General features: G+C 42.5%; 3 protein-coding genes across 19 annotated transcripts; 2 read left to right on the top strand and 1 right to left on the bottom strand.

Moving 5' to 3' along the window:
• Positions 1–17192: 17192 nt before the first annotated feature.
• On the top strand, positions 17193–20037 carry LOC147634003 (protein phosphatase 2C 50-like). Of its 5 annotated transcripts, none has more exons than XM_086805099.1 (6): positions 17193–17306; positions 17457–17544; positions 17752–18392; positions 18532–18897; positions 18985–19090; positions 19200–19688. In XM_086805099.1, exons 3-6 carry the CDS (start codon positions 17769–17771, stop codon positions 19532–19534), a joined length of 1431 nt encoding a protein of 476 aa, XP_086661225.1. In that variant the 5' UTR covers positions 17193–17306; positions 17457–17544; positions 17752–17768; the 3' UTR covers positions 19535–19688. The 5 variants fall into 5 exon arrangements, 4 of the variants coding, with proteins under 4 accessions (XP_086661225.1, XP_086661222.1, XP_086661223.1 ...); XM_086805096.1 differs by having other exon boundaries at positions 17194–17306; positions 17666–18392; XR_015266960.1 differs by lacking the exon at positions 17193–17306 and adding an exon at positions 19745–20037 and having other exon boundaries at positions 17406–17544; positions 17666–18392; positions 19200–19599.
• A 27493-nt stretch (positions 20038–47530) lies between these two features.
• Positions 47531–104773, bottom strand: LOC147634002 (uncharacterized). Of its 3 annotated transcripts, none has more exons than XM_086805093.1 (13): positions 104637–104773; positions 104412–104529; positions 101764–101802; positions 75244–75336; positions 74970–75086; positions 51809–51901; positions 51117–51230; positions 50838–50891; positions 49854–49901; positions 49589–49739; positions 48776–48941; positions 48610–48679; positions 47531–48217 (listed from the first exon to the last, which is right to left on the bottom strand). In XM_086805093.1, exons 1-13 carry the CDS (start codon positions 104696–104698, stop codon positions 47963–47965), a joined length of 1380 nt encoding a protein of 459 aa, XP_086661219.1. In that variant the 5' UTR covers positions 104699–104773; the 3' UTR covers positions 47531–47962. The 3 variants fall into 3 exon arrangements, with proteins under 3 accessions (XP_086661219.1, XP_086661220.1, XP_086661221.1); XM_086805094.1 differs by having other exon boundaries at positions 104412–104557; positions 104637–104716; XM_086805095.1 differs by lacking the exon at positions 75244–75336.
• A 30671-nt stretch (positions 104774–135444) lies between these two features.
• Positions 135445–139590, top strand: LOC147634001 (uncharacterized). Of its 11 annotated transcripts, none has more exons than XM_086805087.1 (8): positions 135445–135842; positions 137172–137531; positions 137636–137799; positions 137874–138343; positions 138423–138507; positions 138621–138939; positions 139074–139141; positions 139287–139590. In XM_086805087.1, the coding sequence occupies exons 2-8, from the start codon at positions 137261–137263 to the stop codon at positions 139293–139295; spliced, it is 1386 nt and encodes a 461-aa protein (XP_086661213.1). In that variant the 5' UTR covers positions 135445–135842; positions 137172–137260; the 3' UTR covers positions 139296–139590. The 11 variants fall into 11 exon arrangements, with proteins under 11 accessions (XP_086661213.1, XP_086661210.1, XP_086661218.1 ...); XM_086805084.1 differs by having other exon boundaries at positions 135468–135842; positions 139074–139147; XM_086805092.1 differs by having other exon boundaries at positions 135471–135842; positions 137302–137531; positions 139302–139590.
• Positions 139591–144179: the final 4589 nt, after the last annotated feature.

Genomic DNA, 144179 nt, shown 5'->3' with positions numbered 1-144179 from the left:
CTGGTTGCAGGCCTGTTCGTTGAGAGGTTTGCTGGCCTGATTAAAGCTGTTCGACCGCTTGATGTGAGTGGGCACGTCCAAGTGAGTGGGCACTCAAGGTTGCATTTGAGGTATGTGGACATGGAGCATGAAAAAAAGGTAATGGAGGGCTTGTCTTGGACATGGTGTGAAAAGAATAACATCATGGCCATTTTTATAATGAATAAAAGAATGGACGTGGCCTTATTTTGGAAACTGGCGTGGAGGTATGAAGGGGCCGTCAGCTGGGGTGCTTCTGGAAGCCGGTATGCAGCTGGAAGGCGGGAGAGGATATAGCAGCAGTGGGGGGATCTCTGGGAGGCAGACAAGCAGGGAGGGGGCCTCTCTTTTGAGAGTCAGAAGCTGGTGCAGCCAGGGTGTGGTTGCAGTGCAGCAGTGGGGGGGTCTCGTTGGAGTGCGAGGACAGAAGAGCCCCATGTGTGCGAAGACAGTGGTAGCTGGGGAGCGCCGCGTGTGAGGGCTGCAGTAAGAGCAGCGAGGTCGGCGCAGCTGGACCAAGAGAGGAGGAGCCCGGTGTGTTCGTGGGCGGTTGCAGCTACAGGGCTGGAGAGCGCAGCTGCGCAGGGGAGAGAGGGAGCTGAGAGAGGGACCTCAGCTGAGGTGCAGTGCAGAGAACGAGAAGGGCTGCTGCAGAGAAGCAAGGAGCGAACGGATTGGGAGCGACCAGGAGCTGGAGAAGGCCGATTGCGAGCGGGTGCTTGGTGTAGCTGGTGTCTGGGATATCTTGGGATATCCGACTCTGTAAAGGTCAAGGTCTTTTCTGAAATACGAGTCTTGTTCATGCTCTTTGGTCTGGTGTTCTGGTGTGTTTGCATGCGTGTGTGGAAGTGTGGCATGCTATAAGGGCGTAGACAGCTCTACCGCTTCCGTGCCACCACTTTTTGGTGCCTCCACAGAGGAGCAGATTTCCTCTGGTTTGTGAAAGAAGATAGGGGCTGTGTGAAGAGAGTTTTGGAAATGGCTCAGGATTTTCCGGAGTATTGGGGATTGCCGCAGGAAAATGCAACCAGGTTTTTGGAGAAAATGGAGTTTACAGCTTTGATGAAAGACAGGGCAACCCCGGAGACCCTTTCTCGGATTTTGGCTTATTGCTTGCAGGGTGATGCAAAAGTATGGCTACAGATGTTTGTGGCTACACACAGGAATGTTCATCGACAGGATCCTGAGTATCGTGTAGTCAGAGCTGCCTTTTTGGCACAGTTTGTCCAGGTGAAGAGTCCAACTGAAGTGTGGAAGGAGTTGTGCAACATTCAGCAGAAGGATGGTCAGGATGTGGATCAGTATCTGATAGAGTTTGGTAGACTGTGGAGTCTATGGTGTGAGGCTCTGATTCCTGAAGTACCCCCGCAGATGATTAAGAGGGAGCAATTTGTGGCAGGTCTGGAGCCAACGATCCGTCTGAAGGTGGAGCTGAAGAACCTGGATAGCTTTGAGGAGGCTGTTAGAGTAGCTCGAGAGAAGGAGTGGAAGGTGAAACGTCTGAGGCAGATGGGAATGCGGGAAGAGCCGAGAAGGTTTGTGAAGGTGCCACAGATTGAGAGTATGCATCCTGGAAGGAAAGCTGCTGTTGTTCCTAGACAGGAGGACTCATTGAAGAGGGAGGTTCATGATGCAGTGGAGCTCATGAAGTCTTTAAGCGTGAATTGGATAGAGTCCACAGGGAAAGAACGAGGCATAGGTGTCATGGGAAGGAAGACTGATGCATCATCTGGTTTTGGAGGAAATTCAGTAGATATTGGAAGAGGGAAAGGGTATCTGAGTGATGTGCAATGCCGGAATTGTGGTGAGTGGGGTCATATGAGTCCGCAATGTGAGAGACCAGCCAAAGCTAATGGTGGAATATATCAATTGTCTTTGGGAATGAGTGATAGGGTGAGTGGCCCTAATATGCAGGTGAAGGAGGCAATTCAGCCCAGTGTTTGTGAGGTCCATGAAGTCACATTTGCAGAGCAGGATATGGGACAGGTTAGCCTGTTGGGAATGGAGAAGGATGAGGTTTCTGGAATCAGCCCTGAAGAGCTTTCAGAAGGTGAGGAGGAGAAGGATGAGGTTATAGATGATGTTGTGGATTGTGAGCAGGTGCCAGTACTTCAGCCAGTCAAGGTGGAGTGTGATGATCAAGGTGTTACAGATGAAGGTGCTGTGGATGGAGCCCATGTGGATGATCCAGGTGATGAGTTGGATATTGCAGCCTGTGGTGAGAGTGTGGATGGTGAATTGGACAGTGTACTTGATAGTGCACTAGATGATTTGTTGAAGATGGCTTCCTTGGAGAAGATTACTTGCATGCCAGTTGTGCATGAAGGGAGTGATGGTGTGAGTGATGATGAGCTGGATGCTCCTTTGGTTGATGGTGCGATCGATTTCGCAGGTGTGGATGCTGATCAAAAGGTGTGTGTTCCTTGTCATGCCCAAGAGGATGAGGTGGTTGTGAGTGGTGAGGATGCATGTGAGGCTATTGTTGTTGGTCGGGGGGACCAAGATGCTTTGCCTGGGAGTTTGGGGAGCTTGGACTTGGTAGGGATGCCTGTGCAAGATGTGGAGAATCTTGCAGGATCGAAAATGGTCTTGAAGCTGGAGAAACTGCAGGAAAGCGACAACGATGAGTCTGCAGTGCACGAGGTTGCTGTGTGTGATGTTGATGGGCTGAAGGGAAGTGAATGTATGGTGAACACACCACATGTGGATACTCAGCATATGGATGAGTGGTTTGGTTATAGTTCGAGTCTGGGAGGTTGCCCAGAGGAAGGGTTGGAAGCCAGTGATGTGGGTGGCAAATTGGGTGACCATGAGATGGGAGTTGATGATGAGATGAGTGTTATCTCGGTATATGATTATGAGTGGGGTTCAGATGTGTTAGAGGGGAGTAAAGGTGAGGAATGGTTGTTTCCCTCACAAGGATATGTGAGCTGGTCTGGAGGAGGAAGTGTGACAGTGGATGGTGATGAGGCCATATATGGTGAGCCCAGGGGGTTACTGAAAGTAGGTCATGGCAGGGTGTATCAACGGTTGTCTGATGGAGGGGAATGCGTGAAGGATTGGAAGGAAGATGCACCGAGGTTTTTGTTTGATCCAGGGGGATAAGTGGTTTCTGATTGTGCAGCTGCTGGACATAAATGTCTCAGCAGAAAAAGGGGGCTGCTAAATATGTGTGGCTAAAAATAGAGGCTGATAATGTGTACATACGTGTACATGGCGTGTGTGAAGATTTGCTTTTGAAGGCATTGCCAGGTGTTCAGCATGGATGCTTTTGAGTTTGGGCTGGTTGCAGGCCTGTTCGTTGAGAGGTTTGCTGGCCTGATTAAAGCTGTTCGATCGCTTGATGTGAGTGGGCACGTCCAAGTGAGTGGGCACTCAAGGTTGCATTTGAGGTATGTGGACATGGAGCATGAAAAAAAGGTAATGGAGGGCTTGTCTTGGACATGGTGTGAAAAGAATAACATCATGGCCATTTTTATAATGAATAAAAGAATGGACGTGGCCTTATTTTGGAAACTGGCGTGGAGGTATGAAGGGGCCGTCAGCTGGGGTGCTTCTGGAAGCCGGTATGCAGCTGGAAGACGGGAGAGGATATAGCAGCAGTGGGGGGATCTCTGGGAGGCAGACAAGCAGGGAGGGGGCCTCTCTTTTGAGAGTCAGAAGCTGGTGCAGCCAGGGTGTGGTTGCAGTGCAGCAGTGGGGGGGTCTCGTTGGAGTGCGAGGACAGAAGAGCCCCATGTGTGTGAAGACAGTGGTAGCTGGGGAGCGCCGCGTGTGAGGGCTGCAGTAAGAGCAGCGAGGTCGGCGCAGCTGGACCAAGAGAGGAGGAGCCCGGTGTGTTCGTGGGCGGTTGCAGCTACAGGGCTGGAGAGCGCAGCTGCGCAGGGGAGAGAGGGAGCTGAGAGAGGGACCTCAGCTGAGGTGCAGTGCAGAGAACGAGAAGGGCTGCTGCAGAGAAGCAAGGAGCGAACGGATTGGGAGCGACCAGGAGCTGGAGAAGGCCGATTGCGAGCGGGTGCTTGGTGTAGCTGGTGTCTGGGATATTTTGGGATATCTGACTCTGTAAAGGTCAAGGTCTTTTATGAAATATGAGTCTTGTTCATGCTCTTTGGTCTGGTGTTCTGGTGTGTTTGCATGCGTGTGTGGAAGTGTGGCATGCTATAAGGGCGTAGATAGCTCTACCGCTTCCGTGCCATCATCGTCCTTGTCTTCATCATCCCGTTCCTCATTCACATTAGACGGGGTTGGTCTATCCAATCACCATCACGCAGTTGGGATGTGTACACTCCTCCTCAGCCAATAACGTATCTTCTTGGGATATCAATATGGTTGCTATCCTTGAGCAAGGAGGCAAGTGTGCTATCCAAAATTTGTTGACCTCGAGGATTGACTTCTTGCATAATTTGCCACCATGGACTACCTTTTGGGTTCTTATAAAAGAATGCTTGTTCCCTGTGCATTGGAAGAAGGTAAGGTTCTTTGCTCGTAGGAACTTGGAGAAGTTAATACACCAAAAACCTGTGAACTATATTTTCATGGTAGCATCTCCACCTCTGTATTGTGCACGGAACCAACGAACCTTCAAAATGACCTATAATAAACATGCTCTCTAATTAGCACCAAATACACAAACATGTGAGCGACTGATTCAGTTGATCTATACCTATTTCATAGCACGATAATTAACTTTGCAGATTCTCTCTAGATCCTACACGTAACCTAGCTCATCATTGACAGGGTTCATGTCATGGGCACTTGCACAAGACTGATGTTGAAATGGTGCAACAATACACGAGTCTTAAGTAAGACGCATATCATCAATTCCTTTGACTCAAACATGTTGTCCATAGGCCCACATGCTGCTATATGCTTGAACCTAAAATCACAAGCATAGAGAATGTTAACATCACAAAAGCATGCACATAGAATAGTGGAAGTGTGGGCCATGTCATGTGTTACCTCCTTACACCTGAGACTAAGCTCAAACTCCTCACACGTAACTTGAGCATTTTTTTCTTGCACCTTTTTTCCTCGCTCTTGTATCCAAGTCATTGACATGGTAGGGGTCTCTTGGATGTTCTTCGTATATTTTGTTGTGGCAATTATTTATCTTGCTATTCAATCCATTTTTGCATACATTCTAAATTATAGATCACAAAAATACTTAAATTCTCGCGCTCATCATGTGAAAGACGTACTGGGAGTCCCTTTCCACATAACACCTCTTTTGATAATTTACTTAATTCTTTTGCCGTCCAAACAGGGGGAGCCTCCTCATCAAGAAGCTGCAAATACTCAAAGAGATAGTACATACACTCATGATGCAAACATCCCTCTGCTGCCATAGATACTTTGCGCCTTGCCCTCTAATGCACAAAACCCTTCAAGACTCCCATGAATATTTAAACCCAAAACATCCATCATGTGCTTACAACTCCAGCAAACTCTACCTCGTCATCACAAGGTGGATAAGCACATGGATTTGGATGTCAAAAAAGAATGTAGAAAATTCTTTTTCCATCAAGCGTAGGAGCTCTATTTGAATGTAGAAATTTTTTTTTCCATCAAGCGTAGGAGCTCTATGTAGTCCAAATTTCTTTGTGGAATCTCCCGAGTGCCTATTTCCTTTGACGTGATCCACCTGGAAAATGACAAAACACCAATGGATAACTAAATTGTCATTTGTAAAGAATAATCCTAGACCCTTTTTTGAAGAAACATTACCTTGAAAGCAACCCCAAACGGTATACGATATCTTGAATGCCCTCGGTTAAGCATCCATCAATTATAAGGGGCAAGATGTGTTGTAGATAGTCTACCTTTGATGTTAGTATCCACACAAATTAACAAATATCAAGAATAAGATTTAGAGACATGACATACCTTTATGAAGTTATGCCAGTCATGTGTCTTTAATCCAGAAAGACACTTATCGTCCATAGTAAACATGTTTCGCAAACGATGCACCATAGCCTGTGGGTGTATGTATCAATCTCATCCTATTGATTGTGTTCATCTCGTCCTTTGTCAATACCCATGGAACTAGGCAATAAGTCATCTTTCTTATTTTAGGGCTTACAATAGGCCATAAAGATGGTTTATAGTTTTGTTCCTTTAAATCTTCCCTCGTAGCCTCTGTATCTTTGATACCCATAAGATGTTTCTAAAGCGAGTGTCCAACATTTTTGAAAGCATGCATGGGGTCAAGAAGATGTGTGATTTTCAATTCTTTCTAATATTCCAAATTATACCATATTGAAATCTCGAATGCCTTTGATTTTTTCCCTCTGTCTCTATGACAATCCGCATCTTCCTCGCTTTGTGAGTTCAGAGTTTGGATCTATAATAGGCCCAATTGTCCATGTTTTGTACCAATCCATAGGAGTCATTTGTATAGAACACACTTCACTCTCAATCCTTCTATTGAAATGTCTTACTTGTTCTTTTAATCACAAATAAGTGTCCTTCAGGCAGAAATCTTCTATGTTGGAGATATATATTCTTGTTGAGACTCTTGCTATATTTGGATCGTATCCAATCCCCGCATGGAGGACATGCCTTGTAAACCTTTATTGATAGACATATGAATAATCAAAGTCTTAGTGAAATTGTTTTTACATGTCAATTTTAAATCCAAATAAAGTAAATCTAATCATGTACTTGAAGAATAACTGTAGGTAAATAGTCCTAAATAGTGCATGTTAGAATGTTGTGAACCTCAAAGCTTTGTTCATCTATAGGCTTGGATATGTTAAGCACTTTTATCTCTTTCCATAGTTGTTGTAAATCTTTGACGATGAGTGGTGCTAGGTACACATTGACGTCTTTGACTTGCTGTTTTCCTACATCCAAGTGTTGTATCGAATCAAAGTTTTCAAAAAGTATAAACATATTGGGTGGATACAATTTCATGCCATGTTGCTTGTGCACATGCCTAGAATTAGTAAAGGGTGGAAGCATTTTAACCTGTTACACTTTTGGTGTCTCTCTCCCTCCCTCATTCTCTACGTGTTGCACAATTCAAGTTGCATGCTTTGCATACACTCTTGTTGCTTATGCCATTTTCTAGACCAGAACATGAGCAGGTTTGTGCGTTCGCATCACCGGCTTGGCTTGCTGCACCTCCTCTTTACTCTCCACCCTTGCCATTTCCTTGAAATCAGCCAGCCCACTCTATTGTGCCACCCTTGTGTGTGTGTGTGTGTGAAAAAACAACTTTGTATATTGCACCATGCATGTTGTATGCTTTGCATACAGGCTTGTTGCCTGTGCCATTTTCCCCCTTGTAATAGGGTGTCATATGTTTGTTGCAGGCTCTGTGAGAAGATGGAAGGCTTCACGTGTTGATACCCTAAAAAAACAAGTTATGTGTGACAAAGCAAGAGTTTCATGATGAATATGGTCTGAGTATGGACGGAATCGATGCCTGTACACTCAAGGATGAGAAAATCTCTGAACATCAATGGTTGTCCATCTTCAAGGAGGCTAGAGACTACACCAAGCATCGAGTCAAATGTAATGAGATTCAAGAAGAGGCATTCCAGGAAATGATGGTGTTCCACCATAAGGTATACATTAGGGCCAATTTGGATGAAAAAAGGGCTGTTTAGGGTTTCTCTATTCTTGATCTAAGGGTCAAGGAGGAGCCACGTGTCAAGAAGTATGGCATTTTTGTACACGTGTCAAGATCTCCTTCACTTACTTTTGGAACATTTTGCACTATTTTAGCCATAACTTTTACATATGAACTCCAAATTTAGCGCTCAAATGGTCCGGAGGTGGCGCTTGATGAGCTCTATCCAATGAGTACCCATGTTGAATAATTTTGGTAAGATCTTCATGGTCTTTTTTAAGTTGCCCCTTTTTAGATCCTTAGACAACCCTTTTCTTGTCCAAATTGGCCCTAATGATCAGTGACCCCCCCCCACTAATCAAGAGATCACCCTATCATTTGCACGAGGCTATGTGGTTCATAAATGTCCACTAAGAAAAAAGGGTGAGGGAAAGTCAAGAATTATTGTAGCATGGGCCAGCTTTGCCGAGGACCATGTTAAGGACCTGGAAGACAAAGGCTTCTTGCAATGCAAAATTGGAAAATGGAGGGCAATGAATCCGGGTTGGGAAACCTTTGCTAAACCAGACCTTCAAGAGAGAAAACCCTTTTCTAGAGGTACTATGCCTTCAAATGAAGGCGATGACATATCTCAAGATTCAGGACCATCCAGTGTCACAAGAGGTGCCAAATTGGAATGCCCTATTGACTCTAAGAATGTCAGTAAGGCCTTGGGATTGGTTAGTTCACTCAATGATATGGTCATGCATGCAAAATCTGACCTACAAGATATTTCTGCCCGCTTGGAGGAGGCAAGGGTTGAGAAGAAGAGTAGCGAGGCCATGTTGGATGCCATCAACAATATTCGACAAACTCTATTATCTGCCCAAGATTAATTGTTAGCCCTACCTAAATGTACGAATGAGGCTAATGAAGCACGCATAAAGCTGGAAGCTACCATAGCTTCCTCGAAAGCTACACTTTAGCTTCTAGGTGTCCCAGTTGAAAAAGCCACTAGTCCTGACTTGCTAGACAAGGTCATTGCATTGGAGGTATGCGTGCAGGCATTGTGTTTCACCTAAAGTATTATATTTTGATTTTTCTTATCTCTCTTTAGACCTAATTGGTGTGTTGCTTGTCGTGTCTTCATGTAGATTGACCATTCAGAACAGACCCGGACTATCCGATGCCTTGAAGGCCAATACATGCTCGTAAAAGAGATATCGAGTCACCTACTAAATGGAAATAATGTCTCCATTGTGCAACCCCTACCTCAAGCAAATGTTCAGACTACTACCTCTCTGTTACAGTTGGATAATACATGTGTTGGGTGCGGGTTTTCACTTCAGGCAGAGGACTTCTGGTGATGGTGGTTTTGCCATGCAAACACCCTTCTCATCTATTGTGCTTTGCAACAACTTGCCTGATGGATGGTTGTTGTGCACTCCCTAACATCTTCTTACAAGTCTCTTTTCCCTTACTATGGTTGTTTGAAACTGTGAGATTGTTTGAGTAGAGAATAGGTTGTGGATAAGGTTGTAAAGGAAGAGGAGAAAAGGAGGACATGTACCAGATGAGGTGAGAAGTTTGGATATGGCCCTTGAGTTAGTTATAGATAGGGAACTCTAAGGGGAGTTAGAAGGTGCAACTAAGTTACTCATATCCCATGTTTCTTTTTATGGTCATAGTCTCATGGTGTGAGAATGCAAACCTTGTTTTCATGGCATGAGAATGAGAGTTGATTCGATCTACCTTGTTTGGGCTTGTGGTCAAAGAGGATTGACATTCTTTTCCATATTTTTTAATTGGTTGAGCTTGTACATCAATGTTGGCCAAACCATAAGAATTGGGGGAAATTGTTTTGCAAGCTTTTTAACGCAAGTTTTTTTTTGAATATTTCCAATTGTGTGAGCTTTTTAAGAATGCATTAAAGATTTTTTTAATAGTGTGTATGGATCACTATACAATAAATATAAAATACCATCCAAATACATATACGAGGTAAATCTCTTGTACAACACCAAGAGGATTTAATTTCAAGCATTCTATGATGCCAAAAAGGGTCATTTTAAGAAAGCTATCCAAATACAATTTAAAAGGTTTGGCAAAAAAGCATTTCACAACCAAAATGGAATGACAACTCATCATCTTTATTCACCATTGAAAATTTTGATTTAGGGTTTAGTAAATAAGACTCTTCATTTTGTCACCATCATCATTAAGCCCATGGTGCTCAAATCCTAGCACATTCTTGATTGAAGTAATATTTTTTGAAGTATTAAATCTGAAAGATTTGACATGATAAATGCAATCATTGAGTTTGTTCCAAACATGACCATATTCTAGCTAATATTAACTATAAACATGACCATATTCTAGCCAATATTAAATCCAAAACATTTGACATGATAGATGCATTCATTCTCAATGAGCTTTTTCCAATCATTTTGACTATAAATATGACCATATTCTAGCCAATATTGAGGAAGTTATGGGAAAAATAAGAAACATGCTAGTGCATTCTAGGCTCCAATAGGTTTCTTATTTTACCTATAACTTCCTCAATATTTGCCAGAATATGGTCGTATTTATAGTCAAATGGTTGGAAGCCCAACGGCGGATGGATATGTCATGTCAAAACTTTAAAATTAAATACTTTGGAAAAAATATATTTTTAGTTAAATTTTCCTTTAAAGCCTAACTAGGGTATATATAAAATTCACTATGTGTGATCCAATTCAAGATTTAAGAAGCCCATGATTTTAACCCTCACTTTCACGATATGTACCTCTTTATTGGTATGTATGCATACATAAATTGACATATGTATGCATTTGTGTATATATATTTGCATACCATGTGGTATGTTCTAGAAAGAAGTTAATAAGGGCAGGGCAAAAAAATGAACCTGTGAAGATCATTACCCCAAGGTTGTGTTCTTAAGAACTTGGGAAAAAAAAAATGCACCTTTTTCGTAAGCATTAAAGTAAAATTTGAGAGATATCTCAGAAAATCTCATAAAAATCTTTCTCTCTCAAGGAATAAAGTAAAAGTTTAGAAAAGTTTAGAGATGTCTCATAAAAGCTCACAAACTCTCAAAATTATAAAAAAATTTCACAAATAAAAAGCTCACAAAAAAAGATTAAACCTATAATAATTGACAATGCATGGTGGCCAATGTGTGAGAGATTTGACATTCTTTTTCATCTTTCTTAATTAGTTGATCTTGTGAATCAATGTTGGCCAAAACATGAGAATTGATTGATTCTCACGGCATGAGAAATCGTAAGAAAGTGATTAACATCTACCAATTAGAATTTCTCCCCCATGGCCTTTGGAATCCGAGTAACTCTTCCTTACCCCCACTGATTCTCATAGTGTGAGAATGCAAGTTTCATTCTCACGGACATTCTCATAGCATGAGAATTTTCTTTGTTCATTGTTTAGTCCTTAGCACCCTTGGACAAACTTGATCATCAATTGAAATCTTCTTTATGATGTGTTTTTTACTATGAGACTTGGAAGTTCTACAATCTCACATGCACGAAAATGAAGAGTTGAGATCTTCATGGTGGGGTATTTTTGGTTTTCTTTGTTGAATTTACATTTTGAATATCATATGAATATTATCATTAGGAAGTTGGGGCAACTCCTTAAGAAATCATTGCATTACTTAGCATGGAAATTTTTTGTCTTTAGCATATTCTTATGCATATTCTTATGGAGTGAAGATATTGATTTATTATGATAATTTGATTATTCTTAGATGATAGGATGACTAAAGGAAGGTGTAAGTGGCACTTGAGGTTACAACCTAAATATGAGCTTGGATTCTCAGAATGTGAAAATGCAGGTTGGATTCTTACGTCATGAGAATAGTGTTCATTTAGTTCTTGGTGTTGCCCAGAGTTCTCTTGCTTTATTTGGATCTTCTTTCAAGTAGTTCCTGTTATGAGACCATGTGAATTAATTTATTCTCATGGTGTGAGAATCTAAGTGAAGGAGGCTATGAGAGATAAAGGCTCAATGAGTTCGATGAAAATATTAGGATTTCAAGCATGGGATATAACTAGTGCATAGAACCCCTTCCCTTGGTGGATCTGAGTCTATATGCTCAAACTTTCATGGTGTGGGAATGTAGTCTACATTCTCACAATGGTGAAAACATGGGTATCTTAGATATCTTTTGAGCATGATTGAGAGCCATATTTTAGTGTGATCTCCCTTTCACTCTACTATCTGCAAGGATGGTAGATTATATGAATCATGTAGATTTTAGAAATCATGTGAAGGGGCATCAACACAATACACATGCATCTTTTTATGCATGCAAGGAAAAAGGCAACATTGATAACCATTAAGATAAGGAAAGTCTTAACTCTATAATGAAAAAAGAAAAAGCAACAGAGGCCTAGATCCTACCAGTACCATCACACTCAAAAGGGTCGACCCAATGATGGCAATGCTGATGACGATGGATAGTGATAAGACGATGAGCTTGCTCCTTCTTAGCCTATTACGATGATAGTAGCAATAGGTATACTTGGCGATGGCAATGATGAAAAGACACAAAGGTTAAAATGAGAGAAAAATATGGGTTTTGATATGGTGTGGAAAAATGATGACATGTGGCAGCAAAAGATTGACCCCACTCTCACTGCATGAGATTGTCACTGACATATATAGATTATCATGATGCAAGAATTCTTGATAACTTCATAGAAGTAGATAATTGGGAGTGCCTTTGATACCTTTCATGACCACTGATGTCTTTCATGCCTATTGATACTTGTATGTCCTCCTTGAGCTTGATGGAGGATGTTGGTGATGTTTCTAGAGTTTTGTCCTTGAGCACTTGAGCTCTTCCTCCATCTAGTGTATCAGGGTGTCCATAGACACTATGGCAAGTCCTTGTGTATCCACCCTTTGTTTAGGAGAGGATTCTTGTGGTTTTTCCATATTCACTTTTACTTTGAAGGAGGTTTTTAAGGACATTACCTGAGCTACTTTGAAGCTTCTTGGTCATTAGTGCCACTCTGCAGGAAGGTTTTTATGGCTTGGGCTTCAATATTTGTTTAGAATCCTGTGGCTTCCCACTAGCACTCTCATCTTGAGGTAATGTCACTTTGGGTCACCATTCCATCCTAGAAGTCTTCTTGCTATAGCACTCCGGATTTTCCTTTGATTGGATCACAAAAACAGGTTTCAAGAGGGGAAGCCAGCAAGGTCAATCAACCAGATCCATGCCCGAATTCAGAAAACAACTATTACTCCTTGTTCTCATTCGTTGAGGACCAAAAGGTCAATCAACCAGATCCATGCCCGAATTCAGAAAACAACTCTTACTCCTTGTTCTAATATCTTCCCCGATGCACGTGTGGGTATCTTTGGCGACCCAGAGCCCGAGCACCATATGGTCAGCACCCTCTAGAATCCTTCGCAGGTCACCTAGCGCTTCACTCCGCTTCCTTGGTCCCTCATCCACCGTACCGAAAGCTTACCATTTAAATCGACGACTAGTCAAGACCTCGACCGACCTTGCTATGCGAGACATCCTCCATTGACTCCCCGTCAGCTGTTGCAACTTTATCAGATTAGGTCTCCATGACCTCATTCACAAGACGGTCAAAATGCTTCCCCCAGCATTCTTGACATAAAATAGTCATTTAAAAACAGGTCATAAATACAGTTTCCATAACGAACTCTCGTCTTTCCACATTGTTCCACATCAATCCACATTATTTAAATCACATCCATTTCATATGTATTCCCATTCTCATCCAATCACATCATTTTTCATCTCATCACATCTTTCCTCATTTATCCTCATCAGATCTTATCCACTCGTATCTACCCATCTCCATATCTCATCACATCACATTTATTCACATCTCATCCATTCATAACTACCCCGATCCACATCACATCCATTTCACCTCACATTACATTCATTCACATCTATCCCGATTCACATCACATCCATTTCATTTCACATCTCATCCATTCACATCCCAATTCACATCACATTCACTTATATCCATCACATTCATTCTCATCACCATCCCATCACATTCATAACATCACATCACATCTATCCACATCATATCTCATTCATACATATCTCACTCATTCATCCACATCCATCCAATCGTTCACATGTACAACTACCCACATCTATTCATACATTCATATCTATCACTTCACATCTCATCCATTCACATCCCAATTCACATCACATTCACTTATATCCATCACATTCATTCTCATCACCATCCCATCACATTCATAACATCACATCACATCTATCCACATCATATCTCATTCATACATATCTCACTCATTCATCCACATCCATCCAATCGTTCACATGTACAACTACCCACATCTATTCATACATTCATATCTATCACTTCACATCCACATATATTCGTCACATCACATCTCTTTACATCACATCACATTCTTTCACATACACATCCACATCACATTCTTTCACATACATATCCACATCCATTCTTTCACATACATGCACATCCATTCTTCACATACATAACCACATCCATTCTTTCACATACACATTCGCATCCATTCTTCACATCCATTCTTCACATACATAACCACATCCATTCTTCCACATACACATTCGCATCCATTCTTCACATATACGTTCACATCCATTCTTCACATACATAACCACATCCATTCTTTCACATACACATTCGCATCCATTCTTCACATCCATTCTTCACATACATAACCACATCCATTCTTTCACATACACATTCGCATCCATTCTTCACATATACATTCACATCCATTCTTCACATATACATTCACATCCATTCTTTCACATACATAACCACATCCATTCTTCACATACACATTCGCATCCATTCTTCACATACACATTCGCATCCATTCTTCTCACACATAACCACATCCATTCTTTCACATACATCTACATCCATTTTCATCACATATCATCCACTCATATCCCATATCATTCATTTACATCCTGATTCACATGACATCACATCTCATCCATTCATTCACATCTATCTGATTCACATCACATCTCATCACATCTATTCACCTCACATCTCGTCACCTCTATTCACATCACATCCATCCATCCATTCATTCACACCTATCTGATTCTCATCACATCTCATTACATCTATTCACCTCACATCTCATCACCTCTATTCACATCACATCCATCCTTCCATCCATCCATTCATTCATTCACACCTATCTGATTCTCATCACATCTCACCTCTATTCACATCACATCCATCCATCCATTCATTCATCTATCTGATTCTCATCACATCTCATTACATCTATTCATAGAATTTAAGAGAATTCTAATTTTGATATAAAGATTCTTTACGCATCTATTTATGTATAAAAATCAACTTCAGTGGGAAAAACACTTTTATAAAAATCCTTTTATGCATCTATTTATGCATAAAAATCAACTTTAATGAGAATAGCACTTTTGAAATAAAAATAAATCCTTTATGCATCTTTCTATGCATAAAATCAATTTTAATGAGAATAACACTTTTGAAATAAAATTAAATCCTTTATGCATCTTTCTATGCATAAAATCAATTTTAATGAGAATAACACTTTTGAAATAAAATTAAATCCTTTATGCACCTTTCTATGCATAAAATCAATTTTAATGAGAATAACACTTTTGAAATAAAAATAAATCCTTTATGCATCTTTCTATGCATAAAATCAATTTTAATGAGAATAACACTTTTATAATGATAAAAATTTCCATTATGCATCTTTCTATGCATAGAAATTAAATTTAATGAAAATAACACTTTTATAACAAAACAATTTTCATTATGCATCTTTCTATGCATAGAAATCAATTTTAATAATTAATATCAGTGATATTTATGCATATTCATAGGTGAATATGTACATGGAGTAATTAGAATTAGAATAATTCTTTTAGAATGCACAAACGGTGGGAATTACTCTTTTGGAATAAATTCTTGCTCTTTTCCATAGCATAAATCGAATTGGCTGTTGTATTTGATGCAAAGCTTTGCCCGTCCATGGCAATAAAGGCAAGAAAAAAGATATCATGCTAATCATAATGGATCAATGTGCCACTTTGAGCCAAACATGCATAGGGCAACCGTGAGATTTCCAATACATAAACTTATCATTTATCCTTGTAGAAATCCATGCCAATCGGATAACCCAAGTGGCGTGTGATGCATCCCCTTTGTATAACCTGTCCATTCCATCCCAAACCAAGCAAATCACTTTCGGTATAGCTTATTAGAGCTGATTTTAATAAATAACCTTGAAGCAAGATCAAAAGTATCCCAAACAGCCATAGCCTTTTGAGCATTATCTCTTTGAGCCTTAAAAAACATGATCTGCCAATGCCTGGCCGACCATCTGCTCTCCGCTTGGAATTGTAAGCCCTACAACTTTACCATCCTCCACTAGCTAGTCGAGATAAGATTGGATGTGTAACAATCACAAACAAGAGAGGGGGGCATCCTTGCCTGACCGATCTCATCAAATGAATGGGCTCAGTCACCCCACCATTAATCATAAGCCTAGCCATTGCATGTTGCCTAATAGTATAAATCAATGAAGACATATACGAGGGCCAAATCCCATAGCCTGCATAAGCTATGAAAGAACAGACCAACTAACGTGATCATAAGCCTTTTCAATATCCAGTTGAATCATAGCCACCTCTTGCCTCGAAGCCCTTGCATAATCAATGTCAATTTGTACATTCAGTATATTATGCAAAATATTCCGACCTTTAATAAATCCATATTGCCTTGGATGAATCAAAGTAGGAACACTGCAACCTGTTGGCCAAGACCTTTACGAATATCTTATACATGCCCCCATCAATGTGATTGGTCTCCTTAGATGTAGATTAACTAGGGATGGAACTTTAGGCAGTAAACGTAGAAGCCCAATCTTCCAACTCGCAGGCATGATACCTTCTCTCTCTCTCTCTCTCTCTCTCTCTCTCTCTCTCTCTCTCTCTCTCTCTCTCTCTCTCTCTCAGACCATGTCTTTTGAGAGTATGTGACCTTGGGGTGTGCTAGGTGTAGGGGAGGTCAACCGTTGAGTTGTTAGGAATATGCAAGTCCGTGTGGAAGCCCATGGAGGGGTAGTAGATCGCACACACGAGAGGCTGTCTCTGTCTCAATCCCTAGTCAAGGGACGAAGGAGGGTGAGATAGGTGGAGGCCGCCTATCATCCAAAAATAGAATCAGGCTGGTTACAAAGGTACCCTAAAGGTGCATGGGGTGACCATTGTAGCCTTTTCAGATTTTAGTGGTCGCTAGTATTATTATTGGGGCTATTTAATTAATAAGAAAAAACCCAGGGCCAATGTTTGTAGAACCACACTATAACCCACTCAACAATGGTTAGCCGTCTTTTCAACCAATAGAGTAGGGATGGTGAAGCCGGAGGATGAACGGGATACACGTGGCGGCTGCGAATGAACATCGTCCACGTGGCTTCGAATTTGGCGCATAGCACGTTAAACGCTGATAATAATAGGTAGCGGGATTAGCCAATCAACGCACCAAAGCTAGATAGCGTTTAAAAAAAAAAAGAATGGATGGCACGTGGCCACCCATTCTACTGCCACGTCATATCCGCCCTATGAGGGGGCATCCTGACTTCAGCACAACGACCTCGTCTGTACACCTTAAACTTAATTAAGGTTAGATTAACATGTGAATCGTATTACGGGCCTCTCTGCTATTGCCAAACCCTCGGATCATTGTCCCCTCCTCCTGCACAGTTTTTGTTCTAATTCTAGGGTTTCCCAACCCCTTGATAGTTTGTATGTAATTAGGGTTTCTGATCTTAGGGATTCGCAATGGATCGAGGGACTTGGATGGAGCTCGAGTTGCTTGCAACAAACCTGAATTATCTATGCTTCCAGAAAGGGTTCTAATGTAAGGTTTTTATATCTAGCATTTCCGATTTAGGTTTTTTGGAGATTAAACAGAGGAGAAAAATCAGAGTTCTTGTTGCTACTTTCTCTTTCTTGTGTTATTAAAGTTTCTGTTTCTCCAGGGATAGACAACCTGATTGCTAGAAGAATCACAACCTGATTGCTGTGACCTCTACTGATTCTATCATGATACTGAGGTGCTAGACAGGGCATCTGCTTGATGACATGATTGCTCCTTCACCCTCAGTTTCTGAGAAGGTACCAGAGCCCTATTCATCACTTATAGTAGCAGCAGATGATGTTGATGACTCAGATTCCACATGTGCAAATGCAAAGGAGGCTAGTTCTGACGCTATTAGGGATCTGCCAGTGGCCCTCAACGACCCACATGTGCAAGATCCATATGCGGCACTGGATGTAATAAACTTTCTAGATGGGCAAGAATGTTCAAGCTTGAGCAAGGATCAAACCCTTGAACTTACCAATGCATGCATTCACTATGCTACTGAGCATCCACATGCATACATCCAGCATGCTGTACACTGTAGACAAGCTGGCCAAGCTCCAAAGGAGACATGTGCGTCCTCCTCCACAAGCTCACATAGAAATGTTGATAGCACTAGCAGAGCAGCCATCACTTCCGTGCGTGATCCCTCAACAGGAGTTATGTCAATTTGCGGCACCCGGCGAGAAATGGAGGATTCAGTCACAATAGCTCACAGGTTCTTACAGCTTCCCTGTAAACGGGTTGGAGGTTGCACGGGAGCATGCCCCTTACTTCCAGAAAAGCAGGGTGCTGAATTACCACTTCATTTCTTTGGAGTGTATGATGGACATGGTGGTTCACAAGTAAGCATTTATGTCCTCCTCCCGATTGTGTCTTGGACCTGCATTCATAGTGCCTAAATGCATGTAGCCTGATGTCTGTGTTCAGAGCTCTTGCCAGCCCAGAGATATCTTCTTTGAATTTGTGATACTTTTCTTTCAGGTTTCCAAGTTTTGCAAAGAGAGACTTCATATAACTTTAGTTAAGGAAATTCAAGCAACTGGCGGAGCCAACCAAACCAGCACAGAGAATACTCACGTTCTTTGGGAAAATGACTGGGAGAAGGTAATGTTTGCTACTTTTATGAAAATAGATGCAGAAATCGAAGGACTTTCTCGGAGAGGTATATCTGAGGACAAAGGAAGTACAGGGGAATGCATTTCTGAGCCTATTGCTCCAGAGACTGTTGGATCGACAGCGGTGGTAGCAGTGGTTGGTTCGTGTCAGATTATTGTTGCCAATTGCGGGGATTCGCGAGCTGTGTTATCTCGAGGCGGACAAGCAATGGCCTTGTCTGTTGACCATAAGGTGTATAAAGAATGCATTTCGACTTTCATCTGATCTCAATTTGTGGCACTTCATTGGTAATAATCAATGCACTCTTTGTTTGTACAGCCGAATAGAGAAGATGAGATGGAAAGAATTGAAGCAGCAGGTGGCAGAGTAATATGTTGGAATGGTTACCGAGTGTTTGGTGTGCTTGCCATGTCAAGGGCCATTGGTATGATAGCATAACCTTTCAAATTCACAAACCAGTTTATTTTGTGGTCTTTGGATTAGTTGTGAAGCTCTGACTTCTGGGTCTTGGATTTGCTGTGGTGAGTCTAAAGGTGATCGCTATCTGAAGCCATATGTGATAGCGGAGCCCGAAGTGATGTGCATATCACGGTCTGAAGATGATGATTGTCTCATTTTGGCCAGCGATGGTCTATGGGATGTCCTCACCAATGAGGAGGCCTGCAATGTTGCACGAAAGTGTCTTGCTAGCCGGGGCATTGCCAATGATGGATCTAAAACTTCAGTTTTCACTACGGGGAGCAATGAGAAGAATGCAGAGGCGGCTGCAGTACTGCTTACCAAAATGGCTCTTGCACAAGGCAGCAATGATAATATATCTGTTGTGGTAGTGGATTTGAAGGATAGGAAGAGGTCTAGAAATCTCTAATTCAAATTTTGACAGACAGCTAGGTTAGTGGAGTGTCCAATACTGGCACAGGTGCTACTATTCAGGTATTTTAGCTTTCTCCTACAAGGGTCCCTTTTAGTCTTGCTCTACAAGCAGGACTCCGTGTTCAATAAATGCTATTGTTACAAAGAAATGATATAGCAGATAGTAGAAAGCACTGTTAAGTCCTGATTGGATGCTTCTTGGCAGGGATGCAACCTCAGGTTCTGTCAAATCTTTTAAAGGTCTAGATGGTGTGCTCTCCATGTGGTTATGGAATACAGTTTGAGTTTGCCTTGAGTATGGTGCGTCCTCCTCCACATCCTCCTCAAGGCAAAGACGGGTTGTGTTCCATAACCACATGGAGGGGGAGGGCAGTGGGGGGCAGGAGGAATTAGCGTTCATTAAAAGATATAATTAAGAATGAGTTTCTACCTGTTCTTCACATTGGCACCTTATCTTCTTTGACTAGTGAGGGGAAAGGAAGATTTGTCCGCTTTTTTATCTTCTCAGTCACTTTTTGCATGCCACTACCATGGACAGCTTCAATAGCACCGGGTAAGTGCTTATGTTATCATCTTGCTACAATGCTAATATTTTCACAAGGATGTCAGAGGCTGCTTGACTTTGTTAAGAAGCACCCTTCTACCCGTTCCTAGACAATACACCGTTATTTTCAAGCTTAGGGACCCAACAAACCCCTAGGAGTCCTTAAAAGTTAGCTATCCTCTCATTCATTGATTCACAAGGATAGATGATCAACATTACTACATGTGGAGAATAAGAACTTATCAAGAGCATTCTAGAGGGGTACTTTGTAGTGGACATATTGCTTTTATCAACATCTGTGAAATGTTGGGATCTTGTTCATGATGTACACACTAAACTTTCCCTCAAGCATTGTAGTGATTAGTTTCACTTGTAGCACTATAGTCAAGGTTGTAATTTGATTACGGTTTTTCCATGAAAATTGTTATATTAAGGATTGTGTGGCTGAATAATTTTCAAGGAGTGAGAGCTATACAAGAATTGAAAGTGTTACAAAAAGATGATTGTTGATATCATTTAGTCCCATTGAGGAAAGGAGAGAGAAAGGAATCAAGAAAGATTTTATTAATGTCTACACAAGACCCAATGGGTCTATGAGCCAACATGTGTTGCACACTTGGGGAATGTGTTTCCTCATCCAATAATAGTACCATCCTCCTATATAATCAAGCCAAGGGGTGCGATGGCAACCCTTGCTTGTGGGGCTAAGGATCTCACCAGAGTGGGTGGGGTATAGTTCCTAATATGTATGATCTCTCCGACCTTGTGAAGTGTAAATGGTACTTCATAGGTTAACATGGTTTCATCTGCTCGACCTACCATAAGGTGCTTTGCCATCTTTCTTGTTTGAATGGGCACATCTCTTTTTGTAAGACAATGCAAAACGGCCTTCCCTTGTGCTTAATGTCAAATAAGGAAAGTCCGAGGACTTCGTGTAAATGCTTGCTTAAGACTAGTAAACCATTTTTAAGTTTGGCCGACCTAGTGTGAAAACTACTCGCTCTTATATATAAGTCATTTTTTATAATAAGCAATACACAATCATTCTTAGAAGCATGCAAAACCAATCAAAAAATACTTAAATACTTGTATAGCACTCATTAACTAGGATTAGGACTCTTAAATCACTCCCCCATCAAGTCTAAAATCCTTCAAAAAAAACTCTACAAACCAAGCTAAATGAGCTCTTGGTTTGGAAGACATAAACCCATGGTCCCACGAAAAAAGGTGCGAGTTAAGCATGCGAGTCAACACACGTAAGCTGAGCAAGTGTTTCTCAAAACACAATCCAATGCAAACAAAATAGTGCAAACAAGCGTCCTGCTTTTTACAGGAGCTCATTGTAGAAAGTTTTTCATCACAGAGCTAAGTTCTTGTTCTTCTTCATTCAAATGAGGAAAAAGGAAGGGTAAAGAGCCAATGTCCAGGACTAGCTCAAACCCAAGGAATCCATAAGGGAATTCACGTAACATATTCTCAACTGTGAGCCTACAACCTCAAAGCCAGGTCTGTGGAGGAAAAAGGAAGGGTAAAGAGCCAAGTTCTTGTTCTTCTCCATTCGAATGAGGAAAAAGGAAGGGTAAAGAGCCAATGTCCAGGACTAGCTCAAACCAAAGGAATCCATAAGGGAATTCACATAACATATCCTCAACTGTGAGCCTACAACCTCAAAGCCAGGTCGATGGAGGAAAAAGGAAGGGTAAAGAGCCAAGTTCTTGTTCTTCTCCATTCGAATGAGGAAAAAGGGTAAAGAGCCAAGTTCTTGTTCTTCTCCATTCGAATGAGGAAAAAGGGTAAAGAGCCAATGTCCAGGACTAGCTCAAACCAAAGGAATCCATAAGGGAATTCACATAACATATCCTCAACTGTGAGCCTACAACCTCAAAGCCAGGTCGGTGGAGGACGAGTGTCATTGAAAACCTAACAGCCAAACCCCATGGAGCAAGAAATTCCAAGCCTGAAATAGGGAGCTTTGTACAACCACTCCCTTATGTTTCACTGCCATGTGAATATATAGAAATCATACTTAGGATGGCGTTGGAAATCAGGAGGAGAGTTTCCACAAGACATACTTAGGATGGTGTTTGAAATAGGAACGGGAGGTGCTACAAACATAATACCTAGAGGCTCATGGTTGTTGCAAAACAAAGCCAATCCACATCTCAAGGATGATGACCAAATTTAATGGAATTGGAGATAAGAGAAGTTTGATCAAGTATATGAGGCCATAAAAAGAATTGATAATCCCACCAAGATCTATTCGTTCGAGCTTTGCCGGTGGTTTAGGTCTCTAAACCCACATGAAGAGGCTAGCTACGTGGTTTTGAGATACATATTGATTGTGGGATTCTCACCCAGCGGAGCTAGATGGAGTCTTGTCATATAGATCCATAATCTCAAGCAAGAGGAAGGTGAAACAATGCGAGACTATTTGCTAGAACCAAGTATCTCCATATGAGATACATCCCCCATGAGAGACTAGATGGCTTATTGCTCATCTATCAATTTATGATCAGTGTGAAGAGCAAGGGCTTTCATGACCATCTCTATAGGCCTAGACACTACATCATTGTTTAATGAGTGTTGTTGCGAGGCAATAGATCTAGTAGACAATCTCCAAGACAAGGATATAGAAGTCATACACCCAAATCAAGAGATAGAAGACGCATCATCCAATGGCTAAGGATACCCAACTAGCACCAGGTAGAATCCTTATCCAAGGACATGACTAGTAATATAGGTTGGACCATTTTTACAGCCTAGTGTGAAAACTACCCACTTGTATATTAGTCATTTTTTGTAATAAGCAATACACAATTATTCCCTTATAATAAGCAATACATAATCATTCCCTTACAGTAGTTTACTTCCGAGATTTTCTTTTTCCTCTTCTTGCTTGCATGTATACTATTGAATCTTGCATATTTGATGAATTCTTGCTAGATAGGATTGGTTGTAGGTTGTCTGCTTTGCATTAGCTTCCCCTTCATTCCTTGCCTTTTATGAGAGAGAACCATCCACGAAGGACCATCTCTTGTTGCCTCCATCTAGGCATTGAGAACTCTCCCTTCACCCCATCGGCAAGGAGAATTCCAATGTGACAATAGACTGAGGATGTGATAGACGAGCTAGCACACCCACATAGGGAAGTTGCATTTGCGGCTCTAAGACAAGACCCAATGACACATGCTTCAACAAGGCCTTATAAGATAAGATCTGGACTTGAACATCTAGCATTGGTGAATGTAATCTAAAGGAATTTGTAATGGATGTCTAGAGGTATTGCTTTGGCATTGGCTCCCTAGGTGTTGTCTGAGCATGGTCTCCCAATGGCAGTGAAGCTCTAGGAGGTATAGAGAGGGCTGAGAGAGAATTAAATCTTCTGTAAATCTCATAGTAAGATGGGCATGTGAGCATGTAATGCTCCTCCATCTCGACATCCCCTATTGCACATTACCTACATATCCATGTCTCTCAAGGAGTGTGTTTTTCTTTTCTCGACTCAATCTATAGACAATGGGATGATACCCTTACCTGGCCAATGGTGATCCGCATGGCATGTGATAAGTGCCTTTGAAGACCGCTAGAGCTCTCAATATATCCATCCTCTAAAACTTGTAAAATATGCTCTCTAAATAACCGGAGTTTCATAGTGAGCTATAGTGGAGACACCCTTGACAATGTGCACCTTATGTGCTGATCAAGGTAGATAAAGTAGTTGATCTCCTACTTGGGAGATTAAAAAATGGTGAATCAAGGTTGTACTTAAAGGGGGGGAGACGGTCCATTTGAATGTAATTTTTTTCAAACCAACTAACCACCCATGAATACTAAGGATTTTCATGTCTCTCTCAAGTAAGCTATATGGAGGAATTGAGAGCCAAGTGTAGGAGATAATCTAAAGCCAATGTATATGCATGTTGCAGCTAGTGTATATACACATGTACGTAAGTGATTGACAATCTCTGCAACCAGTGTATATACATGTTGTACGTGAGTGAAGGTCTTAAAAAATACGTCTATGATAAGAGGAGATGCTCCAAACTCCACTAAGATGATCTCATGGCTTACTTTGGATCATATGTGAGAGCATCATCACCTGTAATCTCTCTATATTGTACAAATCATGATTAGTTGATTTGCAGGTGAAGTGATGTTGCATGTGGTGACACTTTGCCTTCACACAAATTTTTTATAGTCCATTGGCATTGTTGTTCCAAATTCCAACAGAGGTGGAGCAACAAACATCAGTATTCATTATCCTTAAGTGGAGTAGGTAGTGGAAGGAGTGGCTCTTCTCTCTCTCTCTCGGGAGGATACACACACAGAAACAAGTATAGCCACGATAAACCAAAGTATTAGAATGCATAGCGGCCCACTCATGACACAAAGATTTATTTTTCCTTGAAGTAAGCTGTATATTATCTTAGGGTGCTTTGACTCTACCCCCTTTTCCCTAGCGGAGGTGGGGGAAATCTTCCTCTCTTTTTTTAGCTTTCCTGCTTTTTAGTGTCTAAAGCATATTAAATTCATAGATAAAAGAGGTTAACACGTGGGAGTGTAGTTCTTGTGGAAATGTAGATGTAATTGTATATATCAAGAGAGGATTTTCATACTTAGTCTAAATGTAACAAAAGGAAAAGAAAGTAGAAGGGACCAATCGTTGACCTTTCTTCATCTTAATCCTAGGAATCTAATTTCTTATAACCATTCTTTCTAAGTAGCCCTCTTATTAGCCTGCAACTAAAGATAGAGACTCTCCACTAAACGGAGAGAAGCACTCAAAGAAACATTGCACAAATTTCCACATAAAAGTTATTAGATACATTGCACAAATTTTTACAGAAGAATGGTAGCTTTAACTGAGCATCATTTGACCCTCTGGTTGGTGTCTCATGCTTTCCCATCAGAGTTTGCTTTCCTATCCTCAAGAATGAATATCTTCCCCTCCTCTTGGTGTAGGTGGTGTAATTTTTTGACACTGTTGTCTAGAATTTGAGAGTTTTGTAGAAGCCAACACCAACTACGAAGGTTTAACACAATAGGATGTAATGGATAAAAGTAGATATCCTGTGGATTAGTTAATACTATATCTCCCCATAAAATTCCTATTATAATAGTGGGGTCATCATCACGTTCAGTATTCTGCTTAATGAGGGCTAGTTCACCTAGGCCTAGGTCCTAAGAGATAGATTTATATTGTATTGAAGTAAGGAGAGGGTTAGTTCACCTAGGCCTAGGTCCTAAGAGACAGATTTATATCGTATTGAAGTAAGGAGAGGGTTAGTGTAGACAAAAATAGAGTAAGAGTTTGAGAAGGGGACCGAGGGGTTACTAGCAACTAACCTATCTCTGAGGCTCGCTTAAGGAGTAGACGGATGTCATCCGTAGGCTCTTGTCGTTGACTTCGGTCCTATATTGCCAATTGGCATTCCAGCTCTTGTAGACGGAAGTCATTGGTGTTGAGGAGGTTTGATATTGCAGTTTCGTGGACCATCCTTGCAGCATCCAGCTCCTCGAATCGCCAGGTTTCTTCCTCTTGGGCACGTCTGGCTATAGCCTCTCTTTCTTGAGCTTTTGTGATTCTCTTTAGCCTTTCGACAACCAGCCTTTGACTGTCTTGTAAAACTGCTGTGTGACTTGTGCCATTGTCTCTTGTTGTGCTATCACCATTCTTTGCATCTCAATTTGGCTAGCACTTATGGCATCATTAAGGGCTTTCACTTTCTCTGCATGTGCCTTGTTTGTTTGTTCTCTTTCCTGTTATAAGTGAGTGGCCCTGCTTTCGGCTTCCTTCAAACTTGAGGATAACTATTGGATCTCGCTTTGCAGCTCCTCTTCTTTTGCCATGGATTTGTGTTGGAGTTCTTGTACTTGCTGGGCATGAAGGACTGTGAGCTCATGGTTGTGGGTAACCTCCTTCTGGAGTTGCTCCTTAGCCTGTTCTAGCTTTGTCTTAAGATCTGTATTCTCTTTGATTCTCTGAACAATAGTTTGGCTTAGAACCAAATTATTGCTTTCCAATGACTCGTTTCTAGTCTCTTTCTCCTCAGTGGCCTTCAAACTCTTCATGATGACATCCCAATGTGTGGCCTCTACTGTTGCCAAGTGTTTCTTTAAAGTCTATACTTGTGTGTTTGACTCGTTAACCTGCTTCCAAAGTGCAGCGTTACGATCATGCAGCATGTGTGTAGTGAGGAGGTGGCAATGTCATACTCTTTGCTCCTGCTCCCATAGTGGTGCACTTGTGCTTGCGACCCCTTTGTAAATCCAATTCTAGGATTAACAAGAGCTACCGCTATTATCTTACATTAAGGAGTCATACATTCATGATATGAAGCAATAGTGTCTAAAGCTACAACTTGGACGGGTGCCCGTAATGGTGTGACGGAGTATTTATAGCGATATCCGCTTCAAGAGCGTGTGGTAGCAAGTTAGGATGAAGTCTTAAGTGATGTACTTCATAGATATATTATGAGAGTAGTCATTGTAATAGCATTAGGCCCCTTATGAGCCTAAAAAGCCCGACCGACCACCACAGTTTAAGTGAGTGTGAACACTTATGGCCATGTATATAAGTGAATTTCTCTCATAATACAACAGACTCTCCCATTGTGCAATTGAGTCTTGCTCTTGCTAATCCTCTTGCTAATCTCTCTCCCTATGCCATGCTAGTGAGTGTGTGTGAGTGAAGTGAGGTGAGAGGAGAGATGAGGACCTGTAGTGCAACACGGCGGTGTGACAACACTCGCAAGGACGTGGTGGATATGCTTCTCAAGGAGTTGTAGAGCTTGGAGACCTCAAGGGTTAAAAGCTCGATCATTGGAAAGATCCTCACGATAGTTGCGGTTCACCATGTAAGCTCTTTTTGGATGTGTTTCAAGGAGGGTTAGGATGAGCCATAACATTTTTGGCACCGTTCGGGGAGCCATCCCTTGGCGTTTTCTATCGTTTTATCTCTAATCTACACATAACCCATTGTCCATTATCTTTATTAGTGGTTTTCCATGAAAAAGATGTGGATTTGTGTGAGATTTGGTGTAGAATAGCTCTTTTTTTTTTTTTGAAAAGAATGCTTTTTACTTAATTTTTAGATTAATTTGTTGTTTTGGTTATTGTTTTGTGGTTTTTTATGTTCTTAGGACTTGCACATAGTTTGTATTAGGCTTAGTTTTCATCCATTGCATTAAACAATGCAAGAGAATGCATTTCTTAGTGAATGTTAGCTCTCTTTAATTTAAACATAGATCTAAGATCATTAATTTTAGTTTGATTGTGTGTTTTTTGTTGAAATTGTTTGGATTAGAGTGTTAGCAAGCATTAGGAGTAGCTTAATCTTTCAAAAAAATTCTTTAAACCATCAAAAAAATCTTTGAATTTGACTAATTTCTCTTAATGGACTGGTTTTTGTCATTAAGAGTGATTAATCTCGTTCTTCAAAGAGGCTAAAATTTTAGAAAATGTATTAATTAGGATCTAAATTGATCATATAAGTAGTCAAAATTGGGATTTTTGAGTGTTTTGAGAGCATCTAGATGCATCAAAACACCTAATCACATTAATTGTTTGATCAATTGGAGAAATTTGACTCTCTTTGCTTAATTTTACCTTAAGAGGAGACTATAATTAGGAGTCTAATTAATCTCTTAATTTAGATTAATTTACACAATTGTTGATGCACAAAGATTATTTTTTCCTTGCTCTATCCAATGATGTGCTCAATTGTGTGAATTAATTAAGGATTAGTGGTTAATTAGAGTCCTTGATTAGTGTAAAAGAGAAAAAGATTAGTGAAAGGATTAATCTTAAGTTAATCCTTAATCACCTTTTTACATAACTCATTAAGGCTCAATAAGAAGATGCTCAAGAGTTGTCGATTTATCCATTTTGGGGGTCATTTATGAAGGGTGTAAGGTGTGCCATTAAAGGGTTGACTTTTTTGATTCCACTTACCTTTTTTGGAAAAATGCCCTATCCCTTTCATTCTAAATTTAAAAAATATTTCCCTCAAAAAGGAAAATTTGTATTTCCCACTAGACACCCAAAAAAAACCCACATGAACGAAAATCTCACGTGAATGGATAAATGACGTGAATGGCAAAATCACGTGAACGAAAAAATGACGTGAACGGAAATCTCACGTGAACAGAATAATGACGTGAATGAAAAAATCACTTGAACGGAAATCCAAAAAAAAAATAAAATTTAATCCCATGTGAAGTCCAGTTCACACGTGAAACAGTAGTTCACGCGGTAAAAAAAAATTTTAAAAAATCAAAATTTAATCCCACGTGTCCGGTTCACTCTGGAAACCACCCCTGTTTGGAGGCCCGTATCTCCTAAACCGTATATCTGTTGAAGACGCTCTAGGGCTCATCGAAAAGCTGACATCGAGCTCTTTGACTTTAGACTTGGCCGTCCGAAGAGTTAAAATCGATCATTTTGGCCTCCAACCAACAACCTCATTATTCGACCCAAAAATCGAGGCAAAAAAACCCCAAAAACCATGAAAAATCAAAAAATAGCGTGAAAACGACAAGCCATATTCGGGCTACTTTTTGAGGGTCTAAATGATAAAATCACAGACGAATCATGGAAACAAAGTTGTAGTACTCCAAAAATACTATAACTCCCTCATAGTTTTTCAAAATTCCTTTTGGATCACCCTAAAAAACGTGCTACGAAACAGTGAAAATTCTCGAATTTTTTTTTAAATCTTGAGACAGTGATGGAAAATAGGTTTTAGGACCTCCTCTTCCATATGGGATGTTCCTAGCATACGCTTTTTTCGAAAAAATATCTCTAAGGTCGTTGCGTATAGCGCCTAAGCTAATTAGGGCAAACGGATACCCGTTTGATCCAACGAAGAGTACACCAAGCCTCTTGAGGCTATAACGAGCTATGGGAAAGTATAAAAAGTTTTTAAAAAAAAACTGTGATTGCTCATTAAAGAGCATTTAGGCACTCCGACATGGCCACAATAGAGAGATTGCCTGCAATTACACAAGGACTGAACCCAATTGCTGACATCTTCGAGCCATTGAGATCCATGCTGCCAATTCACCTCCCCATGCCATTAACCATGCCTATAACAAGCGTCTCATCCGGTTTTACAGTCCCTGTCACTTCAATTCCACGAGGCTTTGGCCCCTTGCCTAACATGCCGACACCTTGGACATACTGACTAGTCTAGGAAGGGGGGTAGCCCAAGGACTCAGTGAGTCTCTTCTAACAAGAGCACTCACATACGGTCTCAATGACTCATACAGAAATACGGCCTTGCAAATTTCTAAAATAATGGGCAAATATGATGGAACAACAGACCCTGTTCAATTCATTCAAAAGTTTGAACAGAGATGTGAAGCCTTTGGAAATCCCAACTGCCCCACTAAGGTACATGCGTTGAACTTATGCTTAGAGGGAAAAGCTAGTCTATGGTTCATCGCATTGATGCTAGCGAGATCAAGACCAATTTCAAAACTTTGAAATCAGCCTTTATACATGGCTTTTCGAGACAAGGTGATCGGTGGAGTGTAACAACAGAACTCTATTCAATTGAACGCCAACCAAATGAATCCATTAAAGATTTTATCCTTCGGATAAAACTCTTAGACTCACGTTGTGAGTCATGGAAAAAATTGAACGATGTTCAATTGAGGAGATGTTTCATGATGGGCTTAAAAAATAACAGCTTACATAACTTGATCATTATATCCAATCCGGAAACATTCGATCAATGTTGCAAAGAAGCAATACGTTTAGATGACAACATGCTAGAAGATGATCATGCTACGAGATGTTACTCATCTAAACCAAATGAAGCAATGGCAAAAGAAAGATCGATCTCAGAATTGATATTTCCAGAGTTTTATGCAGCCTTGCTTAAAACCTTACAGCCTTGCATACAAGGCACCTGTTTTTCTGTACTGCATCTATTTGACCATGATACTAAAAAGTGTCCTGCTTCATCCACGATGGACTCAAAACCTCCCGTGCACAAAACAGAAACAGTCCAAAGGGTAGAAACTGCTCATCATCAGAAGGCAGTTAATCGGACACTTTAGTGTTTCTATTGTCGTGGACCTCACAAGGTTGCAGAGTGCATAAGTTGGAATACTTCCATGCCCATAGTCACTAACACCTTATACGACCAATGTGTGAACATTGTGGCATTGATCACATGTTCCAAGATTGCCCAAGACAAGTTGCTTCAATGCAACTTGTCTCACAAAATACAACTCTTAACATCTTAAGTGTACAAAATGGGCAATTGGCCATGGTGCCCAAAAGAGAAAACAAAACCTTCTAAACCCAAGAAAAACAAAGGACAACAAACTGTCGAAACCAAGGTCGAAGTAAAAGATAGGGAAAAGGAGTCTATAGAGGACATAAACCCAAAAGGGGACATAAACACAAAAGAGCCAAAAGCTATACAAGATGTAGAAGCATCCACATCAAAGACAACCACACAAACCTCAACACCCATATGTACGACACAGGATACAAAAACCCAAAAGAAAATTAGATCTCGTCGCATGGGTAAACATAATGAAAAACTGACAAACCAAAGAAAGTCAAAGAATGAAACAAGTTCTAGTACATCACTAAGTGAGGATGAAACAAGTTCTTCCTCTTCGCAATGATGGATGTCGCTTCAATGAATCAAATGAGGAACTGAGAATCATCATCTATTGATTTAATTTGCGTTCCTCCGGATCCTTCTCTCTCTTCTCTCCCATTATTAACATCTCTTAGTATCCCCATTAACAAAAATCACATGTAACCTTGCCAATGATTGCCAAAAACAATTTGAGAAAAAAAAAGGCTCACACAAATATAAAAATGCAATCATGCGCAAAAAACCCCCACCTCGTTAGGAATTCCCAATACATAATTAACCTATTCTATTGATTTAATCTGCGTTCCTTCGGATCCTTCTCTCTCTTCTCTCCCATTATTAACATCTCTTAGTATCCCCATTAACAAAATCACATGTTACCTTGCCAATGATTGCCAAAAACCATTTGAGAAAAAAAAAAGCTCACATATAAAAATGCAATCATGCGCAAAAAACCCCCACCCCGTTAGGAATTCCCAATACACAATTAACCTATTCATTCATTAACTAGCCTTTCTTATTCCTTCCGGAGGGAAACAAAGACCGTTGAACGTCATTCAACATCAAAGCCATCGACAAAGCTTGTTCATTCTCCCCACACAAAGGTCTTCAACACGATCACGAGGACGCGATCGTCATCCTCAGGAAGGGGGGAATGTTAATCCAATTCTAGGATTAACAAGAGCTACTGCCATTATCTTATATCAAGGAGTCACGATAGATACACCAAAGGGTCATACATTCATGATATGAAGCAATGGTTTCCAAAGCTACAACTTGGATGGTCGCCCGTAATGGTGTGACGGAGTATTAGCGATATCCGCTTCAAGAGCGTGTGGTAGCAAGTTAGGATGAAGTCATAAGTGATGTACTTCATGGATATATTATGAGAGTAGTCATTGTAATAGCATTAGGCCTCTTATGAGCCTAAAGTGCCCGCCCGGCCATAGTTTGAGTGTGAACACTTATGGCTATGTATATAAGTGAATTTCTCTCATAATACAACAGACTCTCCCATTGTGCAATTGAGTCTTGCTCTTGCTAATCTCTCTCCCTAATGCATGCTAGTGAGTGTGTGTGAGTGAAGTGAGGTGAGAGGTGGGACGAGGAACCGTAGTGCAACGCAGGGGTGTGAGAACGCTCGCGGCGGGAGATGCCGTGGAATTGCTTCTCAAGGAGTTGTAGAGCTTGGAGACCTCAAGGGTTACGAGCTCGATCATTGGAAAGATCCTCACAACAGTTGCGGTTTACTATGTAAGCTCTTTTTGGATGTGTTTCAAGGAGGGTTAGGGTGAGCCATAACACCCCTCTAGTCGACATGCAGTAGGTTTAACAGTTCATCTAAACCTTCCATAGTTTCCTGCATGAACTGTTCATAATTGACATTCTGTAGGAACCATGCCAGTGGTGTAAGTGTGGGGCCTATTCCCCCCCAGGCGGGTCATCAGTGTCCACCGCCTCACTAGATGAGCTCCGATATCTCAACACTCCCCCTCGAGCTCAACTCCATCTCATGTACACCAAGCGAAGCGCTGAATCTACGGAGCTTCTCTGTACCCAATGCTTTGGTGAAGATGTCAGCGACCTGATCCTGTGTGCTGACATAAACAAGGTCAACGTCTCTTGCCAAAACCTTCTCTCTGACAAAATGGTAGTGGACCTCTATATGCTTTGTGTGCGAGCATGAAAAATTGGGTTCTTGGCTAATTGTATACTGCTAATGTTGTCACAAAAAATGACAACTTGTCTATCCACTGATAGATCTAAATTTGCAAGTAGCTTTCTCAACCAAGCTACCTCACATGCTACCGACCGAGTACAGAGGTGCTGCCATAGCAGCACCTCTGTACTCGGCCTCTGTACTGAGATAGAGCAACCGTAGGCTGCTTCTTGCTGCTCCAAGTCACAATAGCACTCCCTAAAGAAAACATGAAGCCACTAGTAGATCTTCTATTTGAGATACTTCCAGCCCAATCAGTATCTGTGTACCCATGTACATATATCTCTGTCCCAGTTTCATAAAATAGTCCACAATGCAAAGTAGACCTCACATACCTCAGTATGCATCTCAATGCATCCAAATGCGGCTTCTGAGGAACCTGCATAAACTGACTCACCAACCCAATAGCATAGCTCAAATCTGGCCTGGTGATCGTCATGTAGATCAAGCTTCCTACTATGTGCCTATACATAGTAGGATCCTCCAAAATCTCTCCTGAATCTGCACTCAACTTGCCATTCTGATCCAATGGCACTGAGATAGGCTTACAGCCTGTCATACCATACTTGGACAACATGTCAAAGCCATACTGTCTCTGCAGTAATCCAATACCATGTGGTGACCTAATCACCTCAATGCCCAAGAAATATCTTAGCTCCCCCAGATCCTTCATCTCAAACTTCTGTCTAAGCAAGATCTTTACATCAAACATCTCTGTATCATGGTCCCCCATAATGATCAGGTCGTCATCTACATAGATGACAACAAGCACAACCCCTCTATCACTGTGTCTCACATACAGCGAGAAATCTGCATTGGCTACATGAAAGCCAATAGTGGACAAGATATTCAGAAATCTTGTCAGACCATGCTCTTGGTGCTTGTTTTAAGCCATACAAGGCTTTCTTCAACCTGCAAACATGCTCGGGATGACACATCCTCATAACCAGGTGGCTGCAACATATACACCTCTTCCTGCAAATCCCCATGCAAGAATGCATTCTTTACATCCATCTGATGTAAAGACCATTGCTTTGATGCAGCCACTGCTATCACAACTCTCACTATTGCCATCTTGGCAACTAGACTGAAAGTTTCCTCATAATCAATGCCATATGTCTGTGCATATCCTTTGGCTACCAATCTAGCCTTGTACCTGCTTATGCTTCCATCAGTGTCCCCACTATCCTTAGGATTCCACCCTTACCATGTACATTGGTGTGAAGTTTATGTACAACACAACTTTGTCCATTTCATAGCATCTCCCATAGCCCCTCCCTTTTTCCTCTACACTAGCCCAAGCATCACCCTACCTCTATCAACTATGCCCAAAATTGCTTACCTCTTTTGATTGTGCCTAGTCTTGGCACTATTTTTTATCTTTAAAATATCTTAGTGAGATCCATCTCAGGTGAGTTTAAAAAGACTATTTTATCAAGTCTATATTTAAAGGTAGTGTGAAAATACCTATAATGTTGTCTTTAACAATGGAAGATGGTATGCATATATATAGATGTTATGGAAAGTCACAACCTCGAAACGCACATGAAAGAGAAGACTAGATTGGGTACCACAAATGCCCCAACTGTGTACAAAAGCATCCCCATGGGTATTTTTATAGATTTATTCCACCAAAAATAGATACAGGGCCAAGTTTGCTCTACAAGAACTCTTTACATGATTAAATAATTTTATATCACAGTCCTCCCATTTGGGAGAGCAACTATCCTAAATTGTGTAGAATAGTAACATTATAATCCTGGAACAAATTTCTTTGTGTCAGCAACCAATTGTGTCACTAGGTGCCACAGTTGGTTTAACGAATTTTCTAACGGGGTCAAGAGACTAAACTATCCTTCACATGATTAAACCAGATAGAAGGAAAACTATCACCGACTTAATTTGAAGAAATCAACGCTTTTTTCCTAACCAAAATCAGGCGCACAGCCATTGATCTAATCATTTGAGAAAATCAACGCCTTTTTCCTAACCGAAGTCAGACGACACAGCCATTGGTATAAGAGCCCTTATTAAAGGTGCAATGTCGATGTGATGCTGGCTTCATCAAGAGAGAAGAGCATTCCTATCCCGACTCTCGAATAAATTGAATACCGATGGTGCATCATGAAATACCAGGGTGCTTGGGGATCCATGTAGAAGAGTTGATATCTCTCTCTCATCTCTGGTGATATCTCTCTCTATCTCTGGTGCAAGGATATGGGACTACATCGATTATGGCACAAGAGGGGTGGTCCCGGCAGCTCGGACAGCTCACAGAAGAGGGTCTGAGGACATGATGCTTGACTTGGCAAACCAGCACAGGAGGGCTTTGTTGCTTTAACGCTGGGGAAGGCGTACTTCGTTGTGCTGCTACCATTTTTGTGTAACAGAATGGAGAATTAGGGAAAGGGCCTCAGGAACCCTTTCCCAGGAGGAAAACAGGGCGACCGGTAGAGGTCTGAATATTAAACTGAAAATGACGTGAAGAGGTCTGTCCAGCTGACAGATCATTAGTCATCAGAATATTAAACAAAAAATGATGTACAGAGAGGTCTGACTAGCTGACAGATCAGTGTTGTGTGACAACATGAGTAGCATACTAACCCGGTTTATCATGCTAAGAAAAAGCATATTGAGGTGCATTATCATTTTCTAAGGGAGGATTGGGTGGCATTAGGTAACATAGAAGATCCGTAAGTTTAGGAGCTTACTTAGAGTGTAATGTGTATAGATGAGCTCGAGGGAGAATTTTGAGATATCGAGCTCCACTAGCTCCATTCTTATAGAACTCTTTAATAGATCAACCCTCCCTCCTAGATAAAAAATGCTATTGTTCCCATCCATAAGTAAGAGATCGACCCAAATAATAACATGACTATCATGATTGGCCACATAAATTAAGACCCCATGACTATTATGATTGGCCATAAAGCAAGAGACCCCATGGTTATAGGGCTATCATGATTGGCCATATGATGGAGTAGTACTAGGTGAGAAAATAGCTCTATGGGGCGGAGAGGTTGGGACGCATAGCATTAGGACAAGCAGGATTTAGACAAAACTACTCCACTCTAGATCATATTTTCACCCTACGGGCTATCATAGAGGAGGCGAGGTAGTATTGCTTTGTGGATTTCCATGAAACATTCAACTCCTCCCTCAATCTGTTTACTAGGATGCATGCAAGAGCTAATTCCCACATGACATGATATGGGGGGTGATGGCCCTTTATAAGGTGGTGGTGGCTAGTAGGGTTCTGGTAGCACGAGGAGGGCTCTCTGAGGATATTGTTGCTATATTTGATTGTGATATGTGTGAACACACTAGGACTAACCGGGGGACTTTTTCCCTCTTTAGGAGTTCCCTCCCTCCCTCCCTCCCCCCCCCCCCCCCCCCCTTGGTGCTAGTATACACCCATCTTGGGATATACTTATCATCTTTGTACATCACACATTCATTATCTATCCAACATCTCATTGTGTGCTCCCTTGAGCTTCTCAACTATGTGTGCGCGCGTGCACTTTTGCAACCCTATTTTTAATTGGGGTATACTTATCATCTTTGTACATTACATATTCATTATCTATCTATCATCTCATTGTGTGATCCCTTGAGCTTCTCCACTCCTATGTGTGTGTGCGCGCACATTTCTACAAGCCTATTTCCAATTGGGGTATACTTATCATCTTTATACATCACACATTCATTATCTATCTATCACCTCATTGTGTGCTCCCTTGAGCTTCTCCATTGTGTGTGTGTGTGTGTGTGTATGTGTGTGTGTGTGTGTGAGTGCGCATTCTTGCAACCCTGTTTCCAACATTTGGTATCAGAGCATATGCTTCTCCCCTTGTTGCGCTACTACTTACCCTTCACCCTTAGTCGCCAATCATCTTGAATCAAATCAAGGAGCCCTTCACGGAGAAGAAAGAGGATCAAGAAGTTTGCATTACTTTATACTATAATTTTGCAGTTAGATTAAAATTTTAGGGACATTTTGGGGGCCATTCGCATAGTTTTCAGCTTTTTGCAAACATCTTCGGGGACCAAATTTGCATTGTTCTTTATCATATTATTGTTAGATATACTACAAATGGGTGTGCAGATACATGTGAAAGCATCACCACACTGGATCTTGTCCATCAAAGGATCACTTAGCACTTGTGCAGGTTGCATGATTACTTGCTTGAATATTATCAGAAATGACAGACATTGATGTATTTTGGATGATATCCACCCATTGAGGCTAAGCTTAACGGGACCAACTACCCGTTATAGTTCTATATGATGTAGCATGTATTAGTAGCCAAAGGGAAATGGAATCTTATGGTTGGTACCGAGAAACATCTTGGTTCCTCTGATGAACATGATGCAGAAGGCACATCTGCAGACAGTGACTTAGTAAATGCAACTATTATCGAAAGCTAGGTCATTATATTAATGAATGTAGAAAAAAGCCGTAGTAGGAGAAGAAGAAAGAGTCAGGCATCAGCACTGAGTACTAAAAAGAGGAGTCAATGAACTATGCACATGATGATTAGGATCCATTATGCACTTCACTTTAGTTATGGCCCTTTTGTTCATAATTTATGCATGTTAATAATAAATCATCATATCTGGTATTTTGATAGTCATGCTAGCAAGACCATTACTTCTCCAGCGTGATTTACTTTCCTCCCTTAAGTCTGCTCCTTAAGGAGGCACGTTCACATGTGTAAACAGCTCCTCATATCTAGTGAAAGAAATTGGTAAGGTTGGGCTAACTACTGGAAAATGGTGGGATAATCACTCTCTTAGAAGTCATGTTTGTTCTAGGTATCAAAGAGAACTTGTTTGTCAATCTCTATTATTGCTAGGGTAGGAATAGTCAGATTTATTGATGTGACAAGTGTACAATTCACGATTGGAGTGATGGAGAACTTGTTGTTATTCTCTATTAAAGAGAATGGTGGGATAATCACTCTCTCAGAAGTCGTGTTTGTTCTAGGTATTAAAGAGAATTTTTTGCCAATCTCTACTATTGCTTGGGCAGGAATGGTCAAATTTATTAATGTGATAAGTGCACAATTCACGACCGGAGTGATGGAGACATCATTGTCGTATCCGATATGTGATTCATGTATATCATGGCTAAGTAAAGAAGCAGCCGATGGTGGCTATACTTCAAGCTGTGAAGCTGAGTACAAGGTAGCTTTACATCGATTGTGGAGTGTGTATAGCTTATACGCCTTTCGGGTAGATCTTAGTGTTGGGACATCAGCTCCTTGCCTCCATCTTTAATGATAGCCAGAGTGCATTGGCTATTGCAAGGAACCCAATGTTTCATTCTTTCACACAAAGCACATTGAGGTGCATTATCCTATTTGTATGGCTCATAGATTAAGGTTCCTTTGTATGATGGTGAAAGGGTTCTACTAAGGGTCAAATGAATGAGTTTGATAGATAAGGATGCATTCAATTTTAATCTATGAGGTGGGTGTCTCTTAAAGGAAGGTCATATATAATGCACCTTGCAATGTCAAGGTAGGGTGTCCTAGTGTAAAGTCTACCAATCACTTATTGCATCCATTTATGAGATAACGATTGCATCTACAAATAGCCCCATTTGGTAGTGCGCCAAACTTATCAATACCATTCAAGGCCACCGTCTCTGGTGTCTAAACTAAGGCCTATATGTCAAGTTGCTTAACCATGGATTCTCCTCATAATGGGGGCCTTACAAAATGTGAGATTACTAAACCCATTACAAAATAGAGCGAGGGTGGATAGTGATATCCAACAACCCCCCTCAATGAACACCTGAGATGAAATAATAGTTGCGAGGTCCCAATTCCTAGCCATTGTCGGTGATGCTTCATCTAGATTCTACAAAGAAGCTTAGTGAACATATCAACACAATTCTCACCGTGGGACAATATATTATTTGCACCTCCTTAGATATGATGAGATCACATACAAAAAGTAATATTGAATCTCAATGTGCTTAGTGGACCATGGAACATTGGTTTCTTTGCAATGGCCATGCAACTCTGGTTTGTCACTAATCACTGATTAGCAAATTAATTCTCTATTTTGTGTGCAAAAAACAGAGTATGTAGGGAGTCCAGATTTGGTGCCTTAGACTTCAAATGAGCTCAAATGCTTTCCAAGACATTAATAGCAATGAGTCTAGTAGAGGATTAAGCCAAGAAACACAAGATTTGAAAATATTGAATGCTTAATCTCTGTTTTACCAAAGTCACCTACTGCTGCAGGTTTGATGAAGAGCTTGGATCTCACTGTAGACTTGATCAAATTGAATTCTGACTTCACCAGCTTGTAGAGCATGCTTGAAAACACCTTGGGCTAAGAGGAATTAGGGCCATTGTAACTGAGCTGGAAGAAATCTCAAATCCCCTCTGAAAAATGGTGCCTGCAAAACGTGCTGCCCCCGCCGGCGTTTTACGCTGATTCGCTTCAATTCCTTTGAGATGCTTGTAGTCCCTTGAGTCTAGTTTAAGTACCTAAAAGGGCTTGGCCTAATTTTAAGTGTGCAAGGAGAATGAACTCCTCCACTGGCTGGGGGTACAGAGGTGAGTTGAAAAAAAGAGGAAAATTTATAATTAGCTCCTAATCCTAATTAGTAAAATGATTAGCAAGATAATGGGCTCACAAAATGATGGATTCTAGGCATGGCTCTGATACCATGTTGAAATTAGAGCAATGTGATGAGCTATGGTGGATCAAATACTAGAATCAACATTAACAAAGTGATTAGCAATATAAGTAATTATAAATAATTAAGATATAATTAGTGAGTAATTAGTAAATAATAAAGATATAATTAGTGAGTAATTAGCAAATAGCTTAATGTAGGCATGGATAATCAAAAACCAACAAAATTCTCATTATGCCAATGCCTCAATTTATAGAGTTTACATCCAAGCATCAAATCCCACTGATTTCTCCTTGATTCACTCCACCTCTCCCAGAATATCTCCACCTCTTTTGCTTGAATCTCTCCACCTCTTCACTTTTCCCAAAATATCTCCACACTTCCTAAATCTTCTCATGATACCCTTTATTCTCTCCCAGTAGATTCTTCTCACCTTTTCACAGGTTCTTTCACATTTACAAATTCTCTTTTACAGCCTCTAACCAAGGGCTTGTTCCCGCACACACCCTATTCACTTGTATATTTCAACACTTATAGGATTGTTGAGGTTGAGATTTGGGGAGTGGTCTTCGTCTTCACCACCAAGGTTTTGAATCTCCATAGTGATTTGAGAGGGTGGATGACATGGTGAGAGGAGTGTTGAGTGTTAGGGGTTACCCGAGGTGATGGCTTGTAGATGGAGGAAGAGGCTTGGGATGTTGATAGGTGTAGGTGCCCTCATCCAGCAAGGGTATGGTGACCATTTCATGAGGAAGCTCAAGTGTTATGGTTCTTTTTGGTTGTCTGACTATATAGTGGTGGCTATAATCCATCCCCTCCTAAGGATGATGCTCTCTTTCATTGTACCTACTACGAGAGTCACATAAAACTTGCAAGAGCTAGATTTAGCTCCAATATAAAATTTAGCTTCAAAGCAACCAACAATCATAGATTAGGAATTGTTTACTGTGGTAACGGTTGTTTACAGATGATACAAGTGGTGGGTGCCCTAATGAGTTCCGTGTCTCCCACCAACGACAACACGGTGTGGCTAGCCCGGGTGTCAACAAAGCTCAAGGCGAGTGGATTCCATAGCTAGTTCTATTTCAAATGTGTTGAGCATGAACATGGATGTGATTTTGGCACCATCCAATCGTGCAAACCTTGTCCCAAGCTTCTATGGAAGAGTTTCCATGGTCGCCCCAAAAGTTGAATCCAATCCTCAAAGTTGGTAGGCTCCAGGAGGGGCTCATATTATTGGTCCTCATCTTCACCATCCATCTTCGTACAAGCTCTATAGATACCACTTGATGTGGTGTGAGCTTCTACATTGCATGCTTTATAAATATCAATTGAAGTGGTTCGAGCGGTTGTGTCAGACTCATTGGGCGAGAGTACCTTAATCCATAGGATGAGTCTTCCTTATTTTCAAGTTTGTTTTCAAGGACTGTATACCCTTGCGTACATAAATGTGATTAGTTTCCCAATCATGAATAGGCTTGTGTCTCTCATGTAAGGCCTTTTGAGGATCATGGTGTATGACCCTCTTCTCTAAAAATCCATCACCATGAATGTGGGATGAAAGCTTAGCCCAAAGGTCTTAATCTTTGCATCGTGAAGGATGCCAAAAAGGTTTAGCAGTGTTCTCGTCGATAACCTTGACCATGAGTCTGTGCCTATTATAGTGGTGGGCTTACCCAAGCCTCACAGTAATCCAAGATTGTAGAGATCGTCATACCTTTATATAAATGATTCGTAACATGGCGTTCATTTCATCACTTCTGAAGTAGTTCCCCAGCGTGTTCATGGGAACTTTTGGCTATCCTTTTGTCTTGGGTATGGATGGAGAGCGCTCACTTTGGCATGTCTCATCCTCCTCTTTAGGTTCTCAGGTGGTTCAGCTGCATGGGCTCATAAATTCCCATTCATTCAATCAGATATGTCTCTCCAAAGTTGAGAAATTATTTATAAAAGTTAGGACTCGGACTTTTGAGGATAAGAAGGCTGTGAAGCCTGCTATGTCCCTTATGAGATATTTGTGCTCACTTAGCTCGTACTCACTTGGAGGTACCAATATGTAGAGGATGTGCGCACTGATCCTTCCCTAGGAGGCAGTGCCTTTGATGGGGCCGAAATGAAGTCGTCATCTATCACATCATAGAAAATACTATGGTGACTATGATGATGCATGGAAGGCCAACTTTCACCTCCCACTTACTCCTCCTTTACTTCATCTAGAAAATGCAGTATCTAGTTAGATTGGTTTCAAAGGCAGAGGCTTTAAAACTGGCTCTTTTTGTGAAGGATTTTAGCAGGAACTGAGGTCCCCTCATTGGTTCTATGATTGTATTTGGAATGGGGTTAGGGATCTTCTCAAGTGGGTTCAATGTTTTGTATTACTCGACCATTTTCTCAAGTATTGGATCTACTTCAGCCTACACCTTCCTAACAAGCTCTTTGGCTTGTTTCATTCTCTCTTTCTTCCTCGAACACGGGCTTGAGGCACTCTTTGAGTTTCTTTGGAAGGTTGGTGTAGTCAATGGGTTTCTTCTCGTTGGGAAGAGCTAGTTTGAATGGTCTCCAAGGAAGACAGCTTCATAGCTATCGTTCAAACCACTCTCATTGGGTCACTATGTCGTTGCCCTTGATAATTGATCATGCAGTGTTTCTGCATGCTCTTCGAGGTTTTCTTTTTTTGGACCTCTGGTTCTAGTTCACAAGACTTTTTTGGGGCTACTGCATCCTTTGGGGCTTGTGCCTCTAGATCTTTGCTTTGAAGTTGAAGAGCCTAGGCTTTTTTCTTCTTCAGTGCCTTGTTCCTTTAGCTATGCCACCCTTGTCTTAGCTTGGAGCCTCATGATTGCATTAATGGGAATAGTGTGGATAAGTCCTTGCATGCTTGAAAAGTTTAGGCTCGTAAAAGTGGTCGTAGATGCTTCTACCATGGGGGTAATTGTCACTATACTGGGATAATCCTTAAGGGCAGCACTCGGGGGATTTCGTGAAGGGTCTTTATGCAGATACTCAGTGATACGGTGTGAGCCTTTTCATCAAAATCATTTTGCATCGGTGGCCTAAGTACCATATTATTGAGGTCTCTTGCTCTTTGCTGCACCGTGCATTTGAATAGAGATATAGTCTATGGGTGAAGCACGTTCAAGATACCCATAGTGATCATACTATTGTTATGCTCATATGAGTCGTGTTGGTGGTGATAGGACTTTTAACTCTCATGTTCTTGGGCTTCTTTCTATGGGCAGAGTCATCAAGTACTATTGTGTTCTTGGAGGAACCAATTGAGGTGGTGGTACCAAATATGGATGTGGCAATTAGGGTCTATACATACCTTTCAGGAAGGGGTTTTTATACGTAGACGTTGGAGCTTGTGCCTGTTTACGAGTGACTGGTGGGGATGGCAAGACCAATGGCTGTCTTGGTGTGGGGAGAATCTATCTTGGTGCTACATTCCACCCTGCTGGGTTTCCTTGGTACCAACAATGAGATGTGCCATGGTTTATGTGGCACTAATAGTGAGCACAAAATTGTTGTTTAGTATTGGGATACTCTGTACTTGTATAATTTTCGTGGCAAATTATGCAAGAAAATTGTGCACCAAACCATATCTCTTCGTGTGAATAGATGTGGGTGTAATCCTTGAGGTGCTAGTTGGTGCTAACCTTGAGGTTTCCCTTGGGGATGGGCCCTACCATTGCTGGCCTAAATGATTTAGCATATTCTCTACCATCTCGTCCATGCTCATGTTCTTAACTAGGACTCTAGTTGGTGTTGATTGGGTACCCTTGGCTAATGAGGCTTTGGATGATGCGTCCTCTATCTCTTAGTTCGAGCTCTATTATCTACTAGGTCTATTTCCTTATGGTAACACTCATCAAAGATGTAGTGCCTAGACCTGTAGAGATGGTTGTGAAGCATCTTACTCTTAAGACCCATCATGAATCAACCTCGACAAGCGATAAGTTATCCAGTCTTTTACAAGGGTTACATCTCATGTGGAGATACATGGTCTTAAAAATGTAGCCCCCGTATTGTTTCAGCCTCCTCTTGCTTGACGAGCAAGCAATAAGTCATACGAATCTTTTACAGGGGTTGCATCTCATGTGCAGATAGGTGCTATACCCCCTTCCCACTTCAAACACCATCCTAAGTATATCTTCTGTGTATTCTTGTGGTGTTAGAATGTAAGGAACGTGAAACCCTCTATTTTATGGTATGGGATCTCTTGCCCTATAGGGTTGAGCTCTGTGGTTTTTCCAGTGACACTTGTCTTCCATCAGCCTGGATTTGAAGGAAGAGACATTTATCAATGGAATTTGAAATTGAGTATTATAATAGGGACTTGGCATGCATATGGCTACATCACTGACAATGACAAAACAGTCCTTTGATAGGAGCTTATCAAAAAGGTGGAAGAAAAAAGAGTAGAAGGGTAGTTCTAGGTATACTAATGTACTATTAAAATTGAAATAAAAAAGACATCTTACTCCCTTGATTTTAAAACATTGAAGATGTAATAAAATTTGAGTGTGTCAAAGTGGAAGAGATAAATATTTATGTAATACAAGCAGAGTGTGTATCAAAGTGGGAGTGATAAATTTTTGTTTAATACCATCATTATTTATGTGTGTGTGTGTGTGTGTGTGTGTGTGTGTGTGTGTGTGAGGGAGAGAGAGAGAGAGAAAGAGAGAGAAAAGAAGAAGATGAAGATGAAGATGATCCAAAGCCGTGAAGAGCCTACATGTTGTGCCTAATTCGTTGCCCAGTATCTAGATCACCAGCAAGAGCATAAGAAGACCATTATTGATCAACATCGTGCCCTCTCCATGCACCATACGTAACGACCTGCATCAAATAACTATGCGTCGATCTGAATGTGAGATCGCCTCAAGCTACTCACACAAACTCACTTTGCAATTAATACTTTGGCATAGCTTCTAGGAATAGCGTGGTTGGAGATTTTTCCAGAAAGGTCTAGGGTTGTGCGAGGCGTTATTGCCTTCTACAATCAGCCCCACAACCAAAACTCTATCGAAAATTATGTAAAAGGCATGTAGGCCTAACAAGTTGCTATTGTGATTGTCACTTGCATTGTTGGACAGTATTTAGTTACAGAGGTTGCTAAGCTTACATCACAAATTGCATTGTAGAGTACAGCAAGTCATTTTGCCATGACTACAATAAGTAGCATAGCCAAGTCCCATAGGACCGGAAAGGTAAAAGTTACAATGACGAAGGAGGTTTTCCCCCTATACATACCATACCAGGTAAATGTTATAGGTAGCTACTTCGCACTAAGACTACCAAACTAATTGTTGGAAATGATAATATGCTTAACTATAGTGTGTCAAACCACATTTCTTCAAACCCACCAAGTATTCGATCTTAGCAAACTACCAGCACTCAATAGAGTTCTCCTCTATTAACAAGGCTAGACTCCTTCGGGTCCATCTCAACGAGAGGAGAGTTAGAAAGAAATGACCCAGAAACAGGAGCCACCATGGTCCTCCGATCTAAAACGTCTTAAATTTTATGAAGAAGTCACTCAGCCGCCCTATTTTTTGGATGCAGCTCCAATGGAGTGGGAGCAAGACCAAAACCAAGGTTCACTCCCACAAGAAGCGATTAAACCATGTCCAATGCCACAATGTGTGAAACATTTAGTATCGATCCTAAGCTAGGTTTATCCCAAGCATCCCAACAATACAATTATATGGCAAAAAACATAACTTGTCTCTTTTGTTGTATCACCACTAGTGACAAATGTTCCACATAGCATACATAATAAAAAGCACACACAACACAAGCAGAAGTCCTACTCTTCATAGGTGATCATTTTAGAAGTGACTTTACCATGGAACCAAGTTTTAGTTCTTCTCAGTATGGGACAAGGAACACGGAACTTGGGGAGAGGTAAGGAGTCAATGGCTAGGACTACCTCATCACACAAGGATCCACAAGGGCATTTACAGAAGGAGTCCTCATTAGTGAGCCTGCAACACTTCTGATGCAAGCCTAAAGATGGTTTCAAATAAGTCTTTTTTTTGTTTGCTGCTAGGCTCATGTATGTAGGTTCACGTGTCCACGTTTACACTTCTGGACTTGTGTCTACACGTCTATAAGATCATGTCTCCAAATTCACATATCTAGAATCATGCCTCTAGATTCACGTATCTAGGCTCTTCACGTCTGTAGGTTTATGTCTATACATTCATGTATCCAAGTTCACGTCCGTAGGCTCATGTGTCCAGGCTCACATATGAAGGCTCGCATATCTAGGATCACATTTACAGGCTCACGCATCTAGACTCACATCTGTAGGCTCACGTGATGCCTCTAGACTCAAGTTTTGCAGGCTCACATATGCAGGTTTATGTATGCAAGTTCATGTGTCCAAGTTCATGTATGCCAGTTCATGTATTCACGTTCATCTGTCTAGGCTCATGGCTCTCACGTCTCCAAGCTCATGTGTGTTGACTCATGTCTTTTTTCATGGGATTGTGGGCTCACGTCTCTTAATTTGAGAGCTTATTCGGACTAATTTTTGGAGATTTTTGAGGTTTTTGGATGCCTTGTGCATCATCAAATCCATTCCCCCCCTTGGTTTGGTGCTTTAATTTGCTCTCCCAAAGCACAGTATTCTCTGGTTTTATAGTTTTTAAAATAGGGAAGAGTTAATCATATAAAATAACTCGTATCGCATCTCTCACTCTTTGTATGGGACTAGACACTAGCATTGGGTCACTCCATTGCTAAGACCTTTCCTTCCTCATAAAGAAATCATGACAACTCCACTCATAGTTGAAACATTAAATGACCGTACATGTGGCGAGTAAAGCTTAAATTTGTACTCATGAAGGATGGACTTTGGGGAATTGTGAATGGAAGAGAGAAGTGTCTTGGATTGAAAGAAGAAGAGAGAAGTTTTTAGCTTGGAAGAGATGAGAGAGACCTAGAGCCATCATTGTATCAAGACTAGGCGATAGTTTCATCCATTATATTACATCGTGGGATGAACAAGAAAATTTGTTTGGTGCCAACCAAAAGAACTCAAAAATTAGTTCGAAAATTCAGTTTTTAAGATTTAACATCAAAGAAAGTGAGTCACTTCAAGCTCAGTTAAACAAAATAAAGTGTGTCATGTAGCAACTTGCATGTGTTGGAGCTCCAATGGTGGATGAGGAGGATGCCATAGCAATCCTTCTCAAGAGCATGGCCTTGGAAGCATTTAGGCCATTGGTGGCTACCTTGAAAAATCTACCCAACCCGACCTTCACTGGATTTGAAGCAACCTTGATTGAAGAGGATCTTCATCACATTATACAGAGAAAACATTCTTCACCAAAGGACCAAGAGCCAAAGTAAAGTGCAACTTTTGTGGCAAACTAGACCACATGGAGAAAGATTGTTGGAACAAAAAGAAGAAGCAAGCCAACACCCAAAAACATAATGATCAAAGAAGAACCAAATAAAGGGGCTTCCCAAGAAAGAGGCCAATCATCAGAACATCTCTTCTCAATGATGAAAGAGAGCACCTCTCCCACCTTCTATTTAACCCACTCACCATATACCTACCCTTGTATAAAAAAACTTCAAGCCCTAAGCCGACATTGTAGGCTATGAGGCACCTGTGATAAAACAGTCTAGCAAATGAGTAAGAGTGTAGATCTAGTATATGTATAGTAATAGTAGTTCATCACTTGAGGGGGAGTGTTGAAAATAGCAAGTGATCTTGGGTAAATGTTAGGAGAAAGGGGGAGTGCTATTGACTCTCAAATGAAGTAAGAGTAGCATCAATCATAGGACTAAGGTTTAAAGGCTCAAAGGAGGCTCAAATATGAAGGAGTATAGTCCAAAGTGTGGCCAAAAGAAGACACCTAGAAGAAGGTAAGAAAAGGCCCAAGTGGATGCTCACTTCAAGGGAGGTGGTCCTCAAATCTAGGAAGGATTAGGGATAGATTAATCAAGCCTATGAGTCACAATTTGTGGCTAATAGAGATTGTGACTCAAGCCTATATAAAGGCCCTCTAACTATCATATGCGCTTTTGCTAGATCTCTTGCCTTGTCATTATGCCATAGTTTTGCCATTAACCTTAATCATTTTCTTACATTCTTCTTATGTTAAAATGGTGATGCTAATCGATTTTCTTGCATTCTTATTATGTGAAAATGCTGATGCTAATCCATTTCTACACATCTTATCCTCTCTAGGTGATGCTAATCGATTTTCTTGCATTCTTATTATGTGAAAATGCTGATGCTAATCCATTTCTACACATCTTATCCTCTCTAGGTATATAGTTCAACTATTTAGTAGTCCGAGTAAAGTATAACGCCTCAAAGTATTCGAAATCTTGATAGGTTGGGACGTGATAGTTAGTATTAATATCTTACTTTTGGAAGAAAATCCTATTTTAGGATTTAGGTATTTGGTATCCATGCTTTAAGTAGAAACGTAATGGGTTAAAGTTGATTAGCAAACAAGTGAAAAAATCAATCACTTGTTGCGTGTGCTAAGAGAAATTTATATTAACAGAGTAGAAAGTTTACAAGCGTCTGCCTGCATGTACAAGGGTTTAGGTTGTGAAGGGCTCAAAATGAGGTCCCAAAAGAGAGAATAATAAGGTTTTGTGCTGGTATTGAAAGTTCAATGCTAACCTTGCTGTGTAGCAAAGAATCTTAAACATTGTCTTCAGTCCATGTTAAATAACTTGATGGGGTCTTGAAGGCACCTGGATGCTCCAGCTTTGAATACTACCATGTGGTTGTCAGTGTCGTGTATAGTCAGTCGGTAGTCTTCATCATGTCATAGTTGGACAGGGTAGGCATCTTGATGCATACCAATGCATACATGCATCGGGTTTGTGCAAAGCTGCTTCAGTTCAGCTTCCTCACACGTTATGCTCAATGGATGATAGCAGCCTCTCAACCTCCTTAGAGGTATCTTTCAGAGACATCTGTGAGTTGACACGAGTCATTTTGTTCCATTCACTTTCCACTCGAAAAAAGATCCACTGGAATCGGCGGAGTATCTCAAGAGCCGTCATAAGAAAAACAGTGATATAATTATGCCTCAAATGAGCTGACAGTTTGTAGGTCCATGCCCAACGCAGCAGTAAATTGCTCCCAACTGCACCATAGTAAACCTGCCATGCCATCCCGATTGGTCACGTGCCAGCAGCATCCATGATACACATGACTCTCTTCTTTGTAAACAGTAGCATACATAATAACTTTTCTTCTTTCATGATCGGTTGAAAAGTTCAGTGTGTGTGTGTGTGTGTGCACGTTCCCCTGCATGTGCCTGTCACGCACAGACAGACACATACACATCCATACACAAATACATAATGTTTACATATCCATATACATACACATGCATGTACATGTTTGCATATATGCATGCATGCATGCATGTACACGTGTAGTTTATTTAATGAATACCCTATTTGATATAGCTGGAACCTTGTTCTCATAAGAAAAAAGAGTTAAGAGGCTTTAGAACACTATGAATAAGCAGATAGAAAAAGGGGAATACCCAATGGTAACTGTACAATAAGTTTGGCCTGAGAAGTGGGTGCTTTGCATTGAACAGACTCGAAAAAAAGCTACAAACAGTAACATCAACATCATTAGAACAAGCATTGCGAGGTCTCAAAAAACATTAAATTTCAAGCTGTAATAAGAATCCAGAATTGGCAGACCTAAGGTCCCAATCACGTCTGATGTCCCAGTAGAAAGAAAAGCAAGTGTTGATCAAACCAAAAAAGAGCCAAAGTGGCCTGTACACTCCTTCCCACAACTCAGCTGCAATGTGATACTTGAGGGCTGACAGTAGAATTACTGGAAATGAGGTAGCGTACTTCAAGGCTGTCCACAGAACCACAAGGGGATTCAAGTAAAAGGCAAAGTCGAATAAGAAAACATGCTACACATAAATGTTCTTTTCAAAGCAGTTTTCTAGAATAAAATCTTGTTGCCACATTCCACAAACAGCTGCCTTTCAGGGATTCGAGTTGACATTGCCATGATGAGCTCACTAGATTCAGTCATGAATGCATCCGTGTTTGTGCATGCACGTGTGTGTGTGTGTGTGTGTGTGTGTGTACCATAGGTGTGTGCTGAGGCAACCATCTCATAAAATGACAGGAACAGCAAAGAGGGTTTGGGGACCAATTGTAGCATGGAATCATAAGAAAATAATGTACTACCTAGAAACAGCTTCTAGAGTGGAAGTGTCATAGCACAGAGCTCTTACCATTTAAAATGCATGTCTTGTGATTCAGTCATGAATGCATCCGTGTTTGTGCGTGCACGCGAGTGTGTGTGTGTGTGTGTGTGTGTGTGTGTGTGTGTGTGTGTGTGTACCATAGGTGTGTGCTGAGGCAACCATCTCATAAAATGACAGGAACAGCAAAGAGGGTTTGGGGACCAATTGTAGCATGGAATCATAAGAAAATAATGTACTACCTAGAAACAGCTTCTAGAGTGGAAGTGTCATAGCACAGAGCTCTTACCATTTAAAATGCATGTCTTGTCTTTCGTGTCGTTAAACTGGCGTAGGCATTGGAAAAAGCGGCACAAATAAGGAAGAGCTAACACTCGTGGAATCCAAATAGAATGACTCCCACAAGTGGAGTCAGGTTCAAACCATGATAAAGTCGCAACCTGTCAAGCCCACATACAACCATGGGGAGAGACGAATATAGAAGGGAACCACCTAGCACTCAGCATTTTATAAAGCATAACATCTTATTGTCGACCATTTACACATTGTTTTACCTGGCCATGAAACATCCTGCACGTTGCTCGCTCTAGATCTGAGAGAACCTACAAAATGAAAAAATACTTGCTTATTCAGACCCAAGCAAGACCATTGGATTATTATGAATAGAGTATTCGTTTCATTTTTTCCAAGGTGTGGTCAGAGCTCACGACCTCTTGGTTAGGGTGGTGGAAGAGCCTACCGCCCACACAAAAAATTGATATCAAATGCACTACAAGGTACTGATGTATGTATCTTAACCAATTAATCACTCACTTGTCCACAAAGCTAATGAGATGCCCTTATTCCGCATGTAGGGATCTCACCTTTCAAATCTGTGCAGCCTCAAGTCCAGACTAGCAAGCCATTGGATCCGTACAAACAAGGTTACAAGAAGTGCAATCCTGATGTGTGAGAAACATGAAAGTGAGCCTAAGTGACAAGTGTCAAGAACATGCCAGATCATATTGCAATGGCATTGTGCATCAGCCTCCATACATTATACAACCACTCGAAGACCAAATATACATGTATGCAAACCTGGTCTTCAAGATTCATACAATGCCCATGCTTGAGCATGCAAGATGACATGGTATGTGACTGGGTATTCTAAGATGACATGCAAGATGTGCCACATAAGGCCATTTGATTTCGCCTCTCCATTTATATAAATAACAACTGGGAATTGGCAGCTTGACAAACTTACACATGGAAGCTAATAGGAGAATCAGTCTCAATCTGATAAGGTCCTCAATGCCATATGGACACGTGACTCATACACAATGAGACAAATGGGAACAAACACAAGGTTTTTTTGGCCCTGCATAAGACAACTGGAGGTTGTTTCTAAGTCTCGGCCTCCATAACCCCCTCTCACTTGTGTCATGAAGCCTTCATGTGCTCTTTATACTCCTATAAAAAGGTGAAACGCACAAAAAAAAAGTGGTACTAAATCTCATGATATGTAGACTGACAATAAAGCCAGATGAAACAGTTCTTACTTTAGCCATGGAAGTTAGGATATCTGCCACAAAGAAGTCTGCAAACGTTATTGGCTGCAAAGACAATAAATTTTAATGAGATCCGTGTGTCCAAAGTGAACTTACGAGCGTACACCATACGCATGCATCTGTGCACGTGTGTGCATGTGCGCACACACATACACATGTTCAGGTTATTCCAAGATCGATGGCACATGCACAAGTGCATCACTGCACCAACATAAACCACAACGAGAGCTGATTGCCTTAAAGGAAAATTTGAAGCAAAAGTCTTTCCACCTGTAGAGGAAGAAAAATCCGAACTAGAGTTCGAAGGAAGAAAATGCGTGATGAAACATAAAAGACATCAACCGGGAGCACCAACATGAGAGGAAGAATACTGTAAAGTAGCACCTAGACCAACAAAAAACAAAAAACAAAAGCAGTTTTGAGCAGCACATCCCTGTGTCACTGTTAAGTTTACAATAAATTGACTAAAGAAAATACAGAAATCTTATAGCCAGCTATATGTTCACAGTCAAGGGGCTGGACAGAGAGTGCCTGCTGGCTCAAAAGAACAGGCTTCAGGATTAACTAGAGGAAGGAATCCTATGGTAGGGCAACGAGGTGTGCATGTGAAACCAATAATGCACACAAATAGTGTGAAGACTAAGGTTCATAGATGCTAGGGGACTACATCGCAACCACTGCTAACTGGGCAAGGGGAAATAGGGTTATATATCCTTCTTGAAGTTTTTGCTACCATGTAGCTTGAGACTTAGTCTTTATGTCATACAAGCTAAAGGTATGGCTACGAGATGAAGGAACAAGAAGCCCTCTTCTATGCTTAGAATCAGGTCTACCTTCACAGCAGGGGCAGATGCAAGGGCGGCAACAGAAAGTATATGTTTACCATGGGAGACCCAACATCATATCTTATCAAGTGATGGGACAAAACCAAAAGAAACGCAGAATTGAATCAGATGTTACACTGGTTGGGATGCAGCAAGAGAGTCTCCTTGAGAAGACAGGTATAAATAGGATGTCATGCTTGTCAGCACAATGATTGTAACCCAAGAGGTGATCTGCACACAACAAATCAAATCAATGTCATTCTGTCCAGCAAATCGATGACAAGTATCAGTATATTGATGACAATTGAGACAATTTGATACAGGCCAAGAAGAGGAAAGTCATCAAGTAAAAACTACATACTAAAAAAATAACCCAATATTGAACACGAAGCACTAAAATTTCTGATTATTGACATGAACTTGACAAGAATTTCTGTACAAGAGGCCTGCCTTTGTTTAGAGAGAGAGAGAGAAAGAAAGAAACAAAGAAAGATTTTATTAACGTCTTCCAAAAGACCGAACTCGGCCTATGAGACAAATCGGAGTACCTGTATGGGGTATCCTCTGTCATCCCAACAAAATGAAAAAGTATTGAACAAAAAAGCTGAATCTGGGTGTGCAGGGGATGGAGCTCTACTACTAGGAGAATGCAAAGCTATATGCATGGAGTATACAATCATGATATGCAACCTAGCTAGCTCCATCCTGTAACATACTGGGGGTATAAAATGGTGTACATCAGTGAAGGGGGTGTCCACAGCTCCCTGAAGAACATGCCTGGGTGTGCTCTGAAGCAAGCCAGTTGCTCCGCACCCTCTGTGAAACTGAGCTCTGATCTCTGTCATCTCTCTCTGGTATAGGCGTGGTGTCCGAAAGCCAGGTGTCCTCTGTATCCTGCGGGCTCTAAGTGTCTCTGCTCTCTCGAGAGTAATTCCCTGCCGTGTAGGGGCTGGGAGGGGGATGGATCTCTGAAAAAATGTAGTAATCTATGTCTGTCGCCCCCCCTCTGGAGCTGTCTGAGCCTGTAATAATGTCTCTCTGTGGCGCTGTATGTCTAGAATGTATCTCCCCAGTATGCACTGGTCTGCTGCCTCAAAGATCTGGCGTAGGGAATGTGGCTCTCTGAATAAAATGGGATATCTCTCTCTGATGGCAGTATATGCTCTGCATCTGCATACATAATGCTCCTCACTCTCCACCTCCTCTCTGCACAATCTGCATACCCTCTCCTCTCGGGGGATCCGTGCTGCTCTGCCAGTCTCAATCTCCAATCGGTGTGATGAAACTCTGAGCTGACCGATAGCCACTCGGGAGCCGTGTGGTAAAAAGCCCTCCATGTATCTAGGCCTCTCTATAAATCCATCATCAGTGATACTCATGAAGTGATCTCTGTAGTATAGCATCTTCGGTGGAGAGAGAGAAAGAAAGAAAGAAAGCTTTATTAACGTCTACTAGAGGCCAAAGTCGGCCTATGAGACAAAACAATATACAACTGTCAATGTCCTTTGGGTATCCAGATAATAGAAAAAGGTACAAGGTACAAAGCTGAAAAGCTAAGGATCAATGAGAGAGAGAGAGAGAGAGAGAGGGGTAACCGCACACCCCATTGGTTGTTTGTTCTGTGCTAGGACTCAGCTTCAGTTACTAGGTTTCCAGTTTCAGTTGAAGTTTTGTTTCAGTTTTCCATGACGATGATATTCCATGGATACTTGTAATCATCTTTTGTCTCATAGGCCCATCGGGCCTTTTGTAATAATTTCGCGGAGGTCCCATGGGCCGTTTACCGGCTCCCAAAGGATGATAATACATTCTTCTTCTTCTTCTTCACCGAGCTACATGGATACCCATCTGTCTCATGGATTGAGGTGCGCCATTGGGCAGATCCGCACCTCTTCACATCAGTTAGAGATAGAGACAGGCAGATTTAGAGGCATACCTCCAAGGGACAGGATTTGTCAGATTTGTTGGATAGAGCCAGAGACGGAGGAGCACTACATCTGTTGCTGCACAGCATATTATGAGATTCGAGGGCGCTACCATTGCCTTTTCAAAGAGGGATTTGGACCACTGGCTAGAGTCATGGACTATTGTGATCAGCGATGCTTGGGTTTTTATCTCCTGGAGATTCGTAGGCTCAGAGAGTCCATTATCAGGAGCAGACGCCGGACTGGCAGGGAGTCCACACAGAGACAAATTACTGACTTCTTTAGAGGGACTACCCGGGAGGGAACACAACCGACAGCCCAGCAGTGGGCACCCTGTGGGACTCTAGTTGAGAGAGCTATCCAGTTGGGCAGATCTAGACGCCCAAGGGTTCGTGGATCCTCACATCAGAGATGGTGCCTACACCGGAGGATTCAGAGCATCATTGCGAGGCATCGGGCTCGTCCGACCAGGCACCTCACTATGGTAGATATCCACGCCATCCGGCAGAGACCCATGCTAGAGCTCCTAGGATGATTACGACTCCAGCCATATACTGTTGTACTCATTGTCACTTTTGTACTCCCCCATATTCATGTATTCAGGTATCCATGTACTCATGTACCCCATTTTGACTAGTAGCATTAGCTTCCCCACTACTGATGTATTGTGGGGCTCCTGTCCTTTGGGTCCTCTAGCATGTTAAAATCTCTACCTGTGCACCAAAAAACTGCCTGAAGTGCTTGCCTCACCTAGACCCAGAACTCAGTCCACCCGCCACCCTATTGGGGGCATTAATGTTGAGGAAACCCACATGGTCTTCCCCAACCCTAACTATAATCATTGTGCCCTCCCCTAAACAATGGTGCCTAAATCCAACACCAACGGTGGAAGTAGCTACTCACTGAACGAAATGCATAGCCCTCCCTGGTTTCCCTCAGGGCCAAAGGCATGGGACCACAAGGTATGGCTATGTCCAAGCAAGATCTTCCCGCATTTGTGGGTGTGCCCTACTGAGAGCTACCGAGAGGTGATGTTCCTGCAAGAACAAGAGATCAACTGGGCCTCCTACGCAGGCTCTCTGAAGCTCTTGAAAAAGTACCCCTCTTCTGTGATGCCCCCCCCCCCCCCCCCCCCCCCCCCCCCGCCCCCCACCCCCAAAATAAAAAAAAAAATCCCGTGAACATTCTAAGAGATGATCCGCAAACCTAAGGATGGGAGGAGTGAGACCTGCTCAAGACACCCTCACCACGGATGGTCTTTGGGGTCGGTTTGGAGGGGGAATAATCACAATCTAACTAGGGCCGGATGAGGCCGAGGTGATCCCTAATCTTGTCCTCCATAAAGCTCCACTCCGCTCTACCCCTGCCGTATGCCTGCTCGGTGCTCCATCCGTTGCAATAAAGACAACAGAATGGGGGATCTCAAAGGGACAGTGACTGCCACATGGAGGAACACACAATATCAACTCCAAGCTCAGGGCGTCAATGTCTCCATCGTGATATCAGAGACAGAAGCCTGCTAGAAACATGCGGGCCAGGGCCCAAAAGTGGGTGATGATGTCAACAAGAGACGGCTATCTCCCAGGTGTTGAGCTAGGGAGACCACCTGAGAGTGGACGACTGAGGAGGCCCACTCCCTATCGGAAGCGAGGACCACTGCAACATTGACCCAGGTGTGATGGAAGACCATGTAAAGGCAGAGAGGCGCCGCAATCTCTGAGAACTCTCCAGCCTCAACCAGAAGGCATTTGAGGAGACTGTAGTCTGCACGCGCCCGGGGAGGGTATCTGTAAACTGATGTATCCATTGCCTGGCCAGGCCGGTCTGCTCACTCAAGTGGGGGTCGGGTGCGGCAGGGTGGCAATGGGAATGGACATGGGAGACTGAGGGAGGGGGGTGGGGGGGGATGGGGATGGGGATGGGGATGGGGGGTGGGTTTGAAAAACAAAGAGGGGAGCAAAGAGGGAGGAGGCCTATGAAGGGGGGGAGAAAGAAAGAAAGAAAGAACCACAATGGGAGGGGGGGAGTAAACGGCTCTGGAAACTCCAAGAACGAGCCCCAAAATCTGCAAGAATCTCCTGGACAACGCAGGGGGTCACCACGTTGTCCATCTCCTCGTCAAGAACTAAATGCTCATAACGGTTCCTAGTGGGCATTGGGGGGCCCACCTGCATGGCGATTTGGCTGGCAGCCCCTCTGGAGAGGCGGGCGACAAACTGTCTGCAAATGGCTACTGCCCTCCTCCTACGGAGCCTGGGAGGGAGGATGGGCTGCAAGGGTCGGCTGGTCAAGAACCTCAGACCTGGATTCAGGCCCTATCCCTTTCCCTTGCCGGTCGTGCCTACCAAGGCCTTGGGCAGGGGTCGAGGGGGCACCCTCTGTGGACGTTAACACCAAGGGCAAGACTGAGCAAGGTAGCCCATCTGCCTGCAGATAAAACACTGGCCAGGAAGACCGGCGTACTCTATCCGCTGAAGGATCGGGTCGCCCTCCAGGCTCAGGAGTGCAATAACCTACAGAAGACCCTCCAAGAAAGCTATGCAGACTCTGATGGACAGGATGCCCGTTGTCCTGACCACCGCTGCTATGGCCATCTACGGGGACTCCAAAACCAGCCTATCGATCATCCAATCAATAGAATCAGTGGGTGATACTCCCGAGGATGCAGACCGTCATGGAGAAGCCGAATACACCTGCTAGGGGGGCGGATGCCGGGTCAAAACCATGACCGCTATGTATCACAACAGGACTCTGCTACATCACATGATTAGCCGCTACAGGTGAATCAAACTCCACATGAGAGAAGCCAAGCCCAAGAAAATGGATATCGGTGATTTTGTTGAGCTCGCCGATAAGGGCTGCTTAGAGAAAATACCGAATTCATCCACAGATGGGTGGCTCCCTACAATCTTGCAAACCAATTCAGAGGCCTCGAGGGAGGATACTGTCAAAGCTAAGAGCTCGAGGTCCACCTCTGAAAACAGGCAAGGGACGGCGGCCCCGACCGGGGGTGACGGTGTTAGGAGAAATTGGTAAACCCCAAAACCTTGTACAGAAGTAACCAAGGCGGTGTGTGTTGAGCTTTGGTATACTCAGATGAATGCACTTTGTGTTTGTGATTGGAGTAGTAGTAGGATCCTCTCACAGGGGTGCACTAATGATCAACTAGTATGCTTGCATTATGGTTTGAGTGATGCATCAACTCATCTTTGTATATATAGCATGTTGCTTGCTGCACAATGTGTGTGTTTGTAACAAGGCTCAAGAGATGATGACAACTCTTCTGAAGATGCTCTCGATGACATTGCACTCTTGATCTCCGAGACTTTGATGGTATACAGTGCCATTGACTCACTTGGGCACTGGATTAATGATGAAGTTGTAGCTATCACATCTTGAGAAACTTGCTTTTGGAAGGCATATGTCACTTACTTCAAGTATGGTGTTGGCATTGACGTGGAGCCTTATGGTAGGACATTAGTGGTGGGTGAAGAGAGTGGTGGCCGCGGACAAGTGGCAAATGGATGCGGTGGTGTTGTGATGGACTTGTTAAGTGGGAGCTTTGCCATGTGAACAAGGGCTTTGGGCTATTAAACCTTCAAAAAATCAACTAAGGTTTTAAAAACTTTCGAAGATGGAGACTATGGGCAGTCGTGTGGCCGATGACCACGCATTAGTGGTGCGTATGCAGCATGGCAGCCAGATGGCGTACGTGTGATGGCAGCATCAAGGTGATGAGGAGGGAGGAGGATAATGGCTACTAAAGTATGGAGCTGGACCCCACGTGGGCATGGCGTGGCAACAAGCTGACTGATCCTGGGGGTGTGGAGGCTGATCGTGATGGGTATGGGGGGTCCTCTCTTTGGCATGAATAAAGGTGCGGTATGGCAGCGAAGAGGAAGCTGATGATGGGGCGACATGGCAGCTGTCCAGCAGAGTTGGGACTCATCGAGAAGTGATGGCAAGCAATGGCATGTCTGGCCACTTGGCAAGCTTGCCAGATTCTCACAACACACTGTAACACTATAACACGAGGTGAGGGAGCTCGTGAAGAACAGAAGGGAGGATGAAGGCCAAAAACACTACTGTCATCGTGTGAAGAAGGTTGGATAGAGAGAATTGGGGAGATAAGAGAAAAATTGGACTGCAGAGGGAAGCTCATAGTGAAGAGCTCGTGGAGAAGAAAGGAAGAAGGAGAATTGAAGAAGATGCCACAGCCCGTTGGACTAGAAGCTGAAGAAGGGAAGAGTGTGTGTGTAACTGTAGAGGTGACCTCTTGAAGAGGAGCTCCCCAAATCTTGTGAGCTTGAAGAACATTGGCGAGTGGTGCCACTCCCGGCTTGTCATGAAGCTTGTTGGGGCTGTGATCAAGACCTTTCCGTGTGCTCGAAGCATTGAGATTGGGTGCAATCATCCGTAGAGAGACACTAATCCTCTTTGGCTGATTTCCATAGCCTTACAAGCTTTGATATATTACTCATTCTCTGATCTCGTACCCTTGGGTTATTGTTATGGAATGCATATGTTTTGTCTTGGTGTGGTGTGTTTTGTGAAGTGGTGTTGATAAGCATACCCTTGATTGTACATCCAAACCTACACTTGTAAAAAATCACTTGGTTATTCCCTTCGTGTGAGTGGAATTGTCCGGTTATGTGCGTGATCCGTGGGATTGTGAGCCTCTTGAAGCCTAGACTTGTGTTTCCTTCAAGTTAAGTTCTGGTTTGGGTACAGGGTGGTGTGAATGCAATTGTGATATTTGGATTGGTGTGGACTTGTGACCAAGGGTATATTGTAAAGCAAACAAGCCTCTTTGCGGCGTTCCTCTTCAAAAGATTGTATCACCTCTCTTCCTACTCCCCTGCTATCATTGTGCCCAGTGGGTGGTGTGAATAAATTGTGGGTGTGTTAACTGACTACTTCAATTGAACATCAAAAAACCATGTACTTATCTCTTGTACTGGAACCCTGGGTGCGATGTATAAGAAGTGAAGGTTTCCAGATGGACGTGGTTGGCTCATTCTGGATGGAATTCGAGTGGTTTATGTTGATCATGCTTCCTTCGTGGATGAGAAATGTTACCATTCCTTGGGAGTCACCTGAGGGAATCATAGATGCCGAATTGTATAATGATGAAGTAGATTGATACCTCCTTTTGTACTTCAACCACCCATCCATCTTGATGTTTTGTATATAAATAAACACTTGCTATTAGCTCACATGTTTAGGGTATCTATTGCAGTTGTACACAACCACTTGAAAGCTATCTACTTTACTTAGGCATAGCTTACTTCCCTATTCATGTCAAGAGTTATATTGCACATTTGGCAGATGGAAGTGAAAGAGTGTTGATTGTATATACTGGGTGGCTGGGTATTGTGGTTCTGCTGGTGTTCCATGGTGTACGGTTGGGTTTGCTATAGAGGCCCTGGTTTTGTTTTTCTCAACCTAACAACGGAGCGACTGCCATGAAGTCCTGGAAGGTGAAGACCAGAAGCACCTACTCTTGCCGATGAAGAACACCCCAGAAACTAAACACCTGGTTGTAGAATGATAGGCGACGGAAGAGGGAGGGCTAGAAAGGATCGGGGAGCACGCAAAGAGGCGATAACGCACACACAAAAAACATAACAACATGGAGCACGCAGGGGGAAAGCGAGGCTGGATAACTAGCAAAGGAGAAGGCGTGTTTGGCGAGGCTCAGTTGGGTGAAAGGGTGGGCTGCAGCATTGGCGGAAGGGCAAGGGTGGCAGCTGAAAGAGCTATGTGCAGGTCAAAGAGGATGCCACCTAGCACAAATGAGGGGATTGAGGAGGGTGGGGGGTGCAGAGCGCTAGGCAATGGGGGGCACTAGGAATGGGCTAGTGAAACCGGCCTTCAGCAACTTGACGGGCGGTGAACACACTTAATCACACTTTAATCGCTTTAAAAACTAGAATAATAAATTTGGAAGAAGAAGAAAATAAATAAGTGGAGCTAGAGTGCTCCTGCACAAAAGACCAATTGGCCCCAAAGCGTGGCGCCCCCACAGGTATTTATTTATTTATAACTCAAGGTCGGCGTAGCCCTTGTACGATTCCCGAGAAGATTCCTCCTTGATCCATGGGGAGATCTCCTTCTAGCTTTCACCCAAGATGTGTTGTGGGATACAAGGGCCTTGGCCCCTTATTTATACAAGTTTGGGGGAAAAAGCTATGCTTTTCCCCCTTGGAAAAATCTATTACAAAGGCTTTTTCAAAAAGACTATCGAAAAGCTCTTTTTTTCTCTCTTTTTTTTTTAACAAAAGAAAAACACAAGTAGCGCTAGCATTTTTTTTTTCGAAAACCCATGCTGCTTTTCTATTTTTAATATATAAATATTTTTATATATGGGCTGCCCGGCATTTTCTTCCCTTTGCCTTTTTTTTTTTTCCCCTTGCGCGATTTGTTGCCGCCCGGATGCCCATCACGTCTAGCTGCCCGGTGCTGCTCTTCGCTGCTGGCCAGCGCCCACGCTGTATGTGCCTGTCTGCCTGCGTGGCAGCCAGCCACCATCGCTTCTGCTGCCCACCTTGCGCTTTGTTGCACTACTTTGCTTCTCTTGCGCTGAGTCTTGCTGGACTGCTAGCCAAGCCTGCCTCTGACACGTGGCAGCACCTGTGCCATGTCATCACCTGCTGCAGCCAGCCGTGTCAGTGCCTGTATCAACCACACGACAGCGCCACGTGTCAGCTACATGTGCCACGTGTGCCATGTCAGCTGCACCTGTACATGTGCCACATGGCAGTGCCACGTGTGACTGGGCCGCGTGTCAACTACTGACTGGGCTGTCCCACAAGGTGCCTCAGCTGCTGCTTCCTGCAACAAGGTAAGAGAAAGACCAAAAACATGCACATGTACATACAAATGGGCATGCACAAACATGTACTCACACACACACTAAACAAGTATCTGTATCCTCACACGTGTACAAACTTACATATGCATATACAGATCAAATAAACATGCTTAAAACATAATTACAATGCTTAAGAAAAAGAGGTAAAATACTCAGTCCTGTAACAGATAGGCAAAGGGGGACAGTAGGTGCCTGGGTGGGGAGCGAGAGCTCCAGCTAGCTAGCTTGATACTCACTGCTAAGATCAAGCCAGCACCCAACCCTATTATAAGACTTTTTGCTATTTTTAGCTAGTAAGATTTTAAGCTATCTAAGGCCAATCCAGACCTCATACTCGCTAGCACTTAGCGTCTTGAGAGGGTCCTATTAGGACCTAAGCCTTGGCTAAGATGTAACCCTAATCCTACGTTAGCTTTAACCCTAACCCTAAACTTCAATTGAACCTAGGTTAGCACGTCACCTTAACCCTAGGTCATCATACCCTAGTTAATATTGTGCTTTCCTATCTTTAATTAACTGGTTCTTAGAGGATTAATATCTTCCCAAGTTGCACTGAATCTTAGACTAAAAGCCTTCATTCCTCAAGTCCTTTTGCATTCACAAAGTAATCCATGGTACAGGTTGTAAGCACTTATACATATGGGTTCTTAACCCAATACAAAAGGATCACACTCCTAAGGTCTACAAAATCAATTGGCTGCCAAGTACTGGTTGTAAGCACTTATACATATGGGTTCTTAACCCGAAACAAAGGGATCACACTCCGAAGATCTACAAAATCAATTGGCTACCAAGTAAAGGTTGTAAGCACTTATACATATAGGTTCTTAACCCAATACAACATAGGGACCACACTCCTAAGGTCTACAAAATCAATTGGCTAACAAGTACTGGTTAGTAGATCCCTCAGTAATACTTTGCCAAAGTTGATGTTGCTGTAAATTACAGCTTGTTGTCTTGATTGTAGAGCCTCCAAAAGTGATGAATTTGAATATGCTCCCAAATAGACATCTCCAAGATATATAATACCAAAGTAATACTAAGTATGGACAATAAGTCCAGCCAATGATTGGTGAATGTCACCATTTGGCCACCCAATTGGTCCACACGTGCTTTCTTATCATGTATGTACATTGGACTGGTGTCTATCACTACTGCCCATTGGTGGCTCACGGAAAAGCTCTCACCGAATCCTGTTAGATCATGGGAAGAGTTCAAGGAGAGGTTCTATGCTCAATTCTTGCCTCCCAATGCATTGAATGAGATAACAATGAAGTGGGATTGGGTAAAGCAAAATGAGGGGGAATCGGTAAATGCATATGTACAAAAGTTTTGGAAAGTGCTTTTGGAGGTGTCTCCATTTATGCATGTCACCGAGGCGGAAAGGAAGAGAAGGTTTCAATCGGGATTGCAACCCGTGTACAAAGCGGGACTACAAATGTATCCTTGTCATACCTTACACCAATTAATCGCAGCCGCCACCACCACCGAACAATTGGAACTCAAATTGAGTCGATCCAATAAGGCTAAACCCTCATTTCAAGGCAAAGAGAGAGCTGTCCAAAACCTGCAAAATGATGGACAGCCACCTAAAAAGGACCAAAACCAAGATAAAAATGGTACAAAGGCTCAAAATAACACTACTAAGAAGCGTCCCTTCAAACTGAGAGACTATGGTCTCACTCCGGAGCAGAAAAAGCAATATATGAGTGAGGGGAAATGCTTTACTTGTGGTAACACCGAGCATATTACAAAGGCATGCCCAAACAAGAAAAAGCGTGATAATGCAAATGCATCAAAGCCTAATGTGCATATGGTTCCGGATGTGCAAGGCAATACTTCACATGATAGCAAAGATAGGGTTGTATGTAAAGCTTGGGGACAGCTCAAAGATCAGCCTGCTTTGTTCATGTTTGATGATTGTGCATCTGAAAATTTCATATCCACTCAGATGGCAGCTGCTTTGGGTATTGAAGTGGAGGACATGGGTCCTCAAATTGAAGCAAGGGCTGCCTTTGTTAGTAGAGAAGTACAGGTCACGAAAGTAATGAAAAAGAGTGTTTTTGCGTACTTGATTTTTGTATGAGATCATGTTGAGGAAAATAATGTACATGTAAACACTCTTAGTAATGATAGGCTGAAATTTTTGCAAGAGCACAGTGATTGTTTTGCTGATGAGTTACCAAATGAGTTACCACCTATACGACAGAAAGATCATCGCATTGATCTTGTGCCGGGTAGCTCACCACCTAATAGGCCAGCCTATCGTGTAAGTGCATCCCAAAAAGAGGAGATCATGAAGCAAGTGAATGAGCTTCTTGAGAAGGGTTTGGTTCAGCCAAGCTCTTCCCCATATTGTTCACCCATCCTCTTGGTTAAAAAGAAGGATGGATCCTTTCGTATGTGTGTGGATTATAGAGCTTTGAATAAGCTTACCATCAAGAATCGGTTTCCCAATTCCACGCATAGACGACATCCTTGACAAGTAGAATGGATCGGCATGCTTTAGCCGAATTAATCTCAAGAGTGGATATCATCAAGTGCGTGTAGTGTCTGAAGATGTACACAAAACTGCTTTCAGGACAGAATTTGGGCTTTATAAATATCTTGTTATGCCTTTTGGCCTTACAAATGCCTCGGCTACATTCAACAGAATGATGGATCGCATATTCCGTGGGTACAGGAAATTTACAAGTGTCTTCTTTGATGACATCTCGAAGACCGAAGAAGAGCATAAAAGCTCATTTGGCTATTGTTTTTGAAGAGCTCCATAAGCATAAACTGTTCATAAATGCAAAGAAGAGTGAGTTCTTCTTGTCAGAGATACATTATCCTGGGCTGTTTCTAGCCGTTTGGCTTGGCCGTTTGGGGAGACCTTGAGCCTTTGAGGCTTGCACCTTGGGCCTTGGCCCTTGCCTCTCTCTTGCCTTGAGGTTCTTAAGGCTTGAGCCTTGGGGCCTTGGGCCTTGGGCCTTGCCTCTCTCTCTCTCTTGCCCTCTCTCTCTCTCTCTTGCCCTTGCCTTTCTCTCTTGCCTATCTAATATCTATATAAGAACAAGGCTACAAGGCTACAAGCACACACACACCCCTTCAAGTTTTCAAAGTTCAAGCAACTCTCTCTCTCTCTAGTCTCTCTCCCTCAAGCTTCTTCTAACTTAGTAACTTCCAACTCCCAAGCCTCTCACACAAGGCCCTACTCTCTACTATCTAGACTCTCTCTCTCTCTCTCTCTCTCTCTCTCTCTCTCTCACCTCTCCCTCAAGCCTCTTAAGTCTTCTAATTGTTGTAACCTTTTTGGTCTCATAGGTCATTTTGGCCTTTTGAGGACGCTACTATATCATTTCATTTCTCTCTCTCTCTCTCTCTCTCTCTCTCTCTCTCTCTCTCTCTCTCTCTAGTAGACATTAATACAGCTTTCTTTCTTTCTTTCTCTCTCTCATTTTGTATCTACTTAATTATTAATACAATCAACCCTCAACGCCTTCACTCTTTAATTGGCGTATTTTGTTAATATGACTTAAAAGCTTATCATTTTATGACTCAAAAGCTTACCATTTTATGTAAATTTGTGCTCATTTTGATGTACTTCCAAAGTAGAACAAGTGTAGAGTAGAAAAACTTTTAAAAAAAGTATTTTTTGAGTGTCGTTCCCTCCCCCGTCCCCGTTCCCTACTTATGGCTGCCCCCCGTCCCGTCCCCGTCCCCGTCCCCGTCCCCGTCCCCCGTTCCTTGTGACTATGCCTACTACGCACATGATTGAGCGGTATTTCTTTTCGCCAGGTATGCGGAAGGACATAGAGGCACATGTACGTGCATGTATCACTTGTCAAAAAGTCAAATTTGATAGACAAAAAGCACCAGGTTTGCTTCAACCATTACCTATTCCCACGCAGCCATGGGAAAGTATTACAATGGATTTCATTATGGACTTGCCACGTACCCAACAGGGTAATGATGCAATTTGGACAATTGTGGAGGTTTAGCAAGCAAGCTCATTTCTTGCCGCTCAAAAAGACCATCAAAGCTGAGCATATGGTTAAAATATATCTTGCACAAGTGTTCAAACATCATGGAATGCCGAAGTCCATTGTGGGGGATAGAGATCCCAAGACTACATGTCTCTTTTGGCGGGCCTTATTTGATAATATGGGCACCAAATTGGACTTCTCATTAGCTTATCACCCTCAAACAGATGGGCAAAGTGAGGCTGCAAATTCAGCTGTGTTGGATCTCCTGAAATGTTGTGGCGGATCAGAAGTCTTCTTGGGAGAAGTACTTACCGCTTGTGGAATTTGCATACAACAACACGGTGCATGCATCTACGGGAAAGGCCCCGTTTGAGATTGTTTATGGTAAGGTGGTTTTGCCACCCATCCTTCGCACAAAGGATGAGATATTTGCAGCTGATGAGTATGTAAGAGACTTGGATATTGCTTTTGCTCAGGTGCGGATAGCCATTGCAAGGTCACAAGACAAGCATAAAAAGGCTGCCGACAAGCATAGAAGGCAATTGGATGTTAAAGAGAATGATTAGGTATAGCTGAAATTTGAGAAAGCAAGACTTGTAAAGAGGCCTGGCAAAGAGGGTGCATATCCTAAGCTTGCAACCATGTACTATGGGCCTTTTCGAGTGATCGAGAAGATCAATGAAGTGGCTTTCAGATTGGCATTACCTAGTCATTAGCACATACACAATGCTTTTCATGTGAGTCTCCTTCGCAAGTATGTAGGGCCGGAGCCCAGTGAAATGGTCATTGAGGATCCACCAGAAGTGGATGAGCTTGAGGAGATCTTGCAGCCAGAGCAGATTGTGTATCACAAGGAACGCAAGCTTACTGCAGGCAAAGTTGTGAGGCGTTACCTTGTGACGTTTAAGAATTATCTTCCCATTGATGCTAAATGGGTGGATGAAGAGTTCTTCAAAGATTGCCCGCATGTGCTTCAGACATATTAGGATGCTTTTCAGTTGCAGACAACTGTTTAGAAGCCAGGGGAGATGTCACCATTTGGCCACCCAATTGGTCCACCCGTGCTTTCTTATCATGTATGTACATTGGACTGGTGTCCATGGCAGTTGTTTATGCCCGGGAATGATGCCACTCATGTGATACTATAGACTTGGCTTTCCGTTGGGACTTGTGCCTCCGTGTACATGCCCGGAAATGCTTGGTGGATTGGTGTTCCATTGGGTCTGGTACCTCGTGTACTTGCCTTGAGCACGTCTATTTTGGTATAGTCTCATGAACGGGGATTGTCCATACCAATGTTGCATTGCATAGCATCTTTATGTGCTTGCCTGCAAATGAAATTGCATGCTGTTTTCATGCTTGCTTGACCAATGTGTAGTTTCGGGTAAGGGGACACCCGCCTGAACCGTGCGTGTGAAACTGTCTGCTGACAAGGTTGTGTGGCATGTGAACAGGTGGTAAGTATTACCCAATCTAGGCTCAAATAGCCCTTAGGACTTAGCCAATATTTATAAGTGAGTGCGTTCCCACTTCATTAAAGTTTGGGCGCCCAAAAGTCACTTATAAATTATGACCGCTTCCAAGTTCACACTCACTGAAGTCCCGAGGCGGACAAGACTCAATGTCCAGGACCTGATCCTCCCCTTTTACTCATAAATGGGCATCTCCTTCACCTGATTGGACCCCAATTCACTTACTTATTAAGAGAAAATTCGTGTTTTCTCTTCATGAAGATTTTTGGAGGCAGAAAACTCTGTTTTTTCACCATTTCTCTCCATTTCCGAGCTCTCCATAGCCATACCCAACTTGCTAGGGTGTTTTCCAAGCTTCCAAGAGTGTTTCCAAGTGCTAATCACTCTCCTACTCACTCCCAATGACTGAAATTCAGCAAAACAGCTCTCATTTTTGCTGTAATTTCTGGTCTTTTTGCTGAAAACCCTAATTTCAGCTCTCCTTTCTCAAGTTGAACCATAGGGGAAGCTTTCCCAAGGTTCCCTTCATCCTCTTGAAGACTTTTGTCGCGAAGAAAGGCAACAAATCAAAGATCTCAACACTCCAAGGACTTCCATCGCGAAGACTTCCGCTGTCATCGACTCTACTTGCTATTGGTAAGCTTTTATGCTTAAATATGGGTGCAAGTAGCAGGAGGGAGGAACCAGATTACAAGATCATATACCCTGTGTAGTGTTCTCTTGTCCTACGTGCTCTCTTGCATGCAGATTGTTGCTACCATGTGTTGGTGGAACAATAGAGAGCAGATGGTAGGGAACATGGACACTTGAGAGGGTAGTGTGGGTTGCAAGTCTACATCGACAACCATTTGTTTGCAATACTGTATTCATATGCATTGGTATGGAAATCTGGTCAAAAATGCCCATGACACTATGTACTTGATTCTCCCAAGATCAATAAACTTTATTTAAGGGAGGGATCGGCCGTTCCGGCTCATTCAACCAAGTTACAATGAAATAGAAACACCTTTGATAATGTCATGTGCACACACATGGACATAGTTTAGGGCAGTAGCAAGTCCCTGACACGCACCGGAAGGCATCCTTTTGGACCAGGACCACATCAGCCAGGCATAGAAGGTGTTTCACTTCAGGTCGGCAGCATTTATGCATTTATGTGTCCATTGGAGCTTGCCAACCAGCAGTCGGCCAGTTGGAGTGACTTCCAAGAGCCTATATAGGGCTAGGCGTTGAATTCATTCTTTTCATCTGATCTCGTTCTTGGGGGGCAGGTCAAGAGTGAATCTATTAAAGGTCTTAGGTTACCTTTTTGGAAGGCCAAAGGCCACAGAATGTGTACAGTCGTATTGACATCTTTTGTACCATTTAATATAGCGATCTCTATCTCTTTTCTCTCCGTCTTTGTTGGTGTCTTGCAGCAAGGTTCCTATTCAGTTTACTTAGGGCTGAAAGAAGGTACACAAAGCTTCTACACATGACATTGTTATCACGGTGTCAGGCTCAGCAAAGCTAAGTCCTGAAGGTGTCTTGGGAAGGTCCATAGGTCCAAGAAGAGTAACACGGCCAGGGTAGAAATCCCATGGGGCTAGTCGATGTCAACAAAACCCAAAGGAATGGCAGCCCTGAGGGTCTTATTTCATTTGGGGCATACCAAGGAAGGTTCTCTGGGAAACAGTTCCATGAGATGATCATCATCCAAGGGATGGAGCAAAGATGCCATGATCAACCCTCCAGAAGGAGACCATTGTTGGCATGAAGGCAAGGGGATAAAGTGGAACAAATGCCTAGATCTCAACACCAGATTTGGAGTGGAATCAGAGACATGGCAAGGTTTTCAGTGAAAAGGTTGTGAAGAAGGAAAGATGACAAGTTTGGGAGTCCGTGAGGAGACAAGGGACGATGACAGTCATCCAAGGTCAAAGGTTGGAATCCCGTCATCAAGTTTAGCAGGAGGGGATGTCATGTGCACACACATGGACATGGCTAATCAGCAAATAAACAGTAGTTTAGGGCAGTAGCAACAGGCACCGGAAGGCATCCTTTTAGACCAAGACCACGTCGGCCAGGCATAGAAGGTGTTTCACTTCAGGTTGGCAGCATTTATGCATTTATGTGTCCACAGGAGCTGGCTGAACAGCAGTTGGCCAGTTGGAATTGAATATATGGCTTGGGTATTTATACCCCCTTCTAGTCCTGGTCGGCCAGTTTCCTGGGGTCGGTTTGCTGAAGAAGCTCACGACCAGCATTTAATACCTATATTTATGTTGTAAAAAACCATGTTCACACTTATGACAGGCTGGCCCTTATGCACTCTTGCTATGGACTGCTCTGGGTTACCTGTGTGGGCTACCCCGCCGACAGCAGGCAAGGGCCTGATGCCCTGTTGGCTGCCTGTCCAGAGGCCCTAGGGCTGGCCGCCGACAGCCCTTCCATCCCATCACATGGTAGGTGGGCACATCCGGGGCCCTCCTGGCCCTTTGGGGGTGGTTCTACATCTCCCCCATGCACCCACATAATTGATCTTGGGGTAGCCCTATGGGCTGTCCGCATCCCTACATGCGAATCCTACATGTCTACTCAGAGGTTTGGCATCCAGTATCATACCAGATACACAAAACCACTGACATCATTCCAGAGGGAGACTCACAGGGCAGACTGGCACTGCTTCATGTGCAGGACAATACACACCTCACCTTGGACGCATGTGTAGAACAATGCACACCTGACCTCGGACGCATGGAGTGGAACCCTAGCTGACTCGTCCCGGATTGGTGGGCTCACATGGGACCAGTTTTCCACTCCAGGTCTTGCACCTTCTTGTTCAGATATGTCCACGTGGCATCCAAGTGCGAGATGCACTTGACATCCCCTTCTGCTTAACTTGATGGAAGCTGCAAAGCCTTCAAATAGTCCATTAATAAAGCCGGATAGTCGTCGAAGAACTCTTTGTCAAGCCATACCGCTTCGTGGGTCCCTCGATCCTGAAACTTTGTGAGAAACTATCTTTGTCTTCGGCTTGAGCCTTGCTTGAAGCGGTGCAAAAGAATTTGTTCTGGAACCATCACTTCAACTTCATCAATGATATCTGGTTCCGTTCGTCTTTCACTATATAGTCAAGCACTGAGTATTATGGTTACCTCAATTGGGAGACAGATTCATGACAAAATCCATCGATATATCATGGAAAGGTCCCTCAGGAATTGGTAAGGGCTGTAACAACCCTATCTTCTTCCCACGAGGAGCTTTCACCTTTTGACAAATATCGCATTGTTGCAAGTATGCAAACACATCTCACCTCATCTTTGGCTAATAATATTGTCGTTCTAACTTCTCCAAAGTCGAATTTATGCCCCGATGACCACCAGTAATGGTGTCATGGGTGTCGTAGAGAAGAGCTGCCCTGAACGACTTCATGACACATAGTCGGCCTTTGTAGAAAAGCCAACCATCGCGTATCAAAAAGTGGCATGGTCCTCTGGTATCCACTGCCTATTCCCACAGTGTACCGAATTCCTCGAAATCCGGTCCGTGTACGTGTGCTTCATGTCGTCTAGTCTCGTACCAACAAGGTCGAGTCTAGTGGTCTGAATCAAAGTCATATGTCCCTTCCTGCTCAAAGCATCGGCCACTGGAATGGCCTTTCTTGGAAGGTACTCAATCATTCCACCAAATTACTAGAATATCTGGCTCCAGTGGTGCCATCCGTCAATCCACTATGCACTTGGCATTGTCTGAATCCAGCGTAATGCCTGATGGTTAGTGCGAACCTCAAAGTCACGGCCATAAAGAAAATGTTTCCAATGTCTCAAGGCCTGAATAACTGTCGAGGAGTTCCTGATCATAGACCGAGTAATTCTTTTCCGCGGGCAGTGAGACATGTAAGCTACTGGATGACCACTATGTTGTAATACACCTCCCATTGTGATGTTATTAGCATCGGTGATGATCACTTGGAATGGCTCATCCCAAGAAACAAGCGCTAGACAAGGCGCTTCTGACAAAGCCACCTTGAGATTCTTGAATGTCTCCAATGCTCATGGAGTCATTCGAATCCGTTGCCTTTTAGTCTCGACACCCTTTAGAGGATCGATGAGATCTGTCGAGAGGTCAAAAAACTTGTCTATGTGGGTGAAGTATGCCTAGCGCGAAGGCGGTCGAGATTGTTAATTGGGAAGTACCACAAACTGCTTATGACATCAGATCCTTTGTGGGGCCTATATAAGGCTAGGCATTGATTCATTCTTTTCACCTGATCCCATTCTTGGGGCGGGTCAAGAGAGAGTCCATAAGAGATCTAAGGTTATCTTTTTGGAAGGCTAAAGGCCACAGAATTTGTACAGTCATATTGACCTCTTTTGTACCATATAATATACTAAAAATACAGCTATTAAACAGATCTTCTGCATATGACAAATAACCTTTCTAGCAGCTCAAACAGGACTAAAAGGCATACAATAAGCAATGTTCCCAGAAGACAACCAATGAATGAAGTGATAAACAAGATGATATAATCCCAGAAGATTATGCAGCTGACTCTAATAGCGTTCCTTATCTCTCTTCATCTCTCATAAACCCAGTTGATGCTAATTCTTCCATGGCAGAGCTTGGGATGCTCTGATACCATGAGAAGAAATAGGAATTATGCGAAAGCTAAGGATCAACAAGCTCATACACACACAAGAATTCAACTATGAAGCTTGTACAGTGAGGAATTAACAAATGATGATTACATGAACACAAAGTAATTGTGTGAGCCAAAGCTTGAATGATGTATTAATCAAATGAACAAAATCAGTTTGGGAACAATATACGCCTAAGAAGGCACTTCAAACTAGAGCTAATTGCTGGAAATAAACCTCTAACTCCCTTGCTAATCAAAGCAATTACAAATGTTTATATAGCTAAAGCTAAGCTCTCTAATTCCTGCATAATGTTACTGTTTTCAGCTGCAATATCTCATGAACCCTAATGCTACACTTGATGATACTCTGTGGGTAGGTAGAGCTGATTGTGCTCTGCAACATTCCAGAAGACACCATGGTCAAATTCCTCATGGTTGGTGAGATACAAGCTGATTTGTGACCACCTGTCAAAACTGTCCAGTAGGGTGTAGGAAGCTCTGGTGGGGACACCCATGTCTGACTAGTGTGAAGCCGGTTCAAGTCCAGGCAAATGCTATGGTTGATCTCTTGCCGGGAGAGATACAAGAATGGGCAGTCTATAGACTATACTCAAACAGTCCATACTATAAACAGTCCATCTAAAGGCCATGCATGTCAAACCAGCTAAAATCTATGGATCTGCTAGATGGCCCTAATGTGCAAGCTATCTAAAAGACTCAAACGCCATCCTTGGAAGTTGATCTCTGTCCACTGTGTACAGATGGGAAATGTAGGTGATTGTCTCGAAGAGGGCATCAAGGGAGGAGGCAGTCTATCTGAAGGCCATGCATGTCAAACCAGCTAAAATATATGGATCTGCTATGACCCTCATGTGCAAGCTATCTAAAGACTCAAATGCCATCCTTGGAAGGCGATATCTGTCCAATGTGTATAGATGGGAAATGTAGGTGATTGTCTCAAAGAGGGCATCAATGACCAACGACGCCGCCCCAAACTTAGCCAAGACTATCGCATGTGGTACATAGGGCTTACCCCTGATCATGCATGAAAACACCATGATCTGCACTCTCTTTTTCCTCCTCTCCCTCCTCTCCCAAATCACCTTCCCAAAATGGAGCCCCATACATCATAGCTGGCCTCACCAATGTGTCAAACAACTAACTTTATATGCTAGGTTCTCTTCTTTTTTTCTGTTTTTTTTTTCGACTAGCTTTAGGTCCAAGATCCTCCCGTAGTTACTGTTTTTCACCGCCCATAGGCGTTTTTAACTTTTTTACCTACCCATAGGCGATGCTACCGAGGAAGCACCTTGTGGGGTTTTGAACCGAGGACCACCTGGTCCTAGGCAAACAGCTTAACCACTTGGTCTATCACCTCATTGACTTTATGTGCTAGGTTCTTGGAAGTAGGCCTAGATGCACTGTCCCTCAAAACAGACCAAAGAACCATATTCTCTCACTAGGCGGGTCTGCGCACCCACGCATGCGTACATGTGCGTGCGTGTGTGTGTGTGTGTGTGTGTGTGTGTGTGTGTGTGTGTGTGTGTGAGAGAGAGAGAGAGAGAGAGAGAGAGAGAGAAAGAAAGTTGTATTAACGTCTTCAAAAGGCCAAAATGACCTATGAGACCAAAAGGTTACATCATATCCATGAGGTACATCATCCTGGGTACAAAATAGTAATAAAGAAAGATAACAAAAATCTAGAACTTTAAAATCTGATCTAGGTACATGAGCAGAGAGCTCTCATATCACCCTAATACATCCCTCATGGGCCGCTGTGACATGGTGCTCAAGGTGGTAAAACTGAGCTGGCACGAGAAGGTCCTGCGATGATGGGAGATGATGGCCCGGATCCTCCTATGGCAGCGCGGCCGTGGGCGAGGACCATGGGGTCTGGGGTGTCGAGCTCTGCATAACTTAGTGGCTCTGTCGAGTGTCACACCTCTCGGCCGAGCTCCTACACTAGCCTGTGGTCTGGGTATGATGGGTGGATCGGCGCTCGGAGTGCTGGTATGGAAGAAGTCGGTGAGAGCTCTCTGTGCTGGTCCTCGAGCAAGTACAGCTAATCTAGATCTCACTAAGGACTCCCTGTGTCTACGAAGCTCTAGAAGAAAAAGTCCCAGGCATCTCTGATCCGGGAAGTCCATGAACCTGGAAAGTGGTCCGAACCCAGCACGGAAGAGGCAGTGGAACCTCCCCTGAATCTCATAGTATACAGGGCATCGGCATATGTAATGGTCCTCTGTCTCGGGCTCTGTGTGACAGAGCTGGCATATCCTGTCCTCTATTGCAGCCGCCCTAGGCCCATATCTGGCAGTCTCCACTCTGAGAGAGAGAGAGAGAAGAAGAAGAAGAAGAAGAATGTATTATCGTCCTCTGGGAGCCGATAAATGGCCCATGGGACCTCCACGAAATTATTACAAAGCTGTAAGAAACAAAAAACAAAGCCTCCTCCCTTCATTGGAGGGAAATACAAAGCCTTCTCCCTTCATGGGAGTGATATGGAGCTTGTCGTATGGTCGCATTGTGCTGTAAGGTAGCCATGATGTTTAGAGAGAGAGAGAGAGAGAGAGAGAGAGATTAAACGTGTACAAAAGGCCAAATTGGCCTATGAGACAGAAGTGTTACAATGTTCCCATGATATATCTCTTCCTAGGAAAGTTATATTAAAAGTCTACAAAAGACCTGAAGGGTCTATGAGACCAAATGTAGTACAAAAGTGTCCTTGATGAATAATGAACCATGGACTAGATAAAAATTGTGCGAAAAAATAGCTACAAAAGCTAGGATAGCCATGTGGTACTACATGATGCCGACGTGTGGTCACACAGTGATACCAACCTTCTCTGGAACCTCCCAAAGAGCTGCAGCAATGTCAGTGGCCTGGGGTCGAGCCTCCCTATGTCGTTTGAAGATGTCGCAGACACGCAGCTGGCGGCGGGTAGGAGGTCACCCCTTCACGGGTTGGGGACCTCTGGCTCTTGGTATGAGTCAAGCTCGCTCTCTGGTTACCCTTTGAGTGCTAGAGGTCGAGGGGGCCCGTATCAAGTGGGTTGAGCCTGGTCTGTAGTCCTCACTGTCGAAAGATGAGAAAAGAAGTAGGCCTGGGAGGCATCCCTGTGACCTCGGTCCTGGGGTTGCCATCTCGGTATGCCTTCACAATGTCTCTGGCGACGTTTTTTGAATTGTCCAAATGTAAGAACAGCACTAACAAAAGCTTAATTCTTAAAATACTTTAAGAACAAAACTGAATATATACAAAGAATAGGAAGGGAGGAAAGAGAATGACATCAAAAGACTTGATTCTCTCAACCTAACCTACTATTTATACCAAAGCTGAAACATTTACAATGAAAAAATCTTACTAGATCTAGTAAAATCTAAATTTCTAACTAACACGAAAGCCTTCTCCTAATCTAATGAATTGCTTAAGTTCGGACTGAATCTACTACTCTAAACAACTCTCTCTCTCTCTCTTGGCTGCTCCCAAAAAGGCTGGGAGAAGATGTGTAGAATGGGGACAAAGAGGTCCTATTTATAGGAAAAGTATGCCAACCAGTTGGCTTAGTTTATTGCACTAAGCTACATTTAACCTTAACTACATTCATACATACCCTCTTTTGTCCCCTTTTAAATTGAGGCTCACAAAATGGGCCAATTCTCTACAAAATGCTAACCATGTCTCTCCTGTACATGTGGTGCATGCATCCCGGGACTGGCGCATACGACACCAGAATATCTTTTAGCTTTGCTAAGAAGAAATTCTAATACAATCCTTGGCCTTCCTTTAACAAAGGCAGGCCAAAAAGATTGTACATTGTATTGCCATGTGGTGCACAAAAAAAGCAGGACAACCATATGAACCATAGTTGTCAAAAATGGCACTGGCAAGATCCAACCCCATTCCCATGTTTCTACCCAAGAGGAGCCATCGCCAACCTTGTCGAGACATCTACATCCCAACTTGCCAGCCAACACTTTCCAATGCTGTTGAGAACAACCTTGGAAAGCATTGATAAACAAATTGAGGAAGGCCACGTTGAATAAAAAATGTCATATCACTTCAAGCTGGGATAAGAAAAGATAAAATGCTGCCTAGTTGTCACAAGAAAAGATTGTGGACATTGTTCTTGAGAGCCTATGTGCAGCTGTCTGACTGCAACCAACTTGTCATGTTGAGATTTTCATGCGCAACCTTGTGCATTGCAACTAACCCTATGACATAGCATGATAACATGGCATTGGGATCTGTTTTAATTTTCTTTGTTTACCATTTCCATTAATTTTTTTAGTAAAACTGAAAAAGTATACTCTCTCGGAACACTGGTTTGAAAATCACTTACAGTCCACAATTCCTTGCAAGTCAAGTGGGTATTATACAGTTCAAATACTTTAGCATAGTAAAACCCTTGAGAATCAAAGGGCACATGATAACTTACCGTCCAAATTTCCTTGCAAGTCAAATGGGTGTTATCGAATTCAAATACTCTAGCATAGTTAACTCTTGAGACTGAAAATACCCATAAATTTATTCCCCAAAACCATAGCATTGCGGCCTGCATGTCGACAAGTTTGAAACATCAGCACAATGAAAAATTCAGAAACTCTACCAATCTTCAAAGATTATAATAACTTATAAGGTTGCCTGCATTATCAAATAGGCAAGTCTACTTAAAGAGGATAGCAAGATAACAATAAATCTACCCTACTGACCAGCAAAAAAAGCGGGTTATAATACAAAAAGGTCTCATAGACAAGATTGTTGCGAGTTTCCACACTTATGCTCATCAAAGAGTCCGCTGCTACCTACAAAAGCGAACACAACAGCATGCCTTGATAAGACCATCATACATCCTCATTTACATACAACACTAACACTATTATTTCTCCCAATCCTCAACCACTAACACTATCATCTGGATTCAAAAGCAGAAGATCCTGCCATGAGTGTGATTAAACTCTTTCGATCGCCTTTATTACTTGCTTCAAAAAGGGTTTTTTTTTAAGTTACTAAATCATTGGCATATGCATCCAATGCTTCACACAAATGATCTTGTTGCCTACATGGCTCTTTGAAAGAAAGTTGCTGCTTCCGGATGCTCCCTATTGATGTATTGTAGGGCTAGATACTTACCTTCAGTCTTTTCTTTTCTTTTCCAGATAGTGTATCAGATGTCATATGGTTGTAACTTTGGTCTCATAGGTCACTTTGGCCTTTTGAAGACGTTAATATAACATTTCATTTCTCTCTCTCTCTCTCTCCCTCTCTCTCTCTCTCTCTCTCTCTCTCTCTCTCTCTCTCTCCACACACATCATTGTACTACTTGTTTGTCTCATAGGCCAATTTTGGCCTTTTGCAGGCGTTAATATCTCTCTCTCTCTCTCTCTCTCTCTCTCTCTCTCTCTCTCTCTCTCTCACACCAGCTTGAGATTGAGATTGGCCGATATAGAGGTATACCAGCTGAGGCCAGGATATGCCGAGTATGCCATGGGGAGCCAGAGACAGAGCTGCATTATATATGCCATTGTACTGCATACTATGAGATACGTGGTCGTTTCCACTGTTTATTCAGAGAGGGTTTTGGACCACTTTCCAGAGTCATGGGGTACCAGGACCAGAGGTGTTTGGGATTGTTCTTGCTGGAGCTGCGGAGACATAGAGATAGCCTGCTTAGGCGCACAGCGAGCCAGACTCAGAGGCACATTACAGATTTCTTTAGTCCAGCCATCACTGCGCCAGATGGACCACAGCAGCAGCAGGACATGGATACCGCCCACACCAGGGGTACACTGATTGATCGTGCGACTAAGCTTGGGTGGTTCAGACGCCCACGACTACGGAGGAGGGCATCCCAGCATAGACGGAGGTTGCAGCGGCAGATTCGGATTATTCTTGCGAGGCATGCCGGACACCCAGTCAGGGTGTTGACCACAGAGGATATTGAGGAGATCCGCCAGTGTCCGATGCGGCACATATTATGAGATGGAGGCCCCTCCGTCCCACATGATATTGTATCCCCTCACTATATTCCACTCACCTCCATAGCGTACCCTCCCCTCACTATATTCCAGTTCCAGTTTCATTTTCTAGGTGCCAGTAGTATCATCTTTATTTTTCATTTTCTGGGTTTTTTTATCCAGACATTGTATCAGATCCACCATGATGTAACTTTTGGTCTCATAGGTCATTATGGCCTTTTGAAGACGTTAATATAACATTTCATTTCATTTCATTTCTCCACACACTTTTTCTTTTCTTTCTTTTCCTTTTCTTTCTTTTTCTTTTCTTTGGATGACCGGAAGAACACAGTTGTATTATTTTTTGTCTCATAGGCCGACTTTGGCCTCTCGTAGACGTTAATATATCTTTCTTTCTTTCTTTTTTTCTCTCTCCACACACACTTTTTTTTAGTGAAACCATTGTCTCATTAGAAGAATCGATGTACACTCATAGTTTTCCTAGAGTGGGGCAGCTACTACTTAGTTCAGAAATAGTGGAAAAACACTTCTAGTTGCTAAAAGGAAAGGTCTCCGAGTTCATGAGAATCTCGGAGGGATTGTAAAAGGGCTCTCTGGAAGTAAGCAAAGAGATGAAACGAATCTCCAAAGAAGAGCAGCTGATTCCGAGCATGGTAGATAGTCCACAATGCCCAGAATCTAGTCCAATCAAGGAAGTCTATATAAACTGGTACTAGAGGAGAAAGACAACCAAAAAGCCAAAACATTCGCCCAAAACGCCTCCAAGGAAAACGAGCCTAGTGGTGTCTGGACAAGTCATCAAGAAAACCCCAAGAGTGCAAGCATCACCAAAGAAGGTGAGGCGCTGTCTTTCTAGGATGGGAGCACCGAGCATTCGCGATATGCCACTGTCTTTCTAGGATGGGAGCACCGCCTATAAGAAGCATTCACAATATGCCACTGGGAATACCCCAACCACACATCTCCATAGAAACAATCGTTGCTTGAGGGGCAATCCGCTCTTCCAAATTCTTTTCAACGCAGGTTTTCCACCAAGCAAAAGATTTTGACATATTCCAAACTCTAGAGGTTATTTGCATGGTCCTCAATCCATGGAGATGGTAAGAGCAACTTGTAAGCCTTGGCTACAGACAATTGGTAAAAAGGCACAAGAGTATATCCTGGAAGGTGCCTATCAAAACGCCAACCTTGGAGTCTCCTTGCTTCCTCAAGCATTGGGACTAGCTGAAAAGGTTGCATCATTTCCGAAATGACTCAAAAAATTGGCCTGTGATGCATCCCCAAATTACATTGCTTGTTGACAGCTTGTGGAAAAGTGAAAACATAACCATTTTATCCACGATGTCACATAGTGACAAATCCCCAATGTAGACAGATTGTAGGCCTTTCTTAGATGAGACAAAGCAAGTGGTCAATCAAATACCATGCTCCAATGCATACCCTGTAGCAACATTGAGTTACCCCAATTCGGAGGCCTACCGGACCATTGTAGATGATATAGGATAGCTTGCCAATCTTGAATAAGAGCAGTCACATATGGAGAGCCCAAAATATGGCCAATGAAACGCCCAAAGACTATATATATATACCTAGATGAATCCATGAACATGCCCAAATTCACCTTTTAGGAATGTGCATGTTATTTACTCATGGTAGTCAACCCACAAGACTATATAACTATCAACTCCATTATGCATAGTATGGACTAGATACTACGACATCCCCACTAACGTCATCAGTGCCCAATAGTGGGTGTAGAACTCTGTATCAAGATATGCTCACACACACGCACTCCACACACACACACACTCTTTTTTTTTTGTAAAAAGACTATCATTCTCTCTCCACACACACACACACATACCATAGTCACCAGAAACGTTTCGGGGTTTTTGACGTTTCAGGGTCTTTGAGGTTTCGGGACAAAACGTTTCGTCTTTCGGCTAAGAAACGCAGAGGTTTCATAATTTTTTCTATATAAATACAATAAAATGGTTTAGAACTTGTAGTTTGTAGAATTATTTGTAGGCCTACCTAGTGCTAGCTAGGCACTTAAAATATGGTAAAAGCTTAGGCAATTGTGGTCACAATTGGGCAATTAGGGAGTTGTGGAATTGTGACTCGTGAGAAATTGGGCAATTGTGAGAAATTAGGGATTTATGAGAAATTGGGCAATTGAGAATTTAGAGAATTGGGAATATTGGGGAATTGAGAAATTGGGCAATTGAGAATTTAGAGAATTGGGAATATTGGGGAATTTGTGAGAAATTGGGGGAGAGAGGAGGAGGAGGAGGAGGAGGAGAAGAAGAGGTGTGCGAGAGAGAGAGAGAGAGAGAGAGAGAGAGAGAGAGAGAGAAATATTAACGTCTACGAGAGGCCAAAGTCGGCCTATGAGACAAAAAATAATACAACTGTGTTCTTCCGGTCATTGGAAGAAAAGAAAAAGAAAGAAAAGGAAAAGAAAGAAAAGAAAAAGTGTACATGTGTCTGGATACAACTGTGAATCATCATGGATCGGTGGAGCCCATATACAAACAATATAAAGGGGGGTGAGGATGTGGATGGAGTGCTAAGGCAAGATGCATCTCTATATGCTGAAGGGGTAGTACAAGCATGCTATGCAGATCTATGTCTAACTCCATCTAGTGCCATAAGAGGGATATAAAATATCATACATCGCCGATGCTGAGGCTGTGAGTGGCGTGAACATGTACCCTGAGTCTGAATGAAAGCGAGCTAGCCTCTCCTGTGTCTCCATATGGTATAGCTGCTATCTCTCGGGCGGTGACAGAGTCGGGGTGCTCTATGTCCAATCTGTCTAGGTCTCCTCCTGGCTCTCAATTCCTCTGCTCTCTGTGCGGTCACCCCACGTGGTACATCAACTGGCACTGGCATAGCTCTCTGGAAGAAATCTGTGAGCCGGGAATGTCTCCCACCCCTAGTGGGAGCGGGTGTCTGGAGGAGTCTCTCTCGAGAACTATGAAGCTCTAGTAGTAGTCTGCCAAGCTGTCGCTGGTCCGAGGCCTCCATCAACTGATGTAGTGAAGAGTGCTCCTCAAACAATCCTGGATATCTATCTCTGACCCCCTGGTGGGCTCTACATCTACATACAAAGTGATCCTCAAGTCTCCACCTCCTCGCAGCACAATCTGCATATCCACTCGGCTCTGGTAACCCGTGCCGCTCTCCCAGCCTCTATCTCTAGCTGATGTGATGAGACTCGTAGCTGTCCAATAGCAACGCGAGAGCTGTGTGGCATGTATACATCCATATACCGCAGTCGCTGTATAAACCCATCCCCTGAGATGCTCATAAAGTGGTCTCTATAATACAGCATCTTCGGTGGTAGTGGGCTCTCTGGTGCTGTCCATGTCTCCTGTATGTAGCGCTGCCATATGTCCTGTCTCATCACTCTGTTCCTCTCATTGAGAGAGAGGTAACCCGTAGAGCAGACTGATCATACTGAAAAGGTGGCAACCGCTCAATGTCTATCCCATGATGTGAGAACCACTGTAGCATCTGTGCATACCAAGATCCAGTGTGTCCAGCCTCGGCCAGCTGTCTGGATGCCTCAAAAGCGCGGCGGGATAATCTCTCCGTGGGCATCTCCCTCATCCTGTATATAAAGGAGATCGTCTAGAACAATGCCTCCACTGCCATAGGTGGTGCAGCAAACTCAACTCGAACAAATGCGGGACGGATGGTTTGCTGCGTATCATCCTCGAGAGCATCAAGATCTATGGTCTCTCCAGCTGTACCCATGTGGAGGCTGCAAGCCCTGGTGCCCAAACCGCTGCTGCATACATCAAGGCTGGTGTCACTAATGTATCAAAGAGCCACCCCTTCGTGCGGGGTTCCTGAAAATGTGCCTGATGACACTGACGCTCAAGGCCAGCAAGAGCTGCATGCCCCCGGGTCACTCTGTCTCGGACTGCCTGAGCCATGGAGAAGCGTCCAGCTGAGCTAGTAAATGTGATGCCAAGGTAAACATAAGAGCTCACCACCTCGACCCGCCCTCTTGCTAATGTGAGAGTAGTGTGGCTCCTGATTGCGGGTGAGGTGTGGAAGATCATAACCTTGGTTTTCCCAAGGTTCACTGTGAGACCCCGCTGTGCGCAGAAGTCATCAAGAGCCACAAGGTGTCTTTGAAGCCCAACCTGCGTGTCGGATACCAAGACGATGTCATCAACATAAAGCATAACATGGACAATAATACCTGATAGCTCAACCCTAGAGCCTCCTCCCTGTGTGATGTAGTCGACCACCTCATCAATATAGAGCCCAAAGAGCGTGGGGGAGAGCGGGCACCCCTGCTTCACACCAATGGTGCTAGCAACTGTGTCGGACAAGCCTCCTGGGCATCGGACTCTCCCAAAGACTTGCTCATATAGCCTGTATATGCCCCACATCATGTCTGAGGGTATGCCTACTGGCTATAGTCGCCGAAAGAGGCGCTCTCTGGGAACAGTATCAAATGCCTTGCGGAAATCCACAAAGCAGCAATAGAGCCGTTGTCTCCGTGCCTTGGCAAGATCAATTAGGCACCTCAATGTAAAAATGTGGTCGATGGTCGAGAAGGCTCGTCGGAAGCCTGCCTGGCTTGCTGCTCTCAATCCCCCATCCTCTGCATGAGTGCTCAGCTCTGCCTCCAAAACTATCCCGTATAGTTTGGCCAATATATGGCCAATCATGATGGTCTTGTAGATGTTTGGGCTGCACGCGGAGAGAGAGAGAGAGGATGTTTGGGTTGCACGCGGAGAAAGAAAGAAAGAAAGATTTTATTAACGTCTTCCAAAAGACCGAACTCGGCCTATGAGACAAATCGGTGTACCTGTATGGGGTATCCTCTGTCATCCCAACAAAATGAAAAAGTACTGAACTAAAAAGCTGAATCTGGGTGTGCAATAAGTACAATGAGAGAGAGAGAGAGAGAGAGAGAATGAAAGCCCAACATTTTAAAAAAAACACTTACACAAAATTTTTAAAAAAGACAATTTGTTTTTTTTAGAAACGAAAAAAAATCTCCGTTTTTGAAACGCGTTTCTGGCGTTTCTGGTTGTGGAGTTTCTCAGCCCAGAAACGCGTTTCTATGTGACTATGACACATACACACTCTTTTTTTTTGTAAAAAGCTATGTTCTATTGCTTCACTGTATAAAGAAAGAAGCCCTCAAAAGTGAGGCAAACTTCTTGAAGATCGGAAACATTGAGCAAACAAGTCTAACTGCAGCTGGACCTCCATCTTGTGTAGTCTATGGCAATCATATAAAGATTGGCGCAAAGACTGGCGGATGTATGAGACTTATCAATCTGTATTGAGTGAAAAATCAAATGATTGCAATTAATCCATTGTCTTTGGTGATATCTTCCAAAGATTGAGAAATGCTTGGAGAAACAACATCCTTGAAATCTGGTAACCAAAGAAATAGATAATTTGAGCAAGAATCTTTGGTATGCAAACAAGCCAATAGTAAATGAGATACAGTTTCATGGCGATTTGAGTATCTAACACAAGAAGCAGAAGCTATCCTTCTTTCGGCCAAAGTCTCACCAACACGTAACACTCTAGCCAAGAATCGCCAAAGAAAAATTCTTTGCGTTAATGGCAATTTATTAGTCCTCTTTTGGAGATTTTGTTTCCGCCATTTGGTTGTTATCCATATTCCAAAGCCTATTCAAATGAGCAGTAATCCATGGCTCAAGAACTCTCAATCTTGATATGCGGGCAGTAGTGAGCTGTAGCATGGGTACTTTGGGAAAACCAAGCTCCTCTCTTTGCAACATCCAATCTAGCAACCTATAAGAGAGGTGGAATCACTTCAAATTGCTGCAATAAAGCTCTAATTTTCTACCATACATGCATGTAATGCATGCTCAATTTGTGCCTGCCGAGAATGTAAGAATTCTGCCATCCAGTGAGACAACATCCTGGATCAATCATGTATTTTTAGTGGAAAGAAAATATGCTTTCCTTGGCTCCTGAACTACCAAAGGTTCAAGAAAAATTCTGCTCCAGTGAATGCTCTCCAATCTCATTGAGTTACCTACCTCTAAAGATCTTCCAGACCAATGCAAATACTGGAGGACCTTTTTCCAATCAGCAATCAATCTAGTAGCAATAGGACGACCCAGTATCTTCCCTTGCAACTTACCAAGAAGCAAATCCCAATGCATACATTGCCATCTTCCAAAAGAATCCATTTTAAGTGCAGTGCACATAGCTACACAATCACGACTGTCCAAGGCTGCTCCTGGGCAAAGAAGGTGGATAGCAATGTTGCCTTTCTTACCAAAACAGGATAATGAATATTCAGAATAGTTGCATCTTTGGCGAACAAATCCATTCATATCTCAAGAGAGGAAGAGCTTTCTTTTGATGTCTAGTATTCCATAGTGGTTCCATGGTTTGAGACATGAAAGCAGTAATATGTTTCTTTGTCCATACAAATAGAGGCAAGAAAAACTGCACGTAAGGCATAAAGATGGACTATACTATCCTTAATCGCACATGTAAAAACCAAGTAGGCAATTGCCAGTAATCTAATTTTGCTTTCATCTTCTGGAAAACCAGTATGTGGCATCAAAAATAGACACATTCCACCCTAATGGGTAACCCAAATGTCAACAATTTGTGTCGACGAGGAAATCTGTCCAGGCCATAATAAGCTTTACCAATCCAAAGCTGTAAGTGGAAGTAATTTGGAATTGCCGAAATTAATGAACAATCCTCCAGCTTCCACAAACAATTGGAGAGCTATCATTAGGGTCTACAAATCTTGCGGATTTTTTTGGGAAAAGAAAAATTACTCATCAGCATAAGCTTACGCCACTAAATTACGACCATCATTCAATTGCAAACCATGCAGAAGTCCTTGATCCGTGAGTCTATCCATATATAGAAGCAAAGGATGAGTGTCAATTGCATATAGTAAAGCACTCAAAGGGCAACCTTGCCGAACAGATTTACCCAATATCCAAGGACAGGACAATCCTTTTCCCAATATACAACATGTACTATCTTGATAAAACCAGTAAATGACTCATTGCATCGTAGGCCCAAAGCCAAGTTTTGTCATCACTACAACTATTAAATCCCAGTGAACTATATCAAAAGCCTTTGCTACATCTATCTGCAGCAATAGTACATCCTGTTGCAAGTTTTCGCATACTCAATGCCCACATAAGCATTACACATGTTATTTGCGATTTGTCTTTTGAGTACAAAACCATATGGAGCTTGATGTAATCCTCTCTGCAGTATCTTTTTTCTCTCCGAATGATCGTCTTAGTAATGATCTTATAAATAACATGCATAAAAGTAATCGAACGCCAGTCTGAAAGATTCTGACAAAGCTGTTTCTTCGGTACAAATCTAACTAGTCCTTCTTTCTAGGATGCATGCAAAACGCCTCGCTGCCCCACGATTTATCGATCATAAGTAATAATGGATCCTCAAGCAAGCCCCATAATTGCAAGAAAAATTCTACAGTCAACCCATCCCATCCAAGAGATTTCCATTTGCCTAAGGCCATCACTGCAATGTGGATCTCCATACACGTAAATAGGCTTTCTATTTCAAAGACTTCCTGTACATCCATAATTTCTTTGACATTTTGAAACAATTCTATATAAGCATGTGTCATAGAAGGGGTTTTCGCAGGAGGTGACGCAAGAACTTGTTGGAAGTGAGTCACACAATCTTGCTCTAACTGCAATACATTTTGCATCCACTGTCCATTATCCTTTTGCACTGGTGATATGCATTGTTTTTGCCTGGTTACATGAAAGCTTTTAAAGAAAAGCTTTAGAAGAGCAACACTTATCCAAGCTAGGCTTCTGTCTAGACCTCACTTACCATTTTTGCAACTTTCTATAATTATTCAATTCAAGCTAATGCTTGGCATAACATATCTCATCCTTTTCTTGAGGAGACAAGGAACAAACATGGTTAATTTCTTCAAGAGCTTGCAATTGATTTTTTAGCTGCTGAATTTTCTCTCTGCTCACCCATATACCATTTACCATAATTAGTAATCACCCCTTGCATACGGGATGCAAAATGGTACCAAGCAATATCCATATCTTCATAAATTTCAGCTATCGAAGCAAGAACTACATTTGCAACCATGTCTCTGATATACTAATGAGTCAAATAACTATTGTTAATCAGCAGTAATCTCTTAGCTGATACTTGCAAATCATCTAGCGACATGTCAAAGTACAAACTCAACCATATAGGAGCATGATCAGAGAGCTACAAAGAATAATCCACCTAAATTCTATGTTGGAATTATCTGAGTCTTGTTGGATTATATATCATCTCCAGAGGGTCTATTGCATCATTTTCATGCTTGTACTGGCCATTTATGAGGCCCTGCATGTGCATATTTATTTAGGTATTTTCCCCTTATTTTTTATGTTTACAGCTGGCCGACCAGCTCTAATATAAGGGATGTCCCCCTTTCCCCCATTTCATCTCATTCTTTTGCATCCACTTGAGGTCATTAGCAGCTGCTTCAGCTTCTTACCATTGTACAGCACCTATGGGCTTCCCTCGTGCTCAGTTTTCAGCAATAAACATCAGTTTCCAGCATTTACAGGTCTTGTACCTGGGTCTACATCTGTGTTTCCTATATGCTTCACTTTCTTTCATGGTATCAAAGCAAAAACGCTGACCTGTGAGCAGAAGAGAGCTGCGTTTTCTATTTTGGAGCAAAGGCTTCGACAGTTTGCTGCGTTTTCTTCATCTGACGTTTGGAACTGTTGTATTCCTGAATTTTCAGCAAAGATTGCTGATTTTTATGCTGATTGGATTGCTAAAACCCTCTTCTAAGTGCTGAAGACAGGGATCTACAGCTTGGAGAGATCTTCCTTCTTCCTCTCCTTTTAGTTTCCCACCCTCCCTCCCTTTCTTCTTGCTATGCACAGCCTGAGAGGAGGATTTGCTGATTTTTTTTCAGCCCTTTTCTTAAGAGAAGGTTTCTTGTCAAAGGACATGGCTTCGCGAGGTTTCTCTACTGCTGCTCCTCCTCTTGATTCTCCGACACCATCACAGCCTGGATCCCCTACTCCCACTCCACATGTGGTTCCTATTCCCAATCTTTCCTCTTTGAGTTACCTTGGACCGAGACTCTGCACTCTAGCGTGCCCGACGCCACCGGGCCCCCCGTCGGCCACGATCACCTCATCAGCTCTAGATCCAGGACATGCTCCACCGCCATCAAGCTACCTTTCCACACGACATAGCTCAGGGAGACCTCTCGGCCATACTCATTAGCCCCATGCTTAATATTTTGGAGAGTGGTATACCATCTACTCGGAGCTGATGCTACTCTCATGTTTCTATGTTCTTAGTATTCCATGATGAGTTTCCATGGACAGTTTTGTATCACCCGAGTGAGATAGCTATGTTTATGTTTTCTTTCTGTTTTATTTTACATTCCATGATGAGATATGCCATGGACATTATTGTATCACTTTGGTCTCATAGGCCCATTGGGTCTTTAGTAGACGCTTAATATATCTTTCTTTCTTTTCTCATCCAGGTCTTGCTCCCACCCCTGCCCACATACCATCCTACAATCCTCCCCAAGTCAGTGACTCCAGGAGCCGATGTGTGGATGGTTATCTCCACACCTCACTTGGTGGACCCTGCTTTGAGAAGCATATTGGATGCTCGGGCTCGTCTTATCATCATCCATTGCATGACTCCATTTATACAGGCACAGTTTGTCTCTACCCGAAGTAATGCTCATCAGATGTGGACAGAGATCCAGAAGAGGTATGGGAGAGTTTCGAGAGTGAAGATTGCCAAATTGGAGTCAGATCTGGAGAAGCTTACATTCAATGAGTCAAATAACTTGATTGAGAAGATTGGAGAGTTCACCCATATCAAGCTGCAGCTATCAACATTCCCATCCATAAACTACTTGGTAAATTGCCTGCTTCCTTTGATTCTTTCAGAGATAATATTTATTTCCGTGATCCTCTCCACCCTTTGAGGAAGTCGTGAGTTATCTCCACGATAAGTGCATGCTTCGCCGAAAAGGAAAGTCAGAGTCTGCTTTTGTTGCCTCTGACAAGGACAAAGGCAAAGGCGGAAAAGGGGACTCTGACCACAACAACAACAACAAAAACAAAGGCAAAGGGAAGGGTAAATAGGATTCTAAGGAATCCAAGGACAAAAGCAATGAATGTGATTATTGTGGCATGGCAGGTCAGGTCAAACTGAGGCTCGTTGCTTCACTCGTCGTGATGATTCTCGAGCAGCCAAAGCCAAGTATAAAGCCCAGGATGCTTCTAAAGCATCTGACAAGGACAACACCAAAAATAAAGGCAAAGTTTCAAAGGAGGGATCCGCCAAAGTTGCATACATGGCAGTCACAGATTCATCCACTTCTTCACAAGATTCACTCCTTGTGATCACAGATATGACTTCTCCTGAAGAGGTTAGTGACACACCTGAAGCGGTGGAATGGGTTGTTGATAGTGGTCTGTCTGCCCATATGACCAATCAGGCCCATATCTTGGAGGACTACCAGAATCTCCCTTCTTCAGTTCGCATCAGAGACAACTCTTCACTTCCTGTCACACTGGTATTGGTAATGTTTCTTAGGGTTCCTCTGCCACCTTAGATGATGTTCTACATGTTCCACAGACTTCCAAAAATCTGTTTTCAGTATACAAAGCTTCTCGGAAGGGACTTGGTGTGTACTTTGATGATGAGGTCATTGAAGTAATTGACAGGAAGACTCTCTCAGTTCTTGCCAATGGAGTTCATGATGGGAGTCTCTACAAGATCACCAATTTTTTCTTCCTAGATCCCTCACATTGATTCCCATATTCATCAACTTTTCTCCCCCTTGATGGCTTTGGTTTACGAGGCAGATATTGCTCTGTGGCATTCTTGCTTCGGTCATGTACCCATTGCTGCCTTACAAAAGTTCCATTCTAAGCACGTTGTTAGCGGACTACCTCAGCTCAAGTCTCTCTCACACATCTACTCATCCTGCATGATGGCATCGAGATGCTTTTCCAGAGGAGGCCACTCATTGAGCAACTCAAAGACTGGACCTTATACATGAAGATCTTGCAAGACCTATGCTTTCTGGATGATCCATTCCCGACAGATGCTAGTGATCTTATACCTCTTCCATGTCTAGCTCCTCCTCCTCCTCCTCCCCAGTGCCAGCTGCTACTTTACAGCCACCTGTTCCTTGTCAGCTTCTGCAGCTCCCAGTCCCTCTACGAGTCCTGCTTTGACCCCAAGATTACCCTCACCAGTGCTTACTTTATCACCACTTCCCACAACATCGGATGAGTCCTCTACTACAGTTAGATCTTCTTCTTCATGCTTTGAGAGGAAGGTTGGCCTACCTCGGTGGGTTCAACAACTCTTTAGAGATTCTGGTCTCACTGATGCACAGCTCCATAACCAGATCTCTACCACCACCCCTGGACCTCGCCGTTCATCTCGGGCTTCCACATCTCATCACACAGTGAATAATGCTCTCATGAGTTCTCTAATGGAGATCGATGAGCCTGAGAGTCCACAGGAGACTCTTTCACAACCATAGTGACGACAAGCCATCGAAGCAGAGATGACCTCTATTGAGAGGAATAACACTTGGTCTTTGGTGCCACGGCCTTTACATCGTCGTATTATTGGTGTGAAATGGATTTTCAAAGTTAAGTTTCTTGCAGATGGTACTTTGGACAAGTACAAAGCCCGCCTTGTTGCTCAAGGACATGCTCAGAAGGTAGGTGAAGACTTTGATGAGACATTTGCTCCTACCAGGTATACCACCATCAGGATTGTTTTGGCTCTGGGTGCACACTTTAGATGGCCCGTGTTCCAGATGAATGTTGAATCTGCTTTTCTGAATGGAGATTTAGAGGAGGAAGTTTATGTTGAGCAGCCTCCCAGTTTTGTGATTTAGGGACAGGACACCCATGTGTATCTTCTGCAGAAGGCTCTTTATGGTCTCAACAGGCACCCCGTGCCTAGTAGCTGAAGATTGATGCCTTCTTGTTATCTCTTGGCTTTGAGAGGGCATATGCTAACAACAATCTCTATGTGCTTCTATCTGATGGAGATATTTGTGTCATTGTTTTGTATGTTGATGACCTCATTCTTTCTGGCTCAGATACTGGGTTGCTCACACAGGTGCAGTCCAAGCTTTTAGACATTTGAGATGACTAATCTTGGCCTTCTACATTATTTTCTTGGGCTGGAGGTTTGGCAGAAAGATGACTGTATCTTCATTTCTCAGCAGAAGTATGTGAAGAAGCTACTCTCACTTTATGGGTTGTCAGATTGTACACCACTCTCTTGTCCCATGGATCCCAATGCCAAGTTATCCAAGGAGGATGATACACCCTTGGATTCCCCAGAGTACCGACACATTGTTGGCTCATTGCTTTACCTTGCCAACACCTGTCCAGACATCTCCTATGCTATGAGTGTCCTCAGTAAGTTCTCATCAGCCGCTCGAAGGTCTCATTGGCAGGCAGCTTTGAGAGTTCTTCGTTATCTTCGAGGTACTTCAGATTATGGCATCACCTACTCCAGTGGTGCTGATTTGGTTGGCTTCAGAGATTCTGATTGGGCAAGCTGTATTGATGCTCGGAGGTCTACATCTGGATTTTGCTTCATGCTTGGTTCTAGATTGGTTTCTTGGAAGTCTCAAAAGCAAAGGACTATTTCTGCTTCTTCCACCGAGGCTGAGTGGAGGTGTTGGATTATATATCATATCCAGAGGGTCTATTGCATCATTTTCATGCTTGTACTGGCCATTTATGAGGCCCTGCATGTGCATATTTATTTAGGTATTTTTCCCTATTTTTTTATGTTTTTATAGCATTTTTATGCTATTGTGGAGCTATCGGCCTACTACAACAGGCCGACCAGCTCTCCTGGGGAGTATGTAAGGGTTGTTGCCCTTTCCCCCATTTCATCTCATTCTTTTGCATCCACTGGAGGCCATTAGCAGCTGCTTATGCTTCTTACCATTGTACAACACCTACGGGCTTCCCTCGTGCTCAGTTTTCGGCAATAAACATCAATTTCTAGCATTTACAGGTCTTGTACCTGGGCCTACATCCGTGTTTTCTATTTGCTTCACTTTCTTTCAAGTCTCAGTGGCGTGGACCGTGTTTAGGTCTTGTCAAGTGTGAACACCCTCTTAGGTGTGAGCGCCCCTTATTAAGGGTTAGGTCAAAAGATAACTCCTTGGTGCCTATAAAAGCATTGTACATGGTGGGAGTATTAATCACATAATACAATCATTCTTGTTTGGTGCAACTCTTTTGTACTTGAGCTCTGTTCCTTATCTCTCTCTCCCTCTAACCCTTTGTGCAACCATCTCTATGGCTTGAGGTCCATCTCCTCTTCCCCTCAAGCCTCATCTCCTACTCACATCAACATCATGATGATCTTGTATGAACCTCCATAGCCTATGGACCTTCCGGTTTCTTTCATGGTATTAGAGCCATGGGCTTAAGCACTTCAAGCTTCTCTCTCTCTCTCTCTCTCTCTCTCTCTCTCTCTCTCTCTCTCTCTCTCTCTCTCTCTCTCTCTCTCTCTCTCTCTCTCTCTCTCTCTCTCTATTCTTGCATGCATGTTGCTCTAAAAACGCACCGTAGGAGGCTGGCTCTACGATAGCCACCAACCTACCGCTTGGAAATGCCACACAAGTCCCAATCACGCCACCAAACGCTTAATTGCCGCTACTCAGAACCACCGTCTCTGCTAGTCGCCCAACTGCACCATCGCCACAAGCGGAACGACTATAGGGAGTTCGCCGTCGCCGGCTACTCCTCCCCCTTAGCCCAGCCACTTGGGCGGTGCGAGTACCTGTGTTTCCACCTCCACCAGCGTCCACCCCGGCCTACCAACGCACCACGGTCTGTGCCACCTTCTCCCGACTACTACGCCGCCTTCCCCATGGCCACTGTCTGCAGTATCTACTATGTTTTAAAAAGTAGCTTCACCTTTGCGTTTTTCTCTACTACAAGGTCATATCTAAGGTTTCAAAGCTTACTACCCTAAGGTTTCTACTTAATAAAGCAATCCTCAAAGCTTCAAAGATCCACGTCATCAAGATCAAATCTTGGGCATCCAAACCTTGAAGCTTCTCGTGTTTTCTGGTGCTTCGTCGTGCTTTTGTGCAACAACAAGCACATGCTCAAACAAGGTATACATTGATCATATCTTTATCTTTTTGAGATAAAGTAACATGGAGGACTTCTTTCCTTCCCTCGGGTCCTCTGCCCTAGCCACCATCGTGCCAAATAGGACTTCAATCATCAAAATTGCAGGCACCATCACAAAGCATCTGCACCTTGCACATGCACATCCCACACTTGATACTCAAGTGTCAAAATCTTAGAAACGACGCTGCAAAAGGATCTTCACCAGCATCGAAGGGGATTCTTTCCCAGTGTTTAATCTATTTTCTATTTTATGTTGAGGCAAGGGTTCTCTACCTGGATTGTCCCCCAAAATCTGAAATTTTTGATGACTTTTTGGAGTTGTTGTAATGCTTTGATGCTATAAAAGGCAAAGATGTATTATTATCCCAATTAGGAGTCGGGAGGGGTGACTTAGCAATAATCTCAGCTTCGGTCATAAGCTGATTGAGGGAATAGTTATGGCACGAGAGGTGCGCATGGCTAGGTCGCCTCTCTGTAAAGATGTGATGGAGTTGGAGGTTGGTTGCTTCTTTTGCGTTCAGATCTCACCACCTTTGCTCCGAGGGGGAGTGTTGGGATTATCTGAGTCTCAGTGGTGTGGGGCTGTGTTTAGGTCTTGTCCTGTGTGAACACCCTCTTAGGTGTGAACGCCGCTTATTAAGGGTTAGGTCAAAAGATAAGGCCTTCGTGCCAATAAAAGCATTGTACATGGTGGGAGTATTAATCACATAAAATCATTTTTGTTTGGTGCAACTCTCTTGTACTTGAGCTCTACGTCTTATCTCTCTCTCTCTCTCTCTCTCTCTCTCTCTCTCTCTCTAACCCTTGTGCAACAATCTCTATGGCTTGAGGCTCATCTCCTCTTCCCCTCAAGCATCATCTCCTACTCACATCAACGTCATGATGATCTTGTATGAACCTCCATAGCTTGTGGACCTTCCGGTGTCTTTCATTCTACATCATAGTCACAAGAAACGTTTCGAGGTTTTGAAAGTTTCAAGGTTTTGAAGGTTTTTTTCCGTAGGTTTCGTCTGTCACAAAAAAACCCGCAGGTATCGAAAATACTTTATTATATTATATTATATTATATATATATATATATATATATATATATATATATATATATATATATATATATATATATATATATATATATATATGAAAAACCACTGGAAAGTTGAAACTTGAAACTTTGAAAGTTGAAAGATGAAACTTTGAAAGTTGAAAGTTGAAAGTTGAAACTTAAAACATTTCAGAATGCACAGCGGAAATGAAGACAATTGCTGTAGAGAGCAATACACAGATGCAAGACAGAGAGAAGCTAGTGTAACTCTGCTTTATACACCAATAAATCCCAGAATACAGAATGAAGAGTGTGGGGGGGCAAGGGGCCATTTTATATGGCCCCAGGCTGCTGGTCGGCCAGCACAAAAACAGCCGACAGCAGCCCACGACCAGATCAAGCCCAGTCGGCCAGCAGAAGGGCAGTCGGCCAGCACATCTGCAGTCAGCCAGGGTAGAACAGCAGGTCGGGTCTCAAACCATCAATCGGCCAGCAAATGGAGGCAGGCGACAGCCCTCCCACACCAGAAAAAATGGGAAAAATACATGGAAGTGAGGAAAAATGGGGACACACCAAAACTGGGCGGGCACACCCACAACAGAGGCCCTGACATAGCGTACAAACAGGAGATGACTGCTAACACCCCCTCTAAACTCCTGGATGTGGAGCCAACCCCAGTGAGCTGGAGTGCCACCGGAGCATAGCCTGAGGTAGAGACTTCGTGAAGAGGTCCGCTGCATTGCCCTCCATCGAACAATAAAGAAGCAAGATGTCACCAGCCAAGATCTTCTCACGAACAAAGTGATATTGTATCTCTATGTGCTTGGTCCAGGCATGGAAGACCGAGTTCCGAGCAATAGCGATATAGCTCTGGTTATCGCACTGGATGACCGTGGGCTCCTTCGTGGATACCCAATCTCGCCAAGCAACCTCCGCAGCCACACAACCTTGCAAGCAGCACCACAAGCAGCCCAGTACTCTGCCTCTATTGACGACAAGGCAATAGTTGGCTGCCTCTTGCTACTCCATGAAACAGCTCCTGAGCCAAGGGAAAAACTGTAGCCTGATGTGGATCTCCTCATGTCTCGATCTCCTCTCCAATCTCAATCACTCTAACCTTGGAGTCGAACTCGTTGCTTCGTTTCACCTCCAGTGGTGTAGAAGAGTCCAAGATACTTCGTACCCTGCAAATACCGCAAGATCCGCAATCATGCATCCCAATGAGACTTCAACGGAGTCTACATAAATGAGCTCAACAGCCCCACAAGAAAGCTCAAGTCCAATCTGGTGTTCAGCAACCAGATCAATGAACCAACTAGCTTCCGGTACAGAGGCATCAGCTGGCTCACATGGATCATTCATTGTAAGCTTCGTGTTTGGGTCCATCGGTGACGTGATAGGCTTGCAGTTCTCCATGATCCATCCCCAAGGCCTCAAGCAACTCATGGACATACCGCTGCTGAGAGACAAAGAACCCCCTTTGGGTCTGCCAGATCTCCAATCCCAAGAAGAAGTGGAGTAAGCCTAAATCAGTCGTCTCAAACTCCTTTGACACGGCAGCCTTCATCACTGCAATGTGCTCCATATGACTGTCGGTGAGAATGAGGTCATCCACATAAAGGATGATCAACGTGACCATGCCGCATTCCCGAAAGAGATATAGGTTGGGATCTGCAACCGATCTCTAGAATCCAATCCATAGAAAGAAGGAATCAATCTTCTGATTCCAAGCTCTGGGAGCCTGCTTAAGACCATACAAGGCCTTCCGCAACCTGTAAACCATTCCCTTTGATCCTGGAACCTCAAAGCCTGGAGGCTGCTCAACATACACCTCCTCTTGCAGGTCACCATTAAGGAACACCGATTTAACATCCATTTGAAATACGGGCCACCATTGAGAAGCAGCAAGAGCAAGAACAGTCCGAATCATGGTCATCCTCGCTGTCGGTTCAAAGGTATCATCATAGTCGATGCCAAGCCGCTGAGCATAACCCTTAGCCACAAGTCTGGCTTTGTGTTTGTCCACCGACCCATCTGACATATACTTGGTCTTAAAGACCCACTTGACACCAATGACATACCGTTTCGACGGCCTCGGAACCAACTCCCAAGTGTTATTCTTCTCAATGGCATCCAGTTCCACCTGCATGGCTTTCCTCCGAGTATCCTGTGCAAGGGCTTCCTTGATGGAAGTGGGCTCTTTGTCCCGCATGATACGAGACATCAAAGCATAGTTTACCTGTAAAAGCTCCGCTGAATGACTTTTATCATGAACTCTATGATGCAATCTTCGAGGTCCGTCCTCTGTGGTCCATTTAGAGGGAAGCTCCGTGACACCAGACTCCCGAAGGGTGTCTACCAACCACCTAAGTACTCGAACAGACGCGAAGCCTCTTGTTGCTGCGGGGGCTCATCTCCAACTACGGGCTCAACCTCCTCAACTAACTGAGGCTGTCCAGCTAGAACAATCATCTGGGAATCATCATCAGAATCATCTGGGTCACCAAGAAGTGGCGGCTCATCAACAGTCGAAACCGGAACATATTCATCAAAAACCACATCCCTGCTGACGACAACCTCATTCCTCTTTGGATCATACAACTTGTATCCCTTGGAAAGAGAGTTATATCCCACAAAGACAAGGTTTGGGGACTTTGAGTCGAGCTTCCCCCACTGCTTCTTCGAAATGTGAACATATGCATCGCTCCCAAACACACGAAAATGGGAGACATCAGGTGTAAAGAATCAATGCTCTTCCCAGTCCGCTTGGGACACTTCCTCCAATAGTGCCCTTTCTCGCCACAATCATTACAGGTCCTCTCAGCCTTCAATTTCTCTCGGTCTGAATCAGGCTTCTTCTCGGAAGACTTCTCCGATGAAGCCAGACCATGGGCACAAGCTCCTGTGCCTGTGCCTATGCCTCCCGTTCCTATAGTAGCAAAAAACAAAAAAAAAAAAAGATGAGTATAATGTATCATCATCATGTGACATCATATGTACAACATGTCAAAGCTCAAAAACTAGGAGCTAGTGCTCATGGTGCTATCATCTCCCTCTCCCGATCCACGAGTGTCCGAGGCACTAGTACTACTAGTAGAAGCAGAACTCCCTAGCTACTCCTCGTCCGATGGCATCATCTCTCGCATAGCAAGAGAGCGACCTCTGCCACGACCTCTGCCACGATGGCTGGTGCCTCCTCCACGTCTCGACTGTGCACTGGAAGTACCCACATCTGGAGGAGAAGGTAAGTCAAGATAAACATCCTTTGGCTCAGGAGCAGTAAGAAAAGCTCGAGCTTGGGCTCATGTGACCTGTCTAAAGCGTTCCTCATCCTCGCGAGAAATCATATGCGAGATCCTCATCGTTGCCCTTCTGAATGAAGGTAAGGTCAATCTACTCTCCACGTTTGATGCCTCGCTCTAGCTTCGTGATCACCATACTGTCAATCTCTTTCACCTCCCACTTGAGAACCTTTGCTCCCTCAATGCTCCCATCACGTTCTTTGAAAACCTTGCCTTAGGTCTCTGAATCCACTCCAAATCTGATGTAGAGATTTGTGCATGTGTTCCACTTTGTCCCCTTGCCTTCTTGCCCTGTCCCTAAACACAAACATGAATCCTTCTTCATGAAAATTGATCTTGGCACCCTTGGCTCCACCCCTTGGATGAACTTCATGTTGAATTTCATGGTGGATCGAAGAAAAGGATCAGCATAGTGAATTAAGCCTAAGCATGCACAGCATTGAGTGATTAGCAATAAGCACAGTACTCAGCAAATAACCAGCATAATGATATAAAAAATCCAAGTTGTACTTCCATTAGATCTTGCCTCTTATATAGGCACAAATACAAGGTTGATTACATCAATGATGAGGTCGAAAATCCACCTCCAAAATCATCACCACCTTCTCCTTGATTCTAGCCCGCAACGTGAGCTGTTAACCGGCTATATTCTTTTGCTTATGATCTCTCACCTACCAGATTCCTCACGACTCACGAGTTGCTTCCACCTACTTGGATGAATCCTTTTGATAGTTTACTAGTTGGTGATTACAACTTTGACCTTCACACACATTTCCTCTAAGGTTATGCTTCATATATTATCCCTCATCTCCATGTACTCATCAATTTTATCCAACACTTCATCCCTGCAAGTGCTCCATAAAAGCTTCTGAAAAGCCCCAAATGGCTACCAGGGTTTGCCTGACACCAACCAGCTTTGGGGGCCTTGACACATGCTGCGTTTCTCTCCTTGGACCTGTGCACTTCTTCTGAGACACCAACCGCACTTAGCATAGCTAAGTCTGATGCTAATACAATGTTGCCTGGTCATCACACCACCAAAAGATCAAGACACGGGAGGTGATGGTTTCATCCATGTGCGATGCAATAAGCATGGGTGGGACATGGGCAGCAACAATATCTCAGAATCAGCCTGAAGCTCTGATACCAATGTCGAGCTTTGGGTAGTCTTCTTCCAGCTCTAAGCACTACATAGGAACTCTTGATGCAAGAACAACCAGCATAGATAGAGAAGAGAGAGAGAGAGAGAGATGCCTGTATTTTCAGTATATTCATAAAGTACAACAAAGGTACAAAGTCTGTGGCATTAGGCCTTCCCAAAAGGTAAACAAAACCCTAGTCTAGACCCCACTCCATAGGGAGTGTGATAGCTAACAATGGCCCATGGCCTAGCCTTTTATAGGCCCAAGCATGCCCAATAAACTCAACAGTTGGCCAGCAGAAAATCCCATATATTCATATATGCTGCCGACCTACTCCATACGCAATCCAGATCTGGCCGACAGGCTCCAGACGCCCTAATCTAGTTGTTTATCGTTAGCCTTAGATTAGGCATGTCCATGTGCATGCACATGACAAGCACTATTTCCCATACTAATGTATTTATCATCCATACATATGGTATTTACAATGTAACACTCCACTCATTCCCAATACATAATATTACATAGAAAACATTGAAATCCTTCAATGGAGCTGAACCCTCATAGCCGTTGAAGATGAGCTACCGACTTCTCATACAAGCTTTACAAGTTGCCATCAACCTCATGAGAAAGTAATCACACAAGCATTAGCTTCTTGTACCTCCTTCCGATGAGCATTATTGGCATACCAAATGTTGGGTCCACATGGATAAACACCACTTATATATCATACATTGCAATAATGAACCTTTAATAATTTTTGGTATTGCAAATTGTCTCACCCTTAGACTGTGGTCACTTCATCCTCATGTGCCCTTGCTGACCACAAGTGAAGCACCAACCCTCCTTCATGTACTAAAGTGTTTGTTCCAATTTCTTTGATTTCTCTGAATTGCGGTCTCTCATAGTCTGTGATTGACTTTGGGTCTGTGCAAGAGTCTATGAAGCCTTCCCATGTTTGAACTGTCAGAGTTAGTGCATGCGGAAGCCACACTCATACACACGTAGAGAGAAGGAGAGAGAAGTTGACGCAGAGAGAGAGAGAGAGAGAGTAAAGTTGACGAACAGCTTTGATATTAGCAATGAATAGGTTAAATAATACAATGGGTGGGCATGGGTATATATACGCTCACAAGTGAAATGGCCGACTCCTTTGTTACGACTCAATGTCACATGAGATACTATATTTAACACCCTCTCTGTAGCTCATAGTGGGCATAGATGAAGAAACCAAGTCGATGCAGATGCAACCATGGACACCCTAGCATGGCCTTTGCTAGGTACACCTCGGATAATGCACCAATCAACCTGTCTCCACAAGAAAATGCCATCTTGAGCTTTAGCTACCACATAGAATAATGAATTGCAGACAACTCCACATTCATGATCCCCCATTCGTTGAACTGCGAACACATCACGTCCAAAAATCTCTAAATGCTTGAACTGTCACACACGACGCCCAAAATTCTCTGACAATGAACTAGGAACTCATCCCATCCATAGTCTGCTACCAATGAACTACGAACACATCACGTCCATAGATTTGTCAAGCTGTTCCATGCCAGATGCATGTGCCTTGAACTCCGACACACGGGTCCAAATCACCAAAAAACGGGAGCACAGACTGCCCCTCTCTGCCACTCACATGCCCCTCTCTGGCTGAAGCACGTGAGGGGATTTCCCTTTATCAGTATGCTAGAAACGACACCTCCCAATCCCCCTCTGCTTCAATGGCCCGAAGGAGATATGGAGTGTTACTGTTCCACAAAGAAGAAGATCTAGATCCATATGGTCTGACATATGTCCAAAGCATAGACTTCATCCATGTCCTTGATGACGACCATCTGAATAACTTGTATTCAATCCTCCGTGAACTGGAAAGTGCCCAAGTACAGTGGTCAAGGTACTCCGAGTCATATTTGGGACCCAAATTACCGATACCAAAGTCACTTTGTCCTTTTGTCCACTGGTGCGGATAATCATGCCTTCTCATAGCCAATACCAAAAGATTTTGCCACAGTATATTGTCCGGACCGTGTCGATCAATGCTGTTTGGACACTCCATTGTGCTCCACTCCATTGTGCTCCACTCTGCAATGTCAACATGGCGAAAAAGAAAAAACACATGGCTATAAATCAATCGAGATGTAAAGCTCGCAATTATCAGCTCTGCGATATGAGCACCGGGGCTTTGAGCACGGGAACTAATCTCAAGGGAGGCCATCTCCAAGCTTGGCGATAGAACTCGCGGAAATATGTCGTGTGGGAACTAATGCTTGCACACAAGCTTTTAATAACATTAAAAAATGCTCTTTAAAAATAAATGCTTAGCCAGTTCACGAGCCACGCGTCGACCTCCTGCTGTCCACAGCCACCTGTGTGCGCCTCCACGTGGCCACCTTCTAATGCAGCTGCTTGTACGTTCTTGCTTTGCCAAGCAGGCCTGGTCACCCTTTGCGTGCTCCCTTCTTGGCTACACACCAACAACCTCCAGTCGCCTTTTGCCTTGCTCTTGCTGCTGTGCAGCTTTTATGCTCCCGTGCACCCTCTGTCGGCTTGCAGAAAATGCAAAGCCAGCCCTTCTCACGGCTGCTCTCCTCCGGTGCCTTTGCTCACTGTAGCTGCTTATGGTGTGCAGGCTTGCGCCACCAAGCACTTACTGGAGCAGAAACGCAGCCGGTTGCTCACGCTGCCCTTGCCGCCGCTTGCCAGAAAAAAAACGCAGCCCTTCGTCTTCTCCTTCATGCGCAATGTGTAGCCAAGAATCATGAGCTCTGCGCTCTGATACCATGTCAGAGTTAGTGCATGCGGAAGCCACACTCATACACACGTAGAGAGAAGAGGAGAGAAGTTGACGCAGAGAGAGAGAGTAAAGTTGACGAACAGCTTTGATATTAGCAATGAATAGGTTAAATAATACAATGGGTGGGCATGGGTATATATACCCTCACAAGTGAAATGGCCGACTCCTTTGTTACGACTCAATGTCACATGAGATACTATATTTAACAAACTTCATTTACGCTAAGATCTCGTCTCTGGTCTGTCAAAGAGGAGGGTTCTTTGATTGTTTCTTCGACATGGTTTGACCATAAATTTTAGCATATCGGATGGCATCACATAGGATCCATGTAGGATGCCCGATCCTGCAACTCTCTAGATAACTATGCCATAAATAGCTAGCCTACTATAATCAGCCATTAAGCCTGCTTTATGAATCCAGGAACCTAACCAAATATTAGCATGCTTACCACTAATCCTAGGGTCCCCTAACCCAACTAGATTAGGTCCCTAAATGCATGGTTACATAGCACACTTATAGGGCTGTTGTTTTTTTCTCTCAGCTCTAGTTGGATTTTTTTCCATGATTCTGTCACTTGGACGCTTTGGTCTTTTGTAGACGTTAATAGAACCTCTCTCTCTCTCTCTCTCTCTCTCTCTCTCTCTCTCTCTCTCTCCATTGATGAGATCTCGAGCTTCATTGACGGATTAGGCGGGGCTAGCCCCACACTGGCAGGCATATTGATCCCCATACTACTTTATGCAGATGACATCATCCTCCTCTCAGACTCAGCCGAGGGGCTTCAGAGACAATTGGATGCCTTACAGGACTTTTGCACTAAGCGGGACCTCTCTGTTAACCTTGGTAAAACCAAGGTAATGGTCTTCAATACCTCTCACCCCTTCACATCCAGATTGAGCTTCACATATAGAGGGGATCCTGTGGAGATTATCTCATCCTATGTCTACCTTGGTGTCACTTTCAGTGGCCCACCATGCTTCCCGCAACACATGCCAGAGTGACACGGGGATATGCAACCTTGAGCTTACTTGCGCAGCAATGCTTCTAGGCACATTTCTAGGAGCCCAAGACGAAGGGTTGGCTTTTTGACACCCTTGTCACACCAGCCTTGATGTATGGAGCAGCCTTGATGTATGGAGCAGCCTTCTGGAGCCAAATTTATCCAATGAGGATTGGCAACGAGTTGAGAGGCCCTAGGTCATGATGTTCTCCCGTATGATCCGCAGCAGACCATCAGTCCCACACCAGATTATCCAAGCAAAGTTTGTTGCAGACCCGATGGTAGTTGATGTACTCTTCCAGACAGTCACATACCTCCATCGCATCAGTCACATGGATCCCCATAGGTACCCGAGGCTTGCCCTGGAGTCCTCAAGACAGCTAGCACTTGAGGGCCACTCTGGAGTATGGTATGCACTAGTTTCCACTTGGTTCTCAGTATATGGGCTCCGCATGGACTGCCTACCCCTCCTTCAATACAGTTTGGACTCCCCTTTTCTCCAACTCTCTCACGAGGATACCAATCGGGTTATCCGGTTAGATCCTCTCAGCCTCTACACCCATTGCACATGGATCACACCTCCGGAGCTCCCCACGAAGATGCACTTCTACAGAGATCACTTCCTCACACTCACTGAGGATGGATTCATCCAGTAGCCGGGCTACCTGAGTGTTCACATGTCCCATGCCATGCGGATTGCAATTGGCCAAATACGGGTTTCATCCCACCGCCTCAGAGTGGAGACAGGTCGAGCTGAGCACATCTTCAGAGCCGGGAAGCTCATATGGAGGCCCAAAGAGGAGACCCAAAGAGGAGAGGATCTGCCGATTATGCCACACAAAGGCTAAGACGGAGGAGCATTACATATGCCACTGCCCAGTATACTATGAGATCTGCGGGAGGTTTCACTGTCTATTTCATGAGGGATTGGTCCACTCTCCTAGATCATTGACTTCCAGGACTAGAGTTGCCTAGGCCTCTTCCTACTTGAGCTCCGCAGACACAGGGACACCTTCTTGAGAGAGCTTCGGCCCCAGCCACCCTGCCCCCTCCCTCGCCAGCCAACCATCACCAGTTTCTTCCGGACCCAAGAGGTGGAGGACACCGATATAGTGGATCTTGTGGACCCTCCACGAGCTGCTCCGGACCTACCTCGCCCAAGAGGAATTACCTCGGACCGAGCCTCCGCACTCCAGCGTGCTCGACGCCCCAGGCCCCCCCGTCGGCCATGATCACCTCATCAACTCCAAAAGAGTCCAGATCCAAGACATGCTCCACCGCCATTGAGCTACCTTTCCACGTGACATAGCTGAGGGAGACCTCTCGGCCATACTCATTATCCCCATGCTTGATATTTTGGAGAGTGGTATACCATCCACTTGGAGCTGATGCTGCTCTCATGTCTCTATGTTCTTAGTATTTCCATGATGAGTTTCCATGGACAGTTTTGTATCACCCAAGTGAGATAGCTATGTTTATGTTTTCTGTTTTATTTTCCATTCCATGATGAGATATGCCATGGACATTATTGTATCACTTTGGTCTCATAGGCCCATTGGGTCTTTGGTAAACGCTTAATATATCTTTCTTTCTTTCTTTCTCTCTCTCTCTCTCTACAATAGGAAAAGTGGAAGCTTAATCCTTGTGTGTGTGTGTGTGTGTGTGTGTGTGTGCGCGCGCGTGCGTGCGTGCACACGTGATCTAGTAATAAGAAAAGTGGCAACTTAATCCTTGTGAAGGTGACACTCTCACCTTGAAGCATGAGAGAGTCCAAAGAAGGATCAGAGGACCCTGCACAAAGCATCAAATCAAAACATAAATACCCAAATGCACCAACAAAGTAGTGACAGATCACATGCTTTTGAATTACGTGATGAAACAGTACTCAATTAACTTGATAGTTATTTTTTATCTTTTCTACATACCAATCAAGCAGGCTTGACTACAATGTAAACAAGGAGACCTTTCTGAAGATTTTCACAATGCCTACAACAATTATTATTTGATCTTTTGCAAATATTCATTCGAGGCTCAAGAGGCACACTATACTAGAAAGGTTTGTTACGCACTCAGAAAAACGTGTATGATCATACACCTCCTCAAACAGAGCTACTTTCAGATGTACATGAATAGCAGCAGCAAACATAGCTACTTTCACGGGCACTGTCACAATCTTTGACATTAAAGCATAACTATTTAAAAGGCCAGGCACATAAGAGAGGCGAGTATAATTCAAGTTTTCTTTATGACACTGCCAAGCATTTGGATCAGTTATAATACTAGTATGGTTGCAACTATGCTCATAGATATGTATATAAATAGCAGCAGCAAAAGAAGACATAGGTGCTCTACCCTGATGGGAATGTATGAAGATAACAGCAACAGACATAGCTGCTAGATAGAAGCAGTTGACATCATTGCCGGGTATGTATGTAAAAGCACCATATACCCTTTATGTTAATAGTGGTAGCAGACATACCCTGATGGGTATGCATGTAGATAGCTGCAGCAGACATAGATTCCCTGCATTCCCTGCAGATGAGAGCAGCAGATCTAGCTGCGTAGATGATAACAGCAGACATTTCTGCCCTACCCTCATGGGTGTGAATATAGATATTAGAAGCATCACCCTCATGGTAAGTACCTAGAAAGAAACCAACAGGCACATAGCCTAGCAGTGTGAGTTTAGAACTTGGATGGGGCAGGTCCTGAGTTCAATCCCTGCTGGCCACGCATTGGTGTTGTGGCCACGGCCACAAGTTCTAATCACCTCCAGACGGCCATGTAAAAACGCCTCTAGGCTCTGGGCTGGCAACCAATATCGTGCCTACAAGGTGAATGATGAATCTACTCAAGGGAAAAAAAGTACATAGAAAGAAGAAGACATAGCTGCCCTGTTTCATAGGTATGTATGTATACAGTGGCAACAGCTTCTCTACTACATGCCATGGGTACATATGCAGATGAGAGCAGCAAACCTCACTGCCCTACATGTCAAGGGTATGTATGTAGATACTTAACATTGCTGCCCTATCCTCCGCGCTCATGGCATGTATGTAAAGAAAGCTGCAGATATGGCTGCCCTATTTCATAGGTATGTATGTAAATAGCAGCAGTAGACATAGCTTCCCTCAAATGAAGATGAGAGCAGCAACCCTCACTGCCCTACATTTCAACGGTGTGTATGTAGATGATAGGGGCAAGCATTGCTGCCCTACCCTCATGACTATGTATGTAGATAGAAAAAGCAAAATACACATTATGTGCGTCACAAAGGTGAGTGCCATGTGGACATGGAACTCAGAGTTAGCAAGCTAAGGGGCAGGATTGGAACTGACCACACGCCCAGGAAACTGCAAGAAGAAACCAGACCAGGCTCCCACATATGCAGCCCATTGGACGATTAGATAGCTGGCCAGTTGGAAATGCCAAATATGGGGATATGCACTGCCCACCAACCCTAGACTGGTCGACCAACAGTAATGCATCTATTTAAGGATGGTCCAGGGTCGGTCTTAGACATCCAGTGCCACATCCCAGAGCATCAGAGGTGAGTGTTGAATCCACACTGACACGGCCCCAATGTGCAATATACAATCGCACAACCCTTGGGACAGCTTTTCGTTCATGCATTGTAAGCATTAATGCTAGGGTTTAGGAGGCCATACCTGAGTTCAGATCTGAGTTTTCTTATGATCATCAGCAATATACATGGTAGATTAGGTTGAAACAAAAGTCATTGTATATATTCATCAGCAATATACATGGTAGATTAGGTTGAAACAAAAGTCTCTCGTCTTCTACTGTGCATTTTTAGATTGTGCTTGTGATTAGCGTTAATTAGCCTTCTGATTAGGGCATAGTCAAGTATCCTCCCGTACATGTAACACTATCTTCATGGTATGAATGTATATAGATGATAGCAGCAGCAAAAATAGCTTCCTTATATGCCATGGGTTCATTCGCAGGTAAGAGCAGCAAACCTTGATTTCCTACATTTCAAAAGTATGTAGAATCTGGATGACAGCAGCCTCCCACCCTCACAAGCATGTATGTAGATAGCAGATACAGGCATAGCTTATGGTATGTATGTAGATAAAGGCAGCCAGCATAGCTGCCCTATATTTCCTAAGTATGTATGTATATGACAGCATCCGGATACCTTTCATGGTATGTATGTAGATGACATAGCTTAGCTGCCCTAAATTTCGTAAGTGTGTATGTATTCATAGTGTGTGTAGATAGCAGCGGCAAACATGTCTGCCCTACTCTCAACTGCACAAGAAAAATGCATAGGCATGTCTGTACATGAGAATTACACAAGAAAAATGCATAGGTATGTATGTACATGAGAATTGCAGAAAAAAAGTGCACAATGTAGTTAGATTTGATGGCCATACCTGCAGACGCATCCATAATCGTCTCAAAAGGGCACCAGAAACTGGCAGACCTGAAGCGGCTGGCCTGGGAGAGCTTCCGACCTTCATTGGGGTGGGATCGCCAGCTACAAGCAATAATCTTTCATCCAAATTCGATCAATTGTTGCCTGAACACAAGTTATAGGAGTAGGAAAAAGACATTGTTTTTTTCAAATAAACAGGGTTAGTGAGAGATGGGGTTCAAACCTGCTGTTGGATCGCCGAACGGAAGTGCTTTCCAGCGGAAACGGCAACTGTGAAGAAAGCATCCCAGTCCAAAGCTTGCATTCCTTAGTTATGAGTAAATCTGATCGGTTTTAGTAATATAATAAACACTGTCTTTAATTTTTTTAATTGGTCTACTCCGTGATTATTTTAAAAAATTGGTCATCTGAGCAGTGGGTTTTTGGTCTAGTCAAAGCTTCTTTTGGTCAATCATCAAGGGATCTAATGGTGGGGAAATTCTAAATATTTTTCCAATTTTTGTTTTTGAATTTAATTAGATTTGGTCTACATATGTTTTGATTAGCATTTATTGCATGTGTGAGTATAGTTATTGTTCACAATAAGAAGTCAATCAATCGTATAGCAATAGATTAATCATCAAAATAGGGACATTCTGTATATGTTTAACAATTTTTGTTTTGGAAAATATTTGGATTTGGTCTGCATATGCTTTGATTAGCATTTATTTCTTGTGTAAGTATAGTTATTTTTCACAATAAGAACTCAATTGAGGCAAACCAAATATAGGTATTTGTATCAATAATGGCAGAGCTAGAGGGTAACCCGCCCAATTTTTCCTCGTGTAGTTTTCGTCTTCATGCCATATCGTTCCAATGTGCTTGGACTAGCAGGGCGTGCCAAACTCGAGCACCTTAAATGACCATGTGGGGGAGATCAAACATGCCCTTGAGAGCATAAAGGAGGAAGAGATGAACCACAAAGGCTTGATACTAGATACACGACAATACAAAAGAATACCTACGTAGGGTTGAAATTTCTCTAAGCTGATGGCACCGATCCAGGGTGTGAGAAGGTTTTAGAATTAGATGGAATAGGGTCACAATAAGGAGCACGTCTAGGAGACCATGTCCTAGAAGCTCGACAACACTAATTTCACCAGCAACAACCAGGAAGTCTTGCCATTGTAACTTGTCATGGGTTTTAAGTGTTGGAGGCAATTCGACAAGGATGAAATGATTGGACGATGTTCTAGATTATCCCAAGCGCAGAAACATGGGAAGTCGAAGACATATAAAGGCTAGATTTTCACCTTGTCATAGGTATCTCCCGTGGTGGGGGGCAGCACACCGAGAGGTGGGAGCCAAATGGGGGGTGTTTGTGCTCGTGGTGGTCACCTCCTAGTAGTGTGTTGCCTAGTCGTCCTAATGGCCTGGGTTGTGCTTGGACATGGTGGTCTACTGTGACTTCTCACATGGGATCAGAGCTTGAGCTTGTGGGCATGGGCAACCCTTTCTCCTGTCTTTGGGTGGCTTGAATGGAGGAGGGTGTTGGAGGCAATTCTACAAGGACTTCTCATATTTTGGAGGCAATTCGAGCATGAAATGACTGGAATGTGTGTTGGAATATCCCATATCCAGAAACATGGAAAGTGGAAGAGCCATATATAGGCTAGAGTTGCACCTTGTCATAGTCATCTCCCACTGGCTGGTATTTTTGGGGGGCAGCACACGGAGAGGTGGGAGCCCGATGGGGGGGGGGGGGTTGCTGCAATGCCTAGGGGGGTGGCGTTGGTGCTGTGGTCGCCTCTTGGTGGTGCATTGCCTAGTTGTCCTGATGGTCTGGGTTGTGCTTGGACATGGAGGTGCTACTATGAATTCTCAAATGATATCACGGCTCAGGCTTGTGGTCTTGGGCAACCCTTGATCCTATCTTCGGGTGCTCAAATAGAGGAAGGTGTTAGAGGCAATTCGAGCAATGAAATGACTGGAAGGTGTGCTGGATTATCCCATATGCACAAACATGGGAAGTCAAAGAGCCATATATAGGCTAGAGTTACACCTTGACATAGTCATCTCCCCCGGTCGGTATTTTTGGGGCAACACACTAGGAGGAAGTGTAGGGGGTTTGTTGCAGTGCCCAAGGGGGGTGGTGTTCGTGCTTGTGGTGTGGTCACCTCTTGGTGGTGCATTGCTTAGTCATCTTGATGGCCTGGGTTGTGCTTGGACATGGCAGCGCTACTATGAATTCTCACGTTAAACCACCATCTAGGGTATAGAGCTTAACCAACAACACATAAGAAGTGCAAGTAACTCACTAAGGAGCAACAAGACATAGATAAGAAGTGCAGGTAACTCACCAAACACTAGTCAGTAAACAATGTAGAGATAATACCCGACAACATTATTTCAAAGCTACATGATTATGATAGCATATTTAGAACTAAAGAGCACCCATGAGAATGCCCCACTCAATTAAAAGCGAAACTCCTTAATTTGGATTTTTTTACAGCATGCTTTATAGAAATCAACTAGCAACACATAGGAAGTGCAAGCAACTCACTAAGGACTAGTCAACAAGGAACAATGCAAAGATACGAAGGGCAGACACCTCACCAAGGACAAGTCACCAACAATGTAGAGATAATACCTAACAACATTATTTCAAAGCTACATGACTATGACAGCACAATTGGAACCACAAGCACCCATGAGAATGCCCCACTTAATTAAGCACCCACAAAGTGAAACTCCTTAATTTTGGTTTTCTTAGATCACACTTTCCTATAGTGCTCATACGGTTTACTTGTGTTAAGGCAAAATGAGGGGCTCACTCCTCTCCTCTAATCCCTTAATTCTGTGGGGCATGTCGACGAACTCAAGGGATGTTGCCTTCGCATGTGAAGAGCTCTTTCCTTCACTCTTTCCTCCATCTGAGGTGGCTCCATCTCCATGGGAAGTGCCCTCTCCTCACACAAACACACTAGCATAGATTAAGAAAGTGATTATTAGCAATAGGGTTGCAAGAGCAAGGAAATTGAGTTATATACAAGGCCATAGGTGTTCACACTCACTTAAAGTGTATCAACCGAGGGTGCCCAAACATAGTTTTGGCTCATTCATAGCCTTGTGCATGATTTGTGAAGCACCATGATTCGATGTTGACAACCACATTAACCAATCCCATCCCTGGGATCAAATGGAAGATGTGGTACAAGAGGGGTGGAAGGTAGTGATTGAGCTTACTGGTTGATGTCACTGTAGATTTGTTGTAGAAGCACTAAGTTAAAATATCAATGGTCATTGTTTCTCCAGAAAGGACGGGGAAGAGTAGTTAGTAGTGACATTCGAGAGTCTTAAGGGTGATGGGATTGACAACCTTGACAAGTTTTTAAATCTAAGCTTCTTTTATTTTTATATTTTTATATTTTTAACTATTTTTCTAGCTCAACTTAAGGCATTACAATGGCTGATTTGGTTAGCTAGTTAGTGGGTATTGTGGAGGCAAGCGGACATTGAAAGTGATGAGATTGTGGTGGCACTTACTACTTCAAGTTTGAAGTAGCAAGCAGACTTGAGAAGGATGTTGTTGATGAAGACAAATTGTTACCCTCCCACAAAACGACGGGTTCTTATGTTGCTACATCTTTTTTACATGTAGGTTTTTGTGATGCCACTTAATGGAGGGATTGAGTTGAAGATTTATTTGATGAGAAGAAGACCCCACTTATAGGAGTTGCAGATTTTTTAAAATGTAAGTTTATAATAAATACACTACATAGATTCATTGTGAATCAAAAACCAATTACAGAATTGGAGAGAAAAAAATTAGAAGATGACAAAATTGTTCATAATTTGTGTGGTTCGAGCTCTACATGTAGGATTTGCTTGCTTCTTTGTAACAACAACTGGTTAATCAACCACACAAAAAACTACTCTATGTGGAAATTGGCCCACAGTAGCACGACACTCTTTTACAAATGGGTATTTACAACTTGTTTAAGGTGTAACATTTCCATGCATCTCTTGCACTACAATCTCTCTTCCCCTCATCATCATAACCTATGAGAGCTCCTCTCGTGACTCTCTCTCTCTCTCTCTCTCTCTCTCTCTCTCTCTCTCTCTCTCTCTCTATATATATATATATATATATATATATATACATACACACACACACACACACACACACACACTCATATATATATATGTGTGTGTGTGTGTGTGTGTGTGTGTACACACACTAAGCGTTTCAATCTCAACGTGGCCTCGCCTATCCTACTTTTGTGAGGCGCTTCTCCATCTTACCTTTTTGTATCAGAGACCTATATTTTGTAAGATGACTCTTGAATATATGAGTAACCTTACTCTATACTTAACACCAAATGGGATAGTTTACCATTTGGTGTTAAGGCTAGATATAGTTACCATGGACTATTTTTATGCCATGGCTGATCAAGTGGCTGATCAAGTGAATATATGAGTAACCTTACTCTATACTTAACACCAAATGGGATAGTTTACCATTTGGTGTTAAGGCTAGATATAGTTACCATGGACTATTTTTACGCCTTGGCTGATCAAGTGCGAACACTCGCCACTTGTGTATAAGATAATTAAGCAATGCACAATCATTCCCCTTGTAATATAATACTTGTGACCTCTCTTCCCTCCTATCTACTCTATTACTTGTGCTCTTTTGAATACTTATATAAGTAGATGAATGCACACTTAGTGTGGGATCTCTCTCTCTCTCTCATTAGCATTTGCCTCTCTTTTCACCTCTCGTGAGATTGATCCATAGTGTAGGTAGGTAAATGCACACTTAGTGTGGGATCTCTCTCTCATCAGCATTTGCCTCTTTCCACCTCTTGTGAGATTAATCCATACTATAGGAATATTCTTCTTGCCTCTATCTAGGCAGTGGTTCAAGCTCTCCCTCCACGCGCCACGGGTATGGAGCTCTCCGGTGTGACAATAGAGTGAGGATCTAGCAGACCCATAATAGGGGAAGTCGCATTTTGCCGAGCTACCAACAACGACACATGTTTTGGTAAGACTAGTTAATCTTTCAACTTGAACCACTGCCAAGGATTAGCCTAAGGACTTAGCTCTGGATATGATCCATTCTAAGCTACCAATATTTCTTGTGTCAATTAGGAGGTCACACTCTAAAAGGCATATGGTTTTGGAGCCTTGAAGGTGTTTGTTATGTTTGTTATGTTGTTTTTAATCTTATTTGCATTATGTTTTAGGACATTTGTCGATTTATAGGGTTTGGAAGGGAAATTTTATTGGCTATTTGCATGATTTTTAGGCTTAAAAGGCTTGGACTTCAATGCATTATGGTTTTGGAGCCTTGAAGGTGTTTGTTATGTTGTTTTTAATCTTATTTGCATTATGTTTTAGGACATTTGTTGATTTATAGGGTTTGGAAGGGAAATTTTATTGGCTATTTGCATGATTTTTAGGCTTAAAAGGCTTGGACTTCAATGCATTATGTGAAGGGACTTCTTAGTTTCAGTGAATGGGGGATGAGATCCACTTTAAAAACCTAAATACCTAAGTCACCCTTGACTTGTCTGTGGAATCCTTTCACCTACCATCTCCGTCGTTCGTGAAACTCTGAACCTCCTGAGGCGATGTTGGAGCAAACTTCCGTCTTTTTTTGTGAAAGAGAACCCCTTGCTGTTGCTAGTTGAAACCCAAAACTTTATGTACTCCTTTGATGATGGATGTCATTCTTCATTAGAGAATTCATGGGAAAATATGTATGCCTTGCAGATGCAAGACTGACTGCTAGGATGTCTGCTATGCAAGCCATGTGCAACCCTATATGCTGTGCAAGAATGCAGATGGATGGGTTACTAATGCATACCTAAGGGAAAATCCCTAAGGATGGCCTACAAGATTTTGAGAACTGGGTTTAACTGTGCGGAAGCGAGTAACATGATGTCTGACTGAATGACTCATGGAATGAAAGTGATCTAAGGCTGGTTACCCTGTAACGCTCTGATACCAATGTGACATGTGAGAGAACTAACCGTTGTAAACACAACCTTAGGTTAACTAAACTGCACTTAATGATGCTTAAGAGATAGACAAATAGTGTCAATGCAATGCAATGCAGCTATATTAGATGAATGGGTTACAATGAGATCTAAATAGATCTATGATGCTGTCCTAGATGAAGATCCTTATGGGGATGAGATGGATGGGCTGAATGCTGATGCTGAGGATTGTTCCTTGCTCCAATGCTGAGGTCCACCCTTCGATGCCGACTTCCCTCTATGTAGGAGATAGGAATGATGACTTATATGCCGAATATGCTGCCTATATGCTGGATGAACTGCTGTCCCACTGATTTTCCTTTGTCTCCTGGGAAGGAAACGCTGAAGGGATGGCTTGGAACTGATGCTGAAAACGCTGATGCTCTCCTTGTTGCCTGGGAAAAAAACGTTAAGAAGATGGATGCTCAATGCGTTGCTGAACTGATATGAGATGGTGTATGATGAAACGTTGATATCTGATGGACTGAATGGATGCGCCTCTATTTATATGTGTGAATGATGCTGGTTGGCCAGCCTTGCTGCAATCGGCCAGCTCCTGGATGCTCATGACTGGCCATAAATGCCATAACTGCTTGTCGACTGGTGCAAATGCGCTGTCAGTTGATGCTAACAGCCCCGACCTAATGCACATGAATGCCTTGTGTATGTATATATCTATGTATGTAAACACACACACACACACACACACACACACACACACACAGAGGAGTATTTAAAAAAATGGGAGGATTAGAAAATTTAAAAAGGGGAGGGGGAGTTAATTAAAGTAGGGGTTTCTTCAAGTGGGAGGTGTATTTCAAAAAATTGTATGGGCATGTGTGTGTGTACATAGATATATATGTATGTAAACACACACACACACACACACACACACACACACACACACACACACACACACACTCACATAGGAGTATTTAAAAAAATGGGAGGATTAGAAAATTTAAAAAGGGGAGGGGGAGTTAATTAAAGTAGGGGTTTCTTCAAGTGGGAGGTGTATTTCAAAAAATTGTATGGGCATGTGTGTGTGTTTCGATTTTTAAAGGGGTTTTAGGAGTTGTTTTAAAATGTTGTGTGTGTGTGTGTGTGTGTGTGTGTGTGTGTGCGGAGAGAGGGTGTGTATGTGCAGGTGTTTATGTGTGTATGGATAGAGAGAGTATGGACATGGAGGTGTTCTAAGTGGGTGTGAATAGAAGGTGAGCATGTGCACACCTTCTCTTCACACCCACCTACATACATGTGTATGTGCACATGTATGTGTGTGTAAGTGTGGGTAGAGAGGGGAGGAGGGAGCAATTGATAATAGGAGGTGCTACGTTACATATGTATAACTGGGGTTTAAGCTTTCCTGCTTACCTTGTGAGCTCGATGAGCAAAGGTCAAAAACTTCTTACCAATCCATGATAATAGGAGGTGCTACGTTACATATGTATAACTGGGGTTTAAGCTTTCCTACTTACCTTGTGAGCTCGATGAGCAAAGGTCAAAAACTTCTTACCAATCCATGATGAAATCTTTGATGCCATTGTTGTTGAATTTGGCCTTCCAGTTCCAGTTAGTAAGTTGGTGTTGCAGAGTGGCATACGGGGGTGCTATGGGACCGTGGTGATCTATTTGAGCTTTGAGACTACTTGATTGTGCCATGGAAGTTTGTACACAGTTCTCTAGGGATTAGCACCAAGGGTGGCTCTTCTTTGATTGGAACAAAGTTAGGTAGGGTCACCACACATGGAATTGGCGATGCCTCTTATTACTTGAAGCTTTCAACTTCCTTCCTTGGAGGTGGTGTCAACTCATGATTTGAGGTGGTAGTGATTGGTATCCGTTCTTACTTAGAATGCAAATCATTCAACAACATTTTTGGTGCTAATTCCATCAATCAACTAATTATCTAATTTTGAAGGGCCCAATCCACTTCCTTAAATAAAGGAGGGCTTGCATGGAGAGTTGCATTTATGGATAGAAGGCAAATGACACTTGATTCGGCAAGGCTAAGGTAAGCGCTTGACTTGGACATGCCTAGTAGCCACTATTTAGCTCGAAGCCTACCCATGAGCAAAACCTTGCTGGAGTTCAATAAAGTTGTTAGAAGCTCAAGGCTTCTACAAGAGAATCCATTCCATTTGGGTCCCAAAAATCTCATTGTCATGTGCACCACAATCTTGTAAGCTAAAGAGCCTCAATGATTGGCCTCCAACAACCACCAACAGTCCCAAAAAAGCTATTAGAAGCTCAAGGCTTCTACAAAGGGAACCACTATATTTGGGTTACAAGATCAAAAGAACCCACACCATAAGCCTCAATAATCACATCATCCAATGCTAAACCAAAAATGGAGTGCATCCTAAATCCATGCCTCTGACACTAAAAGACACCATAAGCCTCAATAATCACATCATCCAATGCTAAACCAAAAATGGAGTGCATCCTAAATCCATGCCTCTGACACTACCATGGCAATCTAGAACTTCTTGACATGACAAGATATTATTCATAGATCTCACAACTTAATGGTGGTCCAATAGGTAGCAGTCTATACCTTCTTGACACGATAAGATATTATTGGCTTCGTGGAATGAGAATCTGGTTGTGCAAAGCTGAATAAAGCCTAGAAACACCTTGGACCCACTCCTTAGGTAAATCCCACCTAGCACATCATTCCCTCTAGAAAGCCCTAGTCCGCCTTATCATATTTCTTAAAATCCACAAGGAGAAATGTAAGATCCTACTGCCTCAACTTGGCCAAAGTGGCGCTTACCAGAAAAGTGAAGATTTCCAGAATGCTCTGATCTTGCACAAAACCCGTTTGTGTGCCATGAATCAAATCAAGGAGGAAAGGCTACATGGCTTTGGCTAAGATTTTGTAGACAGTCCCCAGGAATGTGATGTCAAATCTCCAATATATGTCACCACCCTCCTTGTTGGGAATCAAATGAATCAATCCCTCTGATAGCCTCTCTGGCATGGAGCCCATGGTCATAATCTTATTGAAGGTAGCTTTGAAACTGCCTTCCATGAGATCCAAATGGTGAAGAAATAAGGAAATCAAAAGCCCATCTTCTCTCGGGAATTCGCCCTGAGGAGTGCCATCAAAGCCTCTAGAAGCTCCTCTAAAGTAAAGGGAGGTGTTAATAGGAAAGTTCAGCTTGGCGAGGGGGACTAGCTCTCTCGTGTGTGTGACTCCAAACCCACACACACATCTAACACCTAAGAGGATAGGGGGCACCCGTGTAAGAAGGGAATGGAAGAAATACATGGCAATGGCTTGCACCTAGGGGGATCTGTAACTATGGATCCATCTCAGCCTCACAACCTATAGATACCATCCCTTTACCTATGTGGGCCTAAAATCTCAAAGAAATCTCTTGTGACCCTGTCTCCTATCTAGGTCCAAAAGAAGGCTTTAGCAAGGTATTTGTACTCCACCCTTTGCTCCTCGATGGAGCTAAGCTTAGTATATGCTATAGCCAACTCGGCCTCAATCCACAAATTGTACTTCACCCTTTTCTCCTTGATGGAGCTAAGCTTAGTACAGGCTATAGCCAACTGGGCCTCAATCCACAAGCTATCCAAGGTATTCTCCCAAACCTACTACAAGGAGGTAATGCTCCTCTCCTGCACTCTAAAGCCATCCAGTTTGTTATGTGTGGCCTCCTGTATAGATTGCTAATCTCTCCAAGGCATGCATCCAAAGCTCCTCTGCAGGCAGAGTTGAACCAGGGTGGAAATTCAAACTGCAATGCTCCTCTCCTACACTCTGAAGCCAGCTAGTTTGTTTTGTGCAACCTCCTGTATAGATTGTTGATCACTCCAAGGCGTGCATCCAAAGCTCTTGCAGAGCAGAGATGATGAACCAGGGTGGAAATTCAAACTCTCCCAAATCTCCTCAATCTTGCTCGCAAATATCAAAATCCTGAATGAGGAAGTCTGGGATCTAGGTGTTCAAATGTCTGTCTTGCCTCCATGTCATGACATCTTATCCACAAGTCCACTCATCCTCATTAAAGGTTGGGGCTTGTACTCCTCTTGTCAGATTGTAAGAAGCACGGACTCTCGGGGCTGCGCCCCAAACTCCAGTAGATGCCAAGGGTCTTGCCCCCTCAAAAACCCAGTATCGCCTCCCATGCCAAGTACTTCATGCTTGAAATTGTGACCATGCCACCTCTGAATCTATCCTCTGCCATCTTTACATGCTGGGAATCACCACCCCTATACCAAAAATTATCATGTGACGAGAGGGACAGATGAACCATGCACTTCACTGTAATAGAGCACCTCCAAGGCTACCTAGGCTATCTCTGATCTTGCAACGTAGGTTATCATGCAAGCCAAGCCATCCACGTTGCATAAGGGTTGTCTAATAGCTAGCATACTTGAAAGATCACTTACCACAGGACCGTCTCTTCTGTCAATCATTGAAAATTGCCTTTAAATCATTGAAAAGGAATAAAATATGACCTAAAATCAATCAAATAAAATCTTTTCACATCATCTCTTGTTAGAGAATATTAGAAAGAAGAACCCCTGACATAATATTGCTTTCATGCGACTCTAAAGTTCATGCAACCTAGGACCAATTACCCAGATTGCATGATCCATCTTTGACTAGAACATAATTAGGTTTAGAGAAATTGAAGAAGAAGCTCTTCTTGGACAATCCCAGTGATAGTGCCCCTTTTGTTGGCCACATCCTCATAACCAGGTGGCTGCAGCATATACACCTCTTCCTGCAAATCCCCATGCAAGAATGCATTCTTTACATCCATCTGATGTAAAGACCATTGCTTTGATGCAGCCACTGCTATCACAACTCTCACTGTTGCCATCTTGGAAACTGGGCTGAAAGTTTCCTCACATGCAAGAGAATCCTTATTTTTGATATAAAGATTCTTTACACATCTATTTATGCATAATTTCAATTTTAAGGAGAATAACTCTTTTGAATTAAAAATAAATATCTTTTTATGCATAAAATGAAAATTGATGAGAATAACTCTTGGAATAAAAATAAATTCTTTATGCATCTTCCTATGCATAAAATGAAAATTGATGAAAATAACTCTTTTGAAATAAAAATAAATATCTTTATGCATCTTCCTATGCATAAAATGAAAATTGATGAGAATAACTCTTTTGGAATAAAAATAAATTTCTTTATGCATCTTCCTATGCATAAAATGAAAATTGATGAGAATAACTCTTTTGGAATAAAAATAATTTCTTTCTGCATCTTCCTATGCATAAAATGAAAATTGATGAGAATAACTCTTTTGAAATAAAAATAAATTTCTTTATGCATCTTCCTATGCATAAAATGAAAATTAATGAAAATAACTCTTTTGAAATAAAAATAAATTTTCTAATGCATCTTTCTATGCATAAAATGAAAATTGATGAGAATAACTCTTTTGCAATAAAAATAAATTTCTTTATGCATCTTCCTATATGCATAAAATGAAAATTGATGAGAATAACTCTTTTGGAATAAAAATAAATTCTTTATGCATCTTCCTATGCATAAAATGAAAATTGATGAGAATAACTCTTTTGGAATAAAAATAAATTTCTTTATACATCTTCCTATGCATAAAATGAAAATTGATGAGAATAACTCTTTTGGAATAAAAATAAATTTCTTTATGCATATTCCTATGCATAAAATAAAAATTGATGAGAATAACTCTTTTGGAATAAAAAAATTTTCTTTATGCATCTTCCTATGCATAAAATGAAAATTGATGAAGATAACTCTTTTGACATAAAAATACATTTCTTTATGCATCTTTCTATGAATGAAATGAAAATTGATGAAGATAACTCTTTTGAAATAAAAATACATTTCTTTATGCATCTTTCTATGCATAAAATGAAAATTGATGAGAATAACTCTTTTGAAATAAAAATAAATTTCTTTATGCATATTTCTATGCATGAAATGAAAATTGATGAAGATAACTCTTTTGAAATAAAAATAAATTTCTTTATGCATCTTTCTATGCAAAAAATCAAAATTACACTTTTAGAATACACAATTGGTGGGGATTACTCTTTTTTGGATAATAAAAGATAAAACTTATTTCATCAATTTTTAAAAAATTTTGCCATAACCTCCTTTGTATGGCTGACCATTTTTCAGTTTTTCCTAACTTAAAATTATCCCCAATTGGTTTTAAGCACTCTAAACTAATCAAATTTTACTCTATACTAATCAAATTTTACTTTTAAAAGAGAAACAGTATGAAAAGTTTAATTCCAACAATTAGATTACTTAACTAGGATAAAGAAGGGCTGAATTTAAGAATGAGAGAGGGGGAAAGCCTTTCCAAGAAGGCATAGCATTTGTTTATCATTTTAAGATAACAAACAATTTAGAAAACCATTAAAAGAATAAGAAAAAGTAAGATTTCTTACTTACATGAAATTCTGGGAGCTTTCCTTTGGCTTGATGGTTTGAGGGATCTACTCTTGTATGCAACAAGAGTGGCCACACCAATTCTTTAGAAGAGGGCATGGTCAAAAACTAGTGAATTATTAAGAAATTCACAGTTCTTAGCTCTTGGGAGGAGTAGGGTAACAGTGCATAAAACACTATTAAGCTTCAACAAAGGGGGAGGCTTATATTTGAAGGAAAAAGTGAGCTTCTAACCAAGCAAACTGATTCTAGAATTTTCCAGATCAGTTTGGTCAATTTTTGACCATTTTTAGGTCAGTTTAGCTTACTTTTTGGAACTAGACTTGAATTAGGAGAGAGGAGAGAGAAAATATCTCAATTTTTGATAATTTTAAACTCCACCACACATGTGAAGTAGGTGCCTCCTTCATGATGGGGGAATTCCCATTATGAGGTGTCAAAAATCCATTTTTTTAGTAATTCCTTTGGTCCTTAGTCCTTACTCCACTCTTCATCTTATGTGAGTATTTACTCATTTTTGGGGGATTTTCTTTATTTCTTCTATTTATCTTCTTCACACCTTTGGATGAATCTGATTGGCCCCTCAAAACCTTAATTTAAAATTTTCCAAAAATCTGGACCTCTCGGATAAGGCCTCTTGAACAGATTATACTTGATTTCTAATGCACTTTCTGAAAATCTTTTTGAACTTCTGTTTTGGGGAAACTTAGTTTAATAAGAAGAGGTATTTTTTCATCCAAAAATATTCAAAATCTGAATAACCTCTCTCTAGAATATTTTCTCTCTCTAAGCCAAAACAGGTAGAAACAAGATCTTTTATATTTCTGAAGAGGGATTTGATTATAGGGGAATATAATGGACATCCTGAGAGGCTGGGGAGGAATCTTATAGATGTGACAATGATTCATGCTTTCTTACTGACCCTCAAAGGGAAAGCGCATCAGTGGTTCCGAACCCTCAAACCTGAGGAGGATAAGATTAATTTCACACAACTCAAGAATGTGTTTGTGCTCAGCTTTGCCAGAAGTGGTGACAGATGGAGCCCTATGGCACAGTTGCACAATATCAAACAAAAGGAAATGGAGTCGATGAGAGACTGTGTCTCGACTTAATCACTTAAATTCAAGGTGCAAACTACGGGAGAGGTTAATTGACGATCAGTTATTGCCTTGCTTTTGGAGAGGGGTTAGAGACCACAACATGCATGATTATCTGGTACTAGCCCGACCAGCCACTCGAGATGCATGTTGCAAACTGGCAATTGAATATGAAGATAATATACTGGAATTGCCACAACCGGAAGATGTTAGAATATCTTTGTGGCAACAATGACTTCTTGTGCCTCGAGTCACCAAGAGAATGGAACTCGGAGTCAGTAAGTCAAAAACATGACTGTGGACGAGCGTAGTAACATAATACTAGAGAAATTGAAGGTAGAGGAGGTAAGAGAAACATATGGGCATGGGCATAACCATCTTTACCCCCATAGGGAATCGGTGTGGTGCTCTATGCAGATTGAATCACACTACCACTGAATGTCCACAATTAAGAGCAAGGCCATTACTCTATTGTGCACACTGTGTAAAATTAGGGAATCATGACACTTCAATGTACAGATATCCAAGATTCTAAACTGTTGCACAATTGCTAGCACTTAGAGCTCCATTTGCTTTACCCGCACCACTTTGGACAACTCACTGTAGCTATAGGACAACCCAACTCTTCCTATTCACCTAGGGGGATGTTCCGGGTACATGACACTTCACCGCTACCACCACCTGTTCTACCACCACAACCACCACAGGTTAAGATCAACCAAGTATTGATTAAAGAGCCATCTAAAGATATTGATATGGTGCGTGAAGTAGAACTTAGCAGAGAGAACTATGAAGAAGCTATGGAGGTCACCCCAGAATTATGTCCTACAGAATAACATGCCAGTACTTGTGTTTCAAACCATGGATAGAGGAAGGGAAAGGATTTGAATTTGAACATGAGGAGAGAACTGCTACAATGTTTTGGCTGCGGAGGGCCGCATCGAATTGCTGAGTGCCCAAACAAGAGTGTGGTTCATACTCACCAACCCCAACAAGTGACTACTTCACCCAATGACATGCTAGTATTCACTTGTACTAAATGTGGTATTGATCATTTGATCAAGGATTGTCCATACCATGCAAGTGGTTCAACTTCCACTGCTAATCAGGCTACCATCTTAACCATTAGTGTGCAGCCTAGAAATATCACACCACTCAATGTCCTGACACGAGCCCAAGCCTAATTGGGAGGCAAGGGGAGGAACCGAGCAGATACTACCATTTCCAGAACTGGCTGCAGGGGGAGAAGAATGAAGAAAGTGGGTAAGGGTGACACAAGGGTCACAATCCAAGATGGATCTGAAGAAGATACGATCAACACCGGATCCAACCATTTGAGAGAAGAAGGGGATCAAGGGATCAACCACAAAGAGCTGGACCTAGAGGATCAAAGGAAGCAACCATTAACTCCGAAAGGAGTCGATGAGTACCCCAATGCTGATGAGGAGATAAGAAAGCTCAAAGATGCCAGGGCCTTAATAGAAGAATGTCAACAGCTTCATGAAGCCAAGCTAAGGGCTAATCGGGTCAGGGATACAATGTATCCATGAAACGAGCCAACAAGGGAAAGGGAATTGGACGTATACCTACTCCTATTCTAGAAATAACAGAAGAGAGATCTCAAGAAAACACAATGTCCAGGATGTTTGAGGAAAATGCACTGGGTGAGTCCTTCCATTCCTTCCCTATGGATGAATACGAAACACACACCTGCTAGAAGGAAACCTTAATCACTAGAGAACCCAGAGACATCGGAAGTCTCGCGGGCTATACTATCCACGCTTGTACAAATGCCATTGGGAAAACTATTACGTAGTTCACCAACCCTATGGATAGACATAAAGGAATGGGTAGAAGGTGGACTAAATCTAGCCGATACTACAAAGAGAGGAGGTTCTTCCACCTTTGTCAGAAAGAACCCTAAGACACACAAGGAAAACCTGAGTTGTCAAGATACCAATTAATCAACTGGGACGTAAGTTACGAAAGCGATGACACAAATGCTACAATCCTGATTCATCATGTTGGGTACCAGGCACTGGCTATCTTCTTGGATGGTAGGACGGGGGTTAGCATCATCATGAAACATTACTGGGAGAACTGGGAAAAACACAATCTAAAAAGGGAAGATCTAATCGTTAAAATGGCTAACGGAACATCTTCAGGGCCCATTGGACTTCTGAAGAATGTGAAGCTCAAACTCTTTACGTTTTGCTACCATCATACAGTTGTGGTAATGGACTTCTTGCGCCAACCGGACTCATATGACATAATATTGGGGAGACCCTTCATGAGGGAATCCAAATTGGTGCATGATTGGGCATTAGATCAAGTGTATGTGCGTAGGGATTCAGAAATTTTAAAGATAGATCTAAGAATATGGAAAGCACATCCCATGGAAGGGCAATTGTTCGGTAATGATTCAGTCACAACAGAGTGGACCACATTTGTACAAATATGCCAGACCACGGTGGAAAATTCCAAGGAAGAAGCGGAAACGAAAATGTATGCATCACTTTCTCCTCCGGACTTCAGTGAAAATTAGATGCATGTGCTAGCTACCATAGATGTGATGTAACCCAAGGGGACCTAGTATGTGGAATCTGGAACTGTCTCTATGACCTCTGTTTGTATGGTTAATTGGCAAACCATTGATGAAACATCAGAAGAGGAGACTTCTAGCATAGAAGGGACCGTAAAACAAGGTCGTACCAAAGCTCCAATGCCTTAGAAGATGGCGAAAGCAACAGAAACGATATATTGCCTGACAAAATACCCAATTTCACGAAGAAAACCCACAGATGCCCAGTGGCTAAGATACCTTAAAGCCATTAAGGTACATGATGAGTTTTTGAAGGATTGGGGTGACGAATTGAGTAAGATATCACTGGAAGGAAAACATAAGGAGAGAGTCACCCTTCAACCAAGAGCCAGAAACACCTAAGCTTACAAAAGCTAGGTGTCAAAAACGGAATAAAGCTTTGGCAGAAGCCAAACGTGAGGCTAGAAAAGTCATGGTTAAAATAGAAAGTGAGAATGAGGATAAACCATAATTGCTCTCAGTACCAGACCACTTCAAAACCTACACTCTTGACGAATGGAAAGTGGTCCGGACTGACGACAACAAGGGTTAAGGAGGATGGGCTATCCACATCATACGATAGCCTGACAGAGGTCAAGGAAGTTGATATTGCGGGACTAGGGGAGGAAGCCGCACCCATATTCGTTGCTAAGGACTTGACTTCGGCTGAAGAAAATGAGCTCTTTGCCCTCCTTAAGGAATTTAAGGAGTGTTTCGCTTGGAATACAAGGAGATAAAGGGTGTACCACCTGAGGTAGTGCAGCATACGATTCCAATCATGGAAGGATCAAGACCAACCAGGCAGAAACCATACCAAATGAATTCTAGGTATGCGGCAATTGTAAAGAAGGAAATAGACAAGTTCATTATTGCTACAGATTTCATCTATGAGATAGAACACATAGATTGGTTGTCACCAATCATAATAGTGCCAAAAAGAATGGAAAACTTAGGGTATGTGTCGATCTTAAAAAGGTCAATGCAGCGACTAGGAAAGACCATTACCCTATACAAAACATGTTTTAGAGAGAGTGGATGGTGAAGAAGCTTATAGCTTCGTGGATGGATTGTGCGGCTACAATTAGGTGTCCATAGCACCAGAAGACCAGCATAAGACAGCTTTTAATACAATGTGGGGGGACATTTGCAGACAAAGTCATGCCCTTCGGACTCACCAATGCCCCAACAACATTCCAAAAAGACTACTTGTTGCTAAAGTGGTTAGAGGTATTCATTGATGATCTGTGTGCACACTCTCAATAAATGGACCATCTAGCTTGCTTAAGGAAGGTGTTCGAGCGATGTCGATTATATCGTATATCCCTAAACCCTTTAAAGTGCCAATTTTGGGTCAAACATGGTGTGATATTGGGACACATTGTTTCAAAGAATGGTATATCCATGGATGATAGCAAAGTTAAGTTGATATTGGAGCTGCCACCGCCCACTAACTACAAAGGTGTGCAAAGATTTATAGGCCACATTGGGTATTACCATCGCTTCATATTTTTCTATGCTCAAATTGTTAGAGGCCATTGTCCAAGCTACTCATTGTCTTTGAATGGACTGAGGAATACCAGGAAGCATATGATCAATTGAGAGGCATTGGCTAGCGCACCAATTCTATGACCCCCCAATTGGGACCTCATATTTCATGTGCATATCGATGCATCAAACTTTGCTATTGGATGCATACTAGCCCAGCCCGATGAGTTCAAATTAGACTATCTAGTCTGTTTTGCTAGTCATCAATTGAATAATGCAGAGGTGAACTACACCACCACAAAGAGAGAAGGATTGGCCATGGTTTACGATGTCAAGAAGTATCGACACTACCTATTGGCCAACAAATTCGTATTCTTTGTGGACCATCAAGCTTTATTGTACCTAGTGAATAAGCCTTGCACCATGGGAAGAATCACACGATGGTTGCTATTACTATTGGAAGTTGACTTTACAGTTACGGCGGTAAGAAAAGGGGCATAGCATGTGTTAGCCGATCATATGTCAAGAATTCCAAATGGGGAACCAACAAACGGACGTTGAAGATGATCTCCCTGATGCTTGTTTATTCAAACTGGACATGGTATCCGAATGGAGTGAGGAGATATCTGATTATCTAACTCATGGTTTTCCTTCAGAAACACCCTTGAACAAAGATAAAATGCGGCAGCTTAACCTTATCAATTAATTGTGGGAGAACTATATAAGTTGGGTAAAGACAATGTTCTAAGAAGATGTGTGAGAGAAGATGAGTTTGTCACACGATATTGGATGAAGCTCATTCACGGATAGCAAGGGGGAATTTTGCTGGGAAAATCATGGCTCGCAAGGTACTTCAAGCAGTATTATGGTAGCCCACGTTGTTTGGAGATGCCATAGAATTTGTCAAAAGGTGCGAAGAATGTCAACATTTTGCTATTCCACAACAAAGGAGTTGAAATGCAAGCAAGAGTGGGCGATGGTGGATCAAATGCAAAGATCAACATGATTAGAAGGTGATTAAAAGATAATTAAGATAAGATTAGTGCATAATTAATATAATAGCTTAATGTAGGCATGGATACTCAAAAACTAGCAATTTTTCATTAGGCCAATGCCTCAATTTATAGTTTTTACGTCTACAAGATGCCAAGCATCTAATCCCACTAATTTCTCCTTGATTTGTGCCACCTCCCCTACATTTGGGGGCACCTTTTCCTAGAATCTTTCCACACCCCTATATTCATTCATGCTACCCTTGATTCTCTGATCAGTAGATTCCTCTCACCTTTTCACTGCTACCCACTTAATTACAGACTTCCTTTTATACTCTCTTGGTAAGGGCTTGTTCTCGCACACACCCATTCACTTGCATATTTCAACAACAAAAGGAACAAGATGCCACTCACCCCTATTATTGTTGTAAGACAACCCTTTGAAAAATGAGGAGTAGATTTTGTTGGACCTATTAGTCCAACAACACATCTATCACAAGCCCGATATGTGATCGTGGGACTACAGACTATATCACCAAATGGGTAGAAGCCAAAACCTCGAAGCAAGCTAATGCACAATCAACAGCAAAATTCTTATGTGAGCAAATTATCTGGAGGTTCGCCTGCCCATTAGAATTAGTTAGTGATCGCGGCTCACATTTTATTAATGAGGCGATTGATCATTTACTTGCTGGATTCTTAGTGGTCCATCATAAATCATCACCTTATTATCCACAAGCTAATGGTCAAGCAGAGAGTACAAACAAAATTTTGTATACTATCTTAACAAAAACCTTGGAAGCAAGTTGCATGGACTAGAACATAAGGTGATAGTGGCCCTATGGGCATATCAAACATCATATAAGGTAGCGAGCGACGGGATACACTCCCTTCCGTCTAGCTTATGGTGTTGAGGCAATATGCCTATGCAATACCTAGTTCCGAGCTTAAGGATTGTAGTGCAAGAGTGTCTGATGGAGAATACATTAGCTGAAAGGCTAATCGACTTAGAGAAGCTTGATGAGACTAGGCTAATAGCATCGCATGGACTCATGGTCAAGAAACTATGCAGGAAGCATTGGTTTGACAAAAAATTGAAACAAAAAGAACTGGAAATGGGGGACCTTGTCCTCATGTATGGTGTAGGAAGCACCAGAAAAAAGAAACTCAAATACAGAGGCCTGGGACCCTTCCGGGTGTCTGAGATCACACCTCAGGGGTTGGTTAGAATTGAGACAATTGATGGCATACAGATGGAGGGTTACGTTAATGGAAGCAAACTAAAAAAATATTTTGGACCATTGACCCAAGAGATGCTCTTGTAAGAACGTCTCTTACAAAAGATGCTCTTGTATAAGAACATCTCTTAAAACAACAAAAATAGCTCGCAAAGGAAAAAATCAAGCAAGCTCATGAAGAGGCTAAGGCAAGGGAGGCCAAAGCTAAACAATTACTCCAGAAGAGAATGTTACACGTCAACATGGCTTCCTTGACTCTCTTAGATGAAGAGGAACTGAACATTGAGCCAACATGACTTAGGGTGAAACTCTCAGCTAAAGGAGGCCATGCAACGAGCATTACACTAATAGATACGAGATCAAGTCATAACTTGATCTCATATGAGACATGGGAAGCCTTAGATAGACCACACCTTAAACCCACTGATGCACAAGTACGTAGTGTACACTTGATAACTACGAAAGATGAGGGATTTTTAAGTGTTAACATTTCCATTAGAAATAATTTCCTGGTTGGGAAAGTGTTTGTCATGCCTGTAGGTTCCATGGAAGAGGAAATGATTCTAGGACGATCCTGGATTTGCGCCAGCAAATGTAATATCCAATGGGAGAAGAGGACATCGCTGTTGAACAAGGGCAACGATGTCATGTCGATAACCTTATGGAGCCTGAAAACATAGCAAAAAAAATCATGATTGAGGAGAGAACGAGTAATATCAACTCATAAAATAGAACAAGCATCAATCCCACAAAGCCTACACAAACAATACCCAAAGTCGTAGGGTACGCAGACTTGGCCTTCACAAACAAGTTGGCAGTACTCCAGACATACCAACATCCCACAAGGCCTTCATAAGAAATGGGTCCAAAATGATTTACTACGAGTGCAAGGATACTACCAAGGTAATACGGCAGTGTGGGTACCCAAACCCCGCTTAGTGGCCACCGTCACAAAGCAGTTCCGGTAACGAAGGAAAGAGTAGTAAAAGCATATAGCACCAACTCCCAACCAATGCTAAAATCACACAAACATTGGTGTGGAGGAAGAAGACAACTGAACAAGATGGGTTGGGGATTACCAAAGCAATGTTAGTAACCACTTCGATCAAAGAGCTGAACAAGGACCCTAAAGGTAGAAACAAAGAAATTCAGCAAAGGGACACAGATAAAAGCACCCAACCACAGGACCCAGTAATAACATTGTCAAGTTGGAAGAATCAAATCTCCCACATGGAGCTAAAACACCTACAGCAACACTTACCCAGCAGTGCCAAGGTGTCACCTTGGTTTTCATGGCAATAAAAGATGAAGCTATCGATATAGGGTAAAACTAGGTATCATTCACTCATTTAATGCATGTTTGAATGACCAAGCATGAAGAAAAAAATAGAAGGTATCAATCTTGCACATTCATGATCCAAAAAAGTTCACGCCGTGAGCTAATCCTAAAAAGTTCATGCCGTGAACTGGTTCAAAATAGTTCACACCGTGAGCCAATCCTAAAAAGTTGATGCCATGAACTGATTCAAAAAAACAGTTCACGCCGTGAGAACTGGTTCAAAAAAAGGTTGGCACGCCGTGAAACGATCACTTCTCATGGGCCAATCGCAAGATGTCATATGGCTTTCTTCATTAAGGCAGCCACCCCATCGACTGCATTATAAATTCAAAAATTCTTTCCTTTTTTCATCATTTTGCATCGTGTGTCCATCCCTACATGCTTTGAGCTCTCGTTTTCAATCATCGTGCATCGTTTTCCTTGGTTTTCCAACCATAATTGACAGTCATCGATTAAGGTGGGAGCTTGGTCCATTTCTCGGTTCCTTCTTTTCGTATTCTTTTTTCCTTTTTATTTTGATTTTGATTTTTATGTTTAGTCAATATCTTCTTGTTAACAATCATGTACATTAGTATCATCCGAATTTGGTGTTTGCTCTAAATAATCCCTTGCGGTATCATCACTTGTTGCAACGCATTACATCTTTTGATATCAAAAACATAAAAACGATAACATAACAAAAACCTGCAACTTCACACTTCATTGTAGTTTCACGGAACTTCAAAAACCTGCAGCTTCACACTTTACTGAAGTTTCATGGAACTTATAGTTCCCACGAACTTCAAAAACTTGCAACTTCACACTTTACTGAAGTTTCACGGAACTTATAGTTCCCACGAAATTCAAAAACTTGCAACTTCACGCTTCACTGTAGTTTCATGGAACTTATAGCTCTCATGCAATTAACATCTCACGGGATTCTGTTTCACGGAACTCAAATGGAATCCCTTTCATGTAACCACATTTCATGTGACCAACTCTCACACGAAACCTCATTTCACGAAACTAACATCTCATGGGATTCCGTTTCACGGAACTCCCTTTCACATAACCACATTTCACGTGACCAACTCTCACGGAACCTCATTTCACGAAACTAACATCTCATGGGATTCCATTTCATCATGGAACCCCCTTACGTAACCACATTTCACGTGACTAACTCTCATGGAACCTTATTTTACTCACGAAACTAACATCTCACGAGATTTTTTCTCACGGAACTCCCTTTCACGTACCCACATTTCACGTGACAACTTCTCACGACTTGCACAGGTTCACGTGACTACCAAGACCCTGCACCTTCATGCCACAACATTCACCTGTTAATTAACACACCTTGTTTACTGCTCCTACACTAACACTCTTCTCATCTCAACTAACCGGTTTACCATTAATTTAAAAAAAGAAAAAGAAAAGAAAAGAAAGGAAAAGAAAAGGAATGGTACCCACTCCACTAGTCTAGAGACTGATGTTCTTTTCATGTGCAGATGTCGGCCTCAGAAACAGAAGCCGTGGTAGAGACCCCCGCAACAAGTCAGAAGAAGAAACTAGTGCGGGTACCAAAACTAAACTACTTGGGCCCATATGCCTAAGCCTTCCATGGGGCCATCGTCAAGGAGATCCTTACGGCTCATGGAAAGGTCGCACTACATTACCACAGCCCAGAGTGCCTCTAAATCCCGGAAGAGGGAGAGGTCAAGGAAAGCTGGAGAAAGTGGGCTTAGGGAGAATGGCGCAAATACTTCCAAGGAACATCGACACCATGGAGCTCTGTGGCCGAATATATCAAGACTTATGACAAAGGCACCAAGTGTTGCACCATCACGAAGGTCGATGGCACAACAGAGCAGCTCCTGATCATAGAAGAGAGCGCGGCTCACATTTTATTAATGAGGTGATTGACCATTTACTTGCTGGATTCTTAGTAGTCCATTGGAAATCATCACCTTATTATCCAAAGGCTAATGGTCAAGTAGAGAGCACAAACAAAATTTTGTATACTATCTTGACGAAAACCTTGGAAGCAAGTCGAATGAGCTGGGAACATTAGCTGACAGTGGCCCTATGGGCATACCAAACATCATATACGGTAGCAATGGGATACACTCCCTTCCGTCTAGCTTATGGTGTTGAGGCAGTAATGCCTATGGAATACCTAGTTTCGAGCTTAAGGATTGCAGTGCAAAAACGTCTGACGAAGAATGCATTAGTTGAAAGGCTAATCGATTTAAAGAAGCTTGATAAGACTAGGCTAATTGCATCGCAAGGACTCATGGTCAAGAAACTACACAAAAAGCATTAGTTCAACAAAAAATTAAAACAAAAAGAACTAGAAACGGGGGACCTTGTCCTCATGTATGGTGTAGAAAGTAGCAAGAAAAAGAAACTCAAATATAGAGGCCTAGGACCCTTCCGAGTGTCTGAGATCACACCTTAGGGGTCAGTTAGAATTGAGACAATTGACAATGTACAGATGGAGGGTTACGTCAATGGAAGCAAACTCAAAAAATATTTTGGACCACTGACCCAAGAGATGCTCTTACAAGAACATCTCTTAAAATAACAAAAACAGCTCATAAAGGAAAAAATCTAGCAAGCTCAATAAGAGGCTAAGGCAAGGGAGGCCAAAGCTAAACGGTTACTCCAGAAGAGAATGTTACATGTCAACATGGCTTCCTTGACTCTCTTGGACAAAGAGGAACTAAACATTGAGCCAGCACGACTCAGGGTGGAACTCTCTACAGCTAAATGCCATGCAGCGAGCATTGCACTAATAGATGTGGGATTAAGTCATAACCTGATCTCATATGAGACATGGGTAGCCTTAGATAGACCGCACCTTGAACCCACCAATGCACAAGTATGCACAAGTATGCAGTGTGCACTTGATAACTACAGAAGCTGAGGGATTTTTAAGTGTTAACATTTCTATCAGAAATAATTCCTTGGTTGGAAAGGTGTTTGTCATGCCTGCAGGTTCCATGGAAGAGGAAATGATCCTAAGACGATCCTGGATTTGTGCCAGGGAATGTAATATCCAATGGGAGAAGAGGACAGCACTACTCAACACAAGGGCGACAATGTCATGTTCGTACCCTTATGGACCTTTTTTTGACAAACACATGAAAACATGCCATAACATCAACTCATAAAACAAAAAAAGCATTAGTTTCACAAACCTTACACAAACAATATCCAAAGTCACAGGGTACACAGAAATGGATGCCCAAGGTTCAACTCAAAAACCAGCCCCACAAGGAGGAGAAGAAGGATAATACGGAGACAATAAGAAGGATTCAAAAAAGGGCCAAAAATCAGAATTGGCCTTTACAAGCAGGGTGGCAGTACTCGAGACATACCAACACCCTAGAAGGCATTCGTAAGCAATGGGTCTGAAAGGATTTACTACAAGCAAGGATACTACCAAAGCAATACTGCAATGTGGGTGCCCAAACCTTGCTTTAGTGGTCACCGCCCCACAAACTGTTCCGATAACAAAGGAAAGGGTAGTAAAAGCATGCGGCACCAACTCCCAAACTAAAACCAATGCTCACACTGCACAATAATTGGTATGGAGGAAGAAGACAACTCAACAAAATGGGTTGAGGGTTGCGAAAGCAATGTCGGTAACCACTTCGATCAAGGAGCTAGACAAGGACCCTAAAGGTAGAAACAAGGAAGTTTAGCAAAGGGACACAGATAAAAGCCCCCAACCATAGGACCCAGTAATAACAGTGTTTAGTTGGTCGGAAGGAAGAATAAAAAACTCCCACACGGAGCTAAAACGCCTGCAGCAACACCTACCCAGAAGTGCCAAGGTGTCACCTTGGTTTTCATGGAAGTAAATGATGAAGGTATCCATTTGTTGACCAATGGATACAAGGTAAAACTAGGTATCATTAACTCATTTAATGCATGTTTGAATGACTGAGCATGAAGAAAAAAAAGAAGGTATCAATCTTGCACACTCATGATCCAAAAAAGTTCATGCCATGAGCCAATCCTAAAAGGTTCACGCTGTGAACCAATCCAAAAAGGTTCATGTTGTGAATTGGTTCAAAACAGCGCCATGAACTAGTCCAAAATGTTTTACGTCGTGAAATGATTACTTCTCGAGAAAATTGTAAGATGCCACCTGGCATTCTTCATTAAGGTAGCTGCCCAGTATGGCTAGTGCTATAAATTCAAAAATCTTTCCTTTTTTGTCATTTCGCATCGTGTGCACCAATGCAATTCGATCTCCATCTCGATCATGCATCACATTCCCCATCTCCTCCAACTCGAATCGACATTCACACATCAAGGTGGGAGCTTGGTCCCTTCATTGTTTTCTTTTCTCATCCTTTTATCTTTTATCTTTTATCTTTTATCCTTACTTATAATCGATTAATATCATGCACTCTAAAAAGAATCGACCGTAGCATTACTACACGATTTTTGTGTTGTTCTAAAAACTCCGCTTGCGATATCATCACTTTGGATAAAAACAAAAACATAAAAATGTAAATATCATAAAAACTTGCAGTTTCATGGAACTGCCACGAAACTGTAGTTTCACGAAACAATAAAAAACCTGCAACTTCACGCTTCCAAAAAAAACTCATGAAACAAAATCTAACGGGATTCCGTCTCATGGAACTCTCTTTCACGTAACATCTCACGAGATCTCGTCTCACGCAATTCCCTTTCACGTAATAAACTCTCACGAGATTCCGTCTCATGGAACTCCCTTTCACGTAATATCATCTCACGGGATTACGTTTCACGGAACTCCCTTTCACGTAATATCATCTCACGGAACTCCCTTTCAAGTAACATCATCTCACGGAACTCCCTTTCACGTAACATCATCTCACGGGATTCCGTTTCACGGAACTCCCTTTCACGTAAGAACATCTCACGGGATTCCGTTTCACGTAAGAACATCTCACAGGATTCCGTCTCACGGAACTCCCTTTCACGCGTAACAACCTCTCATGGGATTCCCTCCTTATTACAACTTGTAAGTTCATGGGATTACCAAAATCCTACACCTTCACGCTACATCATTAACCGGTTTAATTAACACACCTTGTTTATTTTTTCTACACTAACACACTTCTCATCTCAACTAACCATTTTACCATAACACAAAAGATGAAGAAGAAGGAGAAGAAAAGAAAAGGAGTGGTACCTACCCCGCTAGTCTGGAGACTAATTTTCTTTTCATGTACACATGTCGGCCTCAGACAGACCAAAGTCATAGAGACCCTCGTAGCCACCTAAGCTAGTGCTACAAGCTCCCTAGTGAGTCAAAAGAAGAAACATGTGCGGGGACCAAAGATGAACTACTTGGGCCCATATGACCAAGCCTTCCATGGGGCCATCACTAACAAGGAGATCCATACGGCCCATGGAAAGGTAGCATTGCAATATCACAGCCCGGAGTGCCCCCAAAATCCTGAAAGCGGCAGAGGTAAAAGAAAAGCTGGAGAAAGTGGGCCTAGGAAGAATGGCGTAGATTCTCCCAAAGAACATCGACACGGAGCTCTGTGCAGAGTACATAAAGACTTATGACAAAGCCACCAAGCACGGCACAATGAAGGCCGATCATATAATAGAGAAGGTCTTAATCATAGAAGAACTCATCCATGAAGCTCTGCAGCTCCCACTAGCAGTCAAGGTACATGCCCATGCCTTTGACAAAATGCCTTTGGACGCTATGCTGAAGAAGAGTTCGTATAACTCCAATGGGGTAGAGTATGAGAATATTTGGGATGAGGAAACGGAGACAACATGCAGAGCTAGCATTTGGTAAGTGTGCATGCTAGGGGTGTAGGCTCATAAAGTCTCCAACACTTGGAGAAATATGCTCTAGAGTCACATGGGAAGTGTGGTGGACAAATAAGGGAGTAATCAAGGAAGAAATGAGGGTATGCTCTAGAGTGACATGGAAGTGTGGTGGACAAGCGAGCGATGGAGCAAGCAAGGATGAAATGTGAGAGCAAAAGCACTTGGACACACAAGATTATGCTACCAAATATATTAGGAATGGTACTATACAAGAGTATATAGATGGAATATTCCAAGTATCTACAAGTAGAGTAAAAGGGATTTTCATGAATCTAATAAGAATGCATAAGAGTACAGCTTAAAGTATGGACATCCGAATCTAAGGAGAGTTCATGTACAATAGTTTGGAGCCAATGTGACCAATTACGATTGTAGATGTTGATTATGTAACCTTACATTTTCTTGACCTTAGATGCATTTTAGAGGGCCTTGTACCTATTAAAGAGGCTTTTAGGGGGTGTAAAATAAGGCATTGGACTTGAGGGGAACTACAAGGATGCAAAAAAGGGAGAAATAGTAAAAGTTGTAGGGGAGAAGTTAACATTTATTCTTGGGTCATAGTCTATCATATTCTATTGTAATATATTTTGTACTTCATTTTGATGTATTTAATCGAAAGCTTTAACCAAGAGTATGAACTTCCATGTCCATGTAGAAAGGCAATTGCTATAAACCTAAGTCTTACGTTTAAGCCTTTTGGGTTTTTTGAACCTTTTTTTTTAATTGGCTCACGTCTTTAGACTCACGTATGTAGACTCACGTCTTTAGATTCATGCATGTAGACTCACGTCTCTAGGCTCTCGTGTATGTACATGCACATGTGTAGGCTCACACCTCTAGACTTACATATATAGACTCACGTCTAGTGGACTCATGCCTTTTTTGTATGGAATAGGTTCACAAAGGATTGGTGAGCTAGACTCACGTTACGCTTGGTGGGTTACACTTTGTGGACTCATGTCTCCAGGCTCATGCCTCGACATAAATTTAGGCTCATGCCTTGATGGGCTCATGTCTCTAGGCTCACGCCTTGATGGGCTCATGTCTCTAGGCTCACGCCTCTAGACCCATGAATGTCCTGTAGACTCACATTTGTGGCTCATGAAATTAGGCTAACGAATGTAAGCTCACACTTGTAGACTCATGTTTCTGGCTCACATGTTTTTTGTATGAACTAGACTCACGGATTTGATTTTTATGAAAAGGCCTACATGGGTACATATTTTTATAAAATAGGCTTATGACAAGGTTCATGTGTAATTATTCGGCAATTATTGTACTTAATCTCCTAATAATTTTAAAGGACAAGAATTATTTTTCCTTGGAAATTGAAGCTGTTGTATGACAAGAAAATCCTTAAAGCATATAATAAGTAGGTATATCCTTACAAGTTTAATTTTAGGTATGTTAATAATTGTACTTAATTCTCGAATAATTGCAAAGCACAAGATTATATCCTTACAAGTTTAATTTTAGGTATGTTAATAATTGTACTTAATTCTCGAATAATTGCAAAGCACAAGATTTTTACTTAGAAATTATAGTTGGTACAGATTATATGACATGAAAATCCTTAAAGAAAATGAGTAGGTATGTCCTTACAAGTCTTCAAGTTAGTTTTAATTGGTTGGTACAATATTATTAGGTATACTTATTTCTAGATTCACGTCTTTTAATTCACGCCTCTAAACTCACAGCTCATGTGTCCAAACTCATGGCTAATAGCTCACATCTCTAGGCTCAAGTGTGTTAACTCACGTCTTTTTTTGTGAGATCTGAGCTCATGAGTCCAGGTTCATGGCTCACATCTCTAGGCTCAAGTGTGTTGACATGCATCTTTTTTCACAAGACTCTGGACTCACGTGTCTTGACTCATGTCTAGACTCATGTATTTTTTCACGGGACTCTAAGTTCATGTCTCCCAACTTAAGAGATGATTTGGCTTGGTTTTTGAGTTTTTTTGGACGTGATGGGGGTTGAGTAAGGTTCCTAATCCTACGTAATGGTGTTATACAAGTGTTTAGGTTTCTTTAATTGTTTTTGGTTGATTTTGCATTCTTCTAAGCTACCAATTTCAAAAATGCATAAAATAATATGAAATGTATGAGTAAAAATTTCCACTCTAATCTACTTCTAATAGAGCTCAGAGCTCATGCTTTTGGAGTGGATTCCACTCCTTAAAATTGCTAAGCTATTCTTTGAATCAATGTAACAAAATCAAAGCTTTTGTTGGGCTTCGATATCATACAAATCATCAATTAAATGAGGATTTTACCCTTCCAAGTTATGAAAATAGAATGCCCTAATTCAAATAAGCTTTAAAAGAATATAAAAAACTACAAACTATACTCATCCAAGAAAATTGTATGCCTTTTGGAGTGTGACCTCCTAATTGACACTTGACAATATTGGGTGATCCCAATAGCTTAGAATAGACAGAAAAGTTGAGTTAAGCCCTAGGCTTGTCCTCATCTCATGGTGCCAAATATGTTTAGGCTAAGAGCTTACCTTAGCCTTTTCCATCTCACAACTAGAGACCTCACTTAAGCCTAGAGACCTTAGCCGCCCGTGAGCTTGGGCATGTCAAGAGCTTACCTTAGCCTTTCTTTGAGATGTAATGCAACTCCCCGATGTGGGTATGCTAGCTTGTCCGTCGCATGCTCACTTTACCAGAATGCTCTTTTGCTAAGGGGTGAAGGCAGAGCTTCCCTTGCCTAGATGGAGGTAAGAAGGAGATAGCCTTTGTGGTGGTTCTCTCTCACAAAAGGTGGATATGGAAGAAGCTATGGAAGACAGAAACGTACAAACAAACCTATCTAGCATGCATCCATCAAGGAATCAAGATTCAATAGCATATATACAAGCATGAGTAGAGAAGGGAAGAGCTCATAAGTATTCTATTGTAAGGGAATGAATGTGGAATGCTTATTGTCAAAGTTGACTTATATACAAGTGATTACTGTTCACACTAGGTCGACCAAAAATGGTACGACCACTATTACAAGTATGTACATGAAGTCTTTAGACTTTCCCTATTTGACATGAAGCTCATGGTAAGGCAAAAGCTCATGACATGTAGTCCAAAAGCTATGGAGACTAGGGAAGGTAAGGGAAAAGGTGCTTTAGAAGGAGATCTCTAACCTTGTAGAAGGAAGACTCATTCATCTTGTGGGGAACCATGATTAGGTCTCACCGATTGTGGTGACACCAAAAAACATAAACATACACAATGAATTTTGGCTTCTTAACAAGTGTACGAAGAGGAACCGTTTCCCACTCCCCTTAATCCATGACGACGACTGAATCTCTTGTCAATATGTATTTAGTCTGTGATAACTATGCATGCTACTTTTATATCCAATTTGTGATGTATGTTACTTTTAAATCTAATGCATGACAATGTATTCAATCTGTGACAACTATACATGCTCCTTTTAAATCCACATCCATGAAGAAGATCAAGAAAAGAACTCCTTCATCACAACATGGGGAGTATTCTCTTTGCGACTCATACCATTTGGGCTTACAAATACCCCCACCACTTTCTAAATGGCCACTTGACTCTTCACTTAGAGAATGTATAACACTTGTGTGCTTGTATTGAATGGCACAAAAATAGGCATGCTGTTAATGAAACACACTAAAGGCTAGGAAAATTATTGTGTCGTAGAGAGAGAGAGAGAGAGAGAGAGAGATAAGAGGAGTTTTAATAACATTATAGCCAAGCCAACGGACCATATATGATTCATATAATGGCACTGAAGTGCAAGGATGGGACTTAAACCCATGATCTCTTGATTGGGAGCTCGATGCATAAACTGCTACGCGTGCACGCGAGAGAGCGAGAGAGAGAGAGAGAGAGAGAGAGAGAGAGCTTGTTGACATATGAGGAAAAGAACAGTCATAGCCTCAGGCATGCCAAAAATATTTGTGCCATGGCTATTAATTTTGATATTAAGTTTGCACAATGGGCAAACTTTTAATTATTTTTGCACAATGGTTTTGTTTGGGGGGGGGGGGTAGTATTATTTACAAATGGGCAAGCCACGTGGGCGACGTCCCTGCATCTCGTCCAAGGTGGTAAACCCAGATGCCCGTACGTCTCTGCACATTCGGTTTGCCCACTTTTTGTCATTTTGCCACCGTCTTCTTGCCTGCGTCAAAACGGCAGAACGTGAAATGATGACCCGATGAAGGCGAAATGCAAGAAAAAAACGCAGCCTTTGAAGATCAGGGCTTCTGAGAACGCTCGGAGACGCCATAGCCATACTTTACAGTTTACAGGGCGGATCTTTCTGCTGCGAAGATTACCGGTTAATTTGTACACAGCGGAGCACTGAAGCACACAATCAGGCTTAGGTCCAGGGATAGTATTAGATTTAGGGTTAGGGTTCTCTTCTTTAAAGGTATGTCTTCTCTCTATTTACGTTTCCGTGTGTTCTGTTTTTCATCTGGATTTTGTTTTGATTATCTGTCAATTTAAACTTTTAATTTTGAAGCTTATTGTGAGTTGTTTTTCAGATGTACATTTCTTTTTCTGAATGGGAAAAAAAACTGCCCATTTCACCTAGTAAATCAGAACTAGGAATGAGTTGTAAAAAAACCAAAAAACAAAATCAGAACTAGGAATATTTCAGGTGGACTAAGATTATCCATTCAGATTTAAAAAAAGAACAAGCAGAGTTAAAAGTAAAAGAAAGAAAAGCTTCCAATTTTACCTCCACCTTGCCAGCCCATCACCCAGCCCATCACCCAACTCGAGGGCCGTCCTCCATGTTAGATATGCGGATGGATCGGGAGCCCACCGATAGGTTCCCTGCTGGCAATGTCCTTTTAACGTTGATACACGCGGGGCTCCAGAATGGTGTGCTCCCCACATCACCAGGTGATGTGGCATTGTGATCTTTATTCATTTCTCCTTTTTCACATTTCCATACATGTGCAATGGCATGCATCAAATATGTATTGCCATTTTAATAATGTCCACGGTTGTCAGAAGAATGAAGTAATGCAATTGAGTTGAACCCTTTGTGTCCATTCCTTGGATTAGTATTGTTGTCAACGTATTACTCGCCTTATATCCAAGTTTTTAACCATGATGAAAACAAGGATAGTGTAATCATGTTGGTCAGCTTACCTGGGCTGCCTGTAGTATGCCCTCTGCTCTTTGGGAAAAATGACACATTAGTGCATGCATAAAGATATGAATGCTAATACGGACAACATGACTAGGGATGCCATAGCATGTTGCATGTGCATTAAGGAGCATGTTAACAAACAATCCCTTCACAGAAAAGGGGAGTTCTCACCTGCCCGTCCCTCATGGGTAGGGGATTGGCCTGTAGGATGGGCGAAGGATCTGTCTGTAAAGATTCTTAGAACATTATGCAGCCCATCGTTCACAGAAAGAGGGGCCACACGGCAATGATGTGGATAGTGCTTTGCCCAACCTGTCAATGATGGGGCAACAACAAAGTCTTAATGTACCGTCTCCTCTTTACAATAGCTGTGCAACTCCAACAATTATGCAGTGACTTCTGAAGGGTCTTATATTGTTATAGGCAATGGGTCTCCTCGTGCAAGCTGATGTCAAAACTGCCATGAGTTGTAAGCAATAGCAATAAGGAAACCTTGAAGGGCTGGTGGCAACTCTCTTATAGTAGTTTCAAGAACTCCTGTTAAGCCTGTGGATTCATTTCTTCTTATTCCCGTTGAGACGTTTCTCCTGTGTACAGGCTCGGCTAAAATGAGTGGTTGTGTGCTATTTGAAAACACGACATGATTGGCTGCCTCCTATGGTGTGCTTGTGTGTCATGAGAGTTCTATGGCTGGGGAAGAACCACCTACATTTCACGACTTTTTCAGCATCGTTGGTGCAGTGCTAGAAGATGGTAACCAGCAGCTACACACTACGGCCATAGATTCTCCAAAGGCTTCGGGCAAGAATCTAATATCGATCGAAGAAGTTGAGCAAGAAGTGTGCATGCACTTGTCCTCTCAGAACACCAGTCAGTTTGAAGAGAGCAGTGCTGCCCCAGTCATTTTGTCTGGTCCGTTTTCTTCTGCATTTCAGACTTCAGACGACCTTGCATCAGGTAGTTTCATCAAGGTGACGAGAAGCTTTCTGAATTGGAAAGCAAATACTCCCTTATTTAGGGTTTGTGTTTGGCTTCTTCATTTATCTTGTTGATGCCTGCAGAGCATTCATTATGGCAAAAAGGGAGTGAAAGCTGGCATCTTGAGGAGAAATTTACATACCGTGATAGGCAGGGAAAGAGAAGAGAACTGAGTGACAGCAGAGATTCTTCACACGAGCAGCTACAGATGGACACAGATGCACTGGATAGTTCTCGGCTTTTGAAGGTAAGGATTGCATGTTCGCCTGGTATTAGGTCTTCCATGTTTTTACGATTTCTGAGTGCCATGTGTTTGGAAAGATGTCGCGATTGGAAAGATTGGATGATAGGAAAAGGGGGCATCATGAGGTGGCAGTGGACGATCTGCATCTGACAATGCAGCCGCCTCGTTTATTGTCGAAGTCTTCAAATCCACATCCCTCATCTACAGTTAAAATGGATGTCCCCGCATTCATGTCTAAGAAATTGGACAGCTCTCGACCAGCTTCTCTGAGCACAGGGATGTTTGGACCCAGTAGAATGGGTCAAAATAGTTCACACCTGGATAAGATAGTGGCTAACAATTTCAGAGAGAGCTCTATGACTCCTCAGTTACATATCCCTCCTGCTGACGAGGGCTCAAGAACTGGGCTCAAAGGTTCAAGTGTTGGAAATCTTCTCAATCGTGGATCAGGTAATCTGGCCACAGGGACTGTCGGTCCGGGTCTCCCTCTCGGCCGGTCGAAATCATGGTCGCAAAATGCTGGTACGGAGTCCACCTTCGTAGCAAGGTTAGTTTCTCTCCTCTACTAGTACCAAGTCTATGGTGCCAGGCAAAGAACTTTATAGTAACAAATTGTACCTGTCCAGCCAGCAGACTACACCAATCACTCGACAGCTGACAATCTTTTACGGGGGACAGGCGCATGTTTTTGAAGACGTGTCTTCTGATAAGGTAAGCTCGACCCTTTCAAAAACATTCTGACTAGTTTTCATGTGCTATTTTGGATGTATCACTGGAGTTAGATCAATGATATATCCTTGACTTTTGCTGCCACATTAGGACAGGCCGAAGCAATCATGACCTTGGCCGGGTCAAGTGGCCGGTCTTGGTCAACTATCTACTCTCCTCGACCAAAGTCAAGTATACCTCTATCAGTGAGCGAAGGTTTTATGTCAACCTGTGAGATGGAGAGAGAAAAGAGTGGGAACATCCCCAGCTCCATGAATGGTTTTGACAACTGTCTTGCTATGACGACTGAGATCCATAATGCATTGAGTAACTCGGTACACGTGGGACATGGAGCCAGTCGTACAGGGCATTCTCGTGTGCCTGAACAGTCCAGTCAGTTTACTAAGTGGTCTACTGATATGCAGACCATTGCAGGTTGATTCCTTTGTTCCTATTAACAAGGCGTCTGAGTAAGACTGTGTATGCTGCTTTAGCTTACTGTGCGTTATTGATCTGTTGCGCCTTACATGGAATCATGAGTCCCGCTGATAGCAAGATGTGCTGTACAGATCACATTGGAAAGAAACCAGAAGGGAGGATGCAAGTATCAATTAGTGCTAGTGAGGCGGATAAGGAGGTAAGGGTGAGTTCTTTCTTTCTGTAGAAGTGCAGTGGGATTTAGAGAGTTTACATGTTGTCTATCTAGGCGTGGATGTGTTTTACAAGCTGGGATGGGGTTTGTTATCAAAAGATTGACTGCTGTTTAGCTTGCATATGTGAAGCTTTTTTGATAGCAGGAGTAGTTTCGCTGTAAAGTACATCATCAAGAGAATCACCTACAATGCTTTACCTCAAAACAAGCTCAAGTCAAGTTGCTATCAATTGCAAACTCCTATATTCTGTTTCACGTTTGTTATTGCACAAAAGTGCAAGCAGGCTGTGTGTTTTACCTCGCATGTGAACTGTTTGTTGTTTCAGCTTCGCAATAGTTGAGACCTTTTTGAGAGTATCTTTGGGAAGACTTAAGTCCTTGGTTCTTTATGGTCCCACCAACTTGTGAATACAGGATTAGAGTTTTTGGACCAATTAAAGTGCTCTTCTCAAAACTTGACAATATGCAGAGGCAAATGTGGATTCACTTTGATGAGCTTTTTGTGGACGTTGTCATGTGTTTTCATTGCTTTATTTGAAGTTTTTAGTGAACGCATGTGACAGCACCGAAGTGCAGACAATGGAAGCCCATAGTTCCCACAAGTCATTGGCTATCAAGCATATCGGACCGACCAAGAGTCCCTCCAAAACCTACAGAAAATTGTGTCTAGTGTATGTTAGGCTGTGCAGATAGGAAATGTGTGTTCCTCATTCTATCTCATGAACGTTGCTTAGTTTGTTTTCTTGTGTCTACCTTTCCCAAGCTCCAACCACAACTCCAATATGATGGGACTCAGTAAAATCTAGGTTGATTGCATGTCTAGCTGGTTGGGGGATGGGTATTTGTAGGTCTGGTGGGGCAGGTGTTTGTAGGTCTGGTTGCACTTTTCACTGTTTGGGCCTCATTCCGTGTCTGTGAGTCCTTTGATTTGCAGCTGCATGATTTTTTGGGGCAAAATCATGAATCTGGCATCTCATCTTTTAAACCATGCTCGTCTACTGAGAACCCATCTTGTTGTTAGCAGCTTGCTTTTAATGGCCTTCTGTAGATTGGCCTGCGTCCCTCGCAAACCTCTTGAATCTGTCATCAAGCATAAGCTTTACTTTCGTGATTCAATGGTATATTCTTTACAAGGTTCCAACGAGAGAACAGAGTATGGAGCAGTGGCTGGAACCATTTGAGGTGCCATCTGCATATACCTCCATGTTCCCCCCCCCACCCCCCCGACTAGCCTTGGGTCCAAGATCCTCCTGTAGTTACATTTTTTATCTACCCGTAGGCAATGCCACTGAGGAAGCACCATGTGGGGTTTTGAACACATGACCTCCTGGTCCACTTGAGCTATCACCTCATTGGCATGATTGCACTTTTTTTATGGCATAGCAGTTGGGCCAACCTGCCATCCTGTGTTCTGATTTTTGAATATCTATACGAGAGAGAGAGAGAGAGAGAGAGAGAGAGAGAGAGAGCCTCCATGATTTTTGAATACCTATACCACTGTGTGCGTGTGCATGCGTGAGAGAGAGAGGCACAAGTTTGGGGCAGAGAGATTTATGGCTCAAACTTTTCAAAAAAATTTATTCAAAATTTTTGGACATTTTTTAAACCCAGGATTTGCAAATACACTTTCATAGATTGAGTAAAAGCATATTATTTTCCCTGTTGTACACAATGACATAGAAAACCCCCATTTTACAGATCTGGAAAAATACCAAATACTAGGCTCAAAAAAATTTCACTTGGGCTAAAGTAGGACGTGGTGATTTCCTCACACATTTGAAGGTGAAAGACTAAAGATCCAAAATAATAGAAAATTTTAGTTTTGGTATTTGTCTTGTTTATCTCTTTATAGTTGTGAATGTGTGCCACATGACAAATATACATGCTTGTAGTTTCTTGTTTATATATATATATATATATATATATATATATATATATATATATATGGAATTTTCTTGTCATTTAGTTGAATAGGAGGAGATGTCAAAGGATGTTACATAAGTCTTCTCATTTGCAAATTTAAGTTGATATGAAAAAGAAAAGCCTACCTATCCAAATATAATACATTACTTTACTAAATTCCTACTTTTATATTTTTTACAACATTGTTAATTGATATTAATTCATATAAAAAATATTAAGTAAGTATCTCGATATATTTTGTTTATGATTCGTTTAATTGTAAGGCGGTTAAATTCAATAGACCAATTGATAAGTAAATTGCTAATTTATCTAAGCTTTTAAAAATTAAAACTCACTTTAATTGTACATTGAAAAAATTAACCGAATGTCTAGTATTCATTTTTTAGCGGTGTTGAGGACCTTGGTGTAGTAGAGGTCATTAAAGTTTTTCCTTTGTAGGTGCATTTCCATGGTAGTGAGTGGTGTGGGGCCACCAATGTATGGGAATTTGTAAACAGTCCCTTTGTCTTCCATGCACAAGGACTTACACTAGGATCACCTTCTTTTGATTGGCATGTATTTTGGGTCGATGCAAAATTTTGTGGGTTTGCAGGCTGAGTACTCTTGCCAATTGTTAATGGTCACTATTGAGATAGGACATACACCACTTGGGTTACTCTTATGTCACCTATGATTGGGTAGTAGTCCCTAGGATCAACAAAGTGTCTGCATCCTTTGGTGTACCACATGTGGTTGATCTTTCATTAGGTAAATAGGTGATCCCATGATTCATGGGAAAGATTTTGTCCATGTCAAAGGGTGGAGGCTTCTATGGAAGTTGCCTTGGAATGTGGATTCCATGCATTGGGTGGGAATGTGATTAAGACACCTCTCAATCCTTTCCATCATCTTCACTAGCTTCTTCCTAAGTAGTTGGTGGTGGTGTCTCATTGAACTGAGGTCTGGCCCCTCGTGGAGTGATTGAATGATAGGGGGGCTTATGGATGCAGGTGATGAGTTGATTGAGTTGGGAAAGAAGCTCTAGGCTCAGGGGTTGAACTGTGGAGAGTAGCTAATCCCGTGGAGGATGATTGGGTGGATTGATGGGAGGGTTGTGGGTAGAGTGTAGAGTTAGACCGGGTGTAGCAGTAGGTGGGGTGGCTTTAGGATCAAAGGGTGGGTTTGGCTCCAGGGTATTTTTTTTGTCGCTCCTAACTTGCCACAAGAGTGCATCACATCGGCTTGCAAATCTGCTTCTCAAGAAGGTTGGTTCCTGCACTATTTTCCTTGTGAGGAATCTTCAAGGTCATCCTCCTTATCTATAGGCTTGTGGCTTTGGAAAAAGGCATAGGCCTCCTCTTGTGCCTCAATAGAGATGTCTTGTGCTTGTGGCTTTGGAAAAAGGCATAGGCCTCCTCTTGTGCCTCAATAGAGATGTCTTGTGCTTGATGACTATTTGATATAGTTAGATGATGTGCCCTGAGGTTGTATTGGTTGTTGGGCATGTGACAAGACTGACGATAGGTGGACTTCACTCCTCAAAAAACAAGGCCCCTCATGGCTAGCATGGCCAAGTGAAGTAGATCTCCATTGATGGGGTAGTTGAGACTAGTTGTTCGCGAGTTTGAGGAAGTGATCTTGGTGATGATCTTACTAATTTTCTTGGGTAAAGAGTGTAGAATTGACGAACATGTGGCACCACGTGGAGAGCTTGGACACAATTAGATGGAATTCAATGGAGTATAAAAGTGTTATATCCTGGCTTAGTCGAAGAAGAAAGGGGTGGTGAGGGTTAGTAATTGATGTGGGTATTGATACAGGCTAAAATAGTGTGGAAGGTGGGGATTGAGATATGGTTCAATAAAAAGATAGAATTGAAGCAAGTAAAGAGCCAAGGTACAATTGATGAGGGTAAGGGTATCCATGGGGTACCAACTCATTTTTAGAAAGGGGGATGGTCATCGAGGGAGCTTTTCTTGACTGCCCTCTCTCTCTCTCTACTTGAACAATCTCTCTCTAACTATTGCCACCACTATCTCCGCCCAGCCCACACCACCAACCTTGCTCCTTCCTTTCTCTCTCTATCCATTATCATCTTCCTTTCTCTCCCTCCCTCCCTTTAACTCTCCCACCCTCCCTCTCTCTCCTTCTCCCAATGTCTTCCCTCCCCACTCTCTCACTCTCCTTCATCTCCCTCTCTCTCCCTCCCTTTCAGTCTCCCCCTCTCACTCTCTCTATCCTTCTTTTTCTCACTCTCTCTATCCTCCCTATCTCGCACTCTTTGTCCTTCTCTTTACTCTCTCTCTCTCTCTCTCTCTCTCTCTCTCTCTATCCTTCTCTCACTCTATCTATCCTTCTCTTTGCTAACTCTCTCTATCCTCCCCCCCCCTCTCTCTCCTTCATTTCCCTCTCCCTCCCTCCCTTGCACTCTCCCACCCTCCTCTCTCTCTCTTTCTCTCTCTCTCTCTCTCTCTCCCCCCTTCTCTTACCTCTTATCCTCGTTTCTTCTCTTGCTCTCCATATCCACGAGAATTTTGAAACTCTTTCACGATAAAGACACCCTCTCTGTATCCCCACCCTCTCTTATCCTTCTCTTTCTCACTCTCTTTATCCTCCCTATCTCACTCTCTCTATCCTTCTCTTTACTCACTCTCTATCCTGCCCTCTCTATATCCCCACCCTCTCTTATCCTTCTCTTTCTCACTCTCTTTATCCTCCCTATCTCACTCTCTCTATCCTTCTCTTTACTCACTCTCTATCCTCCCCTCTCCCCCCCCCCACCTCTCTCTCTCTCTCTCTCTCTTTATCCCTCTATCCCTCTCTCACTCTCTTTATCTTTCTCTTTTCTAACTCTTTGGTAGCTCTCTCTATCCTCCCCCCCCCCCTCTCTCTCTCCCCTTCATTTTCCTCTCCCTCCCTCCCTTCCACTCTCTCTCTCTCTCTCTCTCTCGCTCTCTCTCTCCTTCTCTTACCGTTTATCCTCTCTCTCTCTCTCTCTCTCTCTCTCTCTCTCTCTCTCTCTCTCTATATATATATATATATATATATATATATATATATATATATATATATATATATATATATATATATATCACGAGAATTTTGAAACTCTTTCACGATA

Source organism: Cibotium barometz, chromosome 11 (assembly GCF_041138505.1).
Source record: "Cibotium barometz isolate CiBa-2024 chromosome 11, ASM4113850v1, whole genome shotgun sequence".
Taxonomy (NCBI): Eukaryota; Viridiplantae; Streptophyta; class Polypodiopsida; order Cyatheales; family Cibotiaceae; genus Cibotium; species Cibotium barometz.
Note: the sequence above shows the minus strand (reverse complement) of the source record. Positions and strands in the feature narration are given on the sequence as shown.

What these genes read in the sequence shown, in the direction of transcription:
- LOC147634003 (XM_086805099.1), top strand. Translation starts at nt 17,769, where the DNA reads ATGATTGCTCCTTCACCCTCAGTTTCTGAGAAGGTACCAGAGCCCTAT. An exon ending in ATGGACATGGTGGTTCACAA is followed by an intron (nt 18,393 to 18,531) that starts GTAAGCATTTAT and finishes CTTTTCTTTCAG; the next exon opens with GTTTCCAAGTTTTGCAAAGA. An exon ending in CCTTGTCTGTTGACCATAAG is followed by an intron (nt 18,898 to 18,984) that starts GTGTATAAAGAA and finishes TTGTTTGTACAG; the next exon opens with CCGAATAGAGAAGATGAGAT.
- LOC147634002 (XM_086805093.1), bottom strand. Translation starts at nt 104,698, where the DNA reads ATGCTTTCTTCACAGTTGCCGTTTCCGCTGGAAAGCACTTCCGTTCGG. An exon ending in CTTGCAAGGAAATTTGGACG is followed by an intron (nt 51,902 to 74,969) that starts GTAAGTTATCAT and finishes TGTTGTGTGCAG; the next exon opens with ATCACCTCTTGGGTTACAAT. An exon ending in TATTGTACAGTTACCATTGG is followed by an intron (nt 48,218 to 48,609) that starts GTATTCCCCTTT and finishes ATGGCATGGCAG; the next exon opens with GTTTACTATGGTGCAGTTGG.
- LOC147634001 (XM_086805081.1), top strand. Translation starts at nt 137,261, where the DNA reads ATGGCTGGGGAAGAACCACCTACATTTCACGACTTTTTCAGCATCGTT. An exon ending in ATAGTTCTCGGCTTTTGAAG is followed by an intron (nt 137,800 to 137,873) that starts GTAAGGATTGCA and finishes GTGTTTGGAAAG; the next exon opens with ATGTCGCGATTGGAAAGATT. An exon ending in GAGTCCACCTTCGTAGCAAG is followed by an intron (nt 138,344 to 138,422) that starts GTTAGTTTCTCT and finishes GTACCTGTCCAG; the next exon opens with CCAGCAGACTACACCAATCA.